Source organism: Spea bombifrons, chromosome 8 (assembly GCF_027358695.1).
Source record: "Spea bombifrons isolate aSpeBom1 chromosome 8, aSpeBom1.2.pri, whole genome shotgun sequence".
Lineage (NCBI taxonomy): Eukaryota > Metazoa > Chordata > Amphibia > Anura > Pelobatidae > Spea > Spea bombifrons.
In genome coordinates, this window is record NC_071094.1 from 21,194,193 (window position 1) to 21,338,371 (window position 144,179).

The 144,179-nt window shown below is 40.8% G+C and overlaps 3 protein-coding genes across 8 annotated transcripts; 1 reads left to right on the top strand and 2 right to left on the bottom strand.

The window, feature by feature from the left end:
* The first annotated feature begins 13,332 nt into the window (after positions 1-13,332).
* LOC128504008 (diacylglycerol kinase delta-like) lies at positions 13,333-86,562 on the top strand. 5 transcript variants are annotated; one of them, XM_053474218.1, is made up of 30 exons: positions 13,333-13,714; positions 14,642-14,876; positions 45,526-45,636; positions 45,933-46,013; positions 46,830-46,934; positions 47,094-47,226; positions 49,871-49,977; positions 52,448-52,573; positions 55,703-55,805; positions 56,226-56,388; positions 56,644-56,752; positions 56,836-56,975; positions 63,498-63,579; positions 64,259-64,350; positions 64,433-64,532; positions 65,398-65,647; positions 65,812-65,916; positions 66,323-66,422; positions 66,618-66,725; positions 68,394-68,490; positions 69,669-69,776; positions 70,939-71,052; positions 71,284-71,418; positions 72,720-72,886; positions 75,610-75,727; positions 76,304-76,390; positions 76,504-76,623; positions 77,405-77,513; positions 83,890-84,020; positions 85,547-86,562. In XM_053474218.1, exons 2-30 carry the CDS (start codon positions 14,685-14,687, stop codon positions 85,619-85,621), a joined length of 3,468 nt encoding a protein of 1,155 aa, XP_053330193.1. In that variant the 5' UTR covers positions 13,333-13,714; positions 14,642-14,684; the 3' UTR covers positions 85,622-86,562. The 5 variants fall into 5 exon arrangements, with proteins under 5 accessions (XP_053330193.1, XP_053330192.1, XP_053330194.1 ...); XM_053474217.1 differs by having other exon boundaries at positions 13,333-13,710; positions 14,627-14,876; XM_053474219.1 differs by having other exon boundaries at positions 13,333-13,710; positions 14,627-14,876; positions 64,265-64,350.
* A 6,506-nt stretch (positions 86,563-93,068) lies between these two features.
* CCNB3 (cyclin B3) lies at positions 93,069-101,401 on the bottom strand. 2 transcript variants are annotated; one of them, XM_053474223.1, is made up of 12 exons: positions 101,247-101,401; positions 99,548-99,654; positions 99,273-99,356; positions 99,020-99,135; positions 98,777-98,882; positions 98,574-98,678; positions 97,654-97,746; positions 96,938-97,075; positions 96,647-96,802; positions 96,170-96,319; positions 94,159-94,289; positions 93,069-93,495 (listed from the first exon to the last, which is right to left on the bottom strand). In XM_053474223.1, exons 2-12 carry the CDS (start codon positions 99,638-99,640, stop codon positions 93,426-93,428), a joined length of 1,242 nt encoding a protein of 413 aa, XP_053330198.1. In that variant the 5' UTR covers positions 99,641-99,654; positions 101,247-101,401; the 3' UTR covers positions 93,069-93,425. The 2 variants fall into 2 exon arrangements, with proteins under 2 accessions (XP_053330198.1, XP_053330199.1); XM_053474224.1 differs by having other exon boundaries at positions 101,277-101,381.
* Positions 101,402-131,912: 30,511 nt separating this feature from the next.
* Positions 131,913-138,963, bottom strand: LOC128503459 (tumor necrosis factor ligand superfamily member 10-like). Its single transcript, XM_053473555.1, has 5 exons — positions 138,387-138,963; positions 135,777-135,938; positions 134,710-134,746; positions 134,146-134,250; positions 131,913-132,934 (listed from the first exon to the last, which is right to left on the bottom strand). Exons 1-5 carry the CDS (start codon positions 138,612-138,614, stop codon positions 132,474-132,476), a joined length of 993 nt encoding a protein of 330 aa, XP_053329530.1. The 5' UTR covers positions 138,615-138,963; the 3' UTR covers positions 131,913-132,473.
* Positions 138,964-144,179: the final 5,216 nt, after the last annotated feature.

Below are 144,179 nucleotides of genomic sequence, written 5' to 3' on the forward strand. Positions count from 1 at the left end.
GGGTATCACTGTACTCGGGAGATGTTGCTGAATACACATTGGGGTGTTGTTTGATAGTGATGTATACCTGGAGCTATAAATTTATACCTGAAGTACAATATGTGTGAAAAAAATACTACCACAAACAGTGGCAAAGGCTGGTGGTAGAATCTCATGCATTGAAAGGGTTAAATACTACAATTTTAAATACCTTGGGGTGTCTAGTTTTCAAAACTATATGATTTGATGGGGTAAATTGAATTAGCCGGCTTCAAAGATGTCCCTATTAGGACATGAGGAAAATGTAGTGTTTTACCTCCCAAACAACCCGACAAACCCAAGCATGTGGGGTATCACTGTACTCAGAGATGTTGCTGAACACATATTGGGGTCTTGTTTGAAAGTGACGTATACCAGGAACTGTAAATCCATACCTGAAGCTCAATTTTAGTGATAAAAAAAAACACAAAATAAATTACTACCACAAAGATTGACAAAGGTGGTAGTAGAATTAGTGCATGGAAAGGGTTAAAATACCAGCATTTGAAATACCTTGAGGTGTCTATTTTTCAAAAATATATGGTTCGATGGGGTAAATTGGATTGGCCAGCTTCAAAGATACCCGAAATAGCACATGGGGCAGAATGACAAGCTTTGGAAAAAAATGGTTTTAAAATAGCAAAACGTGCAATGAACCGTTGATACAAGGCAGGATGGATCCATTCTTTCATGTTACACCAAAGTCTGACCTTGACATCTGAATGTCGCAGCAGGAACTGAGACTCATCACACCAGGCAACGTTCTTCCAGTCTCCCATTGTCCATTTTTGGTGAGCCTGTGCAAATTGTAGCTTCAGTTTCCTGTTCTGACAGGAGTGGAGCCCAGTGTGGTCTTCTGCTGCTGTAGCCCATCTGCTTCAAGGTTCGACGTGTTGTGCATTCAGAGACGGTATTCTACATACTTTGGTTGTAACAAGTGGTTGTTTGAGTTACTGTTGCCTTTCTGTCACCTCTAACCAGTCTGCCCATTCTCCTCTGACCCCTGACATCAACAAGGCATTTTCGTCCACACAACTTCTGCTCACTGGATGTTTTCTCTTTTTTGGACCATTCTCTGTAAACCCTATCTTATCTGTGAAAATCCCAGTAGCTCAGCAGTTTCTGAAATACTCAGGCCAGCCCATTTGGCACCAACAACCATGCCACGTTCAAAGTCACTTAAATCCCCCTTCTTCCCCATTCTGATGCTCAGTTTGAACTTCAGCAAGTTTTCTTGACCACGTCTACATGCCTAACTGCTTTGAGTTGCTGCCATGCAATTGGCTGTGTGACGGACCAACCAGGGACTTCAGGTTGCCCCTCTCCGCCAAGAGCGACTTCTCCCTTCAGGACAATAATTCCCCGCCATCCGTCGGCAATATCTCCAAGCAAAGTAAAGGGATATCGCTATCCAGTACCCAAATAACCAGTCTTTAGGTACAACAAGAGGAGAACTGATTTATTTTAGACACAGACGGCTGGATATATCCAGCAAAACACACATTAAAATAAAAGAAGATATTGGGATACAAACTGCCCCCCTTTATCTGCATCACAAGACAAGGGCAGTAAAGGGATTAACAATACAAAAGGATACAGACGCCACTAAGGAATAAGGAATACACATTGTCTTGATTAGATTATCTCCCAGACCTTAGTGTTCTGTGTAAACAGTTAGGAAATAAGGCAATAATAAAATTATTTTTTATTAATAACACACAAAAGGATAACATGGCACTCTTTACCAGGGCCCATAGTCTGTAGTAAGGAGGCTGGCACTCAGTCCCCTCCAGGAGCCCATGGCACGGAGGCTTCCGTGACAGGCTGATTAGCTATTTATGTTAACAAGCAATTGAATAGGTGTAGCTAATAAAGTGGCCAGTGAGTGTATGTCTCTATAAAATCATTAGCATCAAAAAGTAGCCTTACAGCAGCATTATATATATAATTGAATTTTTATTAAATATTTTCTAGTTGCAAATGATGTATATGAATAATTTCAACAACAACATTTTAGACTTTATTAAATTTGCTTTTTGTGATCTGTTTTTTCAGGCAGGACCACAAGGAGTGCCAGAATCAAGGTTGGAGACAAGCCTTTGTTGGGGCACCAGAAATCAGGGTCAAGGAGTAAAGTAGCCAAGGTTGGGGTACCAGAAGTTAGGAACAATGAATAACAAGCTGGGGTCAAACACTAAAGACTGTAATCAGAACACGGAATATGGAACATAGGCAAGACAGAATGTTTTGGAACCTATTATGAAATTCAGGCCAAAATGTAAAAGTCAGCCATAGACGTAGTAACCGACAGAACCACTAGAGGGTATTCAAGAGGACTCCTAGGTGGCAGCTTCTGCGGTTGTTGCAAAGTGGAGGGAGGTCTCCCCCTTCTCTGGGGTGGCTGCTGCTGGTTTTTGGAGGAAGGTCTATCCCTTCTACTTGGTGGCTGAAGGAGCTGTAACAAGGCAGAAGGGGGTATCCACCTTCTCTGCAGAGGAAGGCACGTGACACCTGTTGGTGTTATCTCTGTGTGTATGAAAAAATACAATGTAAGAATTTAAAAGGTTACATTGTTAAAGTTGCATTCATGCCTCTTTATTCTCATGTAGAGAATCCATTCAAATCATAAACAACAAACGCGATAATACAGAGATTATGTTATTAAGAACACATGAATGCATCTCCCCCTTTGCGTATAATGGAGAACTAACTATTACTGTACGTTTTATTTTGCAGTGGGTTTCAGATTAACATCTATTTTTATTCTACTCTTATTCATAGGCTGCTAATGATGGGCACAAACTGCATGAGAACATAAGGGGGACTAACATTCTCTGTTTGTTTAAGTGACAGCTTCAGTGTGGCCCACATATTCACATATTTTGTAAAACAAAATTAAGGGGTGAAGAAATAGAGTAGGAATAAACAAAGGCTGGATAAGTCAAGGGAATCGGCTTGGGGTGGGGGATAATAGAGCAGCAAGGCTTTGTGGTTCTATGTTAAGCTTCTCATTACAGGTGTAGGTGTCAGGATAAGGATCTGCGATGCAGACCTGTGTCATTTGATGGGCAAAACAAAAGCAGCAGGTCTTAGGGGCAGCTAGACCATGCACCTGTGGTACCAGCCATTCGTACTCCCGTAGGACTGGACAAGACCCCTCTGCTTTATGTTATATACCATGACTGGCACCCTGGTGTTTGTTGTGTGAAGCCCAGGAGTTGATGACCTAGAGATTCATTGTATTAACAATTCGCAATTCCTTATTGTTCTGGAAATGTGGGTTCTGCAGAAAACCAATGAATTCTAAATCTCTTTGTTTAAAACAAAAATCAGGTTTAACAGCTTAAGGACATAGCTCTTTTTCATATTTGTAATTGGGTAATGGGTAATTTATCTTTTCTGTGGTACTCATGTTGAGCTGTAATTTTCTTCTTTTTCATTTACTGTACCCACACATGTTATGAAATGTTTTCAGGACATTGACATGCAGTGCATACCATTGTTTTGATCATATAATTTACTATTTTACTACTACAAATTATAAAATATGGGGAAAATAATTAGAAAACAACACTTGAGTAAATATTGTACTCAACTACAACAGATAATGAAAAAAACCTTCAAACAAGAATCTAATATGGGTTCTAAGTTTAGAAATACCAAATGTTTATGTTTTTGGGAAGTTATAGGGCAATAGGTACAAGTAGCATATTGCTATTTCAAAACCTATTTTCAAATATGGTTATACTGCTACATGTCCTATTTGGGACATCTTTGAAGTCGTCCACTTCAATTTACCTCCATCAAACCATATATGTTTGAAAACTAGACAACCCAGAGTATTTCAAATGCTAGTATTTTAACTCTTTCCATGCACTAATTCTACCATCTGCCTTTGTTCAACAGTAGTAATGTTTTGCACTGTTTTTCACACAAATTTTACTTCAAGTATGAATTTACATATGTCACCCCAACCAAACCCAAAATGTGTTCAGCAACATATCCTGAGTACAGTAATGCCACCCATGCATTGATTTACCGGGTCTTTCCGGGGGTAATAGAACACATTTGGGACATGCACAATTCAGTTTTTCAAATTGGAATTTTGACATGTTGAAAATTCTGCCCTATGAGCTATTTGGGACATCTTTGATGCTGGCCAATTCAATTTACCCCAATAAAACCAGACATCCCAGCGTATTTAAAATACTGGTAATTTAACCTTTTCTGGGCACTAATTCTACCACCAGCCGTAGTCAAAATTTTTGGTAGTAATTTTTTTGCGTTATTTTCCACTCACATTTTACTTCAAGTGTGAATTTACTCCTGGTATATGTCACTGGCAAACAACACCCCAATGTGTGTTCTGCAACATCTCCTGAGTACAGTGATACCCCCATGCATGGGTTTGTTGGGTTTTTGCGGGCTAAAAGCCCACATTCAACAAATGTGCATTTCTCAAATTGGAATCCTGCCCATGTGTTATTTGGGACATTTTTGAAGCTGGCCAATTCAATTTACCCTATCAAACCACATATGTCTGAAAACTAGACACCCCAAGGAATTTCAAATACTGGTATTTCTACCCTTTACATGCACTAATTTTACCACCAGCCTTTGTGAAAATTTTGGGTGGCATTCTTTTGTGTTTTTTTTCACACACGCTGTACTTCAGGTATGAATTTACCGTTGCTGGAATATGTCACCCCAATTTATGTTCAGCAATACCCAGAGCGCCCAAAGATTTTGTGCAGGAGTTACAGTGCAGTAGCAGAGTTGGACAGGGCCTGGTGCAGGGCGACAGCACACTCCCGGTGGGCATCTAGGGTTGTGCAGCCACATAGCAGCGGATGATGACAGAACAGAACTTGGAGATATCCTGCAGGCACCCTGGAGCAGGCATGAGACATAGCGCTGGAATCATGTGTAGGATGCTGCAGGCTGAGAGTAGGGAAGCTAAGCAGAGTATAGGAGAAACATAGCAATCAAGGTTGGCAGAGCAAGGAGCATAACCAGACAAGATATACATGATACAGGGCACAACAGGGAACAAGACAAGGAGTACTCAATTACAGGACAGGACACCCCTCTACCGGGGTTACAGGACAGGACACCCCTCTACCGGGGCTACAGGACAGGACACCCTTCTACCGGGGTTACAGGGCAAGACACCCTTCTACCGTGCTTACAGGACAGGACGCCCCTCTACCGGGGATATAAGACAGGACAGGACAACAAGGCACAGAGCTGACAAGAATGACCAGGCAACACATGACAAGAATACACAGAAACCACAGGACCAAACAGGACTAGCCTAGGACTACAAGATAACAATTGGAGATTCCGTCACATCTTATGGCCATAGTATGCTTAGCCCACCACTACGCCAAAGTACTCCAATGACGGTGGGTCCTAACGCTAAACCCTGCAGACTGCAGACTGAGACAAACAGAACACACGGGTGGGGCACACCTTCTAAAGGAAGCAGAGCTGAAGCAAAGAGCAAGACTGGAATCAAGGAATCAGAGGTTCAGGACAGAACATACAGAAATGGACCACAGCAAGACAGGGAAACAAAAGACATGCAGCTCCGCAGCCTGGGTAGAGCGTGAAAGATACCACCCACGCATGGGTTTGTAAGGTGATTTGGGAGGTAAAAGGCCATCTTTGCGAAGTGTACATTATTTTGGAATTGCAACATCTGGTCGGTCTGTGCCCATGTCCTATTTTTTAACCCTGCCAATTTGATTTACCAAATCATAATTTTTTTTACAACTAGACACCCCATGGACATTTAAAATGCCAGTATTTAACTCTTTCCATGTGAAAATTTTTGTGAAGTAATTTTAGTACTTACTCAAATAAACCTATTTACATATATATTTAGACTTTTTTTTTTACATTTTGTTGGAACCAGATGGTTCCCCTGATGGTGACATCAGTGGGGAATGATGTTTTACATGTAATTAATTACATTGTGATTAGTACTTGGTTATGTTTTAAAGGGTGCCACCATCTTGCGAGAGGCAAAATCACTTGCAGTGGCCCTTGTGACCACTCTCCGAAGCGGTCACTGTGCGCCCTGGGGTTAGTTTTCAGACTCGCTGAATGACTCGCTATCAATGCATTTCAGCCACACTGTTTAAGCTTAGGAGGCAATCAACAATCTCTCTTTTAAATCAGGCGTCCAGTGCCATGGTGGATGTTGGCGCCCAGGGGAGAGGCTGCACGCGCTGCATATCTCGATATTGCTGACTGCCTTGACGTAGATGTTGCAGAATCCTCTCTGAAGTAACGTAAACAAAACCTCACCATATTTCTATGTAGCGTTCTCCAGAAGCTTCTCATATGTATTAAAAATTTTCTTTGGTGGGAAAACATTTAGTTATGTTTGAGATGAGAATGTACGTAGGAATATTTATTAGCCTCCTGTTTTTTTTATTTTCAAGTTTCCTCAACATTTTCAAGTTTCCAAAAAATCTGGGGGCAGATGTGCATAACTGGAGGTAGGTGTGCATAACTGGGGGGCAGGTTGGCAAATAAAAGGAAATAAAAACAAGAATTTTTCTTTTTATTTAATATGAAAAAATAGTTTACATGTGAATTAATATTTACTAGTAAAAAATTATAGTGTAGTCTTATTTTCAGGCTTTTTCTTTTTTTCCTAAATTACTGTTCAAATTTTGGGGGGGGTCATCTTATAATCATATAATATAATGTGCTACTCTTCTGCTTGTGTCACCTCTGCCCCTTAAGCAGCCTGCCTGTGCAATCTCTTCCCCTAAACAGCCATCCCGTGCCTCCTCTGCCCCTAAGCAGCCTTCTTGTGCCACCTCTTACCTCTAAATAGCCTGCCTGTGCCACCTCTTCCTCCTAAACAGAGTATTTAAGAGGTTGAAGCCATGTATCTATGTATGTACACTCACTGCCCACTTTATTTGGTACGCCTGTTCAATTGCTTGTTAACACAAATAGCTAATCAGCCAATCACATGGCAGCAACTCAATGCATTTAGGCATGTAGACGTTGTCAAGACAACTTGCTGAAGTTCAAACTGAGCATCAGAATGGGGAAGAAAGGGGATTTTAGTGACTTTGAACGCGGCATGGTTGTTGGTGCCAGACGGGCTGGTCTAAGTATTTCAGAAACTGCTGATCTACTGAGATTTCCGCGCACAACCATCTCTAGGGTTTAGAGAGAATGGTCCTAAAAAGAGAAAATATCCAGTGAGTGGACAGGACAAGATGGGATTTCAGGACAGGAAGGGCTTTCTTTAGACATCATTACTTTGATTGTATCTAATTTACTATTAAAAAAAGTATAAAATATGGTGAAACATTTCTGACTTTTATTTGAAAAATCTTTTACACCTATTGAAAAGCTTATAAATAAAACCTGTTAAATAGATTTTACTATTTGTCCTGAGTTTAGAAATACCCAATGGTTTTATGTATTTTTTTTTTTTGCAAAGTTATAGGTCAATAAGTACAAGTAGCATATTGCTATTTTTCCAAATTTGTTCATTTTGCACCCATGTCCTATTTGGGATATCTTGAAGAAGACCAAGTCAATGTACCCCATCAACCCATATATTTTTGAAAACTAGACACCCCAAGGTATTTCAGATGCTGACAGTTTAAATCTTTCTATGCACTTATTCTACCACCAACCTTTATCAAAAATTGTGTTAGTAATTTGGGGGTATGTTCAGAAACACCTCCCGAGTACAATGATACCACTCATTTATGGATTTGTAAGGTTGTTTGGGGGACATGAGTGTCATACCTACCATTGACCGGAGCACTCACTGCAGAAGTTCTCGATGATCCCAACAGTGAGGAGGCTCCAGAATAGGTGGATATTTGTTAGGTAGATAGTCCTTAAGTATGGCAGGTGAGAACCAAAAAATCTGAAGCAAAAAACACACCAGAGATAATCGAGCCAGGGGCATGATAGTAGTCAAACAAAAATAGCAAGCAGATAAGACGAGGGCAAAACCAGAGCGCGTGGTCAGACGAGCCAGAGGTCATACATAGGACGGGAAATCATCCGAGAAAAGAGTCAAACACCAGAGTGGGTAATCAGACGGTCCGGGTCCTACATAGGATGAAGCATACACATCCAAATCATAGTACAAAGGAAGGTCAGAGTAAGCCAGAGGTCGGAAACATGAGATAATACTTCAGGACAGGCAACGCCTAGTAGACCACACCAGGGTACAGAGATAGGGACTTCCGGACTTTTAAATCTGGCGCTGGCAGCCGCAACGCCTCTTCATAGACGTCACTTGCGTCCCCCTCCCTGCTGGAAAACAAAAGAATGCGCCAGCGAGGACTCCCCAGCCAACGCTTCCTCCTTACCCCAACGTGAGGTAAGTGTAGCGGGGAACCGGGAGCGGGACAGACGGACGCGGGATGCTGGGAGAGGGGGACATTACCCCCTTCTCGAGAACATTCCCTGGTTTGTCTGGAAATTTCTTGTGAAAACTCTTGAGAAGTTGTCTTTGATCGAAACCCAGGATCTTTCCTCTGGGCCATAACCTTTGCAATGTACCAGATATTGCACTGTGTTCCTAGATCTTCGTGAATCCAGAATGGATTGGATTTCACATTCAAGGTGAGTATCAATTTTAACTGGCCGAGGACGAGGAATACTTCTTGTATAACGATCACAGATAAGAGGTTTGAGCAAAGATACATGGAAAACTCTCGGAATACGGAGATTAGCAGGAAGTTGAAGTTTATGCGACTGGATTTATTTTCCGAAGAATACGAAATGGACCAATAAAACAAGGAGCAAGTTTAGAGGAAGAGACTTTGAGTTTGATTTTTTTCGTAGAAAGGCACACTCTGTTGCCCTTCATATAAGATGGCCCCAACCTACAATGTTTATTGGCTTGACGTTCGTAAGTTTCAGAAGCCCTGGATAGACATTGATGTGCCTTATCCTAAATGGTGGGCAATTGTTTTAAATCCTGGTCTACTGAGGGAACAGGGGTCTCAGGGAAAAACGAAGGCAAGGTTGTGGGGTGAAAGCCATAAGTACAAAAAAAAGAGAGATCTTAGAGGCTTCATGGGTCACTTTATTCTTAGCGATGCAATTTGGCCCAGTCGGAGTGATGATCTCCTATGAAACAACAAAGAATCTGTTCCACGGTTTGATTGGTTCTTTCTGTGCTCCCGTTGGTTTGGGGATGATACGCCGATGAGAAGGCCAAAGAGATACCCAAGGCTTTACAGAATGTCCTCCAGAAGATAGCCGTGAAATTTGTACTCCTCTGTCAGACACAATCTGTAAAGGGAGACCATGGTCACAGAGTTTGGGCAAGGGAATAAAATGCACCATTTTAGAGAATCTGTCAACGACGACTAAAATGACAGTATTGCCCTCGGAAACCGGTAAGCCCACCATAAAATCCATGGCTACCTGGGTCCAAGGACAAACAGGAACTGGCAGAGGTTGCAACAATCCCGCAGGGCACAAGAGAGACATTTACAGCTCCTGGTATGTGTCACTGTCAAACAACACCCCAATATGTGTTCAGCAACATATTCTACAGTGTTACAGCCCATGGATGGATTTTGTTGGGTTGTTTGGGGCTAATAGGCCACACTTGGAACATGCGCAATTCAGTTTTTCAACTTGGAATTTTGATGATTCTGCCCCATGTCCTATTTGGGACATCTTTGAAGCTGGACAATTCAATTTACTCCCATCAAACCATATAGGTATGAAAACTAGATACATCGGGGTACTTTAAATGCTGTTAAAGTACATTAGTACATTATTAGTATATGAAACACTTTTCATATACTAATACTACTACAATCAATGAAGGAATGAAGGGTGTATGTGATGCAGCACAAAAGGGGTATGCTAAGCACAGAGGTGGAAATAAAAAATTCCCCGCAGTAGTGGCATCAGTGCCAGCCACATGTCCTTTTCCCAATCCTCTGCACTAGACCCACAGGACCATCATCCATTCTGGCAGCGGCCCTTGCTACTTTGGTGGGTACTAGTGCCAACCAAGCTCCTCAAAGTCAGAGTAGCGCCCCTGAAATGGTGAAAGCCTATCTTGAGGATCTGCCACTTCTCTCCTTCTACATTATTGGGATCAGAAAGCTGTTGTCTGGCCATCAATCTTCCCAAATTAGGCTACCCAGCGATAAATATTCAAACTAGTGAGGTAGGTCTCGTGCTGCTGCTCTGTCTCCTTCCTTACTTTGAGTGATTATTTTCTGCTAATTTTGTTAAATTCAGTCCTGCTATACGGGCTGCATGTATCTAACACCTGCCAGTGCTTGTCTGCCCAGACCCAGTGCCCTATTACTACTACTACTGCACCTCTTTGACTTTCCTTACTCGGTGGGGAGCTTTTTTAAAATTTCTATAATATTGTTGTGGAAATTCAGTCCTGTTTCATGGGGATACATGTTCCCATCATCTGCCAGTGTCTGCGTGCCCGGGCCCAGTCCCCCACTACTACTGCTGCCTCACCAATTTGACCAATTTGAACCCTCCAAAAAATTTTGTCCAAATTGATTTTGTTCACCGTGCACAAGTCTACTAACTATGCCTCCTAAAATAAGTGTTTCTCTTAGGCCACTTCATATGTTATTGTATTGGAGTATTGTATATACAGTATATTACCAAAAGTATGTGCACACTCGTCCTATTTATTACATTGAGGTGTTTCAGCCACATTGCTAACAGGTATATAAAATCAATCAAATTTAACATAGGCAGCCATCTCCATAGACAAACATTGGCAGTAGAACGGACAGCACAGTCACTTTAAATGTAGCACTGTCATAGGATGCCACCTTTGCCACTAGTCAGTTCATGAAATGTATGCCCCAGTCCACTTAAATATTATTATCGTGAAGTGGAAGTGTCTAGTGGTAACAACGGCTCAGCCACAGAGAAGTAGCCCATGGACACACACAACGGTGGCATCTTCAGCAATCATTTTAGCACATGGGGGACAGGGACAAAGGTAGAAGGGCTGTTATAAAACGATATAAATAAACTAAAGAGAAAAGAGAGACACAGGAATTTGGGTTAAAAGGAGGGCCCTTGGTGGCTATGAAATTGTGGTGAATTAGTTTGTGATAATTTCACCCTAATGTTATACCTAAATGTTTCCCCTATCCATAAGACCAGAGCCGGCCTTAGGTGTTCCGGCGCCCTGTGCGAACTACTCCTCTGGCGCCCCCCCTCACTACCCCCCCTCTGCCCCTTCAAACTACCCCCCCTCTGCCCCTTCAAACTACCCCCCCTCTGCCCCTTCAAACTACCCCCCCCTCTGCCCCTTCAAACTACCCCCCCTCTGCCCCTTCAAACTACCCCCCCCTCTGCCCCTTCAAACTATCCCCCCCTCTGCCCCTTCAAACTACCCCCCCTCTGCCCCTTCAAACTACCCCCCCCTCTGCCCCTTCAAACTACCCCCCCTCTGCCCCTTCAAACTACCCCCCTCTGCCCCTTCAAACTACCCCCCCTGCCCCTTCAAACTACCCCCCCTCTGCCCCTTCAAACTACCCCCCCCTCTGCCCCTTCAAACTACCCCCCCCCTCTGCCCCTTCAAACTACCCCCCCTCTGCCCCTTCAAACCGCACAGGGCGCCACACTCCAGGGGGCGCCGCCGCCGCCGCCGGGTCCTCCCCCGCCGCCACGGGGTCCTCCGCCGCTGCCGCGGGGTCCTCCTCCGCTGCCGCCGCCGCGGGGTCCTCCTCCTCCGCCGCCCCCTCTGCACCTAAATGAAAACGTTGTTTTTTTTGTTGTTGGTTTTTTTAACTTTATTTAACATCCTCCATGTTAAATAAAGTTAAAAAAACCAACAACAAAAAAAACAACGTTTTCATTTAGGTGCAGAGGGGGCGGCGGAGGGGGCGGCGGAGGGGGCGGCGGAGGAGGAGGACGCCGCGGCGGCGGCAGCGGAGGAGGACCCCGCGGCGGCGGCGGAGGACCCCGTGGCGGCGGCAGCGGCGGCGGGGGAGGACCCGGCGGCGGCGGCGCCCCCTGGAGTGTGGCGCCCTGTGCGGTCGCACAGGTCGCACACCCCAAAGGCCGGCCCTGCATAAGACAAATGCTTAAAAGGAGAGAATGGCGCTACACATTCTGGATACATACCTCCAAACATTTCAAATGCACAGAGATGGGCACTCCTGTTGTGTGGGTTTTTTTGTACTTCAAAGCACAGCTAGGGGGCAGGACTTTATCAAGACTTTTTATGTGCGATTGTGACCTACTGAAAGCTGTTTATACAGTGTTTGTAAGAGTAAAAATGTATTTAACGTACTGTATATATATATATATATATATATATGTGTGTGTGTATGTGTGTGTGTGTGTGTGTGTGCGCATATGTAAAGACATCCTGCTGTTTCTATGCAGAATACATTATTTATTGATTTATAGCTTATCATATATCTCTAACATATTGTGCAGTTTTGCACGGAGGGTCAGGACATAGCAAATGGTGCTTTGCATAACAATTTGGGCTTCCACAAACAAAATGTGCAGAAGGCACTGTCCAACAGAGCTTGCAATTTTGATGGTGTCGCTATATTACACAAGGTGAATTATTGCGACTTTCAATGTTACAATACAGTTATGTTGACCAAACATTCTGAGCTCCTGGAATAGCGGGTCATTAGGAGCTATATGGGGATTTGGGTCTGAAAAAGGGACCTTCACTCAAAAAGAGGGGCACTTCTCCATGTTTGTGGATATGTGGTTACCACACCTAGGGAGTGGCTGTTTTGTTTGTTTAAAAAAAAGTTGGGGACAAATTAATGAAACTAAATGAGAGAAAAAAATAAGACACAGACTTAAATCCAGGAATACTTTTAAACCAAATTTCCAGAATGAATTTCCCAGGATCAGGAAGCAGCTCCTCATCTACCAGTGATGGTACAGTCTGGGGTAATAGACTTCAGAAACCCCTTAGCAAGGCGTTTATGTACCCTTTTCTTGTTACCTAGGTAATTATGACCTTAAGAGAGGAGCATGAAATGTCTAACAATGTTATAATTATTATATTGCTATTTAAAAAGGAGGCGAAGTAGGGTGACGGTAAATAAATACGAATTAAGTGGCGATTTTATTTGTATGCTGTCATCTATAGAGCCGCATCCAGGTATATCAACCGAGGCATATGGAGAAGAAAAAGACTGACAGAATGGGAGGGGTATAGAGAGAGAGCCTTGTGTAAAACACGACAAAGGAGGTGATGGATTCGCAATAAACTCTCTAGAAATGAAAGGAATATGGTGAAATGTAGATGGTAGAGGAAGGAAATCGCTGTGACCCAAGTACATTGTGTATTGCAACAGCACGAACTGCGGCAGAGCCCAGACCATCATCTTCCTCCTCATCTTTAATAGGTGATGAAGCAGGCTGATAGCGCATTAGCCCGTCAGAGGAAGAGCAGAAGCTAGTGTATAAATACACCATGCCAAGGACAGCGTGGCGCGCAGCCTGACCCGCGTTGCCGTGACAGGGGGAGAAGGACTGGATGATATCGCAGAGTTCAGCAATGCAGGGTCCTGGCTCAGTCAGAACGAGGAAGGAGGACATTTCTCTGTACCGGGGCTTGAATGATGGAGAAGGCTGCATGGGACAGGATGGCTCCTAAATGAAGACCTAGAGTCCTAGAACGTCACCCTATTTAGTATCTGTGCCGTCCAAGAGGTAGGTGCTCAAAGCTGTTCCCTAAACATGCTTCCATGGAGATGTATATCATATATATATATATATATATATATATATATATATATATATATATATATATCATGTATGTATAGCTGTGTACATAGATGCTTTTATATACGTTTGTATATATAATATATGCATAAGAGAAAATGTACATTAGCATCACATTTCATGTTATAATTTATAATGCATTCGATACAAATATAGCATATACATGATATAAATTTCAAATACTTTAAACATATTTCTGTGCCTCACTATTCTTGCAGGTGAATGTGGTTAACAGCTCAGGATGCTATAAAGCTTAGTATTTAGCTAATATTAGTATTTAAATATGAGAGGCCTGTTAGTTCATTTGAATATTACCCTGTAAGATGCTGAAAAAATGCATACCTAGGTACATATTTTCAATGAATGAAATATTTTTGTGCGTTTAGGAATTCAGGTAATATTGTTAATGCCACGCATAAATCAGGTGCAATATTTTTTTCATTTGTACTGATGTCTCTCACGCCTATGAGCTCTTCTCTGCAATATTTCACATTGCCTACTATGATAGTAAATGGAGTACATCTCTGTCAGTGTAATACCATTATTAGTGATTCATTATATATTACTGGGTGCTGTGTGTGTTATACCACCTAGAAGCTGATGCCCTCCATATTTTATTTTGGAATTGTTTGGAGACAGTCTCTTATACATACATTAACATTATTAATGTATACCAGCCCTGCATGTCAAATGGCCACATACCACTAAAGAGGAAGTATCACTCCTTTTAATAATTTAATAAATCAAATAACTGGCTATAAGACATATTAATCATGCATATGGAGATTCTTTGATGATACGTAACTTATCTTGTGTGTGTGCCGTTTTTCATATTTCATTTTAGGTTGAGTGTCAGTAGTCCTGCTGTAGTATAGGAAGACCCTTGTTTACTACTGAAGACGATGGCTCACAAGCTGTCCCCAGGAGATGTGTTTGAGAGGAAGCCCAGGGATTCAGTCTCTTCACTAGACTCAGACAAACTGCCCCCAGCTGAAGCAACTGGGGAGGAATCTTCTGATAGTGAGGGGGAGCAGGAGGGCATCTCTCACAAACTGATTCGGAAAGTATCTACCTCTGGCCAAATCCGGAGTAAGGTGAGACTAAACTCAGATTCATTACATAGAGTGTTGTCTTCTTTATTATTATTCTACTTATTCTACCAATAGTAGATAGTAGATACATTTAGTAGATACATAGACCAATAGTAGATACATTTATTACTGATTTTCTTAAACTTTACCATGATTATATTTTTCCATTTACAAAGTGGACAAGTTAGGTTTGCTTTACAGAAACTGCATGAGCATACACTATATGTAATACATAACAATGTAGCAGCAATGACAAGTGAAAATTGAACTGCTGGTCGCAAGAGTAATTTTTACTGCAATTAGATTGATGCGCCAACTGTAAATCAGTCTGTTAATCGAAAGTCTATCATGGTAAGGAGTAAAGACTGAATAATAGATCTTGTTAATAGCCAAAGGAACCATTTTCCAGCTATTTTGCATGAACATTTGTACATTTTTGTATAGTGCCTTTTAGAGGACCTGGTTAGAGAACTCTGTGCTGCCCATTAATACCACAAAGTAAGGACAAAAAATGCAATGAGTAAAATAAAAGGTCACTGGGAACTTATGACCTTGTTATTTTCAAATGAATTATGAAAGGGTAATTTTATTATAGTAACATGACATGGTTATTAGGTTAAAATGTGAGTTTTTAAGGTATTGACCTTATGTAGTGATGGAAAGCTTTGTTGAACGTAAGTGTGAACTGCATTTGTCGAACTGCATGAAGGGATAACAATGACATTTTCATTAACTGGCTTCAATTTATATGATTTAATTTCTAAAATAATGTTGGTAAGTTTTAAGTCCTACCTTCCATTTTCCTACCAAACAGTCTTTTGGGGGCTGTAGTTTGTACACTGACATCTCCCAGTTTGTAAGGTCATGGAGCATGTGCTAAAGAGGAGGCTCCATTACTTGCTGAAAGTTTGTAATTCCATTAAAGATACCAGCATAATAACCGAGAAATAATTAGGTCAAGTTTCAGTAGTTTTGAACTGCAAATAACCTACATTCTATGTTGATTGTGACCCTCTATATCTTAAACTTGTGTGTACTCATGTTTGTGGATATCAGGTATATGGCAATAGTGAATGGCACATTAGAATAGAACATAAGAAATGGACAGACATATTTTAAAGACAATGTTAATTGTTGCCTGGTCGGAGGTACATACTTTATATTTAAATACACTGTATGGACAAAAGTATTGTTATACCTGACCATTACACCAACATTGACTTTTATGACATCACATTCTAAATTCATAGACATTAATATGTTGTTGCCCCCCTTTTACAGTTACAACAGCTTTTTTGCCCATTCATCCTATAGAGTATTTGTGAGGTCAGGCACTGATGATTGATGAAAAGGTTCGGCTCACAATCTCTATTAAAGTTCATCCCAAAGGTGATCAATGGGGTTGAGGTAAGGGCCCAGTTCCTTTTAGTCAAGTTATTCTTACCAAACTCACCCAACCATGTCTTTGCTTTGTGCATAGGGGCACAGTCATGATGGAATAAAAAAAGGGCCTTCCCCAAACTGTTCTCATAAAGCTGGAAGCATAGCATTGTCCACAATGTCTTGGTATGCTGAACCATTAAGATTTTCCTTCACTGGAAGTAAGGGGCCTAGCCCCATACCATTATACCTCCTCCACCAAACATTACAGTTGGCAGTATGGTGTAAGGCAAGTAATGTTCCCAGTAATGTATCCACCAAACCCAGGTCCGGCCATCAGACTTCGAAACAGAGAAGCATGATTCATCACTCCACAGAACATGTTTCCACTGCTACAGCATCCAGTGGTGACATGCTTTACACCACTCTGACGCTTGACATTATACTTGATGATGTGAGGCCTGCAGGCAGCTGCTTGGCCATGGAAACTCATTCCATTAAGCTCCCACTGCATGGTTTTTGTGTTGCTATTAAGGCCAGTGAAGGTTTGGAACTCTCAGCTATGATATCAACCCCATCACTCTGTGACTTTGGACTTTAGGTGGAGTTGCTGCTGTTCCTAAACACTTCCATTTTCCAATAATAACACTTACAGTTGACCGTAGAATATCTAGTAGGGATGAAATTTCACAACACAGTTTCATATAAAATAGTTATAGGGCTGATTTTGAATTCATAACAGAATGGGGTTTTACAAGCTAAACATATAGTTTAACTATATGTTTACAAGGTAAACATATGGTTAAAAGAAACGAAATCACAATTTCCAAATGTGTATTTGCAAAACATTACATGATCAAAATTTAGACCTCTTAGGGAGCCATGGGGCTTGATTCGAATAAATAAATAATCTGGAGTATTGCTAAAATTATACTGAAACATACAATTCGACTCCTAGGGATCAAATCCCCCCCAAAAAAAAGATTGCTAAATGCAGAAAAGCATATACACATTTAGCTATGACATTTTGTAATCATAGAACAGCATGATCTGATTCCATGTCTAAATCACTATGCTCCAAATGATAATATCAAATTGATGTTAACCCAGGTCATTGCTGAAGCTCATTACAGCCAATGTGGTACTGCCAATAGTGTGAGTACCCAGTGTAAAATATGTACTAAGATATATAAAAATGTTTTCTAGCTAATACTGTGCTAACAAAAATAATTAACGGCTAAAAAAAACATGATTACATTTATGTGTCCAATATTGTAATAAAAGTGAAACTATATGATGGCATAAAAAAACATCCCTAAGGAAGTCAATGTGATCAGTGGTATACCTTGGACACTGCCAACTTCACTCCTGAGTGCTGGGATATGACATCATAAACTGATGCTCCTTGTGTTAAAGGCACATGCCTCACATTTCAGGCTGTTTATTTTAATACAGCATTAGTCTCACGACAACTTTAATACACAAGGACAAAAATATTAATTGCTTTTTAATAGTAGATATTTACCAGCTGAACGGGTAGAACAACACCTCTGAAAATGATATTGTTTGGTGGGTATTTGGCTTCACACTACAAATAACTGTAAGGCGTAAACACACATGCCTTCCCATACAGACATACATACATGCACACACATTCACACTTGCCCTTACACATAAACATCCTGACTTGCACTTGCATCCACAGGTGCTTGCCCTAACATATACAAATTCACAACAGAAACACACTTTCTCATAAATTGTCTCCTATCTCACTATATTTTCTTTTTCATTATCTCTCCCCTTTTTCATTACTGCCCTTTAACTCCCCCCTTTCTCTTTATCTCTCCTCTTCTATTTAATCATGCTATTTCTCATTATCTCCTTAATTTCTCTCCATTCTTATTATCTCTTTTTTTCACTCCTCTTTTTTCCCTACCTCTTTTATCTTTACCCTTGCTCTTTGATCCCCTTTCTCATTATCCATCCTCTTTCTGTTTGTTTCTCTTTTTTATCCCTCCCCTTTTTCTTTATTTACTGTCACATCCCCATTACTGACGGGCAGGCAGCTGCCTGCTGAATCGGAGTACCTGGGGTTTCACTGCAGGTCCCTGCTGCTGGCGGTCGGGTGACTGTCCGCTGACGCAATCTGCGTCAGGATGCTGCCAGCTAGTGCGAGGTCCCCCCGGAATTGTATACTTACACGTCCCTGGCGAGCTGGAGATTCCAGTAGCAGAAACACAGGGAGCGTGGCTATGCCTCACGGCTGGAGGCGCGGCTCTGATGGGTGGTTGGAGATGACCGAGGTTAGGTGGTGGAGCTAGAGCTGGCTGTATCCTGAGTTCCTGATCTTCACGTTTTGACCCTTTGCCTGCCTGACCCTCCTTTTGCCTTGTGATTTTGTGCTTCAGTCTGTTCTCTACATGTACCAGTTTTGCTTGTCTGACTACCTGACTTGTGTAAGGACCCTTGGTTTGCATGACTGCCTGCTACATGTACCAACCAGGCTATCCTGACTATCCAGTTCGCCTTTACCCTTGGTTTTCTGAGATACTCTTTGTGAAGCCTGTCTGTTGTTGGAGCCCAAACCTTGCTATCTCTGCTCAGTATCTATACTTACCTGCTTGCACAGAGGCCTCCTTACTGTTACATAGTTACATTGGCTGAAAAAAGACATGCGTCCATCAGTTCAGCCTTTCCCATATCTGTTAATTGCTTCCCGTTGATCCAAAAGAAGGCAAAAAACCCAGTTGTGGCTCTAGGGGAAAAAAAATCCTTCTTGACCCCAGAATGGCAGTCAGATCTCTCCTTGGATCAAGAAGCTGTTTCCCCATAATTCAAAAATTGTATCCCTGAATATTATGTTTTTGCAAGTATTCATCCAGTTGTTGGTTAAATGTCTGTACAGACTCTGATAAAACTACCTCTGCAGGCAGAGAATTCCACATCCTTATTGTCTTATTGTAAAAAACCCTTTCCTTTGCCTTATACTAAATCTCCTTTCTTCTAGTCTAAATGCGTGACCATTTATGACAACTCTCTGTACTCTATCACTAAGCCAATGTTCAACCCAAGAACAAGAATTTGCATCTAGACCAATTTCTTTCAGTTTAAATACTAACCTATTGTGCGGAACCGTGTGAAAAGCCTTGGCAAAATCCAAGTAGATTACATCCACTGCAACACCTGGATCTACACTTCTCCTTACTTCTTCGTAGAATGCAATTAAATAAGTTTGACATGACCTATGTTTCATAAAACCATACTAATGTTTGCTAATAACACTATTCTTCCCAATGAATTCCTGAAAATTATCCCTTAATAGCCCTTCAAATACTTTTCCCAGCCACAGAAGTTAAGCTCACAGGTCCATAATTTCCAGGCAAAGAGTTTGAACCCTTTTTCATACCTCCCAACATTTAAAAATGTGAAAGAGGGACACTTTTTTTTAAATCTCACTAATACAAGCAATTGCACTTTAAAATGTCGCTCTTGCATCACCACTTAAAACACGCTTCATTTTTCTCAGCACAGTCATGCATATTAAAAATAACTAACACATTGAATTGAATTCCCATAAGGCTCAGCCAGACATACTACTTGCATGATGCTGGCTGAGCATCATAGGAAGTGCAGCAACAGTAAAGCTGCAGATGCTAGCTGTGAACTAAAATTCCTATGATTCTCAGCCAGCCAGGTGTCCACCATAATGCTGGCTGAGCATCATTGGAAGAGTAGTCCACAGAAAGGCTAATGTTAGCCTCCCTCCCAGGACCCCTACACACTGCCCTTACACACACCTGCCCCATAAACATACATATACACGTATACTGCCCTTACACGCACACATATACACGTACACTGCCCTCACACACACCTATACACGTACACTGCCCTTACACACACATATACACGTACACTGCCCTTACACACACAAAAAAATTTACACTGCTCTTACACACACATATACACTGCCCTTACACACACACATATACATGTACACTGCCCTTTGATTTTGGAATTAAAACATTTGCTACTGCAAACATTTTTAGATGAAAAAGTTCCATTTTATTCAGTTGAACAAAACAGTGATCACATTATTCTTCACGATATTCTTGTAAGAAACTTTTATTTCTTTATTAATTCATGTAAACTATTTTTCATATTTAATAAAAGCTATGGTTGAGATGTTTTGTTTTTATTTCCTTTTATTTGCCAACCTGCTTCCCCAGTTATGCACATCTGCCCCCAGGCTTGCCACTCTGACCCAAAAATGCCTTATACCCCCTATATGACACTCTGCCTCTCTGATATGCCTTATACCCTCCTTTATGCCACTCTGCCCCATGATATGCCCTTTAACCACCTATATGCCACTCTGCATCCAGAAATGCCTTATACCCCGTATATGCCACTCTGCCTTCAGAAATGCCTTATACCCCTATATGCCACTCTGGGGTTAAAAGGCATATCATGGGACAGAGTGGCATATAGGGGGTTAAAAGGCATTTCTGGAGGCAGATGGGCATAAAGGGGGTTAAAAGGCATATCATGGGGCACTCTGCCTCCAGAAAAGCCTTATGCCCCCCCCCATATAACACCCCCCACCGACTTACCACTGCTTCTGACTCCCTGGTGTCTGGTGGGGGCACCGGGGAAGGCCGGCGTTCGTGAAATTAAAAGGGCTAGCGTGCACGCACCGCGCCACCCAATGGCAGTGCCTCAGCACTTCGTCCCAGCGGGACAGAGGAAGGGATCTGCGGGACAGAGACCATAAATTGGGACAGTTGGGGGGCATGCTTTTTGAATAAAGGAACCACATCTGCCTTCCTCCAATCCACTGGTATGATTCCTGAAAGAAAGGAATCCCGGAAGATTACAAACATAGGTTCACTTATTTCCAGACTTAGCTCCTTAAGTACTTGTAGGCAGGCCCGGACTGGGACAAAAAATAGGCCCGGGCATTTAAGCCTGAGCAGCCCATATTTATTTATTTATTTATTTATTGTTAAAGCCCACCCTTCATGTACCATCTTTGCATTTAATCATTCAGACAAATCATTAACACATTCATTAATGCAGTCTCACAAATCATTCAAGCAATTCATCCTCACATGAATTCATTAATTGTCATACGCATTCACACAACTCCTCCACACATTTATTCATTCATTCTCATAGGCATTCACACTACCCCCTCTCTTCATCTTATCTGCCCCTTCTCACTATGTCCCCCCTTTTCACTATGTAACCCCCTTCCCCACTTCTCAATATGTACCGCCTCTATCTATCCCCTCTCCCCCTTTCTCACTATCTAACCCCCCTCTGCCTCTTCTCATTGCACCCCCCTCCCTCACCCTACTTACCTTGTTGCCGGAGCAAGCAGCAACTGCGACCGCGCCTGTGGCAGGGCAGGATTGACTTAGGGGCTGATGGAGCTGTGGCTCCAGGCCCCCACCTTAAAATAGGCCCAGTCAGGACCGGACTGACTGGTCCTATATGGCCGCATTAACGCAGAGCCCCTTAAGCCCGCCGCAACTACCCCCTCCTAACTATCTACCCTCTCCCTCTTTGAAGTTCACTTACCTTTCAGGAGTCCTGTGGTGGGGGTGCAAGGCCTCTGCCTCCCAGCTCTGCCACTGTATGGAACAGTATAGAGTGATGGGAGTTATGATGTACTTTTAGAGCATAATTAGATCATGAAAAAGACATTGGAAATGGTACAGCATAACACCCATCACTCTCACGCACATACCAATCCAAACGTAAACCAATCCACACGTATACCAATCCACACATATATACTAATCCACACATATACACCAATCCACACATATATACTAATCCACACATATACACCAATCCACACATATATACTAATCCACACATATATACCAATCCACACATATATACCAAACCACACATATACACCAATCCACACATATACACCAATCCACACATATATACTAATCCACACATATATACCAATCCACACATATATACCAAACCACACATATATACTAATTCACACATATACACCAATCCACACATATATATACTAATCCACACATATATACCAATCCACACATATATACCAATCCACACATATATACCAATCCACACATATATACCAAATCACACATATACACCAATCCACACATATATACCAATCCACACATATATACCAATCCACACATATATACCAATCCACACATATATACTAAGACACACATATATACCAATCCACACATATACCAATCCACACATATATACCAATCCACACATACACCAATCCACACATATATACCAATCCACACATATATACCAATCCACACATATACCAATCCACACATATATACTAATCCACACAAATATACTAATCCACACATATTCCAATCCACTCTCACTTAATGCTTTCCTACCTTTCCTTTCTTCTTTCAGCTTCTTTTCCTCCTCTTCAGTTCTTCTGTCTTCTCTGTCTTCTTCCGGGTCAGAGGGCACGGACAGCGGTGGGCGCGGCTTCAGTGCTGTGCGCCGGGATCTGACAACAAACCCCGGCGCACAGCAGCTGTTGCCGCGCGGATCACAAGGGAGCGGTATCGGAGGTCTTTAACAGACCTCCGGCTCCCTTGAGTGATTTTAAGCCGGGTTGAACCCGGCTTAAAATCACTCAAGGGAACCGGAGGTCTGTTAAAGACCTCCGATACCGCTCCCTTGCGAGCCTGCTCCTCCAGCGGCGGACATTACTGTCCGTCTCTGGAGGGGTGCCGGGTGCTGCAAGTTGGCACCCCCTGATGAGCGCCCCCCGGTGCGGACCGCCCCCCGCCGCCGCCCCCTGGAGTGTGGCGCCCTGTGCGGTCGCACACCCCAAAGGTCGGCCCTGCCCTAAGGGGCCGGGAAGCCCCCACCAGGGCTGGCCTTAGGGGTCTGCGGCCGCACAGGGTTTAAATTAAAACATCGGGGGTTTTTTTTTCAACTTTATTTAACATCCTCCATGTTAAATAAAGTTAAAAAAAACCCCCGATGTTTTAATTTAAACCCTGTTCGGCCGCAGACCCGTAAGGCCGGCCTTGGTGGGGACTTCCCAGCCCCTTAGAGTGGCGGACCCGGTCGCAGTTGCGGCGGGCTTAAGGGGCAGGTGCCCCTTATGCCCTGCGTTAATGCGGCCGTAGGTAGGGTAGGGGCCTGGAGCTGCAGCTCCATCAGCCCCTAAGTCAATGCGGCCCTGCCGTGGCCTGCTTGTGGGTGAATACCGTCAGGCCCCGGAGCTTTGTTGACATTAACTTCCTTTAGTTGCTGCAGCACCTTGTCCTGAGTCATCCAATCACAATTTGTCTGCAAATTTTTGCAGTAGTCATTTGCATATCCATTGCCATAGGTTCCTCCTTAATATATAATGAGGAAAAATAATTATTTCAAGTTTCTGCTTTTTCCTGGTCCTCGTTAACTAACACACCCATCTCTCTTATTAGTGTACCTACGCTTTCATTTTTTTTTTTTTTAAATGTATGTGCTTAAAGATTTTTTGGGGGTTGGTTTTGCTCTCTTTGGCTATCCTTCTCTCATTTTCTAGTTTAGCCCATCTAATCAACTTTTTGCATTCATTATTGGCTTCCTTATATGTTATATAGGATGCCTCTCTTTGTCTGATTTAAATGCTTTAAGAGCCCTTTTCTTATTTTTAATTTCTTGGTTTACTTACCCACTAAGCCACATTGGTTTCAATCTGTTTCTTTTATATGTATTACCCAATTGTACATACTGAGAATGTACCTTTCTAATATTTGCTTGAAGATATTCCATTTTCCTCAGTGTTTTTATCACTAAAGAGTTTATGACAGACAATGTGCTGTAAAGCTGCCCTTATCTTATTGAAATTGGTATTTTTAAAATTATAAAAATTGTGCAATTTCTATTTTGAGTTTATTTCAAAAGACATTATATCGTGATCACTAAGTTGGGGATCACTGTTGGGATCCTCTAAGTCCTGGTTTACTCCTACTGACAGCTTTTCCCCTGGTGGTCGTATTCTGGGCAGAAGAGGTTCCGCGGTAAGTGCCTCTGGTGTGGGCCGATGTAACATTTATGCCCTTTCTTTTAATCTCTCTTTGTTCTCTTAATCTCCCCACCCTTTTTATCTCTCTCTCCTCTTGCTCACTTTCTTTTCTCATTTCTCTTTATCTCTCTTGCTCAATTTGCCTCACAATGTTTCCCTTTCTGTCCCCTTCCTGTTTATCTCTCCTTTTTGTTATCTCTCTTGCTCTTTTCTCGCTACCTCTCCCCTTTCTATTTGTATCTCTCTCTCTTTTCTTTGATCTACCTTTCTCATTACACTCCCCATTCTCATTATTTTTCTCTCATTATCTCTTTCCATTCTCATTTCTCCATTCTCTGTTTTCCTCTTTATTTCTATCACTTCATCTCTCCTCTTTGTCCCTATCTCTCCTCTTTTTCATTATCTCTTCCATTTATAATTATCTCTTCCCTTTCATTCCATCTCTCTTCTTTCTCATTATCTTCCCTTCTGATTATCTCTCCCCTTTCTTGCGCTCTTTTTATTTGGGCTGGCTAGAGGAAGATCCATGATCTCCTCAGCCAGTCATGCTCCTCCAGTGGTGGGCAGTCCAGCGCGCCTTTAGAGAAAGCTAGCAGGGTCATGAACACCACAAATGTCCCGTTTGCCCCCCCCACATTGAAGAGGACAGTTCATATGCCAAGCTAGGCACACATAAGATTTAAAATAAGGGTTAATTGCCATAAGTATATTACACATACAGTTTAGGGGAAAAAATACATAACTTTACAAGTATTCCACCCTTTTGTGCCTCTAGTGTACCAGCCTTTGGAGACTACAGCTCCCTTCACCCTCATCATCAGTCTGCCTGATGGTGATATGAGTTGTAGCCCACAAAAGCTCATATTATTCATGCCAGCCAGCACATTTTTTTCTTTTTTGTTTTGCGCTATTGATGGCATGGTAGCAAACAGCAGTACTAAACTGGGGATTTAAGGCTAGCAGCTTATGAATAACATACCTGTTAAGGCCTGTTGGATATGTGCTACCCTTTTTTTTACAATTACTTCATATTGTTCACTTAAAGCTAGGTTGGTCAGTTTTTACAAATATTGTATGTTGGTATTCAGCACAATAAATGAGTCTATCTAATGGAAAACAGCAATATATATTGGAAACATTCCAACTTACTGTAAATATGATTTTCATGATTTCTTTTCCCTTTTTGTTAAATTAATCTCCCTCTTTGGTGGCAACTTATTTGTCCCAGGTTCCTTTGTAAGGATAGTTAAATAGATGGGAGATACTATGTGACAGGAAAGTAATAGACATGCTAGTTCTGCCAGATTCTGGCTCACATGAGATAACACAGCTAAACAAAGTATCTCCAGAACAATTATACTGATTGTCAAAAATCACAAGCTGTAAGTATAATAATAATAATAATAATAATAAACTATTTCAGTTCCGCTAAAAGCTGTGACGGTCACGGTGTCTCCGTCACATGGCTTATCAAGTCTTATGTGGTGTCAGTCTGTGTCTCTTAGTAACAATTAAAGTCAGTTTTGCTTCTTCACGGTCTCAGTCTCAGTTACAGCAGAACAGGTTCAGTCATTGAAAAGGTATTTGGTTTTTAGCTGTATTTACTGACAGTAATTCCTTCTAACTTTGCAAGATTGTCGGAATTTATTTTTGTTTTGAACGTTATAAAACCAATCACATTGAGAGGTAGGGTGCTAAAAATGACAGTGATTGGAGGATGGTAACTTAAGGAGTGCCTTCCCCAAAATGTTTTTGGCTTTATACTGAAGAAACCTACAATTTTATACTAGTATATACTATACATATAAATATAACAAAATTACAAGCAATTCTATTTTGGGTAATCAATATTACTTACAAGAATAACCTTATGTTATTCATAAAATTAAGGTTTACTTATTTGAGTAATATGTATAAAAAGGATATGCTTCTTAGTACACAGATTAATTAGAAAGCATTTCATGGTGTAGCAGGTCCATTTAATGTATAAATGGACCTGTAATTTAATCATTACATTCAATCTCGAAACTCTGCCAATGCCACCTGCAAATATTTCTACCCATTGACCTATAATTATACCGGATATTGCTATTAATTTTACTAACCTGTCCCATTATATCCCTCCTTGATATTTATAAATTGCAGCATATTTACTCGAATAGGTTGCCCTTGTAGCTTCTAAAATTAATGATCAGACACAAGGTAGGTTTTACTATCCATACTACGGGAGTAATCAAGTAACGCTACCAAGTGTAGTGCCTACTTACTGTTAAGAAAATTGCTAACATTTCCTGTTTATTATTGCATTGTTCTGTGGTTGAATTAGAACCCCTGTTATTTTAAGTAGCAACAGGTTGATGCAATTACGGTAATTGAATCTTTTTCAAGCTCATTTTGGAAATAGTAATATATTTGCTGTAGAAATTTAACCTGCACACTGGGCATTGTTTAAATAACACTTTTCAACATTAAAAACTTCACGTTACCTGCCTTCATTTGGTATAAATAACATGTAAAGCTGGTTAGTGCAGTAATGATCATTTTACTCCAGGCTGTATATCCAGTTACTGAGTTTTGCTTACACCTTCAAGAGTTTATGCAAGCGGTACACTATAGCCAAAGCCTACATGAATTGTTTTGTCTCTGTGTCTAAGGGGTTTATTCACAAAAAGGAGTGCTGACAGGAGAGTCTGCAGGAGAATTGTGTCTAATATCCTTCACTTCTCTATACATTGTGAAAGTCCAAACCTAGTGAGCTTCTGCCACAGGAAGAACATAGTTCACCGTGTAGTATTTATAGTTGTATCAGTGAGCTGTCAGCAACGTCTTCTTTCAAGTTGAATTATGCATTATACAGGGCCAGCTCAGCCCTGCTTAATGGGAAACCTGCCAATGTGGGTGGAACCACAACTCTCCTTCCAACCCTCCCTTTAGTGAATAAACCCCTTGGTGGTTTTGAAGCATCGTGCATTTTTAATATGTTATTAAAGCTTGCACTATATATGTGAAGGGTCTTTTTGCATTGTTACTCTAGGGCACTCTCACACTGTAGGTATAGAGTAGTTACTGAATATACTAGGTTGCTCTCTACTTGGTGCTATTAGTGGAAACATCTTCTTCTTTGAGGGTTTCTCCCTTATTTGAGTGCAATCTATCTCTCATCAGAAGGAATACTTTGGGGGGGGGCATAAAACAATAAGGATAGTCTCATTCTGTGATGCAGCACATATAAGAGTAGCTCTGTTAATGAATATTAATCAGAGTGTGTTGTTAAATGTTGCTAGGCATAGAGGGACAGTCCAAGGCTTGATATGCTAGACTTGTGAAACAATTATGCTGTGGTTGTGACTGTACACTCTATACTGGTGGATTAAAAACAATCTTTCCTTCACTAATACTTTATCCATCAAGTCACTTTAATGCAGCTTCCGATATAATCTGCTTTATCTCCTGATGCCCTAATGTAAAATGTATTTTATCACTCTTTGCTGTTCTCTCTGATAATCTTACGTTGGGCATGCATATACTTTCTGGTTGTGCTATGTGAAAATGCCTCATACATCCATCTGTCTGAACACAGAAGTATATGTGCCTCTCCTTACCTGAACACAGACAGTTAACACAACAAAACAAGCTTCCTCTGAAACCTATAAATACTGGTTTGACAAAATATGCAGAATAACATCATTTTCAATTCCCCACATACTTTGCTGCAATTTCACACAAAAATCTCTCCTCTGCATTCTATAAGGCAAAATAAAGGTGTTACAGAAATAGGGTGAATGATCTACAGTATCTGTGTTTAAATTTAAAGCATCGTGGTTTTGTGAATTTGCCTCTACTAATTTGCACCAAAAAATGAAAATTTCTTCAGCGTTCCTCCTTTTATTCTTTTTTTTAATTAGTTTTATATTCGTTTTATATTTAGCTATTTCATACTATTTTTCATTAATAGTGCAGTACATTGTATGATTTTACAGGATTATCTTCTGCAAAGAGCTTAAAACGCCTGAACTGTTGAGAGTGGGGAGGAATTAATAGTTCAGACCCTTTATACATTTGTTCTCCATGCCAAGTGGTGAGGAGTCTTAAGCGTGTTTTTGAGCTGGTGTTTCATTTAGCGCTAGGAAATCCTCTTGCTCTTCTGTATTTGCAACCCTATCTTTCTTTTTAAACTGGCTCCTACACTATAATGACATTAAACGGTTAACTGAGTTCTCATCCTGCCTCCAAAGAATTATTTTGTGGCGGATGTAAATTTAATCTGATATGTTCTTTTCCAGCTCCTGAGTGCAGCATCATTACACAGTGCAGCATGTTCAATGTCTGTAAAGAGTAGACACTGACCATTGCTTGAAAATGCTACATGTTCAATATCATTGCTTGGAAATCCATAATCATTATACAGTAAAAAACAATACATGATCTTTAACCATATATATATATATATATATATATATATATATATTTGCTTGATTATAAGACGACCCCCCCAAAATTTGAATAGGAAACAAATGTTTTACTATTAAACATTATTTCACAAGAAAATACAAGGCATGTTCATGGCCACAAAAAGCGAAAGCGAAAAGTGAAAAACACTAATATATAGAAAATGTGGTGTGTCACATACAAATATATTAAATTATCTGCATAACTTAAATGCCCATGCCGTTTGGTTCTAGTCTTTTTTACGTGTAAATTTAAGATCTGTTGAAAGTTGAAAATAAAACTTTGTTTAAAAAAAAAACCTGCCTCCTAACTTTTTTTTAAGCTAGATTCAAAACAAATTTGTCAAGCCCTGTCTTATAAGCCTTAGTCTTTTAGTCAGACCACAATTTGAGGTCCGATTATAAGACGACATCAATTATAAGACAAGGGCTATTTTTTTTTTTAAAGAGCATTGGCTCTGAAAAAACTTGTCTTGTATTTGAGCAAATAAAGTATATAGAGAGAGAGCAAGAGGGAGAAATCAATAAATATTTTAGATCAAGTGAATTATTAGTTTACATAAAATGTATTACTGTTAAACAATTATTTATTATCACTGTTTAATTTCACATTAAATTGCATTCATTTTTGTATATTGCATAAGATCTACATAAAATATTGTTGGCTAAAATGTGTTAATTACAAAAGGTATTAAATGATATCAGGATAATGGTAATTTATTTTGTGTGACTCAGCTCTTTGGACACACAATGTGGAATAGAGTTCTGAGTCATAAACTTGTCCTTCTGCTACTTTATGCAAAAGCACATTATGTCATGCTTTATGGTCATATAGTGGTAGAAGCTGTTTTACAATAAATTTGTGTCTATATATATATATATATATATATATATATATATGTGTATATATATATATATATATGTTTGTTATACATGTGTGTATTGGTACGTGTGTATATTTGTCTTTGTAAAAAATAAGAAAAACCCAACAAAAAAAACTCAAGTTGTGAAATAAATACCTAGCTCCCATTGAAACCCAGTCTGCTCTGTAGTTGCCTATTCTTCAATGGTCGGCCTAAATACCCCAGTTACTTTAACCCCCCTTCAAGACCCAGCTAAACCAGGTTCAAGGAATCCTTTCCATATTTCACTTTTTGCCTCAGGTATGTAATGTCTCTCTTGACATGGGATTGCTACAGGAAACTTGCACTTGGAGCACAGGGAACCATATTGCTTCCGGGCCTTACATTTTGATAGATGACCGTATTGGGTTCCAAATCCCTGTGCTCCTCCTTGGTAGGAGCTCAGAATGGTTGCTGCATGAGTGTATCACAGTGCCCTGTAGACCTAAAGATTCCATCTTTGGGTTTGACCCAATAACTATACTCCTCCATGAAACTGTTAAGGACCAGGAACCCGACAGACGCAAACATATAGTGCAAAACACCTTTATTAACAATAATGTAAACAAGGCAAAATCGTAGTCAAAAAGACAAGCCGGGGTCAGAAGCCAAAAGATAAGCCAGCTCAGGAACACAGAGAATAACAAAGTGTGGAAGCAAGCCAGGGATCAGGAACCAAGATGGTCTTCAGTAATAACCAGGTCATGCACAGGCATAGCAACACAGGAAAAACGCACTAGCAGGCAAAACAACGCAAGGACAAGGAGGAGGTGAACCCTTGCTGTTTAAATAGCCTAGAGGGGCTGGCTGTGGGCTGGATAATGGGCTGGTCCAAAGAAGAGTAGCCATGGTAACTAAGGAGGCGATTACCAGACAGGTGCGTAACCTGACAGGCTTTATTATTCTGGCAGTGAGCAAAAGAAGTGGCTGTAAAGCAGCCAGGCCATAAGAGAAACAAACAAACAAAGATAAACCCTGCGCAAGAATGACCAGTCAACCCGTGAATCACAATAACAATAATCCGTGAGGCAGGGCAAAAAATACTTGTACCTTGCCATCTGCTGTAGCAGAACTCTGGGATATTACATATCCCAGCAATATAGTAGGTTGTCATGGGGGACTGTAATCAAGGTCTTTGATGCTCTTAGCCAGCTGACACCCAGCTGGCAGTGGGGCAGCTCACAGTGCCCAAAAATTATTATTTCACAAAACCATCCTACAAGAAGACCTTTCAGTACTACATGTATTGAAAGACAACCTGTGTTGACAGGGATCTACAGTGCAGTAAACCCAATTGCTTTACTAGTAAAAAGCTGTTATTGTCTCTTGAATAGCCCATGCAAAGGGACATTAAGGGTATGACCCTTTATCCTTGCCAGGTCTCAGAGCCAGATTGCTTATAGGATAGGATAAGGATGTACCTAGACCACCATTTGCTTTATTCAAAATTGGAGTTACTTAATTAAAATCTTATCGTATACCAAAGTTGTTTTCTGTACCTGAAAGCAGAGTAGCAGACTTGATCTTGAACAGTTTTCTTTCTCTGTTCCATCACACGGGTCTATATTTAGCTACATTTACACACACAGGATGTTATGTGGTTTTAGGTATACAATACTATGTACTGTTTTTCCCTGTCACAAAAAAACTGTAAAATATAACTGTGATTTTACCAAACAATTGTAAATTAGAAATGGAGGTGGGCACTTTTTTGATAACATTGAGTTTACAGGTACTCATTAGGCTCAATTCAATGACCTGTCTAAATGATAATTTGTGTTTTCTGTACAAAAATTAAATTGTACAAAACAGAAGGAGAGGAATGTCATCTCTGGGGTGAGGACTCCCACGGGTCGTATGTTGTGTCAGGCTGGTAAGATGGGAGAATTGTTTAGAGAATAATATCAGCACCTTATAGTGCTTCCCTGGATGATAAGGATAAGGATGTAGACCTTTTAAGACGTGCCTAATCCCTCAAATTATCTAATCTGGACAGGGATCTACTTAATGTGCCCATAAGAGAGTTAGAGGTGCAACAGGCTATCCGGAATCTAAAAATTGGGAAAATCCCAGGACCTAACGGATACCAGGGAGCCGGCGATCTTGGGGGCGATTTACGTTAATTATAACAGTAATAAAACTATGCTCCGAATATGTATGGCAGCTGCGAGAAAATCTGTGCCACGGCAATAAATAACATTACACCAACAGTAAACATGTTTAAGGTTAAGATGACATACTTAATGAGAATAGATTGGTTGGAGACAAGCCTTGATAAAGAGAAGTGAACCCCAAATTCTTTCGATTGTGGACCCAGTTTATAGGCCTGCTTCCTGTGGCAACCATAATCCAAATCTGAGATTACCGTATTTATCGGCGTATAACACGCACTGGCGTATAACACGCACCCCCATTTTTGAACAAAAAAACTGAACAAAAAAAACTTCATCAGAATCACTGCTATCTGGGAAACCACACACACACACACACACACACACACACACAGTAAGACACACACAGTAAGACACACTCACACTAACCCCCCTTCTCAGGATCTCCCCTCTCTCTCCCTAACCCCATCCCGGTCACTTACCTTCAACTCCTGTGTTGGAAGCGTGAGGCGTTTGTCTGGGGTGCCGGCGCTTCACTGCTGAGCGCCGGCACCCGAGACAAACGCCTCACGCTTCCAACACAGGAGTTGAAGCGCTGAGGCAGGCGGCGGCGGCGGCGGCTGCTGCTGAGGCAGGCGGCAGGCGGCGGCGGCGGCTGCTGCTGAGGCAGGCGGCGGCGGCTGAGGCAGGCGGTGGCGGCTGAGGCAGGCGGCAGGCGGCTGAGGCAGGCGGCAGGCAGGCGGCAGGCGGCTGAGGCAGGCGGCAGGCAGGCGGCAGGCGGCTGAGGCAGGCGGCCGCCAGCAGAGGAGTCCTGGATTTCTGTCAGTCAGGGGGGCCCGAGAGTTGCCGAGCGGTCGTCTTCAGCAACCGCTCGGCACCCCTTGGGCCCCCCCTGACTGGCAGAACTCCAGGGCCCGGTCGCAGTTGCGACCCCGGTAGTTCCGCCACTGGCTCTAGGATTTATCGGCGTATAACACGCAGGTAGGGTTTCAGCTTAATATTTTAGTTAAAAAAGTGCGTGTTATACGCCGATAAATACGGTAATTTTACCACACAGGCTGGTACTGCCAATGGGTCATAGCCAATAGTCCCCCCAATCAGACTCCACACCTAACACAAATACACACTCTGACTTGATCATAAGACGACGAGGTAGATGGCAAGACATTGACTTGTTTTCAACATCTTATTTGTTCATTTTACTATCTTTTTGTTCATTATCTGTTTGCTTTTTTGTCTGTAGAAAAATGAGAAAATGTTTTTGCAGTTATCTCTACATGTCCTTGATCTTTGTAGCTTTTATCTGCCCTGCAAATTTTGTTGCAAGACTTTTCTGGTACCTTGTGTATACCAATGTATATCTCTGCCTTGTCACTATGTGTTAAACATTGTGTTAAACGTGTTAAATGTGCATTTTTAGTTTATTTAAAATAATTTAATGAACAAACTGGATGTTAAAAAGAAACAGAATAAAAAAAAAACATTTGAGAAAAATGCATTTCTTGTTCCCCCCATATACCATTGTGCCCTCTGATATGCCTTATACCCCCGGATATGCTACTGTGCCCTCTGATATGCCTTATACCCCAACTATGCCACTTTGCCCCCCAAATATGCCTTATAACCCCCTATATGCCATTATGCCCCTGTTATGCCTTATACTCCCTGATAAGCCACTCAGCCAAACCCCCCGTCCCCGTCCCCGTGCTCCTTGGTGTCTAGTAGGGGCAGTCGGTGATCATCTGGGCAATGCGGGTAGACAAACCTCTGCTGCTGGATGGCACTTCCGCTGAAGTTTCTATGACTGAGCCCCGGAAGGTCATGTGAGGCCAGTGCTCCATCATAGAAGCCCCAGCGGAAGTGCTGGCAGTAGCGGAGCTTGCCCTATGCTGATAGATGGCAGAGTGTGTTAACCAGATCTACCTCTATGAGGTCCACTCCACTATGAGGACCTCGACTTTCTCAGCTTGCCAACTAAAATAGGGTAAACAAATAACAGACTGAATCCAATCTATTGCCATAGGATAGTGTTTGCTATGAAGAAATTCAAAGTTATATTTGCTAAATGTGTATGCCAAGTTCAGTAGTTAGTGCCTGTTTCTTGCCTATGTGTACTAGGAGTTGCTTACTAGAGAGTATGGTTTTGGCATCTTTTTTTTGTTTTAATTAGTCTGGATTTTAGACAGCACATTAAATCAAGCCCATCTCTTTATATATGGTAATGGTAATATATTCAGTCTTATTTTAAATCCACAACACAATACAGCTGCTTGGTGATGTAGTTTAAACCAAGAACCTTTTAGAAAACCAAACAATCATATGAAATGATTTCATTATGTCATGTTAAAGTTTTGTAGTCCTTAAGTTAGGCACATACTGTAATAGTGCTTAGATATGGTGTCATATCTTGGTGCTCCAAAATGAGGAGGGTTAATGTGAAAGGGCTGTTTGGTCATTGTCCTGAGTCAGGCCTAGGACAGTTCCCAAGTTAACTACACAATATCACAAATATTGTTTAGTTAGGTTCTCTTAACTAATTTATCTAATAAATCTATTATTGTATTATATAATATGTACAGTATACAGAATTTTCATTCAGTCCTGTTACCTAGAATCCATGCAATATTGGAGACTTAAGTGCGAATCTTAACATTTGTGTGTGTGTATATATCTATCTATATATACACACGCACACACACATATGCACCTGTGGCAATATGTAAAATACATGGTGTCATCAGGCTTGTCCAATATGAACTATTAATTAATCTAACACCCTACTCGTTTTGACCTTATTTCTGCTAACCTAAAATTCAATAGGGTGTGCCCTCTTAATAATACTTCTATATATAAATGTTCTATGTTTAGAATCTAATAATGTGTATAACTTGCGGCTAGATAGCTTTCCCAGCATTCAACGGACTGCGTGATTCTTAGAAGGGATGTGGTTATTAAGGGCTGTTCTCTGTCTTGGGCACAGCACTAATGCGGATATCTGGTGCTCATGTCTAAATTTAGACGTTTAAATGAGAGGGAACCTGGCTGTAACCACAGCCTACTGCAAATTTTTTAAAATGTGACAAAATATACAGAAATAGAAAATTCTGTAGTGATTTTTTTAGCTGGTATACGTAATTAATGTAGTAATTAACATAGAAACAAACAAGCAAACTTAAAAATCTGACTGCAGATAAGAACCATTTGGTCCATATAGTCTAGTGTATAAATACTCTGACTTTATACAGTCCTTGGTCTTGTCTCACATTCAGGGTAGTTTTATACCTATCGTGCATTCCCTCACTGTATGTCAAAATTGTAATGAAATAGCATCCTGGAAGTATGTACTTCTGCAGCCCTGCATACTCAGAGGATGAGCCCCAATGATAGCGCAGCCACCAACAGTCCCTGGAAAGGAAGTTGAAAATAGAAAGTCAGCAAATAATACTCACGGTTCAGAGGGCAGGCAGCTATGCATCAAAATCAGCAAGGCAGTACACAGGTCAACCCAGGCAACAAATCAAAAGAGTGGTCAAAGGGCAAGCAGATCTGTAACAAGTAATCAAATAATCCAAAATGCCTGCCAAGTTGAAAGGGCCAGAATAACTAAGCAATGGACTATGGAAGTCTGGATACTTGTTTAATTGGCTGATAAAAGACAGGTGCGGTAATTACTGTTTGTGGAGGCCAAAGATATTGGCTTGATGGACAGGGACAAGGGAAATAGCTCACCAAGCTGTCTGCAACATGAAGAACTCCTGGCTGTAAAGGAGTCATGATGCCCAGGGACGTATTTTGGCCTAGGCTGACTAGGCTAAGGGTCAGGTCCAGAAAGGCAACAGTCCCCCAGTACAAATCAGGTACAGATCTCCCAGGGTTAGATGGGAGATCTTTGCTCTCCCCAACCGGACTATTTACAATATGGAGGATGTGCTGGCTCAGAATGGATTAAAATGCTCGGTGTGCCCTTAAGACACATTTTTTCTCTGTTTCTTGAAGGCATGGAAGGGTCGACTGGGGGTTCGACCTAGGGCTGCTTCCAAGGTAAATATTTTACTGATGACACTTGATGTCTCCAAGGTCTTCCACTTCTGATGGGAGTTCCTCTTATTTTCCTCCCTCTACCACCGGCCCATTGTGTAGTGAGACACCACACACTTCCTTATGTTACATCAAATCCTCTGACCCTCTAGTGTTTGATTCTTTTCCTTTACTTAATTAAATCTCTTTAATGTTTCACATCTCCGGCAAAACATTCATAACTTTAGTGAATTATTTCCAAAATGTCAATATCCTTTTGAATATCCTTCTACATCAAACCAATATACCTTATGGGAGATATAAGGGATCGCTTACCTTCCACATAATTAGTACTGCTAAGTCTGTAATCCCCAGGTTCTGGAGGCAACCCAGATCACCCCCTATCGGGGCCTGGCTCATTTGTCTGTCAGATGGAAAGTCTGACTATGTCTTCAAGGGGGTTGGGTTGCAACCACGATTTAAAGTGGTTCTCATGGCAGGATTTTATCGCCTCTCCGGCCTTCCTTGCTATTCTAGGTGTCACTATCTAGAACTTTCTCGACCTGTACCGGGGGAATCCCTCGTCTCTTGGTATGTGCACACATTTCTTTCCCCTAACGATTTCTTTTATTTTACATTGGAGGACTGTGATTCTCATACCGCATAAAACGTCAACCGATATACACACCTATCATGCCTGAACAGCATGCCACGCACCAGCTTTTGGTTTTGATATTTGCTTCGTTTTTTGTCATATCCATCCTTTAATCCCCAGTCGGGATTGTGATTTTACTAGTTTCCTAGCGCGGTCAGATGTCGTCACAGATACTTAGAAACTCTGTTATTGCTTCCAATACAATGATCACGGCATATACTTCATTTGTAAGACATCTCGCATATTGTATTGCTACATTGTGTTATGTTATACCTTGGATATGTCTGTACGACTCACTTCCAAATGTATCAAACTTTTATGTCATTTATCAATAAACGGAGAATTGATTAAAAAAAAAAAGTACGTTGGACTGAGCTGGCTGTGCATAATTTAATGGATGAGACCTTAAACAGATCGAATCTATCAATGCATTATACAGGGCTGACCAAGTCCATCCTGCCACAGAAGTCCACTGCAGTTGAACTTTCAAAATGGACGGTAAAGTAAAGGAATTCAAAATAATGCTTTCTTGTACATCCAGTCTTTGCTCTACATTTAGTAAATTATCCTCTGTAACAGAGACCCACAATTGAAAAAGCTGTAGATCTCAAATATCTGCCTTCTTTTATGACATGTAAAAAGAGATAGCCCTTGTCATAAGCCTACAAAAGATCTTACCTATTGACTCATTATCGTGGTAGCACTAAGTATTTCCTAATATTTTCTCAGATGTTCATCCAGGTAGATATGAAGAATTCTGACTGAAATTGTGAGTTTGTCTTGTCTCATAGAGGTGAAATGAAAATATTTAACATAAGCAAAATAAGAAAATATAAGTTTGAACTTGATATGCTGTACATGCGAACCGCCAACTATGTAGCTATTTCAACAATACAATCAGCATGTATCTGTTATGTCCCATTTAAGGGAGTTTTGGAGCGAGAGCCCAAATGCAGGGGAATGCCAACACTGCAGGAATACTGTGCTCACGGATCACAAATAGTGAGATAAACAGGGACTGTGCAAGATCACATAGGCAGGAGACAGGCAGGGGTTAAACAGGTGCAATCCAAGGTCACTGAGGCAGGCAGCAAACAATAGGTTAACAGGTACAATCCAAGGTCACAAAGGCAGGCAGCAGGCAAAGGGTTAAACATAAACAAACCAGTTATCAGGGTAGGTGAGCCAGGCCAGCACAGGACTGGGAACCTGGGAGATCAGAGGAAAGGTACTGATTGGAACACAGTAAGGAAAACTCTGATATTCACAGGAGGGTCAGAAAACCTGAGCACCGACATTGTGTTCACCTGGAGGTTTTATAGGGCTGCCTGGTCGTGCTGTCACAGCTGATGCAGTAGCCATGCCCCTTGTATGATCCATACCCATTGAGGGTAAAGGGGGCAGCACTGGATGCATGGAATAAATCCCTGCCGCACACCTGCGCCTCCCCTTATGGAGGCGTGCTGCTGCCGCGAGGTAGGCACCTGACAGTATCAGTCACACTGAAAACAGAAATCTTTGCCCCATGGCATACTTCTATCCTTAGGATGACACAGAGCAGAGAAAGCTACAGGTATGAAAATGGTTTCCTTCTACTGGTTTGCAGATGAAGCTCTGAGGTATGACCCATTTTCCTTTTACTGTAAAGTGAAAAGGAAGTGAGGTATAATATGTAAACATTGCTTCCTCCTGCCGGTACACCAACAATTTACCCCTTCACCGCCAGACAGAACCAGCGTTGTAGAGAGAAGGGGGGACATCGCTGCACCGGAGCTGCGTTGGCACTGTGGCTACCCGAAGCTGAACTACACAGTGTGGCTATTGTCCTGAAAAGCATAGCAGCCCATCCCAAGCATCAGACAACACTCATGTTAAGGTGAAAACACGACTCAGTTTATTTGGAAACACAGGGGTATTTAACCCCTTAATGTCCATTGACGTTTCAGGCACGTCATTGGTCGTTAAGTGACCGTTTTTGCGTGACGTGCCTGAAACGTAATTTCATTAAACAAGCTTAGAAAGTGATCTACTGCGAGTGAAACATTGGAAAAGTTCACCAGAGGGTCTCCAGACCCTCTAGAGAACTCTGGCTCCACTTGCAGGTTGACTACAGGTACTGCATTCAGCCATGCAAGTCAATGGAGCACAGCTTTCTAATCACAATGTGATTAGTTAAATATTGAAAAAATTGTAAAAAAAAAGTGGTAACATTTAAAAATAATTATCAGAGGAAACATCCAATGTAAAAAAAAAGTCCAAAAATAATAAAATAAATAAAGTTTATTATTATGAGCAAGTGTAAAATTAGCACTGTATTTTACCAAACATCTTGACATGGAAAGAGTTAAAGTAAAATCATTTCAAATACAGAAGGAGTGTCACGTTTAAAATAAAAATGAATGGTTTGATGGGGTAAATTGGAGTGTCTGGGCTCAAAGATAGGGCATAGGCACAGACTGACCAAAATGGGGGGGGGCACTTCCAAAATGTAGCTTTTTAACCCCAAACACCAGATTAACCCATGCATGGGTGGTATGACTGTACTCGGGAGATGTTGCTGAACACACATTGGAGTGTTGTTTGGTAGTGATGTATACCTGGAGCTATAAATTTATACCTAAAGTACAATTTGTGTGAAAAAAAAAAACCCAAACAAAATACTACCACAAACAGTGGCAAAGGCTGGTGGTAGAATCTCATGCATGGAAAGGGTTAAAATACTAGCATTTGAAATACCTTGGGATGTCTAAATTTCTAAATTATACTGTTTGAAGTGGTAAATTGAATTAGTTGGCTTCAAAGATGGGGCAATAGGACCAGATGTAAAAGTTCCAAGTTAAAAAATGCGCACTTTACCTCCCAAACAACCTGACAAACCCATTCATGTGTATCACTGTACTCGGGAGATATTGCTGAACACATATTGGGGTCTTTTTTGAAAGTGAAAGCTGTAAATCCATACCTGAAGCGGAATTTTAGTGATAAAGGAACACAAAATAAATTACTACCCCAAAGTTTGATAAAGGGTAGTAGTAAAATTAGTGCATGAAAAGGGTTAAAATACAAGCAGTTGAAATACCTTGAGGTGTCTAGTTTTCAAAAATATATAGTTTGATGGGGTAAATTGCATTGGTCAGCTTCAAAGATACCCCAAATAGCACATGGGGCAGAATGACCAGCTTTGGAAAAAAAATGGTTTTAAAATAGCAAAACGCTACTTGTACTTATTGCCCAATAACTTGCAAAAAAAGCAAAAAAAAACATAAAAACATTGGGTATTTCTAAACTCAGGACAAATAGTAGAATCTATTTAGCAGGTTTTTTCATTAGCTTTTTTGGATATGTAACTTGTGTGCGTACCCTAAATAATTACATCGAGCACCGCAAAAATGTTAAAACAGCCTCGGTCCCACTGGGTACAAAAGGTAAAAAACAGCCTGGTCCTTAAGGGGTTAAACAGTACAAGGGTTTATTTACATACAATAGGCACAACAAGTCACACAAAGTTATCCATCAGGTCCTCCTTTGCACACAGCTCAGTATTTGCACTCAGCCCAGTAGGGGGTCGCTATTGTAGTCTGTGGGGAGAATGGTAAACATGGGTATTTCCCTGACTTCTGGATGAAACCTGTTGCATCAGATCCAGGTGCAAATACTGGCCACAGAGATCTCTGTCCTCTAAGATCCTGACCCGATGGAGAGTAAAACACCCATAAACCCCCTCCCAAAATGCAGGAACCCCAAATCTGTCTAAGCTCCACAGTCTTTAGAGTCTCTTGTACTTTGGGAAACGTGGCACTCTGTGCCAGGGCCCATAGTCCATAGGAAGGAGGCTGGCACTCAGTCCCCTCCAGGAGCCCATGGCACGGAGGCTTAACATAACGGAGGCTTAACATAACCTCAGGACACACCCTCTTCCCTGATTGGTGGCTCTGCCCTTTTGCTGAAGTACCCAGAGAGGCCAGAATAATAAAGACAAATTTGCAGATTTTGCCATCAAACAGCTTGTCAGTGCCATCTTTTCCGCCATACAGCTTGTTAGTGCCCTCAAACAGCCTATGGATAGTGCCCCCAACAGCTTGTCTGTGCCATCTTGGTCACTAAAAAACAGCTTATCAGTACCCCCAAACAGGTTGTTTGTGCCATCTTGCCCATCAAACAGTTCGTCAGTGCCCCTAACAGCTTATAGGTGCCATATTTTTCCCAAAGTACTTGTCAGCGATCCAGCATGCAGGGAGATAAGTTATAAATAAGTTATAAGGGGACTTAGATACCTTGGGACCAAATGTGTGACTGGGGATTTATGTAGCAGTTGAAAGTTTATGTACATTAAAAAAAAAATTAAAAAAAATGAAGGCAAATAAGAACCATTTGGCCCATCTAGTCTGCCCAATGTACAGGTGGTGAATGTTAATGGGTAAGTCCTATGGGGGAAAAAATATCTTTGAGCAGGAAATACGGTACTGTTTACATAAATGTAGTAATTGACAAAAATCTTGTTTTATCTTAATATTGTTCCAATAAAATGATTTCATATGCAAATGTGGAGGATGCCATTGTCAGTCAAGTGATTCTTTAGGTGACTTGCCCTGCACAATACCACACTGAACTAATTCTTATGGCAATGCTTTTCTGACATTAGTCTGTGTCCGGTTGGGAATTTAACAATGACCCATTTTATTGATTACCACGGCCAGTATGTTTAGGATTGAAAGTGTTTGTTTAGTAGATTGGGACGAGATAACTGTGCTAGAACACATAGAAATTACTAATATGCAACTATCGGAAAACATATTATGCAAAAACTAGAAACACAAATGGATTTCTAATCTGATACTAGTAATAAAAAATGAGAAAGTACCCCATGAGAACAGTGTTGTTGTTTTTTTTTGTCTGTGCTATTTTGTCACATAACGACCAAGGGAGTAACGTGTAAAAGGCAATTCTCGTACCCATTAAAAAAATGTATTTTCAGCATAACAAGTTGAATGATTAAATTAGCAGGGACATCCAAATGGTTTCTAAGTAAAATAAGAATACATTTTTATGTAAAAACACAAGTCTCAGTTTAGAACATGTGTTCTGCTAAACATCCACTCAAACATTCAAATAAAATGTGTTTCATTAGCTAGAAAAATCATGTATAGGTCACAATGACAATCTGTAAGTGTGTAAGCGTCCTTAGCAAAAGAATCACCTTGCAATTTTCCTATACAATAAACTTAGTTGATTTCATTATGTACAAACTGTGCTTTTACTTTGTAATGAATGTGAGTTTTCAAGCAGGAATTGTATATAGTGTTATATATATATATATATATATATATATATATATATATATATATATATATATACTCCTATATGGGTGACTGGAAGCCATATGTTTTCTGCCCTGTCTGGTCTGTCTAGTCTAACTGCTGCACTACTCTTTAACCTCAGACATCTATTTTTAGAGTCACCACACCCGAGCTTCTACAACTTCCCTGTTTACCTGCCAGGTAATTTAAATAATGCAGTCATTATTCAAGTGTTTGAATGAAGAGGAGAGTCTCTGTGACCCATAGGTTCTGCAAGCACTTGGAGTCTAGGAAATCAGTTGTACCCTATTGACAGCAGAAACTTACATGCAAGATCATAATTGTCATTGAAATCTTTTTTGTATCTGAGTAAATGCCCAATGAGAAACCTCTCTAATGCGTTCAGGAGTGAGGAATCTATACTACCGAGAGAGTCGATGAGCGAAGACCTTGTGGATTTAAGAGGAAGGGATCCATCACGTAAAGTAGCTTGTTTGTGATTCTCTTCTTGATATTTACAAGAAGCTAGTGTTAAGGGATAAGTCAGTTTCTCAGGATTGGAGCACCAGGGTACATGGTACACTGTGGCTGGAGGCAGCAGTATTCTTCTTAATTAATGAAAAATTGCCAGCAGTTGATTTTATGACAACTACAAACCATCATGCTGGAACGGTACCTTGAAAATTCATTTTTCCAGGTATGTATCAAATGATGGCATATTATTCATTCCAGATTGTGCAGTCAATGGGGAGAAGAGAAGCTGAACATATGTTTTTTTTTGAGTGTATAGATAGTTTAGTTTGTCATGTGTTTGTATTTGCCCAGAACATATAGTTAAATCCCCAATAGACACTGCATTGTTGTAGTTAACAGGAGCTGATTTTTTATGAATTTAATGAATATATTGTAATTCTGATACCTAGAAATAAATTGATGGTTGACAGTGACAAATTTTGGCAAGACAAAGAAGGTAAACTAGAGGTTTATTTCATAGGTGAGATCGATTGGCATGCTTGGCTGGTAGAAGCCATGACTAGCCACTGGTTAAGAAGATGTAGCACAGACCATGATGCAAAGACACATACTTGATGATATCGCTTGCTATGGCAACATCCATTTCTGTAAAAATCATAGTATGTCCCCAATCATACCTGTTAGTTCTCTCAGATTGTTAGTAAATTGGTCAAACTGAAGCACAATTACTGAAAATGTGGCAAAATTAAGCAGCCATCTCAGTGCGCATATGTTCCTTTTAGTAAACTAGAGGTTTGTAATGCAAAAAAACTTGTCTGTAGACAAGGAGTTCAGTGTGCAAGTGTGTCTCACTCTTTATACTCAATCTTGGAACCTGTACTAAATATAGTAAGTAATACATCCCCTGTTTCAAGGGGAGCCTCTACAGTAATATTAGTTTATATCAAGTAATTTAATGAAAGGTTACTTAAGATAATTTTGTTAGAAAGCAAATTTTTGTCTGCACTTTGGCAGCAGTTCTCTTGTAAATGCTTTACAAAGAACAATCCAGGATGACTGCTATTTTGTTTTGATCTTAAGAAGACCATATAACGTAACATTCCAGACTGGCTACTTAAAGAATTGTCTGCCCTTTCTGGTAATCCACAGGTATAGGACAGTAATAGTTGTGTAACCTGGGGTTGCAGATTCAGTGGCGGTGGGGGTTTTAGCAATGTCAAGTATGCGCATTGATGCGAAAATATGCGTCTTAGTGTGCTCTGAGACTACGCAATGCACCCTCAGTTTGCATAGTACTAGAATTACTAACCATTCTCACAGACAGAACTTTCCACCTTGCTATTGTGATCAGATTTCCTTGATTTATGGGAATAATCCTCTTGATTGACACTTCTGTTTCCAGGGGCATTACTTCAACCCTGTAGTGTCACCTATAATCACCATGGACTCTCTCCGCCAAGGAAACGGTACATTGTCTGAGTGAGAACTGCATATCAATTATTAGCTTATAGGCTATAGTTCTGCTGTACTTCATAAGAAGTTACAGTGTAAAATACATTTTTACTAAATATATATTTGAGACCTGAACCACCATTAAGGCATAACAGTACATCCCAAAGATCATGCACTGGTGGAGACATTTCATTGTCAATAAACAGATAAGACGTTCTAGCAACCGTCCAATTTTCCATGTATTGCGTACTCTCTGATGACTTAAAGACAGGTAATGGTGGTTAGCTCCAGGGCCAACTGATTGAATGCCCAGACTCCCTTTGATGCTGCTTAATGTGCTTGGTAGATGTACACCGACCAAGGAAGGCCTGCCCAGATCCTGCTGGGATCTCTGATCACCCCCTGCTGATTAATCACAGATTCTGTGGTTAGCAATGCGTGGCTGTAGAACCCTGCTTCCTAATCAGTGTGTAATCAGTTACAGTGAAATGTTACAAAGTGAAAAGAATACGGGTGAATTGAGTTTCTTATTCATTTAGTATTGATAATAAACAATTTCTATAAATGGTATAAAAAGTTCTATCCATCTTTGAAAAATTGGTAAAACAAACATGAACAAGGAAATAACGGTTAAACAAACACACAGTTAAAGTTGCAAAAAAATTATTTTCATTAAATATTAAGCTTGTGATAATGGGGTTCTGGGGCTAAAAGAGTAAATGAATATGGATGGGAGTGGAGGAGAAAGACAAGAATTGTCATTGAAAGAGAACTAGTATCAGATATTCTGCAGGGTCACTTTGAGAATTACACAGAGACTCAAATTTTGTTTGGATAGTAGTGAACACCTTAACTTCTCACCAATGCCCCCTCTGTGCATGTCTTTGTATTAAAAAACAAAGGTTAAAAGATATATATATTAGGATTAATTTTGTTTTAAAAAAATAGTCCTGTGTCCACAAATGCCAATGCTGCCCGGATTCAGCGTTTCTTCTGAAGAGCAAGAGATCAGCTGCATGGTTAAAAGAATACCCTAGACAGTGTGTGTTGCTGAGAAAGTATAAATGGCCCTATGAGAAAAACACAATCATCTGTATCTTTAAAGTGGTATTGAAGGTCGAAATGCTTTGGACAATCCAACTGAACTGTGAAATCCCAGTTGTTTTCAAAGAAATCATATAGTCAATGCATCATTATGGTCAAATAAAAATGCAAAAGTTCTAGATGTTGAATGTGCTGTAACTTTGGTGAAAGTCACACAGGTTTAGTAGATGGTAGATCAGATTTATGGGGTTGGCTTAATGAGCACATTTCTTGCTAAATTCACAGGCAGTGAGATACACTTGGTTTAGTTAATAAACCCCTTTAGTGTGACCGGGAGGTCTTTTCACTAAACATTGAGTCCCAAAATTACTTTTGCCAACTTGCATTTGCACTGCATAAACATCACACTAAACTTACAAAAAAGATAATCCAATACACATTTTTTTATCCTATTTTAAGAATACACAACATTTGCTGCAAATGTTTCTGAAATATTGCTCTTTGTTTTGTGCTGACCATGCTGATCTATTCATGCAGACTAAGCAGGATTTAAGCAGGAGGCAGGCATTCAGCCTATTCCAATATCCCTGCAAGTTATCTGTTGGTAATAATTATTATTAAAATTAAATAAAAAAATGGACTTTGGTCTCCTCAAACATTATACGAAATTATTTTTAACTAACAAATTCAGTTCCTACCACAACCATGTTCATATTGTATATGCAATTGTGTCAAAATAGTATCCCGATTTATGAAATATGTCTACATAATTGGAGATACTCTATAAATCGTGCTAATAAAACTTTGCTCTCTCTGCAGAAAAGTGTCAAAGAGGGGATGCTTCTGAAACAGACAAGCTCTTTCCAAAGATGGAAGAGACGGTACTTCAAGCTTCGGGGGAGGACATTGTACTATGCCAAGGATTCAAAAGTAATTATTTTGCTTATACTAACCTCCCTATATAACCGTTCTGTTACACTATTATTGCCTACTGATATGCATAGCGCCATAACATTCTGAAGCAATGCACATTAGGTTCCCTATACAATATATATTCTTGGCTTGTCACTCTCTACCTTGAAAGTATTATGTGGCTTTATTGTATACATATAATCACTTGTTGAAAGTCTGTTAGTGCCTCTTATAAACCTACACGTTGTTTCCCCCTCCAAATTATGTGCTTTAACACACATTTTTTGTTCTCTCCCTTTGTCCTATTGCCACAGTCTCTGATCTTCGATGAAGTTGACCTTTCTGATGCCAGCGTAGCTGAGACCAGCACCAAGAATATAAACAACAGCTTTACGGTAAGTGAATATTAACCGTCACATCCATATAATGTATATTCAGATCCATAAGAATTGGAAGAAGCAGAAAGAAGAATGAGCATGAAAAGGAAAGATAATAGGATTGGTAGCAACCTAGAAACTTATTTTGACTTTATGAATGACTGACCTGATATGAGATATGAAACTCAATTGTTTTCTTTTTTCAGTATTGTTCTTGCTTTTGCCTCTGTGTCACATTTGTTATTTCTCTTTTAAGTTACCTACCCTTTTCATTTCACCATTTCTTTTCCATTCTGAAGTGGGAATTGAAAGGAAATTTGTGGTTTCAAGCACCCTAATTCATAATAATGGGCTACACCTGGCAAATTTCTCAGCCAGAAGGTCTAAGCGGCCCTGAGTAATGCATAGTTCAGTTATGACCATCTAAACTATCCTTGAAGAAGAAGCTCACTTCGCCCTTCATAATGTAAATCATGTCAGTAAGATGAAACCATAACTCCCCTGCCAACCTCCTCTTTAGAGAAATTAAGTAAAACCCTTTCTAGTTAATTTCTAACAACACCCTTCTACTTTGTGTCTTCTTTCTCTACTGTAATTTTTACTTAATTAATATAATTTAGAACCCTTTAGTTTCAGCTTTGATAAACAAATATGAGGACATTTGATAATAATTGCAGGAGAAAGTGGCTTAAGTGGAAAAGAGTAAATGAATAGGGATGGGAGTGGAGAAGAAAGACAAGAATTATCATTGAAAGAGAACTAGTTGTGAAGTATTGAAATGTTAACATGACACATTGTTTCTGTCACTATATAATATGATTGTCCCATCTACAGATCATTACTCCATTCCGTAAACTGATCTTGTGTGCTGAGAACAGAAAGGAAATGGAGGACTGGATTGGAGCCGTGAAATCTGTGCAGAAGTGGGACCATAATGAGGTGCAAAAGTACAAATATATCAGGGGCTTTGACATTCATATGTTTGCAGTGGTTGTTTGACATTACTGCAGGAACTTTTTGATTAGGTTGCATGTGAGAGGAATAGATCTCTTCTACAGCCCCTCTCTGTAATCTGTCAATTATTTTAATTTCTTACAGACAACCCAATTCAATATGGAACACTTTTCAGGAATGCACAACTGGTATGCTTGTTCACATGCTCGTCCCACCTTCTGTAATGTGTGCAGAGAGGCATTATCTGGTGTTACCTCCCATGGACTGTCTTGTGAAGGTATCTGAAGTAATATAAAGAATATGTTCTTAGGGAATGTTTATTTTTAAATTTAAAAACATCTCTGTATTGAAAACAAAGGTAGAAGTGTATGTTTAGGTGATTCTTCTATGATAGTGCCTCAGAAGGCCTCTGAAGGCATATGGGAAGACCAATGCACATGTGGCATGGACCTATCACAGTGTAGAATTGCCATAACTGAACTGCTATAAATAAAGGTCAGTATGTAGTGTATTTTTGTGTATTTTTTTATATATATTATGAATGCTAGAGACTCTCTTTGCTACGTGATTGCTGTTAAAATCTCCACTTTGCATAAAGTATGCATTGTGTACTGAGGGGTTTTAGAAGCCTATAGTTGGATCATGTGCCTCAGTTTTGTGTGTAAGCATAGTGTTGTCAGGAATTGGTTCAATAATCGGGGTATTCATTCAAACTGTAGGGAACTGCAGTGTTGGGAAATTATCTTTTGTGTATTATAGAAATCAGGAGTTGTAGTTCTGTGTTATTTGTTCTCCATGGCAAATGTTTATGATCGTTACAGTGCTACAGGCTCCTCCTAGGCACATCTATTTTGAAGTGGTAGGAGAACTGCTCTTGGTCATAACCATACCTGGGAACTCTCAGGATTTGGGCCCCACCCAGAATTTGACAAAAGATGACGACCATTCAGCCCATCCAATATGGCCATTATTTCTGTTCTAAAGAGTCAAATCTTAACCAGTCATGTCGACCTCTTTAACTGATATGAATAGTAATTCTCAGGAGATGGAGATTGGGGATTTCATTGTGATGACCACCATTCTTACACAAGAGTCATCAGTAACCTACTGTTGGGGTGATGTTTTTTTTCCTTTAAAAGAGCAGACACTGTTCACACAGATATTTTATTGACTACCTATACGTCAGCACTTTTCAATCCAGTGCTTACTCTCAAATTAGCAATATCGTATGTAAGAGCTAGCTACTAGCGCAAAGTGCACAGTGGTGCCTCTTAATTACAACAGAGAGGTCTTCCAATGTTTTTGCAGTGATTTAATTTTTTGTCCCTTCAGTACTAACCCTTGAGGTACTGATACCAAGTAGCAAGCATGTGAATGGACGGTACTAATCGATCCTTGCTTAAAAGTCTTACAGTTCTTGGTCATTCCACTGAACGGGATGGAGGAACAGGTGAGGCTGGTGCGGCCATCTCCTACTTAGCAGAGGGCTGTGGAATACCTGTTACCCCTTTATAATTTATTTCTTAATATATGTTAAAAGAGGAGAAAACTGAACAAGTGTTAAGTTGAATATTTGTAACTGGCAGTCAGAATTACAAAGTTGCATAAACTCAACTGCACCATGTAAAATTTTATCTTACAAACACTGGTATCCGAGTAAGTTTCTTGTTTCTGCGAGCAGGACACCTGCGTGGTGTGGTCATGTCCACTTCCTGTCTATATTAAGCATACTTTCCCCTGCCTTCTGCCCTGTTACCTTCTACTTAAAGTTATCTGGGACTAGGCCCTATCCATGCATGGCTAGCCACACCCCTATATAAAGCCACTCCCCAGTAGAAGGAGAGTTCTCTAGTATGAATATCATGGTCTGTCAAGCAAGTTGTGTTGATTTTAGTCAGTTGAGTAACCCTTTAACCTAACTGACAACTTAACCTATGGTGAAATAACCATAATTGATTACAACTCCTTTAAAATTCTTCTTGCTGGGTGAATGATGCTGGAGCTTTCTATCTAGTGTTTGTTAGTCATGAGGGTGCTTCTCGCTTCAACACAGATGGCACAGTTGGAGGTAACTTAAGACTGCTTGAAGCCTAATGAGCAAAAATGAATGTACAGTAAAATGTAATATGGACTACTGTGAAACCTCTTAGTTTGTGTTTGTGGAGCTGTTCTGTTCCGTGTTTGATCTTATTTTGCAAATTCTAAGAACATAATGTATGGTGTTAGGAGGAGACATGGGATGTAAACATGGGAGGGAGGGTGGTCAGTGACACAGCAAAATATATATAAAGTGGACAGCACTTCAATTACGCGTATAAAATATATAGCAGATTAGGATTGGGGTAGGATTATCTGGTCCAGTGCTAGCCATATATGTGGGCAAGGCCCCAAACACACTGAATTTGTATGGGGATGGGAGGAGAATAGAGCGGAGAGCGTGAGTGTCAAAACACTGCTCCTGCGACCTGGAGATTTACCTCCATGTCCTGGAGAACTGTAAATGTAGAGCTTCACCGGAGTCTCTGGGCAAAACCCAGAGGTTTCCCATGTATGTATACCAATACTATACATAAATACTGTATAAGCCTAACAAGAAACATGCAACCATTATGCTGGAAGATGAGTGAATCTTGGATATATTATTAAAAGCTTTAACAGTTGGGTATAACTTGTAACGTGTATACTGAAGTTAGGCTTTGGGACTAACATCTGCCCTGGCAGTGGATGAGATCTACTTGGGGGTGCACTGGCCCAAAAGGCCCAGTTTGCTTGATGGTCAGTCTGACAATGTGTATAATACATTAACACACTTGAAAGCCAATAAACTTTCTTTATCACTACAACCTTTGAAAGGTAGTCATATTTTGACTATAACCGCAACCACTGTTTACTAAACTGAATTTCCTTCTACCTCTTCCCAGTTTGCAAGTTTAAAGCTCACAAACGCTGTGCTGTTAGAGCTATTAATAACTGCAAGTGGACCACACTGGCATCTGTGGCAAATGACATAATAGAAGATGAAGATGGGGTGAGTTCAGAAGACAATTATCCAGTGTCATTATATTCAGATTGTACTTTTCATTTTAACACTGAGATTTGACCCTGTACATTGTTGTTTAAACATTAGACATTATTCTGATCTAATGATCAAGAAGAACAGAATTCTTCATACCTGTCAACCTTCCATCATGGAGATACTGTCACAATATATATAGTAGTGTAGTTTTATATAAATACACATATGTGGTCAAATAGCTGACAACAAACTGCAAACACAATTAAATTGATGTATGTCGAAAAACAGTAACTTGGGGGTTTATTAACCTCTGAACTGCAGCTGCGCACCTCTTGAGAAGGCGAGGTGAAACAACTTGCAAGCATTAAAATGCAATTGTTAAACTTGCATAAATCAAAATAAGAGTATTTAATTTGCTTTTTGTTGTATTCATGTGCTTGCAAGCTGTAAGAAGAAACAAATGGAGAGGCTACAATCCCATGTAATTACAAATAATAAATCCAAGCGTAGCTGGGTGCTGCAGCTCCAAAGGGACCCGGTCCAGGTCTCAAATTGTAACACAAAAACAAATAGTTGCGCCAGCTGACACCAGCAAATCACACAGGGATATCCATAAATGTAAAAGAATGAATTTACCGTATTTGCTCGATTATAAGACGAGGTTTTTTTCAGAGCAAATGCTCTGAAAATTACCCCTCGTCTTATAATCGGGGTCGTCTTCTAATCAGACCTCAAATAGAGGTCTGATTAGGAGACTAAGATCCAGATCCCCCGCACCGCTGCAGGGGACCTGGATCCTCCTGTCGTCGCCCCCCCCCCCCCACACACACACACACTTACCGGTGCTTCCGGAGGTGAAGTTGGCAGCGGGGGTTTGTATGCGTCCGTCGCAAATACCTTCCCCGACTGTCAGAGATCAGAGTTCCAGAGTTCCTGATCTCTGACAGCCGGGGAAGGTATTTGCGACGGACGCATACAAACTCCCGCTGCCAACTCCACCTCCTTCCGGCTGCCGCGGAATGAGACGTCAACCCGCTGCCCCGGCAATACAGCAGGAAATTGGAAGCACCGGTAAGTAAGTAAGTGTGTGTGTGTGTGTGTGTGTGTGTGTGTGTGTGTAGGGCATTTCTAGAATGCCTTACACCCCTATATGCCACTCTGGCACTTAGGGGGTTAAAAGGCATATTATGGGGCAGAGTGGCATATAGGGAGGTATAAGGCATTTCAGGAGGCAGAGTGGCGTTAAGGGGGCATTTAATAGTGCACTCTGCCTCCTGAAATGCCTTATACCTCCCTATATGCCACTCTGCCCCATAATATGCCTTTTAACCCCCTAAATGCCAGAGTGGCATATAGGGGTATAAGGCATTTCTGGAGGCAGAGTGCTCTATATAATGCCTTTTAACTCCCTTAATGCCACTCTGCCTCCTGGAATGCCTTATACCTCCCTATATGCCACTCTGCCCCATAATATGCATTTTAACCCCCTAAATGCCAGAATGGGATATAGGGGTATAAGGCATTTCTGGAGGCAGAGTGGCACATAGGGGGTCAAAAGGCATACCATGGGGCACAGTGGCATATAGAGGGTTAAAAGGCATATCATGGGCCACAGTGCCATATTGGAGTGGCAAGCCTGGGGGCAGATGTGCGTAACTGGGGGACATGTTGGAAAATACAAGAAATAAAAACAAAAAAAAAATATTTTTCTCAATCATAGCTTTTATTAAAAAAAATAGTTTACATGAATTAACATTTACTGGTAAAACTTTTTTCCTTTAGGGTCGTCTTATATTCAGGCTTTTTCTTTTTTTCCTAAGTTAATATTCAGATTTTGGGGGGTCGTCTTATAATCAGGGTCGTCTTATAATCGAGCAAATACGGTATTAAACGTCCGTGGACAGTAAAATCAAGGAGGGCAACAGAACAAAAACACAAACAAAAAGGCTAAAACGCTTAACGTGTTTCGCACAAACTGTGCTTAATCATAAGCAGCGTGTCCACGGACGTTAAATAAGTTCATTTTTGTACATTTATGGATATCCCTATGTGATTTGCTGGTGTCGGCTGGTGCAACTATTTGTTTTTGTGCTTGCAAGATGTGATTGTGTTAGTCTATATAACATTTATCTCAACTGATAACTCAGTGTTTAGTAAATTAGACAAAATGATACCAATGGGAGTTCCACTCATATTTGCAATGATGTAGGTTGGACCCATTTATTTAAATAGAAGGCATTCATTTCATTACTTCAATAAATAAAAAAAAGAATGTCCTAGAGTGTATGCAACATTTCTACTGTACTTCTCATTATCGCTGTGGAACCAAATATATATTTCATAATAAGACAACAATGACCAAAAGTCACTGTTTGTACTCTTAAACAAAACATCATATAAAGTATTGTGTTTGCCTAATTTTGGAAGAGTTAATAGTTGTTCTTTAGTAATCTATTCTTGTGTCTGTTTCATCTTTACGCAGGTGACAATGCCTCATCAGTGGCTAGAGGGTAACCTGCCAGTCAGTGCGAAATGCGCCGTGTGTGATAAAACGTGTGGGAGTGTGAGAAGACTGCAGGACTGGAGATGCCTGTGGTGCAAAGCTATAGTAAGGCTAACCTTTATCTATTTCTATGTGTATGTCTTATGTATTTATTATTTGATTCTCCTGAGATGACCCACTTCTTTATAATCTTCTAATTAATCACCATTATCTTGATGAAACTGTTCAAGAAGTTCAACCGAGGTATAACCAATATTTTGTATGTCTAGGTTATTCCTTTTTGACAGTATATATATAGTTAAGTTTTCAGGTAACTGGTACTCTAATATTTTCAGGTGTTGAATAGTATAGTTTGACCTTATTTAGCTCATTACTAAGATGCATTACTGTAATATTTTTAGTGTTGAAGTTCGTCTGTCATCTGACCGTTCTTCTATCTTAATCAAAGAACTCCCCATAATATTTTGAGTTTACTGTGCTGTATAACACTTCACAGAAGTTATTAAAATACTAATACAATATATGCAAATTACAAAGCAGTTGGATCTATAATATACCCCTGTGGTACCCCATTTTTAAATGTAGTTGTTTTGGAGTTAAATGACAGCATTGGGAAGTGATTGAACTTCAGATAGGAGACAATATTGTGTATAAGAATTATGCTTATATTTTTACAGGGCCATTTAAATATAAATATATTGAAATAATCCCTTAACCCAAAAATGTAATGCTTCTTGTTAGGCATTTCACATTTTCAACAATTAACGTACAAGGACTCAACACTCCTCAAAAACGCTGCTTGCTTCTAACCTATTTATTAAAAGAAAGAATTATGATTTGTTTCCTGCAGGAAACCCATTGGTGCCAATTAGATAAAACTTTCTTAAAGACAGAGAGGTTCCCTACGGTTTTCAGCATCATTAGAAAAGAAAAATAAAATGCGGGGTGGCTATATAATTAGCAAGAGACCTAAAAATTGATATTAAACATCAAGAATAAGACCCAAACGGTCGCTATATAATATTAGTATGTAAGATAGATGATACCATATATACTTTAGTAAATATTTATGCCCCAAACCGTTCACCCTCAAGTTTTATATCTAAGGTACTATCCAAAATAGAAAATCTTAAACAGGGAATAATTATAATTATGGGAGATTTTAATTCAATTCTTGACCATCAAAGAGATAGAATCTCATTGCGAGGAATACACCCCTCGAAAGATACTCGAAAGATTTGATCTACTGGATATCTGGAGAATTTATCATCCAACAGACCGAGACTATACTTGTTTTTCTAGATCATATTCCCGAATAGATTTAATTTTAGGAGAAGGGGAACTTAGGCACAATGTCCAGAAAATTTTCATTGATGAAATTACCTGGTCCGTTCACAACCCGGTAACATTCGTTCTAAAAGCAAACTATGTGTAGGGTTGGCAGGGTTTGGAGCGTAGCGCAGTGAGACACCAGATATGCAATAGGGGCAAACAGGCAATATCAGGAATAGCAGCAAGTTTATTCCACGGAATAGAAAAAGGCATAAACTGTACCGTGTAGCAATCCTGAGGTCAAGGGTAGGTGAAGTATAGCAAAGTCCATTAAACAAGTCGAGATCAAGGGTAGGAGAGGTGTATCAAAGTCCATAAACAAGCCGAGGTCAAAAGTCCAGTAAATCCAATAAAGAGGTATCAGCAAACAAGTTCAACACGGGTAACAGCAAACAGGTAGGTAGAGACTTGAACAATCAAGTAATGAGGCCTAGAAGCTGTGGGTTTAAATAGCCCTCTAGAAATCAGCTCCTCCCCACCAATAACAGAGACCCCTGCCCTCTTCAGTATGTACAATGGAGTAGTGACTGTCAGTCACTACTCGTCCCGCCCCTGACCAGGAGTTATTCATTATTGGAGGCGCTGGCCACGCCTCCCCGCCATCACTCCACGTGTGGCGTTTCTCCCGTGCGGCATTCGCCGCACTGGAGTCCGGGGATGCGGCCTATCGTAGGCCGCGACCGCGTGGCTCGCGGTCGTGTACAACGGAGCCGCGTGGTACACGGACGAAGTCCCGGGCGTCCCGCGACTCCGCCATCGGGTGGAGACCTGTGCTGTCGCCGGGGGAGTGAGGTAGGACCCTGACACTATGTAAGAAGTATTAAAGACTGGAGGATTGATAAATAACTGTCATTTTTCACAAAACAATTGTCCAGAGCCAGTCCTAGACCAAATTGCTCCCCAGGCAAGAATACTCTGAGGCACCCCCACCCCAAGACACATGGAGCCCTGTTTAGGCAATGGGCTTCTGCTACACCTGTTTTATATAAACATTATTGTCACTTCTAGGGCTGTAGAACACTGAGATACACCCATACGCAGCAAAAATTCTAAGCTCCTAGAAAAGAGGAGCACGGGGGAGGAAAAGGGACTGGGGCCAAAAAGCTTCAGGGTGCCAGGGAAGACTTCATCTGCATCAGTTGAACACTGCAGAAAGCAAGAGTAGGTCATAAACGTATACATACATGCAAACACTAACTCACTTCCTCCTTGCACCAATAACCCTCTCCATAAAATAACACACACTTTATTAACACCATGGACACTACTGCCATACAGTAGCACCCACTCACACTACTGCCATGCAGTAACACACACTCAGTCTAATGCTATACACTAACACACACTCCAACACCATACACGTTCTCCCGTCATCACTGTAGCTTGCACATGTAACCTTGGGGCCAGCCCTTTGTTCACTTCAGCTTGTTCATTGCAAGTTGCCGCACTACTACCGGGGGCTAATGTAACGTGAGTTACCGGGTGCCTGGTGCCATTCTCTCGTAGCAACTGCCTTAGCACACTTCTTGGCTGCGGTCAGCGTTCTGTATAGCATGAGTTGTGCTGTTACGTCAACCTGCAGCACTGGAAATGGAGGTATTTGAGAAAGCGAGTATCACGTTAAGCTTGCATTTTAGGATCTAATCGGCACCCTCTTGATTCAGGTGCCCCCTGCAGCTGTCTGGTACTAAAACTGGTCCTGGAGTGGTAGTTTCATTCAATGAACATCCACAAGTGCTACAAATAATACCATTTCATTTTGCTTGTATCAGGACAGACATCATATTATAAAGCTATATTTAAATTGCATCATCATATTGTGAGGGTAGTATACTTGGGTCTCACATCTCTTTCCATTGTCATTAATATGATGTTTTTGAGCATTTGCTGTTTTCTTCCTAGGTACACAGCTCCTGTAAGGAACAGCTTGGCAAAATATGCCCTCTTGGAGCTTGCAGAGTCTCTATCATACCACCTATTGCCCTAAATAGTATTGACTCTGATGGTGAGTGCTTTCATATTTAGCTTTGAATACATATTGATCTAACTATATGCAGGACAGGGATTCTGTATCTGAGAATGCATGGTGTGGGGAAGAAAACAATCTTAAAGTTGAATATTCACTGTGATATACAGATATAAAGAGAAATAATATGGAGGTATGGATAACTACAACATTGAGATATTGTGTGTGCGTGTGTGTAGGAAATGTAATTTCAGTGTAAGTTCATCCTTAACATTTTGTCAGTAGAACATTGTTTGTTCTTGTCCTATAAATGAGAGAGTATTATTTCCTTAATGTCTGTTATGTGACACAGTTAAAGGAAGAAAGCAGGGTCCTCAAAAACTAGTGGTTTATTCTGTGGATCATTTGTACTATTTTCTCAACTTGATACTTACTAAGGTATTATAAATGATTTCACAGGATTTTGGAAGGCTACATCTCCTGCCTCTTGTGCTAGTCCACTCCTTGTCTTTGTTAATTCCAAAAGCGGAGATAACCAAGGTGTAAAGTTCCTCCGCAAATTTAAGCAGTTCCTGAACCCAGCTCAAGTTTTTGACCTGATGAATGGAGGACCACAGCTTGGGTGAGTTAAAGGGTACACACTTTTAAATGTCTGTAGGTTAGTTGCTGGCTACTGGACATGGAAAGGTAAAGAAATATTTTTTTTTTAGCTTTTGTTTTACTAGCCCATTATTAATATGAATTCTGCTCTGGTTTTCATAGTGTCTGACAAAGTGAGAAACGTATTCTGTGTATGAACCACATTCATTAACAGAAGCTTATTTGTGTATTTGGAAAATATACTACAATTACACTACAATTGTTTTACTTACTTTAGGTTGCGCCTGTTCCAGAAATTCTCTAACTTCCGTATACTTGTTTGTGGTGGAGATGGCAGTGTTGGGTGGGTCTTGTCAGAAATTGACATGTTGGGCCTTCACAAACAGGTAACCAGAGTAACCAGTTTTCACTGTATCTGTTGGTGTTTTTTCAGTTCTGTAAGCACTTTTCTTAATCTCCTCAATCGCAGTGCCAACTTGGGGTTCTGCCACTGGGCACTGGAAATGATCTGGCGCGGGTTCTTGGTTGGGGAAGCCTCTGTGATGATGATGCTCAACTGCTCCAAATACTTGAGAAGCTGGAACGTGCCACCACAAAAATGCTGGACAGGTATGAGGAAGAATGGGGGCTTTCTCATAATCCACTTAACATTTCGATATATTCATATATAAAAGTGTATTGATAATTACTTTCTGAAGGTATGTGTTTTTTGTAATGTATGTAATGCCAGAAGAAATATATGGATAACCAAAAAGTGTAGTCATTGTAATAAGTTTCTACAGACATGAAGCCTACACTTTCCTAGGAGAAGGAAAAAAGAGCTAATTATAACACTTAGTTATTTCAAGAAGTGTTGCAGAGCTCTTAGTGAAAAACAAAATTAGACCAACCTACCCACGTTCTTCCTTCAGTATCATCTTAGCTCATGTACCTATTAGAGTTGGAATTGTGTGCATGTTAAAAAAAAGCACAGTCACTTCATGTAGTTCTAATTCTAGATATATTATTCACTTATGTGAGTAATGTATTTAATCAGATACAGCTACAGTGAATAAACATATAAAAAGATGCAATTTGAAAGACATACGAGTTATTACATTTTGTTTAATCAGTAATGATTAATAATAAAAAAAGCATATTTCTAAGGTTTTGGGCTGGCCAAATGAATAAACAATTGTTTCTTCTATATTGGTCGTGTTGTGAGTTAGTCTTTCATTTTTTAGAGGGTTAGAGCCATTTGAACATCAATGTCTAGAACTAGATGTGCTGGGGATATATGATGGATACGGTTGTCACGAACGCACTCTACTCCAAGCGTGCGCGTGACTTGGTTCTGGTGGTAAAAGGGTTAAAATTCACTATCTGTCTGCACTAGACCGAAAATAGCGATAAAAATACAAATATCCACCCTTACTACCACCCGCACTTAACTATAATGATATAACAAATATCAAAATAACGCTGCCACCACCAAGACAATTTAGAAATGGGGTGTCTTGGTACCCCAAATGAATCAGACTATAAAAACCCACACAGTATATTTTAACACAATAATTATGTGATTTAAAATTATCAATAAAACGGTCTCTTCAGGTAACGTGAGTCTTTACCAGACAAAGGCAGAACTTAATAAAGGAATATTTATTATGAATAAAAAAATCACAGTGCATACACAAAAAGATGGTAAAACAGATTATTTACACCAAACAGATAAAAATAAAAAGGAGAAAATTACAGAAAACCTAACTACTCACTGAATGGTCAAGTAACAGTTTTTCTGTCCGTAGGGCTCCGGCAAGGAAAGATGGCGACTTACTCAAAATTAGATCTTGGCCCCTAGTAAGCACAATGACCCATCTTCTCTCATAAACTTTATACTCTTCCCCAGTTCATCTCGAGTTTCCAAGCCGGCCCAGAGGTGGTCTAAGCGGAGGGAAGGGGTACCATAAGTGACCTCCCCCTTGTGTGGTGGAAACATATCCGTCAAAATAACTAATTTTAATTGTATTGTCCCTCCTGTGCTCGCCACAGCAATAATTCATGCATTTATGAATTTATTGTAAATTGTGAAGTCCATAGATATGTCACACTAGCTACTTATGACTGAACATCACAGACTTCACAATTCCTTCCAAACTGGTTAAGTGGCGCTGCCATGTTTGTACTCTTTTTGTAGGGTGTGCTTTCCCCGTTCTAGGTATGCACACAAGGAGGTATGATAATGAATATATAAGTTATTATTGATATGTGTTTGATATGACCTGGATATGAAATGGTTTTCCTGACTGCTAGTGGTCACTTAGCATATCAAAGAATCCAGTATCTATGAGGGGATACAGGCATATGGTCGTCTACATTTGAACCTAGACAAAACGGCAGCTCCACTGCAGGACCTAACACCCCGTAGAAGGCCCCGGTTGGAGTCCGAGCTTCAAAAGGACAAATTTATCTCACAAGACCTTTTGGCACCACATGCCTGTACAATCAAATTAACCCCTCTAATACTGAAATTGGCCATACCATCTCTACCAGGTAGCAAGTCCATGTATGCACTACACAAGTTGGTGTGACACCTCCCCCAAATAAGATGGTGGCCCAGAGATTAAGCCACAAGCTTATCTCTGCGCCTACCTACTTTTCCCTGGGTAACAGTTTCCGGCTAAGATAAAGTATTTCTTTGGGAAAACCCACCCTACAGAAGGTACTTTTCAAAGCATCGGCTACGTTGTCTGCTCTGTTACAGGATAAGGCCATGGTCTCAGGGTACCCAGGGGCATAGTCCATCCCCTTAGTAACAGATTGGTTCTCCATGCGGCTCGGTATAGCTACAAGCCCCAACAAATCTACTTGATGGGTAGCTAGGGTGTCTCGCCCTGGCTTCCCAAACCATGTAGGCCCTTCGTAAGGGATAACAGAATGGCCACCAGTTTCACCCTCTCCCTTGTGTCCTGACTTCGTAGTCCCACAGAATACGGGCACGGGTGCACCAAAGCCCTCTCTTTGTCCCCTATTCTGCTGCCAGGTTACCACAGCTATGATTGAAACATCTGTCACTCCACCTGTTCCACTCCAAGGATGCATACATACAGGACCCTGGGAACCAGCTAATCCTGACACAGAGGAACATTCACTCACCCTCTGCCCTTCTTCACAGGGTGGCCCCCTCACATTTTCGCACAGCACCTCAAACATCCCTGGTTCTGGCACAGAGTCACTCTGCCCTCCCTCCCAGTGAGGCAAAACCTTCAAATTCTCAAACAGCACCTCAAACAGTCTGGGATCTGGCACAGACGGACATTCACTCGTTCTTTGCCCTTCTTCACAGTCGGGTGTTCCTCTCACACTTTCGCAAGACACCTCAGACATTCCTGGTTCTGGCACAGATTCAATCTGCCCTCCCTCCCAGTGATGCGAAACCTCCACATTCTCACTTGGCACCTCAGACACCCCTGGTTCTGGCACAGATTTGCTCTGCCCTCCCTCCCAGTGATGCAAGACCTCCACATTCTTACATGGCACCTCAGGCACCCCTGGTTCTGGCACAGATTCGCTCTGCCCTCCCTCCCAGTGATGCAAAACCTCCACACTCTTACACGCCACCTCATACATCCCTGGTTCTGGCACAGATTCGCTCTGCCCTCCCTCCCAGTGATGCAGAACCTCCACACTTCCACACGGTACCTCAGACATTCTGGGTTCTAGCACAGGCAGACATGCACAACCTTTCTGCCCACTCTCCCCATGAGGCTGCCCTGGTACATTTTTATACACTGCCCTTTCTATGGTAGGGCCCCTAGAAGACCTGGATAAATCAAAAGTATCATCCTCCGGCATATATTTTGACAACAGCCTACCCAAATCAGTACCCAGTAACACATTAGTAGGAATGTTATCTGATACCCCCACATCTCTTACACCCTTCCCTGCTCCCCAATCCAAAAATACTCGTGCCATTGGCACTGCATGACGTAGTCCCCCAATTCCCCGCACTGTTAAGGTCTTGCCAGGAATAAAGTCCTCAGAGCTCACTAGCTCTGGACGCACAAGAGTCACTTCTGCCCCCGTGTCTCTGAGCCCCACAGTTACCTTGTTTCCCACAGTGACAGGTTGCATATTCACATTGGGGGTGTTCTCAGCGCTGGAGACGAACAACACCGAAGATGGCGATTCTGAGGGGTGACCCGCTCCTGTGGATGGCGTAGGATTTCTTTTTTCCGGGCAAGTTGCGCTAATGTGCCCCACTTTATTACAAATAAAACACCTGCGGCTATCCCGATACGTAGAAATGGCACTAGCTCCCATAGAAAAACCTCTGCTCCGGTCCGATTGTGCTCGGTTAGCAGTGTAGAAATCCGCCAGCTCCCCCGCTTTCCATGCTGTTTTGGGCTCCCGGTCCAGCAGCCATTCTTGTACATTGGCTGGGCACAGCTGCAAAAACTGTTCCTTGATGATCAGATCTTCCAAGCTTTCTAAGGTTGTAATCTCCAGCCCTCTAATCCACTGCCGGAACGCCGTCGTCAGGTGTCCCACAACTGCAGTGTAGCTCTCGATGGAATGCTTCTGCAAAGTCCGGAATCTCTTTCGGTACACCTCAGGGGTAAGGTTGTACCGTCTCTGCAGTGCAGCCTTAATTGCCTCATAGTCCTGGTCAGATTCTGCTGGTAGCTCTGCAAATGCTTCCAGCGCAGGACCTCTGAGACCAGGGGTGAGGTACTTTGCCCACTGGTCCTTTGGTAATTGGTACTGCCTGCAAACCTTTTCAAAACTGCGCAGAAAGACATCCAGATCCCCATCTTTGTCCAACGTGGGAAAATTCTCTGCACGTGGTTTGGGTGCATAATAGTCTCTTGAAACCACACTGATAGGTGAGGCACTTAACCTCTCCAACTCTGCCAGTTTTAGTTCATGCTCTCTTGCCGCCTGGCGCTCTGCAGCTTCCCTCTCTCTCTCGGCCAGGCGCTCTGCAGTCTCTCTCTCAGCCTGGCGCTCTGCAGCTTCCCTCTCTCTCTCGGCCAGGCGCTCTGCAGTCTCTCTCTCAGCCAGGCGCTCTGCAGTCTCTCTCTCAGCCTGGCGCTCTGCAGCTTCCTGATATTTAAGGATAAGCTGCAGTCTGAGGTTTGCATCTGCTGGGTCCACGTATTTGAAAACAGTTTGTAGATAAGAGTCCAAGGGATCTCCAGATCTTGGCACATAACCGACATCAGCTGCAGGTATCTCCCGTATGACCATGCCTCCCTCAGAAGCGTTTGCGGCATCACTTTGCACTGCTTGTTGCATATCATAGTCCACAAGCGCTTGAATAAGTTCATCCTTTGATTTTCCCCGGATGGGAATACATTGTTCACGGCAACGTTGCTCCAGAGCACTCTTGGACTGTGTTTGGTATTCCATTTATCACACCGGCCCAAACAAATGATAGCAAAAGAAAAGAAAACAAAGATGGGGGGGGGGACTGTTGAGGTGTAAATATACTAAGTATGCACTGAGTTCAGCCTTTGGAAATTGAGAAACAATTTCTTTTTAGTGTCTGGATTAGCTAATCCAGCAACACTGAAATCTGGTACCGAAAAAGATGGAAAAAATCTTTAACTATCCCACCGCTATGCCACCAATTTGTCACGAACGCACTCTACTCCAAGCGTGCGCGTGACTTGGTTCTGGTGGTAAAAGGGTTAAAATTCACTATCTGTCTGCACTAGACCGAAAATAGCGATAAAAATACAAATATCCACCCTTACTACCACCCGCACTTAACTATAATGATATAACAAATATCAAAATAACGCTGCCACCACCAAGACAATTTAGAAATGGGGTGTCTTGGTACCCCAAATGAATCAGACTATAAAAACCCACACAGTATATTTTAACACAATAATTATGTGATTTAAAATTATCAATAAAACGGTCTCTTCAGGTAACGTGAGTCTTTACCAGACAAAGGCAGAACTTAATAAAGGAATATTTATTATGAATAAAAAAATCACAGTGCATACACAAAAAGATGGTAAAACAGATTATTTACACCAAACAGATAAAAATAAAAAGGAGAAAATTACAGAAAACCTAACTACTCACTGAATGGTCAAGTAACAGTTTTTCTGTCCGTAGGGCTCCGGCAAGGAAAGATGGCGACTTACTCAAAATTAGATCTTGGCCCCTAGTAAGCACAATGACCCATCTTCTCTCATAAACTTTATACTCTTCCCCAGTTCATCTCGAGTTTCCAAGCCGGCCCAGAGGTGGTCTAAGCGGAGGGAAGGGGTACCATAAGTGACCTCCCCCTTGTGTGGTGGAAACATATCCGTCAAAATAACTAATTTTAATTGTATTGTCCCTCCTGTGCTCGCCACAGCAATAATTCATGCATTTATGAATTTATTGTAAATTGTGAAGTCCATAGATATGTCACACTAGCTACTTATGACTGAACATCACAGACTTCACAATTCCTTCCAAACTGGTTAAGTGGCGCTGCCATGTTTGTACTCTTTTTGTAGGGTGTGCTTTCCCCGTTCTAGGTATGCACACAAGGAGGTATGATAATGAATATATAAGTTATTATTGATATGTGTTTGATATGACCTGGATATGAAATGGTTTTCCTGACTGCTAGTGGTCACTTAGCATATCAAAGAATCCAGTATCTATGAGGGGATACAGGCATATGGTCGTCTACATTTGAACCTAGACAAAACGGCAGCTCCACTGCAGGACCTAACACCCCGTAGAAGGCCCCGGTTGGAGTCCGAGCTTCAAAAGGACAAATTTATCTCACAAGACCTTTTGGCACCACATGCCTGTACAATCAAATTAACCCCTCTAATACTGAAATTGGCCATACCATCTCTACCAGGTAGCAAGTCCATGTATGCACTACACAAGTTGGTGTGACAACGGTCATAAGCATTTTTTTCCAAAACTTACAGAGTTGTGGATCTAATTAAATATTTGCCTATCCTAGGCAGCACTGCTGTTCAACAACAATTAAATTTGCCATAATTTTACGTGTTGCATGTAAAAGCAATTTGTATTAAAGTAGTAGGACGCATTGACATCAAATCAGAAATTTGTGCAAGGATGTTACCAACTCAGCAAATGAAAATAAATACTTATGTTGTAATGCCTTAGGTGGAGTATTTTAACGTATGAGTCTCCCAAACACTCACAGCCTTCAGTCAGAGACGAGGAGAATGGAGAATCTAAGTTTCAGGTGAGAAGACCTTTGCTGAATATGAATGGCTTTTATTGTTGCATAAAAAATTGAAGGGAGCAGCTACTTTTAACCAAGACCTCCCAAATACCATGATTATTACACTGTTAATATTAAGAATGACAGTAAAATTGGACCCCTTCTAATGCTGTATCCTAAATCTAGAAAAAAAAATAGATGTGGGTTTTATGATGTTAAAGATGCCTGGCAGTATAAATAATTATTGTGTTGCTTAATATTGCTAGTGTTTGTTAATTATTTTACTTAGTTGTTTCTATTCTTTCGAGGGTTTGCCACTTTAAATTATTCTAGTTTATTTAAAGGTGACACTGTAATAATGTAAAATAGATGTGCTCTGCAAGTTATGTAGTGGTGCAGAGTTGTAATACCTCATTTAGTTCCCTTCCTTTGATGGAGATCAGCATGGCATGTATAGGACTGAAAAACTGTCCATTGTGCACAATGTTATTTCAGATTTCACAGAGAATATATACTCTTCACTAGGAAACTGCCAAATTTATTGGGGTTATGTTAACATTAGAAATGTCCTAAAATTGTAATAAGTGCTGTATTATGCTATAATGGCTTGTAAAGATTTTTGGACACGGTAATCATTTCAGAGATCAGGATTTTTCTTACCTTTTCTATAGCATGAGTTGCCTGCCTCTGTTTCTGGCAGGTGCAGATATCCCAGTATGCTGATTCTGTTGCTTTCCACTTGGCAAAGATCCTGGAGTCTGATAAGCACTGCGACGTAATTTCCTCTGCTAAGTAAGTTCCATTTATCATTTCTAATGATACATTATTGAACTAAAAGCAATTAAACGACCAACATTATTTGAATCTTTTTCAGGTTCCTGTGTCTTTCTGTTAATGAGTTTGTTACTGAAGTAGGAAAAGCATATGAGAGGGCAACAGAAAACCGTGAAGAAGCAGAAAATATGGCAAGAAAGGTAAAGTGCTTTATATAGAATTGAAAACGCACTGCAAATTTTAGGCATCACATTTGAGTTTACAATTGAAGAACCTTACTCTAAAGTATTTTTAAAATGTACACTTTTACAATTTGATACTAAAGAGGTTGTAGAATCATAGCTGTACATAAATTATGGTGTAATATATAAAAAATGTTACTACGTGTTAAGTGATGAATTGTTACTCCGTGTTTTTTTGATGAATGAACAAAATTAGCCAAAATAAAGGGTGGAACAGCCAATCACAATCAAACTGGAGATTTGAAAATCACAACTGGAATATTTTCCAAAGGTGTATTCCGACCTAGGCCTACTAGGCATTGGGTGGAAAGTCTGGGGGGCAGCAGCCCTTCTGGGAGAAGATCATCCTAATGGGCAGTCAGATTCCCTGGTTCACTGCTTACTTTTATGTGCAGTATGAAGTAGGTCCCAGCAAGGAAAGCAAAGTGCAGTGACAATATTTTAGTGTATTAGTAGTTATTGACTGAGATGTTGTGTCATATTTTGGGGTTCATTCACTAAATGAAGCATAGTTGTGTTTGCAGAGGCAAACCAATGTGGTTACACATGTCAGTCTGTTCCAGTGTACCTCTACTGTACACTGCTAATCTAACTGCAGGGGTTCATGGAAATGGTTTTAGAATGTGGTGTTTTTTTCTTTTATCCAAATGGATAGTTAATTCCTGTGTTCCCCAATTCTGAGCTTAATTGGCTTTGATCTGATTCTCCATGTCTTTCGCACAAAAGAAATGACATCATCAATGTCTAGTACAGTAACGTTATCTTTAGAAGTATAGTAAAAAAACAAATTTCTGTACTATTATTTTATTGTTCTTTTTTCCAGTGCTCCATGCTCAATGAAAAGCTAGATTCTCTAGTTCGGGCTCTAAATGAAGAGTCCCTGGCATTATTGCCCCCTTCCTCACACAACCTACATCCTGACTCAGCACTGAAGGAAAACAGTAAAGACGTGAATGAAAAAGGGGACCACCTGAATAATGTGACCAAAATGTTCAAGTCTAAAGAGCAGCTCATTTTGAGGGCAAATAGTCTAAAGAAAGCACTTAAGCAGATTATTGAGCAAGCAGAGAAGGGTGAGAAATGTCTACCAGGACTGTTTGTTTGGACATGCCAAAAATGACATTTCTTTAATCATACCATGTCTCTACAAATTAATTCATATATCTTGCAACCAAGACATACTCACTGTTAGAGGCACCACTGTCTGACTGTAGCAATGTCTCTTCTCCTTCTATAGCGGTGGATGAACAGAACAAACACACTCAGGCCTTCAGTAATCCTGCTACATCTCCTCTCCAGAAAGAAAGCTCAGAGGACTTCAACAAGGAAACTGACAGGCTCGGTGAGTTAAAATGAACCTACAGTAGCATTCACATTTGCTTCGGAAATTGGTTTATTTATTTATTTATTTATTTATTCATTTACTTCATACTACAGCACTGCTGGATGTGCTGGTGCTGTATAAATAAAATGGTCATGGCACACTGATACATGACATAATTTAAAATGTGTAACTATTGTTAAGTAACTTGGTTTTACCTCTATGAATTGCTCATATTGTTGTCAGTATGCCCATTTGGGCTTTCAACACAAGCCATTAAAGCAATACACTAATGCTTGTGTTATTTTACTCCTCCATGCCTACATTTAATCCTTTGAAGTTATTTTTATGTCACATTACTACTGTGGGTGCTATTGTTCCCAGACACTAATAAATTTCATATGTTAATTACATGGGATATTTTTAGCCTCCAGACGTCCAACTGTCTCATCTACGACATCGTCTATAATTCTGGATCGCCCCTTCTCATTCAGTCTTTTTCACTTTACTGAGGACCCCGATTCAGTGTACGTATTGTGTTCAACAAGTTGATCGATTTTGTATTTTCTTACTCTTGTGTTTTTGATCTTAAACCTTTAAATGTCCTAATTTAATCATAACCTATGAAAAAGCAGGATTTTGACTCACTTTAAAAAAAAAATACTATGTATATTAGAATCTACAGTTAATCTACAGTATTCTTTCTATCTCTACCATGACAGACAATTCTTAGAGAAATGCACTATGAATAATTACTTCGGGATTGGCCTGGATGCCAAAATATCACTAGAGTTTAACAACAAGAGGGATGAACATCCTAAAAAATGCAGGTACCTGTCAAGATACTAAATAGTTATTACTTTGCAAATTGTGTATTACTCCATGTAGCGTCAATTTTTGTTTTTGAAATGTACACTATAAAGTCTTATATATTTTTTTACTGCTCTCTGTATAATATTTATATATATTTAGGTTTAAAGCAAGGCAGATAAGTTAAACAATGAGAAATCATTTTTAGTATTAAACAAGCACTAACACTGTCTGTTACATTTAATGACCCTCTTAATATATTCAGTCTCTTAGGGAGATTTTTTGAATACCCCAAGACTGTTTTTTTTGGCTAATAACATGACACAGCAAAGATATTTACAGACAACAAAGGAAGGGATTCTTTACAGTAAGGACAATAAGTGTATGGAATTGGTGCTATCAAATACAATAGATGCCTTCAAAAAGGGTATGGGTATATTTTTTAGAAAAGCATGACATACAGGGATATAAATAATATAATAAATAATAATGCTTTAAAGCTTTTTGATCCAATGAGAAATCTGATTGCATTTTGGAGTCAGGAAGGAATTTTTGACAACATTCGAAAAATATCCTAATTAGGTTTTTTTGTCTTCTTTTGGATCAAATGAATGGAGGATAGGTAGAAGGGTTTTTTCAACCTAACTTACTATTACTATGTTACGCTGTTACTATGTAGATTTCTTAGTTAGAAGGTATGAATATTTTTTCTTCTTAAATGGTAAAATATCTTTGCTGCAACTGCTTATGCTATGATTCACAATTTTTATAGTACTTCTGACTCTGTGTGCTAAGGAACAATTGGGGTTATGAGAGAAGATTTAGAAAGATCACATGAATCTGCCTTGGATGCACCAAAATGAAAATTCTGGACAGAAACTGAAAATTCAGGATTCACTTGGCCGAAAATGCCCCCCCACACATTAAAAAAATGCATAAACCACACTTTTATTTAAAGTAAATAACACACATATGATATATATATATATATATATATATATATATATATATATATATATATAATTGCTAACATCAATCAAACTCCTATCATGCCCAGGGAGCCAGTACATGCTAAAACCTGAGCATGATAGGAGTGTGATTACAGGCTCCCTATGCCCCCCACACACACACTTACACATCTATTCTATCACACACATACTCATTCATTTACTCATTCACAAACATTCATATACTCATTCATTCACAAATACTAATCATTCACAGATACTGATTCATTCAATTTTTTCGTGTATCTTCTTTTTGGCTTAACTGTTATATTCTGTTTTGTATTTTGTTGCAAACTTGTTCATACAGTTTTCTACATTTTTACCTGTTTTTGCACCTGTTGCAACTCTATAAATCATACCCTGCATTTAGGTTAATTTAACTATTCTGCTATTGTGTATTATCTACATATGGTAATTGTACTATCCATGTAAAAGTGCCTTGCCTATATTTTTTACAGACACACAGAAAGCATTGCAATATCTCTCCATTTGTTCATCTTACTAAGTAGATGCTTGTCTACATCCTTATAGATTCAGGATTATTATTGCAGATACATTGATTGAGAACAATATATTATTCTTGTTTATCTATTTCCTTCCGCTGTAGTCTATGAAACAAGGTATTTCTGATACCCAGACCCTAAAGTCGATTAACTCCTTCCAACTCCTTACATTTTGCAGCAGTCGGACACGAAACATGATGTGGTATGGTGTGCTGGGAACCAAGGAACTTCTCCAGAAAACCTACAAGAACCTGGAGCAAAGAGTCAAGCTAGAGGTAATTATTGGGGTTGTATTCACAGACAACCATAAGTTGTCCTTGTCTTTCTTTTGTGTAAACGAGGAGTGTTTCAGTTAGAAACATCAATTGTTTATTTTAATGCTAATGGCAAGGGACAAAATCCTGGTCTGGACCATGCCAAAACAATGATATTATAGCCTGCTAAACAGGCTAATATGCCATTAAAGGTAAGAAGTTCCTCAGCAAAGTGTTTCCCTCTCATAAGCATTTGTCCCAGCCTCCAGATATTTGCAATCCAGGAGATGTATTGGGCCAAATCTCCCTACATGGGATATAGTCACCTCTAATCAGCTCCAGCGTTTGGCACATGGAATGCTGCAGGTGAGGGTCTGTTTACATTCATGTGCACATTCATGGCAAGTGTTTCCATCGATTTCAAGCTGCAAATCAGTGGCAACAAATGTTGGACTGCAGAAGAGGAGGGCAGCTGTTGATGTTTAATTTTTTATAAACTGGTACATCCAGCTTTTTTCAAAGTGGCAGGGACATCTCGTTGTCACTGCACGGAAGATCGGGCTGTCTAATGACAGCCTGGACATTCCCTTCTGGTAAGTGTCTGTGCGGACTGTCCGGACCCTGCTTGGTATGTCATGTCTAACCATTGTACAGCGCTATGGAATTTGATGGCGCTATATAAAACAATAAATAATAATAAAGTAATCTCTAATTGCACCCCCTTGCTTACTGATTTCACACATTGCGATCAGCAGTACAGGGTCATGGAGACCATGCTTTCTAATCACAGTGATCAGTGCAGGGGAGATCAGAGTGAGACATTTCCAGAAATGTAAAAAAAAAAGTATATATTTTCAAAGAAATATATATTAGAAAGATACATAAATAAACTATAACGGGAGCTCAGCGATGTCACCATGACATCTCTGGCATCCCTACAATACGATAGAGAGGATCTCTATCCGTATTGCACTGAGAATCTTAATTATACCTACATATTGAGAAAATGGCAACAAATAAATTATTTACACTACTAAAACCCCTTAATACTGAAGGGGTTAATAAGTTCCCCAGTATTACTCTGGAGAAAGAAATGTATTTTGTTGTGGACTTGATAAAGTAAAATAAACTGAATTGAATGTTCTTGTTAGAGAAGATAACATACTTTATATAGTTTATTAAAATGTTGTTTCTTTTAGTGTGATGGTGTGACCATCTCCTTGCCTAGCCTTCAGGGTATTGCAGTTCTTAACATCCCAAGCTATGCTGGTGGCATCAACTTCTGGGGAGGGACCAAAGAAGACAATGTGAGTGATTTTTGTTGTAGATGTACCGTATAAATGTAGAATTGATATGAGAACAAATTAATCTGTTTTGTCATAAGAGCAGAAAATTACATTTAATAACAAAGTACATTCAAAATGTACAATCTAGATAAAACCATTCTTAAACTACTAGAGAAGGCTAAAAATCCATTATTAAAATTCTATGAAATATGTAAGTCAAAAGAAAAAAATACTTAAAAAGGTACTTTGTAATCCAGTTACCTCAATTATGGTAAGTTCTATATTAACATGCAACGGTGCTGGGTTTCTGATATATTTATGTTGTAGGTATGCGATCACTACTGATGCCCCTTGACCATTAAATCTAACACATTTCATTCTCTCCATAATGCTGGCCCATTTTACCACAGGTAAAAGTGGCAGCTACTTTGAGCCTAAACAACTTTGGGGGCCATTTCACAGCTTTGCCTTCTCTGCACCACTACTTAAATATTCTTACGGTAATTTGTTAGGTGATTCATGCATTCATCATTTCCAAGTTGCTATATTGATAGTGGCTATCCACTTTGGGATGGCCAGGCACACATAAGTGGCTGGTTATGTTAATGTATACATAATTAAAATATGCTTAAATACAGTTGAACTTTAACTTAAGATTTGTTAAGAAATCAATTTTATATAACAGCAGCCCAACATTACAGAGACTTTGCCAAGGGTCACATTAGAACTAAAAATATATGATTGCCCCTATATTGTCACACCAATGCTGGAGGAACTAGAGTTTTTAGAGTCGAACAGTGTCATTTGCCTATCTAAATGTTTTATTTATGTTGTCACAAGGTTTGCTTTCAGGACTGAATAGAAATGTCTAATGTGGTCATAGTGCCTATTTATTTTGTAGTTACCAGCAAATATCAGCTAGGCAGAGATAGAAGCCAGAGATGTGACAAATAACACCTTGCGTATCTCTACTAATAGTTACCGATGTTGTTTAAATGAAATCAGTGCCAGTGACACGTGACCAGTTGCCCACCAGCCAAAAAAGGCCCATAACCCCCTTAGGCCTGCCCCCCCTCCAAACTGTAGGGTTCTATGTTATATACACGTTTCAGTATATATATATATCTATGCTTGTGATATGGTTTTATGGTTACTGACATTTATAGTGACTTCCTTACTACAGAATTTTGGCGCCCCATCATTTGATGACAAAAAGCTAGAAGTGGTCGCAGTCTTCGGCAGTATCCAGATGGCAATGTCTCGTGTTATCAATCTTCAACACCACCGCATAGCACAGGTGACATTATAGTGCTGAAGATTCTTAATGTAAATTTAAAATGGTTTTTGAAATGACACTGTGTGTTTAGTAATGTTGAATTGATGGAGGTTTAATGAATGAGATAGATTGAGAGATTTAATAAAACAGCTACTTTTCATTTTTCTGAATATACCTTAAATTTGCACATTTCATTTTCAGGTATATTAATTACTCTTAGGTTTTGTTCATGTTTTTGTTCCTGCTTGTCAGTGTCGTGAGGTAAAGATTACGATCCTGGGAGAAGAAGGGGTTCCTGTACAGGTGGATGGAGAAGCTTGGGTGCAACCCCCTGGAGTCCTGAAAATCCAGCACAAGAATCGTGCGCAGATGCTTACAAGGGACAGGGTATGTTCCTCATGACTCCATAGTCCATTAGGGATTGGTTTGGCAACAAAGAGTGAGGAGCAAATGATGCCAAGATAACCAAGAAATGTATCCCTAATTAACAGTGATGAAATTCAGATCTCCGGCCTTTGCCCATTTATCATTTGGGTGCCAAACATTATTTATGTGGTTGATAAACTGGGCTCTGGAGGACATTATACAGTATGTGTTGGACTCTCCCCCTTCCCCACCGTGAATAGTAAAAGCGGTTGATAGCGAAACGTTTCCATAGTGTAGTCAGGAGGTCTTGTCTTATATGCAGAAGTCTTGTATGTGACAGAGGAAGGGATAACGTAGCTAACTGTTCTGTGACTGCTTCTCTGTACATTAATAAAATTATATGTGGTATATCCATTATAACCATATGGTTATAACCTTGAGGTCAGGCAGCAAATCTATAATTGTGAATTTATGCTCATTGGATTTGGAAGGTTATGGGGTTTTAGTTCTTATTTTGTTTTGTTGTTTTTATTGTTTTGTCTTCTGTAATATTGATTGAATTTTAGGTACAGCTGTCATTTGTCATGCAGGATTGCCTCCATCTATTGTATATTCACAGTAATAAAAATTCAAGGTATAAAAGAGCGCACCTGAATTAAGACTGTTCATATGGGCCGCAAAAGCATGTTCACTGGTGGCACAAAAGGGGGGGGGGTGATAATTGTTAATTAGTTAAAATTGTAAGCGAAGGTGGACACCCTGGAAACACACATAACTCACTTAATTGTGTTTATTTAGTTATTGCTGGTTTATTTTGGTTTAAGGAAAATGTAGAATAATGAGATTGATTGTTCACTTTGCTACCAAACTCGGGTGGTTGGGTGAATCATTTTGCACTGTATAGAAGATGACTATTGTACATCCGCTTATGGACCCTTGTATATCGACTGTTATATTGCTTCCAATGCCTGTGAACGAATAAGGAGATTAAAAACAAAAGTGGTTTGGGGGTATGCTGTATTTGTTTTGGTGTATACTGGGAAATAATGGAGATTTTACCATGTTTTTTTTTGCATTTGTACCATTATATTGTGATCTATGCTAGGTGTTTATAAATTCAAACAAAGAAAAAATAAAGACATAGAATTTGACAACAGATATAGGACCATCATCGAGTCTGACCATTTTTCCTGCTGGTCAAAACACAAACACTAATCAATCCTTGATATAATCTTATTCTGTCCTAAATACAAAGTTCTAACCTGTTCTAAACGCCTAAATATAACTGTGGTGAAATTGCCATTGGATTTTTTTTCCTTTAGGCATTTGAAAGCACTCTGAAGTCTTGGGAGGACAAGAGGAAAGGGGATAACTACAGAGCCATGCCTCGTCCAAGACTTCACTCACAACAGTCAATGGAATACCTAACCGAAGAAGAATATGCACAGCTGCAGCAGCTTGCAAATTCTGCGGAGAATCTCATAAACAGGTAGGGCAGCCTACTCAAATCTCATCCAGTGTGCCATAACACATTTAGGAATTTAACGTCTCCTTATTTGAGATTATTTCTCCTTCTGTAAATCTTAAATAGGTCTTTTGTTCGAACCTTTTGCGTGTTAATAGAATTTTTGTTGAACCATAGTAGTTGCCTGTTTTACCAAACCTCACAATTTATTCTTGGTCTATCCGTAATGCACAAATGTATAGTATTCAGGCTAGGATAAATCCCTTAACGCAGACAGCCAAAACTCTTCAAATGCTATTGCTTGTGCCCAACATTGTTAACCATTGTATATTTATTTCTACTGATGTATTTCTTGCTACTGTCTTACTTTATCTGAAAATAAAATGGTCTGTCTTACTGCCAAATGCCTAATATCATGTTCGCATACTTAGTTAAAGAAGCACTTATATTTTATTTTTGTATGTATTTTTAATTGAATAGTGATAAGTCAACCATACATGGACATGTATGTGTATCTGCCGCCACTAGGTTCATTGCATGGTTCTCATAATACACCCTTAACATACATGTTTTTGAAACATCCATCTTTCCATTTATTTTTCTATATGGATTATATGTGATTGCATTTGATCAGTGTGACTGATGAGACTAGGTCACCTAGTGTCAGAATTGTCTAACTGCAGTTACAATATTCTGATGCTGCTTAGAGGTGGTTAAGTATGAGCATATAAAATAGTCCATGTGTAAGCAGAGGCCATGTAGTCATATGCTGATATAACATGGTCCTGTTAAAATGTGATAATTTTAGTTATATTTCTTTGAGTAAATTTGAGTTTGTTACGGGCCTGTCTGTGGCCCTCTCCCTGACTTGTTCCCATGAGCCCCTAGTTTCTATGTGACAATCCTCAGGTCCCGTATGTGCCCCACACACTGACTTGTTCTCATTAACCCTGGTGTTTACATGACAATCCTTAGGTCCCTTATGTGCTTCATACCCCGACTTGTTCCTCTGAGCACTGGTGTCTATGTGACAAGCTGCAGGTCACCTCTACAGGACAAGGGAAACTTTCCAGACTGGTTTCTCATGTCACTCCTGTCCAGGTTTCAGTCGATTGGCCGGTTTGAAGGGACATACACTTTTGAAGTTCTATTGGCTATATATAGTGATATCTATAACAGACCGATTTGTCCCTTGCCTCTTTATCCATAGTGAATTTTGCTTTTGGGTATTTTGTGTATTTGTTTACCTAAAATAAAATGAAATGTTTGTTTTGTGCCTGATCTCTGGCCATGTTGTTACTCTGGTGGTTCGTGTGAGCTTGTAGAGTAGAGCAGAGTATTACTTTGTTCTGAGGACCATGCGGCTACCCATCCTGAAGCCAGGGACCCACTAGACCCCCTGGTTCACGTCAATGCCGCAATACATTTATATAATTTTTTTGAACACATAAATATTATTATACATTAATAATATTAAATAAGTCAAGATCAATGTACACAATCACGGTATAGATCAGAAATAAATGCAATATCTTAATGCTATTAGGCTATTGTTAGTGCAAAAGCACCAAAATACATATATTAAGGCGCTTCATATATTGTAAACACCACCACAATATTCTATATGATATAAAATATAGTATATTAAAACATAATAGATATCAGGAGAAAAAAAAATAATAAACTGAATAAATAATAATAAAAAAGATATCCTACTGCTGATGTAAAAAACGAAACACATCTTGTTAGGCATCCTTTATTTATGACCAGCAGTGCTGGATACGTTAACTACCACTAAACACATGCTACAGATATAGGGTGAGGTCCATTTCCCATGATATCCAATTCCATGGGCATGCTATTCAATGTCTGTTACATCTTTAAGATATCATTCTCCCAACGCTATGTTAATTGCATGGAACACCAAAGGGAGCAAGCTTACAGTTTGCTAAGTTGCAAGAACAATATGATTCATCTGGAGCACATCTACTTTTTTATGCACAGGAGAAACACATACCACCTCTACTTTTGTCCTATAAGCTAATAGTCTTGGACAGTCTGACACAATTTGGCACAAAATGAATAACCTTGATGTGTTAATCAAAATATCACTTTACATGGCTTTGAGTGGATTAAATGATCCTATATGACACAGTGGATGTATGGGATAAAGCACAAAAAAATGACTGTTGTATCCAGATGTTCAGGGCATTGAGAAATCACGAGAAGGATTCTGTTGTGCTGGTACCTGGTGCCAATACATTTGCCATGGAATATGCTTGTGGGGTTCTTTCAGGAAATGGGTACTTAATAAGCTTCTAAATACACAAATAAGATTGGATACTTCATACTATGTCAGTTTACCTTTGGATGATTATATATGATAAGCATTGTTAGCAGATATGTAATTATGGTGTTACAGAGGTATATTTGTTGTACGAGATTAATGCACAAAAAAGGTTATCCACAAAAATGAAATCATAATAAAAAATGGCTATATTTTCGATGGAATATCTCTGCAAATAGACCGCTTATCCCATTTTTCTACTGACTTGCTGCATATCGCATTAGCTTGGCAACAGAGTAAAGCAATGTGTAATGATTAGTAGTCAAAGCCTGAACCAAGTACTGTGCTGAATATCTAAATTTGGTTGTGGATTAGCAAACACATTTATCATAGAGGTTAGGGATTAGACTGGGATTTATAACACTGCAGCTACAAGGGTGTTCCTTCTCTCATTCTGTAGGATAAGGGAAGCAGCTAAATGTCACAAGGCTATAGAGCAAGAGCTGGCTCATGCAGTGAATGGCAGCTTTGTTGTACTTAATGAAGCATTCTCAAACAAAACCAACAACTCATTAGAGGTGAGCATATTTGATAGTTTTGTAAATGAACTATACCTGCATAAATTGTCCTGTTTGTTCAGAGTTCTCTTTAGATTATTTGTACCGACACTCGTCCAGACGATTGTTGAAATCATTGCTGAGGTTCAGATCATATCACCCATTAGTAAATTAGATGTTTAGTTTTCAGCACATCTACAGGTGAGGGCCACTAATACAGCTGATTGAATGAGCTTGACACTATATGGTGCTAGATCCAAACAGTTAATACCTGCAAAACAAGCTTGCATATATAGCATGTAATACCTACAACAGCAATAGCTCTTACTAAATATACCACAGTTATTTCACTGTAATATCACATATTGTCAGGATAAATGCAGCCCAATGACAAGCTATTAAATAAAATTGGGATCCGTGTTTCCCCAAACGTTCAACACTTCTAATCTGCACTAAGACTGTTTGCTGTTTTCTCAATGGAGAGTTCAGAATAATCATTGCATGTTAAAAGGTATAGACAGTCAAACATTGGGCGTTAGGAGTGTTATTTTAACTGTTCTCTGATGAATTAACATTCTTCTAACTTTCCTCTTGCAGTTTTTGAGCAGAAATACAGCTGTTGATGTGGCCATTAGTGTCAAAGCACTGTACGCAGAAACAAAGGCATTCATGGGAAGCAAGCAGGTTGGAATATGAATCCTTCATTGAACGATATGCTAAATTGTTTGTTGTTAAATTGTTTTTTTTGGTTGAGCTCTGTTTTTTTCTTTACATCTGTGCTCACTAATTGTCTCTAGCAATGGGATTCCCCTCAGGAGGAAGAAGGTCTCCTTTGCTCACTCAATGCAGTGAGTCAGGACTTGCAGAAATTGGCAGATATCCATTGGATAGCCCACATTATCAAGCCTTCAGACGAGGTGAGATTTCAAGGGTAATGTCATTATAAAAAAAAAACAAGTAAAACATGACATGTGGAACCAGCAAATGAATCTGTCCACGCAATTTTGAATGAAAACATTATGACACATCTTGTTAAAATATTTTATTTTTGTTTTGTCAAGATTACATCAGCTGCCCCTTGCATCTGGTTCATATCTGCCACATCAGTAAAGTCTTGATTGTATTTGTTGAACTCTCCCTAACCTTCTTAGCTCCTCTATGACCTTCATGTCATCTTCTTGCTCTTTCACATTTTCTTCATATCAGTTGCATTAATCAATAAAATATTTCACTTCTTCAAATTATATTTAAATATATGTGATATTTTTAACGGCCCACCCAATTCAAGTTAAATGAGGTTTTACGGTATCAGCAAATTTTAATCTTCATACACACTATGTAAGCATCTACAAGCCCATGTATTTTTGTATTTCTGAAACTATAAAAGGGACATCTTTTAAGAATTGATGTGAAAAGGACTATATGTGCATCCAAAGAACTTCTATTCAAATATCAAGATTGATAAATGTTCTGTTTTTAAACCAGCACTCTGAAACATTAGCATGAAAACCACACCAATTGGGTCTTATAGTGAATAGACTTCCACTTGGATCCATTTCTAGATTAATTGTCGTAATCGGAAGGACAGCAAGTTTCATTTATATCGTGAACACAATATCTTTTTCTCTGTTACTACATTGGAAAGTGCAGATGGTTTTGTATTTACATCAAATACTAATGAAATTTACCTAAAATTAGGAGAGCAGTGGAGGGGGCAGCAAAGGAAGCTTTAAACTCCGAATTATCTCAAAACCAAGAAAGGAAAAAGAAAAGTGTCAGAAGCAGAAATCCAACAGCTTTTTAACTGGTATGTATCATTACAAATCGTCTGTTTAACGGGTAATTAGTGTTAAACAACAGTTCTGTTATTAGCTCTAGCTTGATACATGGAGGTTTCTATGTTCTGCGTATTCTTTTCTGGCATACGGCATTATGCTTCCCTAAAAATTTTAGTAGTCCTTGAAAATGCCATATTATTTGTTGGTACGGTTTTAGGAGTTTTGGCAACACTTTACTTTTATATGTTTCAAACAACACATTTGGAAAGATTTTTGTTTGCATTTATATTGATGACAGTTGTAAAATTAATTAATTGACAGATTCCTTTTTATGTAGTTGAGTGATATAGCAAATAACCAAGATATTGGGCAAATAGCATCCAGGGTCTCTCTGGATTTGAAGTTCTATTACTTCCATTATAGTGAATAGAGGTAGCAACTAATTACAAACCCACAGACAATTAATCCTCAATTTGTGGTTTTTTTGTAATGCATAAACCCAGCAATGCTGCAGTCAAATTGATGTAAGTCGAGTATAGCATCATACAAGCACTCCTACAAGCACAAAAATGCAAGTTGGACATTTTGCAAACTTGTCTCCAATTTTCATTCACTCACATTAGTAAATAGACTCATCTAGGGCTGCAACTAACGATTATTTTAATAATCGATTAGTTGGCCGATTATTTTTTCGATTAATCGATTAATCGGATAAAAAAAAACAATATGCAAATTTTTCGTTTATTTAAAAGAATTTAATGAACTGGATGTTAAAAAACAACTTAAAATTTACATTAACATTCTTATTTTGTTATGATGTAATAAAAAACAATATTTTCAAAGTACAAGAACCCAAACACAATATTTATGAAACAAAATAACCCCAAACATTCTGAAAAGAGGTGGACTATTACTGTTCAAGAAACTTTGCCCCAGCACTTTGCACTTTGCACCCAGCACTTTGCACCCAGCACTTTGCACCCAGCACTTTGCACCCAGCACTTTGCACCCAGCCCTGGCACTTTGCACCCAGCACTTTGCACCCAGCACTTTGCCCCAGCCCTGGCACTTTGCATCCAGCACTTTGCACCCAGCATTCAGCACTTTGCACCAGCACTTTGCACTTTGCACCCAGCCCTGGCACTTTGCACCCAGCACTTTGCACCCAGCCCTGGCACTTTGCACCCAGCACTGGCACTTTGCACCCAGCACTTTGCACTGTGCCCCTGCACCCAGTCTCTAACTCTGCCCTGCACCCAGCCCTGCCCCCACATTCTGCCCTGCCCCCACACTCACACTCTGCCCTGCACCCACTCTGCCCTGCACCCACACTCACACCCTGCCCTGCATCCCCACCCCCACTCTGCCCTGCACCCAGTCTCCCACTCTGCTCTGCACCCACACTCACACCCTGCATCCCCACCCCCACTCTGCCCTGCACCCAGTCTCCTGCCCTGCACCCCCCACCCCCACTCTGCCCTGCACCCCCACCCCCACTCTGCCCTGCACCCCCACCCCCACTCTGCCCTGCACCCACACTCACGAACCGCTCTGTGCACCCCCCACCCCCACTCTGCCCTGCACCCCCACCCCCACTCTGCCCTGCACCCCCACCCCCACTCTGCCCTGCACCCACACTCACGAACCGCTCTGTGCGAATGGAGCCACTCGCACAGAGCGAACCGCTCTGTGCGAATGGAGCCACTCGCACAGAGCGAACCGCTCTGTGCGAATGGAGCCACTCGCACAGAGCGAACCGCTCTGTGCGAATGGAGCCACTCGCACAGAGCGAACCGCTCTGTGCGAATGGAGCCACTCGCACAGAGCGAACCGCTCTGTGCGAGTGGCTCCATTCGCACAGAGCGATTCGCTCTGTGCGAGTGGCTCTGTGCGATCCGTGCACATAGACATGAAGAATACTTACCTCCGGAACGCGTCACATCCGTCACGTAGCTAAAAGAAGGCGGAGACTGCAGAGCGTGTAGCAGAAGCGGGGAACGCTCGCGGAGGTAAGTAAAAGGAGCCGAGTGCTCCAACAACGAATTGATCACTCGATTAATCGATAACGGAAATCGTTATCGATGATTTCCGTTATCGATTATTATCGATTTTATCGATTCGTTGTTTCAGCTCTAGACTCATCTGTGTAGTGCCGCTACAAAATAATATTGTTTATTAGTTTATATTCTTCATTTCATGCAAATGACACAAAAAAGCAAAAAGATCCTTCTAAAAAAATATGGAGCAATAAGTATGACTAATCAGGGTAAACTGGCAATACTCATGTCAATCTTTTTGTAAGACATTGGTTAAACCTTTATATACCGTATTTGCTCGATTATAAGACGACCCTGATTATAAGACGACCCCCCAAAATCTGAATATTAACTTAGGAAAAAAAGAAAAAGCCTGAATATAAGACGACCCCAAAGGAAAAAAGTTTTACCAGTAAATGTTAATTCATGTAAACTATTTTTTTTAATAAAATCTATGATTGAGAAAAATATTTTTTTTGTTTTTTATTTCTTGTATTTTCCAACCTGTCCCCCAGTTACGCACATCTGCCCCCAGGCTTGCCACTCCAATATGGCACTGTGGCCCATGATATGCCTTTTAACCCTCTATATGCCACTGTGCCCCATGGTATGCCTTTTGACCCCCTATGTGCCACTCTGCCTCCAGAAATGCCTTATACCCCTATATCCCATTCTGGCATTTAGGGGGTTAAAATGCATATTATGGGGCAGAGTGGCATATAGGGAGGTATAAGGCATTTCAGGAGGCATTGTGCTCTATTAAATGCCCCCTTAACACCACTCCAGAAATGCCCTATGCCCCCATTTAACACACACACACCCTATACCCCCATTTAACTAACACACACACACACACACACACTCTCTCTCTATTTGAGGTCTGATTAGAAGACGACCCCGATTAGAAGACGAGGGGTATTTTTCAGAGCATTTAGTGGACCAAGTGGCATTGTTTTAGAGTGTTCATTTGTTTTAGAAAATCATACCAGAGTACCACCCAATACTAAAAACTACAAATATGGGCACTGGTGTGCCACACACATGGATATTTGCACACAATTATCTCAGCTGTGTTACAGAATAGTGTGCGCATGGGTGCTCATAGCATCCTGTGACTAAACAGATTGCCCTAATAGAAGTCTCAGTTGTGCATGTTTTTCATCAATAGGTTGGTTAATCTCGCTTGGAACTGGCCCATTTGTGTTATGGAGGTCCCTCTATTTGGTATAGCCTTTATAGCACTCTTTCCCCACACCTCTTGGCCTTCAGAGGTAGAGTGCAGCAAAGTGGCTCAGAACAGAGGATTTGCATAAATGCAAAATTGCACCCTTTAGGTAATATTTTAAAGCTAATGAGACAATAGCTAGAAAAAAATGTGAAAACAAATTGCTTTGCAAGGGAACACTGAGTAGTAGGCACTGGTAAACATAAATTGATTAAAGGAATTTGGATATGCATAGGATACGTACACACACGTACACACACAGACGCACAATTACACATCCATGCATCCATGCTCACACACACAGTTACACATTAATGCTCACACACACAGTTACACATTAATGCTCACACACACACAATTATACATCCATGCTAACACACGCGATTACAAATCCATGCTAACACACACACACACGATTACACATCCATGCTCACACTTACACACAATTATACATCCATGCTCACATTAAACCAAACAACCCCTGCTTACCGCTCCTGCAGCTTGCTATCTGGGCTACACTGGGCGGGCAGCCTCGGTTTCACTTTGGGGTCACCCGGCTTAAAGTGACACTGATATTTTCCGGTCTCCCCGTGCCAGTTCAAGATAGTTTTGAATGGGCTCTTCTGACCTGGAACGGTACAGTCCAGGTCTGAAGGGCCCTTTCTAAACTATTTTAAATTGGTATAAGGAGAGAGGAACAAGGGGTCGCAGAGGTCTCACTGGGCCCCCAAGAGGCATGGGCCCTGTTGCAGCTGCAACCGCTGTGACCCCTGTAGTTACGCCAGAGGAGTTATGACATCATACAACATCTTCACCTAAATTTAAAACTTTTCTAACTAAATGCTGCATTAGGCACATAATTCCTAGCATGTGCAGATCCCTTCTGACGTAAAACTGGGGGGCAAATCACCCTATTGTGAGGTCCCATGGAACCAGTTTATTTACACCATGTGGTATCCATGGTGAGTATCGTTAAGAAGCAAAGGCTGCATATGACCCTCGGCAGAGAGGACAATGGTGCTGAGGTGAGTGGAGTTGCCTAACCAAAATGCACCACTGTTCCCAACTCTATTTAGTACCCAACACCCACCCAGAAATCATTATTAACCCCTTAAGGGCCAGGCAGTTTTTTTACCTTTTGTACTCTTTGGGACCGAGGCTGTTTTAACACTTTTGCGGTGCTCGTGTTTAGATGTAATTTTCTCCTCACTTATTCAGGGTACCCACACAAGTTATATATTGTTTTTTTCAGGACAAGAAGGTCTTTCTTTAGATACCATTGCTTTGATCATATTATCTAATTTCCCATAAAAAATATGATGAAAAATTGAAAATAAACTACCGTATTTGCTCGATTATAAGACGAGGTTTTTTCCAGAGCAAATGCTCTGAAAAATACCCCTCGTCTTATAATCGGGGTCGTCTTCTAATCAGACCCCAAAAAAATGCTGGCGCCATGCTGCTTACCGGTCGCGAGCAGCGTCTCTTCTGTTAGAAGCAGGGCAGGAAGCTTGCAGCGTCCTCACAGAACTCTATCTCCCCCCTCCCTCCTCTGAGGGCGGGGCCAGAGAAGTTGCTACAGCCGGTCCCCTGCAGAAGTCTGCGAGTGGGAGATCTGCAGTTCAGGTGAGGGGGTGGGGGAGGGTTTTTGAGTATGTGTGAAGTGTGTGTGATTAAGGGAATGAATGAGTATTTAAATGTTTGTGAATGAGTGTGAGTGTGTGTGTGATAGCATGAATGTGTAAGGGGGGTGGGGGTTGTAGCATGGCATATGGAGGCTGTAATCCCACTGCTATCATCCCCAGGTTCCAGCATGTACTGGCTGCCTTGGCTTGATAGGAGTGTGATTGCTGTTAGCAGTTTGATATATATATATATATCAAACTGCTAACAGCAATCACACTCCTATCAAGCCAAGGCAGCCAGTACATGCTGGGTTAAAAGGCATATCATGGGGCTGAGTGGCATATAGGGGGTTAAAATGCATTTCTGGACCTCCAGAAATGCATTTTAACCCCCTATATGCCACTCAGCCCCATGATATGCCTGTATACCTCCAGAAATGCTTTATACCCCCCTATATGCCACTCAGCCCCATGATATGCCTTTTAACCCCCTATATGCCAGAGTGGCATACAGGGGTATAAGGCATATCATGGGGCAGAGTGGCAAATAGGGGGGTATAAAGCATTTCTGGGGGCAGAGTGGCATAACTGGGGGGGCAGGTTGGCAAATAAAAGGAAATTTAAAAAATATATTTTTCTCAATCATAGCTTTTATTAAACATGAAAATAATTTACATTAATTAATATTTACTGGTAAAACTTTTTCCCTATAGGGTAGTCTTATATTCAGGCTTTTTGTTTTTTTCCTAAATTAATATTTTGATTTTGGGGGGTCGTCTTATAATCGGGGTCGTCTTATAATCGAGCAAATACGGTAATGTTTTGCTTTTTTCTGCACGTTATTGGGAAGCTGGCCAATGCAATTTACCCCATCAAACCATATATTTTTGAAAACTAGACACATCAAGTTATTTCAAATGCTGATCCGTCAAAGGACGTTAAGGGGTTAAATCATGAAAAATGTTTATCCCGCTCATACTTTTTGTCAGGAACACTTAATTGTAGTGTGGCACAAAAACAGGCACTGATAGGTTGTTGACACATAAACTGAAAATTCGTCTTCATTTTTATGTGATTAAACCTCCATAGAAGAGAATACAATGACATAACTTAGCTTAACATATTAAAGAGTGCAATAATAAATAATAAACACATTTTTTTAAGTGGAACAGCACCTTTAAGGGACAGTAATGCTTATATTTTGGGTGATCAAGATAAGAAAGCATTTCTTTTAGTGTTTAACTTCAATAGGCCACCCATTTACTGTCCATACTATGCATGATTAAATTCCCTCACTGTATAAACTTTTTAACTTTTTTGCTAAAAATCTGTTCCACTTACCTATCACCCTTTTAGTGAAGTAGAGCTTAATTTATATTTGAGTTAAACATCAATGTCAGTCTGTTATACATAATAAACACAAATTACATGTTACTGTTGCATTGTGGGCATACTGTAGACTATTCCATGCCTCCACTGTCCTCTCCATTTTGTATTTGTTTTTCTCTCTCTCTGCCAGTGGATAAGTGGGGCACCGAGGAGGTGGCTGCATGGCTGGACGTTTTGGGTATGGGGGAATACAAGGACATTTTTATTCGTCATGATATCCAGGGCTCAGAACTGGTATTATTGGAAAGGAGAGACCTCAAGGTAGCTTAAAAAGGGTTACATCACACCTCTTGTCTCTTGTCTAATCTCTTTCTCATTAACTCATAATCATCATATATTTCATAGTGTCATATCTAAAATTCATTCCTGCAGCAGTGAAGTTCACCCCCTCAATTTTTTCTATTCCATATTTTTCTCAATATTAGCAAGAAATACATGTAAGGATCAGGCGGAATCTCAAGACACAAAATATTTAATTGTAAATAGTCTTTAATGTGGTCATTATTTCATGCCATGATGTGATCCATCAGTCTAGCGCTATATTATTTAAATGTCTAATTGTTTTATTTTCTTCTTAAAGACCAGCTTGTATACTAACATTCCTTTATATTCGCTAACATATTTTCATTGTATTACACATACAGTTGTGCTCAAAAGTTTGCATTCCCTTGCAGAAATTGTGAAATGTTGGCATTGATTTTGAAAATTTGACTGATCATTCAGTTCTTTTTAAGGCTAGTGATCTATGAAGCCATTTATTGTCATATAGTTGTTTGGCTCCTTTTTAAATCATAATGATAACATATATCACCCAAATGGCCCTGATCAAAGGTTTACATACCCTTGAAAGTTTGTCCTTGTTGACACACACAGATCAAAATGGCAATTAAAGCTTAATTTCCCACACATGTGGCTTTTTTAAACTGCAATTAGTGTCTGTGTATAAATAGTCAATAAATGTGTTAGCGGTCACATGGATGCACTAAGCAGGCTAGATACTGAGCCACGGGGAGCAGAAAACAACTGTCAAAAAACCTGCATAACAAGGTAGTGGAACTTTATAAAGATGGAAAAGGTTCTGGCACACAGGGAATCTTGTGAAAATTGATGGCAATTCGACCCTCCAGTGGTTACAGCAGAAAAAGGTAACACTTCTGGAGTGGCCCTCACAGAGGGCCACTCATCAAGCCACTCTGGAGAGATCTCAAATGTGCGGTTCATGCAAGATGCATTTTGCCTTGACGAATGGGCAGCTATACCACCTGCAAGAACTTGGGGCCTCATAGGCAACTACTACAAAAAATTGCATTCTGTCATTGATGCCAAAGGGGGCAATACACAGTATTAAGAATTAAGGGTATGTAGACTTTTAAACAGGAGTCATTTAATTGTTTTCCTTTGTTGCCATGTTTTGTTTTATGATTGTTTTCTTATGACCTACAGTTGTATGTAAAAGAAATGTGTTTTGCCTGCTCACTCATGTTTTCTTTAAAAATTGTACTTTTATCACCAAGTCTCCAAGGGTATGCAAACCTTTGATCACAACTGTATAACCAAGAGGGTTATTAATAGATAAATTAACCATGCAACACCCTAATAAACAAAATAGTACGATGTCTGATATGAAGAGCAAAAAGTACTGTTTGGGGCTGTTAGGACATTTGGGATTCATATCATGTAAATATCTTGTAATTTATCCATCGTCACTAATACGTCATCAGCCTCTGACAAGTGTGTGGCCTCTTTAAATATATATCTTAAATTAACAATATTTTGCTGTTTTCTAGGACCTGGGAATTGCCAAAGTGGGTCATATGAAGAGAATTCTACAGGGTATTAAAGACATAAGTAGTCCTATGTAGTGGGAAATAGGAATGGACTGGTGTATCCGTGAAGAGATATTTTGTGCAATGTTGTGCCTAGCTACTTGTTAATTTACAGCTGAAATGACCTGAAACAAACCACTCATAGAGTTTCCAGAATCCTACCAAAGGCTGTTTGTTAACTGAAAATACTTGTCTAACTTAACCATTTCATTTCATCACATATACAGTAATGTTGTAATTCAGTTCAACAGTTAGGACTGTATTTGCAGCTAGTAATCAATTTTTAGAGGCTACTTCCGACCGACCAAAATTGCGCTTCAACTTTCAGTGGTTATCAGAAAAAAGTATGCTTTGATATATAACTTGATTTCCACAGCAGCTTCTATGTTGGATACCAGCTATAACCTTTTGTGCCATGGCTCAGCTTTCCATTATCCCAATTAACAAAAGACTCAGTATTTATCATACTGTCAGATGTGGCATTATCTGTTTTTTGGGAAAGTGGACTGGTCCAAGCAATGCTGCATGTAACAAAGAAAATGAGTGATAAACAAATGCAAAGTTTACTTATTCTAAATGTAAAATATAAATGTGAAGCTGTGACTTGTTATATGTGGGTATAGAATTGTAGGCTCCTAAGATGTCTTAGTGAATGTAGTTCTTTGAAACAATATTTATTGGTGGAGTAGTCATATCGGAATTTCTTGTGAACAGTTGATATGTTCTGTTTCTTTACAACTACATATATACTTCTTTCATTTATTGCAAAACTCAAAGTTTCAAGAGATTTCAAAATTGTAAACATTTCACCAAATTATTTTGCGCCCAGTGGACCGATTTATATGGAATTACATTAAAGACAAAATGAGCAGAGGAAATTTTTTTCATGAATGCTGAACCTGAAAGATGATTTATAGGTATCAAGAGTTGCTTAGAAATGTATATGTCCATATGAATAATTGTTTTTTTTTTTAAAACATTTGTTTCACATATCTTATGCATATCCAACCCTACATGTGAAACTATACTACCTGTAAATGTGCAAACATGCCAGTTTTACACTCTCTTGGAGGGGGCCATTGACTCACCTTACAGAAAAAGAATCACAAGGTTGACAACATTGGAGCTGCAATAGCAGCACCTCTATTAATTCTACAGCTCCCTGGGATAGTCACAGAGTATCAGAAGACTCAAACAACTGCCTCAGTGCCAGCAAAAAAAAAAAAAAAAAAAAAAAAGGTACACAGTATACAGTTCAATATAAATATATGTAATTTGTTTTTATACATCAGTTGACGATAAACAATAGGAACTCCCCTATGCCTCATAGCCAGAGTTACACACAAACTAAGCTACATACCAGCACAAATATCACCAAAGCAGAAATGGCTTCTGCAGGGTTAGGAATGTGGAGTGAACCATTTTACATGTTTCAAAGTGAATAGCAGATCATTTGATGAGTTGACAGCTATGCATAACCTTGAGAAAAATAATGGGCATGTATATAGAGAAAAAAACTGTTTAAACCTGTAATATTTACTTCAACAAAATGTGTTGTCTTGTTTCATTAAGTTATTTTACAGATGTAGATATCAGATTTGCTTAATTATAAAAACAAGATTTTTTCAGAAAGATAATCTGAAAAAAACAGCCTCTCATTGTATCTCAATGTCTCCCACATCCTCTGTGGACCGCTTCCATGTATCTTTTCCCGCAGCTCGGCATTTTCTCTTGCCTCTTCTTTCTTCATCCTCTTCTCCATGAACCATGTCTCCTAGAGCACTAGTACAAAAAGGGCGGAGCCTCTGGGCACACCTTCTCTCCCTGTGGCCAGTATAATTGTGTAGAGAGATTTGTGGTAAAAAAAAAAAAAAGAAAGGAGCAGAAATGCCTTTCTTTCTTCTGCAATATTCTAGCCTTTAATAGTACTTTCGTAAAAGGACAAAGCGATAGCACGCACTCCTGAGATAGCCTCTCATCTCCCATTCCTTCAAGTGAGGCATTGATAGGGAGCGTGAAAGCAATGTAAGCAAAAAAGAAAAGTGGCTTTGATTTTTTTCCCCAATGGGACCATCTTATATTTAAGCCTTTTGCTGTTTTCTTTCATTAAGATCCAAAGTTGGTCGTCATTTTAAAATCAGTGTCTTCTTATAATCTCATAAAATCTGGGATACATAGTTAAGCAAACATCCAATACATGGCACTGAGCCCCACTTCTCTGGCTCACTAGGTAAAAACAAAATGTCTTCACCATGAATTTAATTTCCCTGACTCCAAGCGGCAGTGGCCCCAAAAACTTTTAGGAAGGATCTGAAAATAAAGAGTTAGCTCCTCCTCCTCCTACAGGCTTTAAAGCCTACACAATACCAGGAAGTAAAGAGCCAACAGCAAAAAATATTTTATTAAGGAAGGGAATCTGAAATTTACGAATGGAAGTTTGGTTTTCCTCATCCTCCAAGCAGGGCAGCCAACCATAGGGATGCAGCAAGCCATCTGCTATGTCCACTTTTCCTGACATCTATATTACTGTTGATAACTCCACTATCCATACAACAGACCAGGTTCGCTGCCTTGGTGTCGCCCTCGACTCTGCTCTCTCCATCCCTCACATCCAGTCCCTCACCAAATCCTGCCGCCTCCACCTGAAAACATCTCCTGAATCCGCCCTTTCCTCACACGAGATACCACCAAGTCACTAATCCACTCCCTTGCGATATCCCGCCTGGAGTATTGCAACTTCCTACTAACGGGTCTCCCCCTCTCCCGCCTTTCACCGCTTCAATCTATCCTCAACACTGCAGCTAGATTAATCTTTCTCTGCCGCCGCTCCACTATGCCAATCACTTCACTGGCTCCCCATACCCTTCAGAATCAAATTTAAACTTCTAACCCTGACCTATAGAGCCCTCAACAACTCAGCACCCCCTTACATCTCTACCCTCCTACCCAAATACATTCCTACCCGCCCTCTTCGTTCCTGTCACGACCTGCTGCTTTCTTCTACTGTTGTTACCTCTTCCCACTCCCGTATTCAGGATTTCACCCGTGCCGCTCCCCTCCTGCAGAATCCCCTTCCCCGTTCAGTCAGACTTTCTGCCTCGTACGCGACAGGGAAGCGTACAACATTGCTTTACAGTACTCCCAACCATCATCCTAATCACAGCCATCGGAACAAACGGCTTCAACACATCAGAAGCAGATCAACTCATCCTCACCCAAGCTGTCCTCTCCTTTTGTCTCACTCCCCTCAACTACCGACTAGATTGTAAGCTCGCAAGAACAGGGCCCTCTTCTCGTTTGCACCAGTTTGTTATTGTATGTGTTTATAAATTGTTCTAATGAATGTAACAGCTCTTCGGAATTGGCCGGCGCTGTATAAATTAATGTAATGTAATACATAACCACTAACTGCAAGACCTTAAGTCTAAAGCAGCATCCTCATAGGCCATGATGTTTAGCCTGTAGGGAACATATAGAGATATGGCCACGTTGCGGCCTTGCAGATTTGTTCTGGAGAGGCTAGGGATTTTTTCAGTCCACAATGTAGCTATGGCTCTTGTGGAATGGACGGTAAATGAGAAAAGAGGAGGAACACCTTCAACTACATGAAAGGTTGTTTCCTTAATCCATCTGGAAGTAGAAGCTTTGAGACCCTTTAAAAGGTCCATGAAAGAGGATTAAGAGGTTATCCGATGTATGGGACCTGGCAGATTTGTCCAAATAAATGAAAAGACTAAGTTTTAAGTCTAAAGGAATCAGACAGAAGGGGGGAATAACAATATCCTGCAGGATATTAACAGAAAACCCGACATTGGGTATAAAATCTGGCAAGTTCTCAGGACAACCCTATCTTAATAAAAAATAAGGTATGGTGCTTTGCATGACAAAGTTCTCCTACTCCCATAGCTGAGGTGATGACAATCAAAAATGAGATCTTCTGGGTAAGCAATTTGTGAGAGCAAACACCTAGAAATTCAAAAAGCAGGACTGCATCATTTTTCTTACACCAGATTAAGATCCCAAGGAGCTAAAGTGTTATGAAAAACCGGAGATGTATTACTAAACGTCTTGAGGAAATGCTTAACTAAAGGTTCCAGAAATTGAATGGATGAAATTTGCACCTTGATGGTAGTTGGAGACCATCTTGAAAAACTTTTCCAAAATATGAGGAACCAAAGCAGAGTTAGAGCACCATTTAACGAATGATTACCAACCCCTATTATAGTCAGTCTTTGGAAAACGCCTTAGCGCATAAAGACGTCCTGTTCGGTAGCAATGCTGAAATCTTAAGTGTCTGGAGATCTCAGAGAGGTTTCTGCATGTTCTAGAATGTCCAACTGGGGAAGAATTCAGAATTTTCCTGGGCCAAAAGGGAATGATCTTTATGGCCTTTGTATTGTCTTCCCTGATCTTCTGCATAACGGGAATCATCAGAATGGGTGGGAAGACATAGGCCAGATCCCAGGAAGAGGCTTTCACCAGCCAATCGTCTAAGTAAAAGCCAATGTAAATGCATCTGGCTCACAGCACTGCTGCCAAAACAACAATGACCTTGGTGTAGACTCTTGAAGCCGAGGAAAGGACAAATGGCAAAGCCCGAAACTGAAGCGGAAAATAAACTGACCTCTTTGGACCAAAAACCTCAAAAACGGTCTGATGGAGCATAAGAACATGACAGTAGGCGTCTTGTAGATCTGGAGATCCCCTGAAGTCTCTTCTTTAACAAATTAGCTACAGGTGAGAGAGATTCCATCCTGAAATTCTCAACTTACCACCCTGTTTTCAGAAGGTAAGTCAAGATTAGGATGAAAGGTTACATTTGGCTTTTGGACGAAAAACATTCTGGAATAAGTGCTCAACTCTCTTCTACCAGTGCAGGCTCTATAACCCTTTATACCATATAGCCTCAGAACTTTGGATATGAGTGTAGACTGGTAGAAGACATACCTTTTTCTGGAAGGCAGAAAAAACCTTTTGCGATTAGGCAACTGACCCATCTGTCTTTTGTAAGGATGGACCACTGGTGTTGATCTTCTTCCTACTGGAATCTAGGAGTCAGAATTTTAAATCGGCTGGTTTTCCAGTTAACTTCCCAAAGCTAATCTTTCATTTAATTGAAAATCTAGATGAGAATCTGCCCTCTGCCTATTATGGAATGGAGCATAAACTAGGTTTAGAAGCTGAATCTATGATGTCCCAGCAGGCAACTGTAGAAAGTCCCATGGATCTGGCAGCCAGACAAGTAGCTTTTAGTAAAGCATTAAGGATAAAACCCCCAAGTCTAAAATTCTCTGGAAGTTTGAAAATCAGATCTCTAGGTGTCTGTACAGGATAAGATTCTTCTGATTGTGCTTTTTAGATATGTGGAGCCATAGAAACTATAGCAGCTGTGGTTAAAGGTTAAGGTTGTGGCCCTCACACAAGAAAAGTTCTACTAAGAGCAGTCAGCCTTCCTATCTATAAACCCAGAGGAATCTTCTATAGCAATAATCTGCAAGGCGCTGCTGTATCCACTTTGGAAGGGGGTTTTCCAAAAATGTTACTTCATCACAATCAAAAGGAAAAATAGATTTAAACCATTTTGAAATATGCTTTTTTTTTTATCTGCACATTTTCATCGAATCTGCATAGGCTCTTTAAATACCAGATGCAAGGGAAAAGATTTGGGTTTTTGTGTGCAATAAAATAGCTGCCCTGAACAGGTTTACCATGATAACCCTTAACAGCTTTAACTGCCTTAATTAACTTGGAAGTATACGCCGTGATAATATGGCCAAAACATCCGTAATTTCTCCCTCCTCAGACGATGACTTAGCCTCTTTAATTTTTAAAAAAAACAAAAAACCATCAGAATCTTGACAAACTCAGAAATTCCAATTCGGCAACAGCTTTGAAGGCAGAATAAGATTTCTTTTCCTATAGCCATCTGCTATAGGTTGTCCACAAGAGGCAAGAAGAAACTCTTTGCGTTCATGTAAAGAGTCAGGAGAATCATTACAGGCTGACCAGGCAAATAACCAGAAATACAATAAACCAGAATTAGTGTATATAAAACAAACAAAAGGGCACAATAAAAGTACCTGTACCAAACCACAATGGGGAAGAGCAACTGGACCATCCAGAGATAGAAACATTTTTGCGGTAAAACATTCCATGACATCACCACGAGTCAGAGATCCCATCATGGCTGAAAAAACGCAACTCCTCAGGCACCCCTGAAGCCCAGAACAAGGCAGCCATGTTCAATAGTGCCCTCTAGTAGGCTGCATGCTGAAATCCCTATTGAACTGCAGAGACCATCTCTGGGGGCAGCTCCTATGGGCTTCTGAACTAACCAACTTGGGTAATAAGCGAAAACAACAAAACACTATCTGCCTAGGAAAGGAAAATAACATTAGTGTAGGCTTTATAGCCTGTAGGAGAGGAAAGAGGAGGAACAATGTGCTAACTATTTTCAGATTGTCTCCTGCCCAAGAGGTTTCAGGATAAAACCCTATAGAGTCTTGGCGCTTAGTGGATGGAGGAATATACTTTCGTGGTGCAGTATCGCTACACCAGGGTGTCATTTTTTGTTTTGTTATGCATGACATACACAGGCAAGTAATAAAAAGGTATTTAGTTTTGTGCATTGTATTACTTGTGCAACATGTTGCATCATTCTCTTTATTATGAGTCAACTGTGGGTGAAGAAATGAACCACAGTGCATCCAGATATTGTTGAGAACTAAATTTCTAACCATCCTCAACAAACTCTCAAATAGGAGGTTCTTAGCGCAACAGGAGTGGCACTGGACAAACAAACTGAAGAAGAAGAAGAAAAACAGAACTTTTTGATGCTATCCAGTACAAGCCAAGGCAACAAAAAGAAAACTACATATTTTGTAAGAATGATTAATATAATGGTATTTGGCAGTCAATGCATTTCCAGCATCCATGTACAAGTATTTTGCACATCCCCACATTGCATGGTGGCGACATCTTGACTGTGCAGGAACTATGTTTTGTGCTTACAGCTGTATCTTAAGCTACTTGGAAAATAAAAGGATATGACATTTATCTGCAGTCTTCCCTTGAACCACTACTTTATTGCAGAGAGAGAAAAAAAAAAAAGTAGCATCTCCACACAACCTAATCCAAGGGGAACAAACTCAAAATTTACAAAAAAATCATTACCTTTATATGAAGGCTTATCATTTATATAATACATTTGTAGTTTACCAAATAACACTTAAAGTGTTTGCTTAAATGAGCCTAGAGCATTGTATTCTATTAATTCACTGATTCAATACAGGAAAAGCAAGCTTTCCCTCCTCTTAACCATATTAGCCACACAGAACACTTTTAATGAGCTGCAACTAACCCAGAAGTTGACCCCTGCAACATGTACCAGGTTAAGCAACGGCAGATTAGAACGACATCTGCGATGTTCAACCAACCCTTTGTTGGTTGTGTCCATAGTAGGCTACAGTCAATGAAATCCACATTATTAAACCAAGCTTACAGAATTAGTTTATATTGTGAAAACACTATAGCAAACAGTTACAATTTTGTTTTCAGTAACCCAGCTAAAAATTAGAAATGTAAATCATTGCAATATATTTTGAGATTTACTATGAATGAGCTCACAGGGAACCTGCAGAACGTACGAGCATCTGCACGATAGAAAAGAGCCAAGTCCAGCATATTTTAATTTTCAATGCCGTTCCAGTTTAATTGGAACACTTGCAGGGCTTATATAAACATCTGTACACGAAGGGGTGCAGTAAGGACACTGAATACTTATATATAAAAAAGTACATATTTACAGTCTATATACAAAAGGAAATTAGGAGGATGATTGTTAACTCTTAAGCAATTCTTCTAAATGAAGCATATCCAAAGGAGGCAGTTTAGCCACTTCAAAAAAGACCCTGCAAAAGAGTAAAAAAAATATGGTCAGATAAGCAAGGATTTCCTGAGGAGGACTAAATGCAAAGCAGGAGTGTATCAAATCTAAATATAGTTAAATTGTGTTTAGAAAACCTCTTTGCCCCTTTTCTTTGTACTGGCAATAAATGGGTCAAAGTAAGTCAAACATGAAACACATGGCAATTCTGTTGATAAGTTGTAGTTTAAAAGAGGTGATGAATTTAACATTTTGATTACTAAATGCTGCCTTGATTACTAAATGCTGCTTTCCCCAGTGTCCCTGGGGAAACAAAATCTGACATACAAAAATGTTCCGTGATATAGATTAACACACACACACACATACATACATATATATATATACATATATATATATATATATATATATATATATATATATATTAAAGAGAAGGCTGATATTCAACAACCGTTTCTTCACGTAAAAGTTTCTGTAATTTTCAGATTTTTGTTTCCCAGGGATACTTTTTACAAAAAGCAGGCATTGGTAGGTTGTTACCATATAAACTACTTAGACTATTGTGTTTTATTTAAGTGGAACAGCACCTTTAATAAGTCAGTCATAAGCAAATGTATATTGGGAGGTTCATCCATTGTACATTCTATTCAGATGGGAAGTCAGGAAGAAAAATGCCCATAAATCTTACTTGTGTGAGTATTTGTTCTTTACTGCTTTCAGTTTATCATTTGGTGGGTATGCGAGTAGGAAATTTAGCCTCTTCACCAGCGGCACTAAATCAGCATTCTGGTAACCGCTGTAATGCTGAAGAGTAGAAGTCTGAAAGGGAAAAAATATATATATATCTGAATTACAAGAAGGACAAGGGATAAATGACTTGCACATGCAAGTACAACTGTGATAGAACCCATGCACTTTTCTTTTCGAATCAAAACATAATAGGACTAAATTTACTAGTTTATTTTTTTTTTTTTTTTTTTTTTTTTACAATCCACTAGAGATTTGCAGATTTGATATATAAGAAGATATTGCATACAAGTTGGGAACAGCTTTGACAGAAGGTAGTAGCTTCCAATAGCAGAAAATAGTCTAAAACAAGTTGATAGGACAATTTGAGTAGGTTGAAATTATGGCAAACAAAATAATATACATCAATGTAATATCATCAAGGGAAGTGGGGGGGGATAAATAAAAAAACCTTGACCAGGTCTTAACTGGAGCTTAGACACAGCAGTGATTTTATTCTGTATTTTTATGAGGCCATAGAAGACGTTTGCAGAGTGAGGCCATAAAAAGAGGTTTATTCACTAAATTTAAAGCTGTGCTCCTTGACATCACTATATATTATGAAGAACCAATCCCAATGAGCTACTACTGCAGGAAGAGCTTGGCTAGCACAGTATAAATGTATTGTTACACACGTAATTATGCATTGCACAGGGCCACCTAAGCCCTTCTTGTGGTATAAAATGTGACATTGCCCCCTCCCAACTTGGTGCAACTCTACAAAAACATGGTGCGTATAACCCCATAGAGTAGCTTTATTAAGGGCTCAGAAGGAGGGTAGCATCATTGGTATTTCACTGTAGCAGGGCACTCACCAGCTTCATTATACAGTATGAAGGCATAACCCAAATGAGCCTATGCTTCAAAAAGATATTATTGTACAATACACATTAGGCATAGCCAATCAGATAGATTTACTGCTTATTGAACTATATTTTATGCAGGACTGGCTCAGGTCTGTGTGGAAAGAAACTTGCTAGAGACAGTCCTTTATAATGCATAAGGAATATAGCAAATTGAATCCACAAACAAAACTGGTTTACAGCCCCAATAATAGCGATCTCAATACAGCCTTTTCAATCAAAGCACAAAGACAGCTTAGCCATTTCCATTATTAAACTTTTGCAGAAACTTCAGTTCATGCAATCCAAGAATCAGAAGCCAACACCCCTCTTCTACAAAATCAAAGCTGTTAAATTCATAGGGTTGCGGAGGACATGATCTAGAAGGAGTTTTAATCTTATATGATTCTAACAGCAAATACAACCACGTCAGTGTCACACTTTGGCAGCACTATAGTGATATGCATGATGCACCCTCCCAGCTTAACCCGGCCCTCGTTTCCACTTGATTTCTAGTTTAGACAAGAGTTTATGTGGGGGATCTGCCAGACGTGGCCTTGGTCTCCAGACACCATTTGAACTCGTAATATTTGTTTAAGCAGTAAACGGGTCTCTTACAAGCTTTTCAGGAGTAGTTGTAGAGATTGTGGGAGAACATCCCATACACAGCCTTGATGTCCTGGTGCATGAATATGCAAAATGTATTATAGAAAGGTAGAATTTGACAGCAGATAAGAATCATTCGGCCCAAGTAGTCCGATCCTCGACTGATACCTTCACATGGGCCTATGAACTTCCGCTTCCTGCCCCTACCACTGGGGGTTTTGGTTACTTTCTCTTGTTTGCCTCAACCCATAGAGGTCTCTCATTGAACTTACATGCTAACTGATATTTCATATGTCAGACATCCATGCTGGGTGAGCCCTTTGGTTTATATAGAGCCAAATCTGTCCTCCTTGCAGGACGGCTTTGGTTATATGATTTTTTACACATATTAGAGTTCTTTTTTGTATATAATTATATATTACACACCCACGACTAAATCGTTACATACTGTTATGATGAACTCACCCATCCACCCAAGTCCTTCATCTTCAGAGCAAGAAGTAGGCAGCTGGCAGCCAGTTTGGATGCACTCTCCTGCACAAAGTCATACTCCTGTAGTGTGAGCTCACATATGTAACGTGCAAGTGTTAGAGTCTCCATGTTACTATGAGCACACTGGAGAGAAAAAAATATATATTAAAATTATCCTCAGTTTTTATCTTCATACTGCAGGCAGAACAAAAGGAATCATGTTTTATTATTTACTAAGAAAAGTCTGTTTTCCAGCAGGGACATTTCAGTGGGTAAAAAGTGTGTGTGTGTGGGGGGGGGTAGCTTATGCAACAGTGTACCAGCGCACGTACTGGTGGTTTTTGCTGAAGGGGCGAATAGCAACAGTGAGATCTCCCTGCAAGAAAGTCAGGGCGTTCTAATGGGCTTTTCATATTTTCTAGTTATAAAAGCTGCTGGAAATGTAACGATGTATAGGACAGAACAAGTCACCTTGGCAAAACGTCGCAGAAAACGATAAGGAACTGGAATGTTTATGTCAAAGTTGAGTTTCTGTAAGATCTCCATTTCCATGGCTACGAGCTCCTCTCGTCTGTATGCATCATCACATATGTAAAGAAAGTCATCTAAACACGGTGGACATCGTTCCTAAGGTTAAAGAAGAAAACTATTATAAAAAACAGGTATTTTCTATCGCGAGGGTAACCCCATTCTACCAGTGATCTGGAAAAGAAAGTAGTAATCAGTGACAGGGCAATCACCAACACCTTAACATATCTTCACCTCAAATTTGGAAGCAAGGAGCACAGCAGTGGAACCAATCAGTTGCAGCTTCTCCCTCATAGCAACAGACACTGCTAAGTAATGGTCCACCATCTTCACTGCCAAGTAGAGCGTCTCGTGGTTCAACTCAAAGTTCTCCTGCACAGAACAGAGGGTATGATGAGCCCATTTAGCAAGTAGATGTGGGTGGACGGAGAAAGAGGTAAATATGTTTTTTGTACACACACAGCTTGCTCTTTGTAATTTGTTTCAAAAGCAAGAGTGCACGTTTCTCTAAGACATTCAGATTTGAGGCAAAACTACCTTATAATTAGTTTCCTATTCCCCTAAAGTCCTCTACTTTGTCCTTACCCCTACTACTATAAAAGATGGCCTCATCCTAGCTACAAAAGTAGGTTTAGTCGCGTATAGTACGGAAGAGCATCATATTCATGGCAGTTCCTGTTCCATAAAGGTGGAAACAATGAAGTAAAGGATAATGAAATAACACCACAAGAAGCATCAGCCATTGTAATAGAGACCCAGAGTGGTGAGCAAAATACCATAAGAGATTGTTGAAGTCTATTAGAGCAGAGAAAAATGAAACCAATACACACACAGAAAACAAAACATTAGGATTTACTGCGACATAAGGTGTTAAGTACAAGCATTGTGCTAAAAAGGTTAGTAATTGAAATGGACACATTCAAAGAAAGTTTTTCATGCCAGTTTCTTACCTGCACTTCCACCATCCAGTCAATCAAGATGCCCCTCATGTCCTTACTTATATCAGTCTGCATATCCAAGTAATTAGGAAGCACAAATTTGTCCTGTAGAATACATATTAACAACTATTAAAAAAAACAAATACTGTATACAGACTGAGCAGCAGTTAATACACAATTCTTTGAAGTAGATATGACTACTTAAAGCTGAGATATATATATATATATATTTTTTTTTTAATGAACATAAATGGCAAACATCCCTATATCAAGAGAATGTTTGCAGGATGCAAATTCCAACACCAGCTTCACTATTCATAATGAAGTAATAAAGGCTTAGCGGGTCCTGTATAATCTAAACTTCAATATGTCCAGAGACTGAAGCAGTCTCACTAATCTATGTGTTATACAGAACCAGCCAAGCACTCCCAGCAGCAGGTCGTCACTGGTGTTGGAGCTTCATAATGTAGCTATAACTCAACATAACTCTTCCTGTAGCGAGTAAACCCCGTCCATCGCGCAGACCTTCCGACCGTCAGAGAGAATTCCCCGCACCGTTGCAGGGAACCCTGATCTCTGACAGCCAGGGAAGGTCTGCGCGATGGACGCAGACAACCTCCGCTGCTAACCGCACCTCCTTCCGGCCGCAGCGGAAGTGGTCTACGCGAATCGTGTAGATGTATACACGCTGCCCCGGCTACATGACCGGGGAGTCAGAAGCACCGGTAAGTAGGGGGGGGGGTTGCTCTGGGGAAAAAAAAAACATCCTCTTATAATCGAGCAAACACGGTATTCTGTGAGCAGCTCAAACCTAGGGCAGGTTAGTTGGAAATAAATATGTAGATGTAACTGCTTTATAGAGCTGTTATAACCCAGCAACAATAAAACCAATCAAGGAAACTGCAATCCTAAAGAACTTTCCAAGATCATACCTCTCTCTCACGCATATAAGTGAATATATCCATGGCATATTCAGAAGTTGAAAATGGGTCATCAGCTGATTCTTTATCGATATCTTCTACATCAGGGGGAAGGATCTGCAATACAGATATTAGTTTTTAAAGTGCATATACAGTATACACACACACACACACACACACACACTTTACAATGATAGGTAGGGCTAAAAAAATACCTGTTTCACAACCTCTTTTGGTGGCAATTTAACTTCTGCAGCAATCACCTTTTCTTCTTTAACCACCTCTGGCTGCAGCGCCTCAGCTGTGATTTTCTTTGAGGTCCTGACAGAACAAATTAACACCCAAGGTGAGGGGCTCTTCAGATCATAAAAGCTTTTATTAGGCGTGGAGGACAACGTTGTCTGATTATATGCTGCTACCGTGATTAAGACAGGAAGTATTATTGTTAACACACTCACTTTTTGAGGTTCAACTCATTGTTCTTTGCAGTTACGCTAATCTGGGCATTTTTTGTCTTCTTAACTGCAACTTTTTGCCCATCCCTCTTTTTTTGCTGCTGAATATTTTTATGAGCCTGCATGAAAGAAAAAAATAAATAATAAAAATACATACATACAATTGTACTTTGTTTCACAAATTATTTTTTTTTTGTAGGAGTATTTTATAAAAACTCAAGTTTGAAATAATCAGTTCGCTCACAAAAGCACTCACATTTGTGATGTCCCCAAAGGCAGATCTTTTCTTGGCGCCACCTTGAGGAGAGGATGGTGAACGTTTGATCTGAACGCCTTCCTCCTGTGCCAAGAGGGAAAAACAAAAAACACTCAACTCTTAGCTTTTAGTACCAACAAGATAAGCCTCCAAAACTTGCATCTTTATTCCAAATGTTATACTTATATAGGACAATGTAAACAGTTTTGTTATATACAACAGAACCAAAATAGCAAGCCATTAAAAAATACTTGTATAGTTTCTGCCATTGTTACCTTTTGAAGTTGACAATTTTCGACCGAAACTGTCCTTCCCGGTCGAGGTACCTTTGTCACCACCGGGCGAGATAGGCGAACAGAGGGCATCATTTTAATGAATATAACTGGAGAAGAAGGACAAGTTAGACATCAAGGAATTTCCATATTGCCAACATATTACTGACAGTGTGCTTCTAGTAATTAAACTTGGTTCTCATGGAATAGCAAATATGACACATTGAATAGGATGACTGACGCGATGAAAGAAGCTCATTTTCCTCCTACACGTTAAGTATGATATTCAGCGAACAATCACCTACTTTGCCTTACCACATTACAGAAGCAACCAGCAAGGGCACTTTACAAGAAGCAAGCAAGCAAGCAGAAAAAGGTACTGTAAAAATGGCCAACGACAGCCATGATTTCTAGCTAATAACACTGCCGTCTGTGCAGATATAGTATTCCTCTTCCCTGGGAAGAAACGCTCCCGAGGAAAGCTGAACTCCTCACCACACACACATGTAATTGAGAGTCCTCATGATTGCCATCCAGAGGTTTGGAGACATAGCCACAGGTCACCATGACTATTAGGCTTATATAACTGCACTCTGATCAGTACAGGGGCACACAGGTGACAGATTTGTACCAGAAGGGCCACATGTCACCCTTCCTATCATGCAAAACCCAATGCCATTTACGGCCTCACGCTGGCGGTAGGAAGGCAGATCTTGGGCTGTCGACAGAAGGATTTTGCAGATATGAGATCCGAGTTACCGCCTGTGGTTTCTAATCCATTAAATAAAAGCTCAAGACATTGAAAACACAGAATTCACTTAATCCATTAAGTTACATATTTAGGGATCTTAGTAACAGGGAAATAAGTAATTCAAACCCCTTAAATGAAAGGCTGTCCAAGGAAAACAGGACAGGTGTTAGTCCTCACCTGTTGTCTCTGTTAGTCAATTTGTTATGTTAGATACTACTTGTTATGTCCTGTCTACCCACTGTACAGCGCTACGGAATTTGATGGCACTATACAAAACAATAAATAATCTCCCATAGGGCGAGTGACTGTGGGCAGAGGAAGCAGATCAAGTGCACAGACTATTTTAAAATTATCCATTAAAATGTAATTTTAGGAGCATGGAGGAATTTGAGAAAGCAACATGTTTGGCCTTTCTGCTCAGAAACAGTAGCAATGTATCCAAAAATCAACTATTACATGGAAATGCCTCATAAGGTTAAAATGTACTCTGCGGTGTGCTTAAATGCATATGATCTTGGCCTTCAGAATAGCCCCATGGGAACATCCTGGGCATTTTTACTCGCTCCTAACATGTACCCTGGAAGCCATTACAAAGCACTAGTTCTGGCGTTTCTGTACAGATCGGTCTCATAGGAAATGAGATGCAGATGTTCATATACACAACAATAAAGCAGATTCATGCCCTTATAGCAGATGCTTTATTAGAAAGGAGAAAAGGGACGAAACTCACTAATGGAACCCGTAATCGTTTACAATGTTACCTTCATTCACACCATCATGTTATAAAGAAAGCTTCAAACGTGTTCGGAACCGATAGCATCCCATACACCCAGCGTAGTCATGCTACTTATCAGACACCGATCATTAACCCGCTAGCAATCATAGAGCTGTGCCCTGTGCTAAAGTTATTTAACGAGCGATCGTATCATAACACTACGTAACTGCGCTTACCGGCGGTGGACTGGAGTAACGGACGTGCACCTCGATCCCTGTTTTGGGTGTTAATCCCCTGCCTTTATTCCCACGCTGGTCCTACGTTGCTTCCTCTGGCAGGGGCCCCCTTTACACACTCGACCAGCTCCCGGTGAGCCTTGGTCTACACATACACAATTTTGAATCCCGCGGGTCCCGCCCACTCCTCATTTCCATTGGTTGATCACGAACCAATTAGCTTGTCACTTCAGATGCCGTTACCATAGCGATTTTTTTCTTTGAATATTCGAAACAAGCAACCAATCATTGGTGGGTTGCAATACGACGTACTAAAACATCGCCACCGTTCAAATAATAACGTAGGCGGGGCTTTGGTATAAAATACCTACTTCTGGTATTGTTCTGCATACAATAAAATGTGTAAACGGTTGGTGTAATAGTGCGTATTTATATAGTACATCGATCTCTATGGAAAGGTAATTTTTCACAAAGAGTTAATTACTCTATAGGCCTATTTTAGCCATCAATTTTTGGCTATTTTTTCTCAACCAATCTCGCGATCCCAGGGTTACAGGGCAATTATCAGTGTGGTGTTTTTTTTTGTTTTGAAGAGGGGTGTTGTAGAGCAGGGCTGTAAAGATATTTTTAATGGAAATTTTAATGTATACGTGGGTGGTGAGGAATTTTACAGAATTTCATTTTATTTCAATTTTCAAAGGTATTTTCTGCTATTTTGAGTTCAAATCTCACGTTTTTCAGCTAGATGTGATTATAAAGGTGTATGTCAAAATGAATACATGAGGAATGCTATAGGGTCACCTAAAATTGGAAAATATTGGACAACTCTCTTATTGGGATTGCACATCTTTGTCGGTTTAAAAGGACAGTCTTTCTTTTTTGCCTACAAGCTGCGAATCACTGGCAGGAGCCCCCACCGAAATCAATAGGAACGCTTTGTATGCACGCATGCGCAGTTATGTATTTACCTACGGGGCCCCCCTAGGCCTGACCTAGAGCAGCCCCTTTCTCCGTGTTCATTATCCCAAATACAATAAAAGGTGCTGCATTGCGTCTTCAAGACACACACCGCCTTTTAATGAAGTCTATGATGGGGACTGTGATGAGCTGGTCAGGTGTGACTTTTGGTCATAGAGTATAGGAGGCCACAGCCATAATGCCGCCGCTAACCACAACCTGGCCCCTAGCTTTGCAGACTTGAAGTGTGTGGGATATAGAAAAATATAATGAACTAGTCTGCCAAATCTTCCTGATGTAAACTCAGACATCAGTAAGTCATTGGTCTCATCTTCAGAATAGCTTTATGCTATGATACTCGTACTAACACCATACACTAACATACATACACAAGCTAACAACAAATGCTGCCACACACGTATGCTAACACCATACACTAACACATACCTACGCTCATTCTAACAGCATAATCACACTCTAAAACAATACATTAACACACAGTTATGCCAACCCGCATGCGCTTACATACTCCATTACCATACACACTGTCCATATAAGCAATTAACCTTAATAATAGTTACCATATAAACAGTATGTCTCAATTTTTTTACTTCACCAAGTTGGTTGGATTGTTCTCTGATATGACCAGGAGATGGCGATGCACATTTTCTTTGTATTCTATGTTTCTGTTTTGTCTTTCAAACAAGGTCAATATGAATATGAATATCTTACCAAATGGGAGCTAAATAAAGCACCTATTTATTACATTGTATTTATTACTTAACATATCACTGTTATAATAGGGAAACAGTAAAATTAATAAGAAACATAAAACTGACAATATTCAATTTAACAATAAGATTAACACGTGTTAGACATATACAGATACAGAAAAGGGCCTTGTGCATAGTCAATTCCCATCCTATATAAGCCCTCAGTAGACATCAGACTTTGCCCAGTGAGGGTTGTGCTTACGTTGCACAGTGCCTATTCCCATACCTGGGCTCCAGCTATCCAGAGCCTTCCTTTGCGGGACGTGGCCAGTACTGCACACTGACGTTGGCGGGCGGTCCTGCTGAAGTTGGGTGGTCCCGCTGACGTTGGGGCGGTCCCGCTGACGTCGGGGCGTTCCCGCTGAAGCAGGAAACATCCTCGTTTAAAGGAAAAATGGGCGGGGATCGAGGCGTGTCAAGAACCCGCTCCCGTGACTCGGAGGATTCGGGTCTTAACCCGGAGAACTGGAGGAGCAGCGTTCACCTGGCAATCTTCAGGTCAAACCCGGAGAGTTCCCAGGTATGTCTATTGTGCACATTCTTTTACAGTCTTCAGTATTTGTCCCCTGAATTCTAGCATCCGAACCTTGGCTTGACTTTGACCTTGTCCTAGTCTCCTCCTTGTAGTCCTACCTGCATCAGTGTCTTCAAACCTCACTGTGCTTGACAGATAGTCAAGAATTTATTTTATATACTTTACAATATGCATTGTTTTCATTTATTCAAAATAATCTAATTGATTCATGTATATCATCAAAAGAGAATTATTAAAAAAGTGTAATTAATTAAGATTATTATTATTGCAAAAAATCCATCCATGTAGCGAAATCACCAAGTAAACTTCATCCAAGTGGGATCAAACATATGAATTCACATCATGATCAATAAATCCCCTACGCCAGAGTCCAAGAAAGCCCAGACATTAGGTTTCCTTGGTGACTAGAAACCACTTCCTGGCGCCCAGGGTTTTGCAGGACAAGAGCGTAAAAACGGACCAGGGCTGCGATCGTGAATCTGGCGCCCTATGATTTCCTGCAGGGGCACAGTGACGCGGGTGCCGTAAGGTGCCCAGCGGGGTCACGTAATACACAGGGTGGAAGTAGTGTATGTATACTGTAGTGTTTGGATCAGGCCACTATGGAGACTATAAATCACTTCCTGCCCCCCCGCTTGACTACATTGGATGCTGAGACATGTGCACAGCATGCAGGCATCCATGTTTTGTGACCCTGTAGTGGTAGAGAGGGAACAGCAGCCAGCTTGCACACAATGCAGACAGGTCTCCACAAAGGGAGTGTTACCCATAAGTCAGACTGCTTTGGAGTAAGCACGTAGGTGCGCAATGCGTCAAGCATGAAGTCTGGCCCTGCTTTTTGGTCATTGTTGCTGTCCAAGGATGCAAAAAAGTTATTCTATTTTGATTTTACTTTACTTTGCTGATTGCTGTACTCTTTTCAGTTCCTCCCGGATGTGCACCTGCTCGTTTGAATTGTGGAACTCTGATATCGGACTCAAAGTGAGTCCTGAAGTGTTGTGGCACCCGCAGGAATGTTATATAGATGTTTGGGGCGGCTGGAGGGTGGCCATTATCAGTGTGAGTTATGAGATAGTTTTAGCCCTTAAGGATAGAGCTTTGTTTTATATTTTGTACCCTTTGTGACAATGGCTGTTTTACCATTGCTGCGGTGCTTGTGGTTATCTGTGATTTTCTTCTCATTTAGTGTACACACACAAATTTTTTTTTTTTTTATCAGGACAAGGAGGTCTTTCTTTAGGTACCATTATTTTAATAATATCCTCAAATTTACTATAAAAAAATATAAAATGTGGTGAAAAATTAAAAGGAGTCTAAAGGGATGCACTGGTAAGTCGGGGGGGATTAGAGTGGCAGGGGGGGTTTAAGAGTGGCATGGGGCAGATTTCAATGGTTTTCTGGAGGGGGTTAAAATGCATGACAGAGTGGCATATAGGGGGGTATAAGGCATTTCTGGGGGGCAGATGTGCATAACAGGGGGCAGGTTGGCAAATAAAAGGAAATAAAAACAAAAAATATTTTTTTCAATCATAGTTTTTATTGAATATGAAAAAATAGTTTACTTATGAATTAATATTTACTAGTAAAAAGTTTTTCCTATAGGGTAGTCTTATATTCAGGCTTTTTCTTTTTTTCCTAAATTAATAATAAAATTTTAGGGGGTCATCTTATAATCAGGGTCATCTTATAATTGAGCAAATACAGTATATATATAGCAACATTTCCTGAGTACAATGATACCATCCATGCATAGGGTTGTCGGTAGATTGGCATCTAAAACACAGCATTTGAGAGGTGTGCATTTTTCAAATTGGAATTTTGACGTATTCATTCTGTCACATGTTCTGTATGGGGCATCTTTAAACTCAGCCAATTCAATTTATCCCGCACAATCATTGTCAGGGTCCACTTTTCGCTGCCTGAACCATGGCTTAATCATTCATGTGGTATATCCATCTGCTACCACTAGTGGTCTCCCTCCTCCCTCTGGAGTGCTCAGAACCAAATTACCAGGTACAGCTGAACCTTACTTCCTGAGTTGAGCCCTGTCTTTAAAGACCTGCCCTACAGTCAGGGCCTTGGCATTAGCGTTGGAAGACTGCTTTGCTCTGGACCTGTACCTGACCCTGTATTGTTCCTGCCTTCAGCCCTGCCAGCGGGCATCCTACCCGTCCGCCCTGTCAGCGGGCTTACCTGCCATCCGACCTCTGCCTCAGCTCCCCGGTCTCTGCCTCAGCTCCTGGGTCTCTGCCTCAGCTCCCCTCTATTCTGTTTTCCAGTCCTGCTAATCCGTCTGAGTACCTGTCTGTACCTACCTTCCCATCAATATGCATAAAGGGGTGCAGACAGAATCCTCAGTATCCCCTGCACATGGGCTCCTACCCGACCTGCTAGCCCGGGTCCTGACAATCATATATTTCTTAAAACTAAACACCACAAGGTATATCAGGCTATGGGCCCTGGCCTTGGAAGGGATTCTGTTTTTAGAAAGGTGGGTACAAGGGATACCTTGGGACTATCCCCCCCCTGGTACCGAGTGCCACATTTACACAATTACAAGAGGATAGGTTTATCGGGTTGTTTGGGGGCTAAAAGGCCATGTGCTATTCGGACATCTTTAAACTTGGATGTCATGCTTACCAAAAGTATGCTGTTTACCTCCATTCATGCAGGGTATACGCATGGTCTACAATCTCCATGAAAGACAGACTGGCATACAGCAAGATGGCAGGCGCAACTCTCTGAATCCTTGCCTCCTAACAAGCAGTGTTCCCTCTAAGCTGTGCGCTTGTGCGCGCGCACATAGCTTTTTTAGAGAGCGCACACGTCCAAAAATTGTGCGCACAACAGTTTTTCCCAAAAAAATAAAAATAGTCCGACTGACTACCTCCGCTGACTTGTGCTCCCTTAGCCTGGGACAACACACTCTTCCCCAGTTTCCCAGTCACTAGCCGAAACTCAGTGTAGGGTAAAAACCAAAACGAAGACTGGTTTATTTTTCACACACAGGGCTGGATATATCCAGCAAAACACACATTAACATAAAACAAGATATTGGGATACAAACCGCCTCCTTAATCTGCCTCCCAGAGACAACAGGAGTCAGTAACGGGATTTATAGTACAATATTCTCCCAACCTTCACTATCTATTACTGGTCAAAATCAGTTCCAGGAATGGCCAGGGTAAATGTCTGTAGTGGTGGGGGGGGGATCTGATATTAAAGTAAAACAATGTAAAACAATTGCAGATCCTGGCTGTGTGCCAGAGATAATCCACTCAGCAAATGATAAAATGATATCCTGCTGGGGGTAGCCACAGAAGTCTTTACAAATTCAGGGCCCATAGTCATTAGGGAGGAGGCTGGCAGTCAGGCCCCGGTGATGGAGGGTTCCATCACAGACTGCTTTACTGCATTTGGTAGACTTGTGCATTCAGGTTCATACTAATTTTATTTTAAAATAATTTTGCCATTTTGTGCATTTGTATGAATCTCAGATAACAAAAGAAACAAAACTGAATGGCAAAACTTCAGAAATATTGTTAAGATTCTCCTTTGTTTGCCAGCTGTTTCTGAGTTGCCTTACTCCTCTCATGCATTTTTCTGGGAGGTTGCCAGTAATTAAAAAATGTTACATTTGATGACGCTGTACCACCGTCCATGTCTGGATAACTATATAGTAATAGGAATTATGCTGTACAGACATCTATGTCAAGATCACTATATAATTATAGGAGTCATGCTGTACCATCATATGTGCCTGGCTTGCTATATAATGATTGTGACGGACCTGTTTAGGCTCAAAGACTGTACTAACAAGCTATTTGGGCATAATTATATCACTAACAAGCTATAGGTAAAGATGGTACTGGCAAGCTGTTTGGGCACCAAGCTAGTGCTGACAAGCTGTTTGGGTACAAATGTCGCACAGACAAGCTGTTTGAGGACAAATATGCACTGTTGAAAGTAGGTGACTTGTTACTTGCTGAGATCAGGGGCCCAAAAAGGTGGAGTGGTGCCACAGAAAATAAGCATGTTAGAAGTGCTATATTTGTTAATGGGAAAGATAAGCAATATACACACACCCACCTGGGCACAAAAAAAACAAAGCTTACACTGAGGTGCCAGTGACTCTAGGCTCTTGGAGGAATTTTGGTACTCATTCCTGGGAAGACCCACCACTTTTCCAGGTTTTCTCCATTTCTAGATAACGGCTCTCACCACCGTTCACTGGTGTCCCAGAGTGTTAGGCCGGGATGTGGAGCATAGTGCAGGAATGATAACAAAAGTCCATCAACACCTAAACAAGAGAGCAAATCCAAAAAGAGCAGTCAGGGTCACGGTCCAGGGGTCAAGGCAGGAAGCAAGTATCAATAACGGGGTCATGGTCCGAGGGTCAAGGCAGGCAGCAAACGATCAGTATCGGTGTCACAAGCCGAAGTCAGAAGTAGAACAACACAAAATCGCAACTGAGCCCAGAGAAACAAAGCAAGAATGTCTTTGACAGGCAGTTAGTGTACAGTTAAGGAGCTCTAAAATAGGCCCCAGACAGGTAACCCCACCCCAAGCCAAGTGCACAAATAGACAGAGAAATGGGCTGCACATGCGTATACTGCCACAGGAGTAAATGGTTGGTTCAAGAGTGGCTTGCGCAAGGTCCGGCAGCATCTGCGTGAGGCTGCTATGGCCCTAGCAGCTGCAGGTAAGTTGTTAGCTGTTACAGTAACACACAGGTACACAGCTTAACAAGAAAGCTCTGTTTGAAAGGCTGGTGGGGTTTATATAGGGGTGGTACTCAGGATCCACTCCCCCCTCTCCTCAGGTCTCCTCCCTCCCTTGACACCTGATAGGAGGTGAAGTCAGAAGACGCCACCTCCCCTCCCCATAGAATTCTCCAGCCAGGCCGCCGCACCCACAGATGCTAAGCCATGCCCCCTCCTCGTCAGAAGCATGCGCTGATTGCGTAGTTCGGGTTGAGGCCTGCCTCGTGGCAGTCCGGCTGTGCTGTGGGAAGACCGGCGGTGGGGAGTGGCGATCCGGGGTGGCAGACCCGAGGTGAGGTAAGTGTAGGTCTCCGTGCCTCACACAGAGCCTTTGAAATGGCTTTGTAATACTTTCCGGACTGATAGATGTCAATTACTTTGTTTTTCCTTGCTTCTTGAATATGTTTTTTATTTTTTAGTTCTTTTTATTCATGATATGTTTTGCATTAACCCCTTCAAGCCCCTATGGACGTACCGGGACGTCCAGCCCTTCGTGCAGCGTCAGGGACACATCCGCACGGGAGACCAGGCTGTCGTTTGACAGCCTGGACTCCCCACTGACAGCAGAAGCCGGCTTTCTGCTGTCCGATCTGCTGTAACAGCTTCCGGCATGAAAGCCGAAAAGCTGTTACGTTTTAAACTGCCCGATCGAGGCATTCCCTTCCGGGTTGCGTCACTGCTGACGTTACCCGGAAGTTCATCGGATATCCTGTCCTCCGATGAGGCACAGACGCTGCGATCTCTATGCACGTCTGTGAGGACCTGCATAGAGATCACAGTGTGATCGGTGCAGAGGGATCGCGGGGAGGGGCGTGAGAAACCATGTATCTCACTCCCCCTCCCGTCCTGAAACAGAAAAGCTGGAAAAAAAAAGGTTAGTCATTTAAAAAATAATATTAAAATCAATAAAATAATGATATAAATAATAATAAAAAAAATAATAATGTGAGCTGTGATGCCATTGTGAAATCACTGGCATGTTCAGGAGGTCCCTTGGAGGACCTCTAACCATTTGTGTGTTTAAAAAAAAAGATATAAAAAAGATAATACAATTTTTTTTAAAAAAAAAAACCTTAGGGGGGCGTGGCCAACTGCCTAACAAGATGGACGCATAATCCTCTTGCTCCACAGACCCACTGCCTATTTTTGATAAAATCGGTGCCTAATCTTTGAAAATGGGGAAACACTCGAAGCCTGGCGCCACGCCGAAGCAGTCTCAACCTAGAGACAAATCGAAGCCTACCTCGGTCAAGTCGTTTTTTCAAAATTTCACCGATACTGATTCCCGTGACTTCATGCAGAAGGCCTCGCCACCTGGAAGCCCTGGGAGTCAGTTCTCTGACTTGCCGTCTGAATCCGGTCGAGATCCGCACCATCTGCAACATAATTTGGACGAGGATACCTGGCATAACACTTTGAAGGGTTTGCCGACTAAAGCCGATCTCATTTCCATTATTGCTGAGGCTCATGCGCCCTTAAAAGCAGATCTTTCTGACATCAAAAAGGACCTGCAGCACATGGGAGAACGTGTCTCCACACTAGAGGCCGATGCAGTTAACACGCGCTCAACCGTTGACGCTGTTTCGAATCAACTACACTCACAATCCACGGCGATACGGCGTCTGATGCAGAAAATTGAAGATTTGGACAACCGAGGCCGCAGATCTAACCTGCGACTTCGAGGTCTCCCGGAGACGGTACTCGGCTCGGAATTGGTTACTGTCCTCAGTACAATTTTTAACCGACTTCTCCGACAGCCTGATGATACCATTATCAAATTTGACAGGGCTCATCGGGCTCTGCGTCCTAGACAATCAGATGATCGTCCCCCACGAGACATCATTTGCTGCCTTACCGAATATGTTGTCAAGGATACTATCCTCGCAGAATATCGACGTGCTGGCTCCTTGGCGTGGGAAGGACATAATATTCAGGTATTTCCTGATTTATCTCCGATAACGCTGCAATATAGACGAGTCCTTCGCCCTCTCACTTCTGCCTTACGCGAGGCCGCTATACCATATCAATGGGGGTTTCCGTTTTCCTTAATGGTCCGCAATGGCCCCGACCGATATACTGTACGGTGTGCGGCGGATGTTCCAGGGCTACTTGAGAAGTTAGGCCTCCCGGCTATCGCTGTCCCGGACTGGGAATTATCCTCTCTATCCCCACCTAAACTGAGCGACCCAAACCGTGACTGGATATCCAAGCCGCAGCGCCGTCGTAGACCCAGACAGGGTGATCCACTTACTACCTAAGCTATTGTGGTACCTACATGCAATCACGCCGATCTTTCTACCTCTACATATTTAGTCGTCGATTTTTGAGTTATGCACCTCGTCTACACAACCCTTTTTTCTTATGATTTCTACCACATTATTGATGCCGTTTAACCTGCCTTTCGTCATCGAGCCTCCTCACACTTACGGATATCTTTGCCTCCGTTGATGGCGTTTTGAAGACCTTCTGCACTACCCGCAACCCATCGTGTTTTGTTCACTGTTGTAGACAGTTTGTATGGACAGTTCTCTCGAGGCCAACGCTTGATCCATCATCGGTCCAGCGGCTGTATGCCACGAACCCATATAACGTCTTCACACCCGTTTCTTCACGACCTCCATTGCGACCTTCTTGAACTTTATTTTGCCTCAGATTTCCCCTTGCTGGGCTACTACGAGTCGTGATGGACACGGTAGATAAGTGCCTTCTTTTTCGGATGGTCATCCCTTTTTTTTATTTTTTTTTATTTTATTTCTGTACTTGATATTTAAGTTTGCCTATTCGTACACTACATTTAGGTCTCGTCGCACCTGCAATGGGCATCTCCCTTACTCCCTATTGACACCTCTGGTCTCTTCGGAGATTTACTACCTTTCTCTTTGGAGGTTTATTTTATGTTTGTTCCACCTCATACACCTATTCTTTCGTTTAGATACATACACTGCTCATTATTTTCAAACAGTCAGTTGCCTTACTATAGACACTTCAGACATAGTGCCCTGTCTGATTTACTGTCGTTTGATGTTTTTTGTTTGTGCTGCTGTACCCGTCTTATGAACAGAGCCACATTACATCTGGATTTTACTTTCCTATACATTTTGTCTGAAGCTCTTTCTATCATTGGGATTGTTGCACTACACGCACATTCCCTAATGCTACACTTCTGGGTGAATTGATGCTCTTTCATATATGCCAGACTGGTTCAGTGTTTATATAGATCAATATTGTGTCTTTGCACTTTGAATTGTGTCAACCTGACTTGTATTTCTTCATTTTCTATATGTTCTAATTGCAGAAGCATTCTGCCTTGATCTCCGCATGCGTGTTTCCCCACATGCATATTTGCTTGTTCTCCACACACCGACATTGCCTAGCTGCATTGCCAGCTTTTAGTTACATACTCTAGCAGTGGGTCAGGGTGCATACACCTGTCCCTTTTTCCCTGCTTTGTACCCATTCCTCTCCTTACCTAACTCAGCTCCCCACTTTCCAAACACCCCCCGAGCTGACCATCCGGATCCTTTGAGATCCGAGTTTTCGGTCTAATCCTACATTTGGATTAAATGGCTCTCCCTTGGATGTTTAAGCATCGTGTTGGGTCCCATCTCTCGGGACCTATGTTCTTCTTTCCGTTCCACATTTATTGTTTGCAGTTCTTATTTCTTTTAGTTGTTTTACTATTGCGCGTTGTCTGGGTGTCACTATGGGGTCATTCCAGGTGTCGCCTGCATGCATCCTTCCAAAATTAATTTTGTCACCCTGAATGTTAGAGGTCTAAATAAGCCGGAAAGCCGGTCCCGATTGTCTCACTTCTTACAATCTACTAAATCCAAAATAGCTTTCCTCCAAGAAACCCACTTCCGTGCAAGTAAAGAGCCATCATTGTGCCCTAAAAGGTTCCCCCTGACTTTTTTTTCTAGCTCCCATGATACTAAGACCAAAGGTGTAGCTATCTTACTACATAAGACTTTACCCTTTCAACTGGTTGACACCTGGAGGGACTCTGAGGGGAGATGTATTTTTATCAAGGGCTACATTGCCTCCCAAATGGTCACTTTAGCCTGCATATATGCCCCTAACCGTAACCAGACGACCTTTCTGATCTCAGTCTTGCGTAAATTTGCGGATTTCCAGGAGGGGATCTCCATTTTAGGGGGCGATTTCAACATGTCATTTGATCCCAGACTGGACTGTTCCTCTGGAAGCTCCCACATCTCCTATTCCCGTATATCGAAAGTTAAGAAAGTACTTCATAGTTTGCAGCTAGTGGATGCCTGGCGTGTACAGCACCCATCCGTTAAGGATTACACATATTACTCAGCTGTTCATTCCCGATATACACGCATAGATTCCATTTTCGTTACACATCATCACTTACCTATGCTCTCCTCCTCCAGCATTGGCCCTACAACTCTGGGGGACCATGCCCCGCTACATGTCACATTGTCTTTTGCTCACCTTCCGCCTAGAGTCTGGAATTGGAGGCTAAACGAATCCCTTCTTTCCTCCCCGGCTAATGTTAGTATCCTAGCGGAGGAACTCCGTAATTATTTCAGTGACAATATCTCCCCTGAGACGCCCTTCTCCACGGTCTGGGAGGCTCACAAATCGGTCATCCGGGGACATTTAATCAAATTAGGAGTTACTACCAAGCGTCTGGCTTTGGGGGAGATTATGCACCTTACCAATGAAATAGCTACTTTGGAGGGGACTCATAAATTCACTCTCAATCCTGATCTTTTGACTCAATTGGGTGTGTTGAGAGAGAGGTTGGCATCCCTGGTTAATACCCGTGCTAAACGACACTACCTTCTCACGTGCAGTCATTTCTATGAACTAGGGGATAAGGCTGGGAAAATGTTAGCCAGGGCTGTTAGGGCTAAGCGGAATATGTCCTTTATCTCTAAGATACAAGGTCATGCTGGTAAGATTTTCCACTCCACCCCTGACATAGCGTCCTGCTTTCAAGCTTACTATTCTTCTTTATATGGTTTGCCCCCGGCCCCTGGTGCGGTACCCGCCTCTAGGGATTCTCTCCAACAATACTTAAATAAATTCTTTCCGGTCCGTATCTCTAGAGAAGACTCTGCTCTACTAGATGCCCCAATAGACCTGGCCGAAGTAGAGGCTGCAGTTAAATCCCTGCCCAATGGCAAGTGCCCAGGCCCTGATGGGTTTACCAAGGCATATTACCGAAAATTTATCGCGCTCCTTGGCCCTCATTTGGTCACTCTGTTCAATGGAATGACTAAGGGCGATCGCTTTGACCCGCATACTAACATGGCCCACATTTCTCTTATATTGAAGCCCGGTAAGACTGCAGACCTCTGTGGTAATTATAGGCCAATTTCTTTACTCAACACGGATATCAAACTACTAGCAAAAATTTTGGCGACGCGCCTTAAGCCTCTTATACCTGGTATAATCCATCTGGACCAGGTGGGTTTTATTCCGGGGCGCGAGGCGCGTGATAACATTATTCGCGTCCTTGATGTGATAGCGCATGCTCACAAACTCAATACCCCTCTTGCCCTAGTTTCAACCGACGCGGAAAAAGCCTTTGATAGGGTCTCTTGGCCTTATTTGTTCCAGGTTCTCCGCCATTTGGGTCTTGGAGTGGCTTTTATGGATTGGATATCCGCGTTATACTTTAATCCTTCGGCTAGAATTAGGGTGAATGGTTTCCTCTCAGATCCTTTTACTCTATCAAACGGCACACGCCAGGGATGCCCCCTCTCTCCCATTTTGTTTGTCATTGGCATGGAACCTCTTGCGGGTGCTTTGAGAGCTAACCCCAACATTAAAGGAGTTATATCTTCCACGGTGGAACATAAACTAGCCCTGTTTGCGGATGACATGCTTGGAATGTTGACTGAACCTCTCTTATCTCTACCTCACTTTCTGCAGGAGCTTGAGACTTTCCAACTGATATCGAATTATAAAATTAATTTAGAAAAATCCGAAATTTTGGGCGTACGAGTCTCAGACTCGGTTAAACTTGCTTTAAGTTCACGCTTCCCAATTAAATGGTGCGCTACTAGTTTTAAATTCTTGGGACTGCAGATTCCTGCTGACCTCTCCTTATTATTCTCCCTAAACTTTGTCCCCCTTTTGGACCGAGTATCTCGGGATCTGCGCCAATGGTCCTTTCCACATGTGTCTTGGTTCGGGAGAGTCTCGGTTTTAAAAATGAAGATATTACCGAGATTCCTGTACTTATTTCACACCCTGCCAATATTTATCTCACGAACTTACTTTACACAATGTCACCGAACCTTTTTAAAATATATTTGGTCCTCATCTACTCACCGCCTGGCATTCTCCCATCTGGTCCGACCCAAGCTATGTGGGGGGTTGGGGGTTCCGCACTTAGAGTTATACTATCACGCGGCGCATATGCGGAGGGTGGTTGAGTGGACGCTTCGTGCCCATAAACAGTGGGTTCTGCTGGAGGAGGAGGCGCTCCCGCATCCTATCCACTCTTACCCTTGGCTCCCAGTAAGGTCCAACCGATTCACCAACATCAGGCATCCTACTATCTCGCCGACTTTACGCGTCCTCAAAAGATACGTCACGGGGGGTCGATTGCTCTCACACCCCAGTCCTCTTTACCCGATCTCTGACAACCCAGCCTTCCCTCCAGGTTATCTCACCGGTAGGTGCAGACGATTTTCACCTGCCCCCTCGGGCGATCTACGTTTCCACCAGTTATGTGTTAATGGGGTTCTGAAACCCATAACAGACCTCCTGGGCTCTCGTCCCCCACACGCCCAAGACACTTTCTTCTACATCCAACTGCAACACTTCATTGCCTCACTGCCCCGACGTTCTGACTATTGTAGACCCTTGACAGCCTTCGAACAGCTTTGTACTGCAACTTCCGAACCGGGTCACCTGATGTCCACACTATACTCCATGTTGTTGGCTTTAGATACTTCTCACAAGCCCTACTTTTTAGCCCTTTGGGAACGAGAGTTTCCACACATTTCCACTGAGGCAGACTGGGATAAAATTGTTCAGTCGACCCATAAGGGTGCCCTAGCCAGCAGAATACAAGAAACTTCTTACAAACTGCTTATCAGGTGGTACCGTGTCCCGCATACTCTTCATAAATTCTTACCAGGTGTGCCTGACCTGTGCTGGAGGTGTGAAGATGGTCCAGGCACTTTCCTACATATATGGTGGGAGTGCCCTTTAGTTGTTCCATATTGGAAGGTAATTGAACGTGTCATTCGTGAAGTAAACGACCCCGCGTATATTTTGACCCCTGAAGCAGTCCTATTGCATCACACTTCTCTTTCACTGACAGCATACAAACACTCAGTCACCTACCACATACTCAGCGCAGCCAAGGCAGTGATCCCGATATGTTGGAAGAAAAAGGAAACTCCTCCTATGCACATCTGGCTTAGCAAGATGCATTTTATTTCACAAATGGAGGAATTGGTGTGGACGTCCCGTGGGAAGGAATTCCAGTACAATCGACGATGGTTTTGGTGGAAGGACCTTATCTCTTCTCCTAAACTTCCTGAGATACTGCAATCTGTCAGATAGACCTTTTTGATATTACTACAGGCCTACCCCGCCTCTTCTTAATTGATCTGTTTATTCTTTTCCTTTTATCGACTGACACCGTCAACACGCGCATCGTTTAGTTTGTGTTTTTTTTCTGTTGTTTATACAGGTTCTTATGTGCCTTTTAATATTATGCCTTGGCTCTCCGTTTATTCTGCTGTGGACTACCTTTGCGGCCTCAGCGATGGTTTCATACTACGATGGTTACCAATTTCCCATCGCACATGAATCGCTAATCTGGTATCTGCCTGTATAAGTGTATTCTGTTCTGCACCACTGTGATTTATGTCTACACCCATGTATCGCTTACTGATTGTATGTTATGCTTTTCACTGTATAAGAGTATATATACTTTCTTTATGTGACTTTTTGTACACTACTCGTTTGGATGTACTTATGGGTGTGCTGAACCGACATTACTGTTGTATAACATCCTATTTCGCAGTATTGTGCTGTGATGTCTTCTGTTGCTTCTATTACAATAAACGGAGAATTTACAAAAAAAAAAAAAAAAAAAAACCTTACATCCCATTGCCCTAGCATAACATCTAGCCAGTATAACCCTCCTGCCCCGTTCACAACCTCCCAAACCCGATAAGCCATAGGCATAAAAAGTTATACAAAAAATGTACACCTTATAGTATGCTCCCTGGTGCTGGGAAAGTATGGAAAATCTATATAAATTAGGTATTTCTGAAATCAGGACACCTGAATTGATAAACTTGGAGGGGATTTTCCATCACTTTACCTAATTTTGTGAGGATTCAGAGGGAAAATAGGTTTTTTTTCTAATTTTCGCTAGTTTTTACTAAATTTCTCATTATAAAATTTCAGCTAATCATCCAACTATGGTATCAAAAGAAAGCTCTATCTCTCCTTGAAAAAAAACAATATATAGTTTACATGGGTACACTATTCACAGGAAAAGAGAATTATCTCTGAACCGACATAGCGCAAAAATGGCAAAATTGCTCCGGGCTTTGAGGTACCAAAAACCCCTGGGATTGAAGGGGTTAAAGGCTGCATAAATACAACAGTAAACAATACTTCAAGCATGGACATCAGCAGCAACAATAAAAGCAAGTCCTATGCAAAAGAAACAAAGTAGTCTTGCATGTACAGTAGACTATCGTGAAGGAGCAAATATGAGAACCAGAAAGTATAGCATGAAAACATAGCAGCTTGTCCTAATGATTATTATAATTATAATTTGTGAGGTCCAGTCACGAAACTATAGCATACGCAGAACTGATGCCTTATCCCAACCCCAAACTTCCTAACTAAACATAATAAAAAGTCACTTGTCAAGCGGTCAGTTATTCATTAATATTTTTCATTTTCAGTTATCCATTTTTCCAATGGATACACCCAACAAAGAGCAAATTGTCGTCTGGGAGCCATATATAAATTCTCTAGACGACATAACAAAAATCAAACTTAAACAGATGTGTCTTTTGGGAAGGGGACACCTAAATCCAAAATAGATATTTTAGCCCATTGTAAGCCAATGTCTGGTATATGAGGAGGTTTACGTAAGCGGGTGTATTCACAACTCCCTGGATTTGTGCTTTTTTTTTACATAAAAGCCAGTTATGGGCCCAAATCTAACCAGTAGGTGAAACAGATAAGGGAAAGAGAGCTGTTGATGGGAAAGGTAGAGTAGTTTGTTTTCAGGAAATGCTGTGATTTTTTTTTTTCAAATTATATTCCTGTCATGTCTGGGGAATTTAAAACAAGTTTCAGTATGTTGACTAAGGTTAAATTAAACAATAATCTGGAAAGGCCATTTGTAGTCATGCAATGATTGCAAAATGTTTGAATCAGGGTAAGGATTTTTTGACTGTTGATGTGTTGATGTTTTATGCTTCTAAACATATGTACCCAAGCCACTTGGTCAAATGCCTGTGCCTGTGATTGATCAATGTTGCTGCAATTCCCATTCTAATCCCTCTGAGTATCTTCCCTTGACAAACCCCAGTTGTTGCTCACTATGAATAGATGGAATAATTAATTACAGTCTATCTGGGTATGTTTTGGCCAAAAGTTTTATGTCTTGGTTTAAAAGGGTAAGTTGTCTATAAGAGCCTAGTAGGGCAAAGTCTCTATATGGCTGTGTGAACCTCCAGTTTAGTAACTATAGTATCCAATATATCTCTTGAATGGGGAAATTATTTTTTTAACTCTACACCAGAATCAGTATCATCTGGTGAGGATTTATACAGATTGGTGAAATATTTTGTTAATGGCCTGAGGTCATGAGACGGTAGCCCCTGTGGAGGATCTAAGGTGACTAATGATATGTCATGAGCGTTAAGGTTTCGCTGTTGCTGAGAGAAGTCTACCTGTTTCCCCATTTTTTTAAAAAAAAGCTACGGCAGTGATCTAGTTGCATTTGAGCTTTGGATAATAAGAGTGTGTTCAAATGTTTTTCTATGTATCGGATTTGTTTAAGGGAGAGGAGTCCAGGATATAAGAAACATGTGCCTTATCCAAGTCTAGTTGTAATGCGCAGTGTTTTTTTCGGTACTTTTTTCTTTCTAGCTATATATGAGATAATATGACTCCTGATAACTACCTTTGCTTCCCACTGAGGCATGGTCCGAAATGGCAATGTTATGGATAGTAGTATGTTTTATTTGATCTAGCGATTGTAGGGAGAGTAGAAATAGTTCCAATCTAGAGTGTTGTGGGACCTAGAAACATGGGTAAAATCTTTAGCTGTGGGATGAGCAATGCTCCAGGTATCAATAAGTTGTAGGTTGTGTAATAGAAGATCTGTACCTGTATGGGTGGGTAATGGTGATTGTAAGGGTGGCCCTAGTCTCTCCAGTCTGGGGTCCAAATTCGTATTAAGGTCCCCACCTAAAACAATTGGATTAGCAGTTCAAACAATTACACATAAGACGTATTGGGTGCATACGTATTAATGAGCAAGAATTGTTTTCTACCAATGGAAACATCCAGAATAATAAATTTGCCTTTTGTGTCCAGTTCTGTAGAGGGAATTGTATAAGGAGAAGTATTACTGAACAATATCGCTACACCCTTTGACTTTGACAATAGGGGGCAGAAATGGACTCTGCGACCAGTTGACTATTAAGGTGGAGCGGTCTGTTTCCTTCCAGTGAGTTTCCTCGAGGAATAAACTGTGGCTTAAGGGATTCAAGGTGGTAAGTAATTAACAAACATTGAGGTCTTCAAACAATCCTTAAAATGTCAAAAGAGCTATGAGGCAAACAGTTAACCGTAAGAAAAAAGTGTTCCCTTTGCGCATTAGGTGAGGTTCCAGGCAGTAATAGAGTCTTGGGCTTCCTCTGGCATGTTAAACAAGTGAGAGCATCCTTCATAGGCTACCTTTTACCAGAAGTGTAAGGGCAAATTTCACCTTCTTTGCAGATTCTGTGCAAATTATTTACATTTACCCATCATCTGGGCCGGGTAATACTGGAAAATCATCCTGGCAGAGTGAAATACAAGTTCAGGAATACTTTCCTTGTCCTGGAAATTCAGGATGTGTAGAATGACTGGTCTTGGCTTAACGTTCGGTCTGCACGCTCTAGACCTACTCTGCTCACTCTTTCAATTATAAGTGCGTGATTCACATCATGAGGAAGGTGTAAGGCGTCAACCAGGTCAACCAGGTGTAAGGTAGAAGCCAGGTCTTGAGGCCTGACTGTTTCCGGGATGTTGATGAGACAAAGATTATTGCAATGATTCATATTCTCCAGATCATCAATTTTATTACAGAGTGATTGAAGAAGGGATAGGTGATGTGTAGGATTACATTTGGTGTAAGGCATCTTCCGTGGAGCTTTGTCTTTGCTCCAGTTCCAAGATATTTGCCATGTTTGTTGAGATCTGAGTAAGGGTGGCATCTATTTTAGTGGTAAATTTGTGGAAGCGAGTTTCAAAGAGTGGCAGCAGGGCCCTTGCTACCTCGGAAGCCATTTCAACCGCCTGGGAAGGTGGAAGTGATGATGGGGACTTTGGCTCTGGTTCCAGCTCCAAAAGAGGTAGGGAATGTTGTGATTCAGCCAGGCACAATGTTTTTTTAAAAGGCATTACCAGAAATGTGTCCATAGTGTTACAAGCAGATTAGGAAGATAATACACCAGGGAGAGTCTCCAGTCAGTTAGACATAAAATGGTTTCAGAGGTTGTAAATCAGTAGGGAAAAAACTGTGTATTCCTGCAGGATATTCCAAGTATTGCAAGATCCAACCAAGGAAGTTGGAATGGTGCAGTGCCTGCCCACTACACCACCACCAAAATAGTCCAGGAAGAAGAAGGGTGTTTGAAGTTGGTGCCAAAGTTTACTCCTGCACCATTGAAGTGTATCACTTACATCTTTGTCCAAAGATATTCAATTAGTATACTCACGAGTTAGAAGGGGTGCCGCATCAACGCCTACAGATGGCCTTTTGGTAACTCAGGACACAAGATGGGACTTATGTATGTGCCATATGCATACATAAAACAGTATGTGTTTAAAGACCGTGATAACACGTTTGTGACACAACCTTTATTAACAATATAATAATATTAAATATAATAAATATAATATATTTATTAATAAATGCTACTCTAATCCTATATTCAGCATTGGTTCATTTATTTGGCCCATATCCTACCTACAAAGGGGGGCATTTAGGCACATTTTAGACCCACTGGAGGTTCGCTCATGTAAGGGCTGTTTTCAGCCTGCATTTGTGGGAGGGGTCTCAGGGGGTATTTCTACCCACTTCAGGACCCTCTCATTCAGGGCGGGTTAATTAACAATTTTAATCAGTTCACTCTTTCTGCTCCTCTGGCAGCCTAAGGCCTGGGCGGTAAGTCTAATCAAGTGGCCTGTTGCGCCACCGAATCACCGGTTGGGAGTACATCAGTACAATAAAGAAAAAGTAATCATACACCGGACGCTTGAAGCCACAATTTAGCGCTACTAATCCTTTTAAATAAAATATGCAGATTGAAATAGAGTAAATAACACAAAACCTTTTCTTCTCACTGATTTCTGGGCCTGGAAAGTTTTGTCTTCTGAACTGACTACAAATTCAGGAGGGCATTTTATCTCTGGATAACAAAAAAATAAATTTGTTCAATTGATTCCTACAGAAATTAAAGTGCCAGGAAACAGATGTCCAAATACACCAGGACAGGCTCTGCGCCACACCGACACCCAAACACACACCAGGACAGGCTCTGCCATTCCGACACCCAAACACACACCAGGACAGGCTCTGCCACACCGACAGCCAAACACACAGGCCAGGACAGGCTCTGCCACACCGACACCCGCATCAGTACGGGTTAATCTACACAAAGAATAAAAAAATGCTTTCCACAATGATTTGTTTTTTTGTGTTTCCCCCTTGTGTATTGCCCCATGCGCATTTGTGCCCCCAGCCACCCATCCTCTTTTGTGTATTGAATTATGTAATGCCCCAATCACACTGTTTTGTACTTCCCCCAGCCACCCCCTTTATGTATTTAACTGTTGTCCCAAGGCAGCCCCCTCTTTTGAATATGGGTCCCCTTACACCTATCACCCCAACTATTATATTTTTAATACTTACTTTTTTGCTGGCTTCCCTACAGACTGCTCTCCTCCGACGTGATATTCTCCTTGTCACCAGGAACTGTTCCGTGTGACTCTGCCCCCTTAAACGTCTTCAAAGGGATGGGACGAAGAGCCTCACTGAGGCACTGAGCTGCATGGCGGCCGGCGTGTCTTATAGCCGCAATGCCATCTCGTGTGCCGGCCCACGGACTGGCCGGCCCACCACGGGTGCTGCCGGTCCCCCCCCCGCATTAAAGACTGTCCTGGCACTGCAGAATCATGCAGCCGTTTAATTAAGATTCAGGGCAGCCTTGGAGGCAATTGCCCCGCTGGCCCAGCCCGCACTTGTCTTCATTCTCTATATTCTCTCTTTCCTATCCCTCTTCCTTCTACATAATGATAAGTAGGTCCCTATCCTACCTACAAGGGGTCTAGGCAAATTTCAGACCCACTGGAGATTCACTCATGATTTACCCCTACCAGAACTGATGCGTAGGTTCAACAGGGCTGGCAGTAATCATGCGTGGGTGTGACTAGTGACATTGAACCTAATTATCAATTACATTTGGTTAACTGTTTAATATAGAAGCTAAGGGGATAATTACTTTTGCATATGGGGCCAGGTGGGTTTGGATAGCTTTTTTCCCTTCTATACTGAAAGCATTATTTAAAAGTTTTAGTTTGATGGTCTGAAATATTTAAGTGTGACAAATATGAAATATAACAGAAGAAATTGAGAAGGGGCAAATACTTTTTCACAGCTTTGTAAATGAGATCCCCAAAGATCCCCTTGCAGGAAGCGGCAAGGACTGCCCACTGACACCGGGGGTGTTCCCACTGATCCCGGGGGCGTTCCCAATGATGTAAAGGGGAGTTCCCGCTGGCATCGGGGGCGTTCACGCGGACATCAGTGGGAGTTCCTGCTGACATCGGGGGTGGTCCCATTGATGTTGGGGGCATTCCTGCTGACGGCAGCAGGAAACACCCCCTTTTAAAGGGAAAATGGGCAGGGAGCAGGGCGTCTCAAGACTCCGCGAACCAGAGCATTCGGGTCTTGACCCGGAGAACGTGGAGAAGCGGGGTTCACCCAGCAATCTCTGGGTCAAACCCGGAGAGTTCACAGGTATCAATATAGTGTGTGAGAGTGTCAGAGGATTGGTTGTAGAATGAAGAAGGAAACCAATTACAGAAATGTGGTTAACCCCTTCATGACAATGGCTGATTTTATTTTTTGTACCCTTCGTGATAATGGCTGTTTTAACATTCCTGTGGTGCTCGTGTTTAGCTGTAACTTTCTTATTCCTTCACTTCAGATTCTGGGCCACAGGGCAATATTTCAACATAAGGACCCCAAACACACCTCCAAGACGACCACTGCCTTGCTAAAGAAACTGAGGGTAAAGGTGATGGACTAGGCAAGCATGTCTCCAGACCTAAACCCCACTGAGTATGTCTCTAACATCCACCAGCAATGTGATGCCGTCATGGAGGAGTGGAAGAGGACTCCAGTGGCAACCTGTGAAGCTCTGGTGAACTCCATGCCCGAGAGGATTAAGGCAGTGCTGGAAAATAAGTGTGGCCACACAAAATATTGACACTGTGGGACAATTTTGGACATTTCCACTTAGGGGTGTACTCACTTTTGTTGCCAAGGTTTAGACTTTAACCTCTTTGTGACCGGGATGTACCCGGTACTTCCTGGTCACATGGTACCTGCGGACCAGGACGTACCAGGTACGTCATTGTTAATGCACAGTCCCGCATCGCACTGCATGCCAGGACCGCGAGGGGATGACTGCATCTGACCGCTCGGTAACCTGAGCGATCGTGTGGCAAAAAATTGTTTTTGTTTGAGTGTTTAATTAGTGGGGAATTTATTAGTTAGTGTGGAATTTATCAGTTAGTGGGGAATTGATTAGGGTTAGGGTTTAGTCTAGGGTTAGGTAGGGCTAAAAACAATATATATATTTATATATGTGTTACACACCTGCCGCCTGTTGCCACGCCGCAGCCGCCATGGAGGAGAGGGAGACTCCCCTCCACCACATGGCCACCTCAGCAGCAGCCGCCACGGAGGAGAGGGAGAGCCTCCTCCACCACACGGCCACTTCAGCAGCAGACTTCAATAGAGCCGCACAGGAGACGGTGACCTCCAGCTGCGTGGCAATCTGCTTCAGTTGCAAACTCCAAAACTGCAGGACTTTATGAAGGGAGATTACGCCACACTCAAGATGGCTGCGATTCCTGACACAGGAAGTGATGTCATGACATTTTTGGCGGACGATTCGAACAATCTTTGCAATCCCTATATAAACCCTTCAGACCGAAGATACCTTGCCTTCCCCCCTTCACTGGCAATTCCGGCATTCATCCGGATGTCACAAATTTTACCCCATGCCAGTTTATGGAGCTGTTCATGGGTGATGGGTTTTGGGAGGCATTATCTTACCAAACAAATTTATATGCTGCCAAAGCAAACCAGCAAAAGGCATGGACTCCCACTGATGTGTGAGAGTTCAAAAAAATTCTGGGCACTCACTATGATAATGGGGATAATAAAAAAGCCATCTTTATGGTCCTACTGGAACACAGACCCTATTATTTCAACCAAAATTTTCTCTAAGACCATGAAGAGGGGAAGGTATGACAGGCTTTTTAAAATGTGCCCCCTTATTACTCACTTTGTATTGAAATTTGTATTGATGAGTCCCTAATAAAATTTAAAGACTGGTTAGGGTTCAAGCAATACATTCCAATACCACAAAAAAAAACACATTTGAAATGAAAACACAGAAACGGTGCGGGGTGTGTTATGCCAAAGCCACAGGAAGGACGCAACATTTTACTGTTCTGGTTGTCCTCATAAGCCCGGTATGTGCATTGGCAACTGTTTTAAGGAATTTCATACAGTTGCCAGTTTTCACTTCTTATGGTTAATATTATATTCAGCAGCTTTCAATTTCGTAATAGGGTCAATTCAGTGACCATGTTCCAGTTTTGGCCTCATAGCTTCCCCAAAACATGCCTGAACCATGCATGTGAGACATTGTTGGAATCGGAACAATTTTCCACTGTTGCACATGTGCTGTGCAAGAAATTTAATGCAACATTGAAATATATGTGTAAATAAAATAAGCTTCCTGTGGCAAACATCAGTGAAGAAATGGCTGCCTGAAAAGTGTCAAAATTACCCCACTTGAATACTTTGACTTGTCTATTGTTCATAAACATATACTTTTATGGGGGTAATTTACATTTGGGGGCTTCCAAACTGTCCCAAATGAGATATGGCCTCATAGTTTCCTCAAAAAACTGCATGAACCATGTGAGGCCTTGTTGAAACTGGTGGATGTTGGTGAACACAATTTGGTGTTTTTTCTGTAGTTGTACATATTCTATACAAAATCTAATATGAAATCTAAAGCAACATTGCAACATATGCAAAAATTGGCAGCAATTGGTGATAAAACCCCTTGAAAAGTGTCAAATTGCCCTAGTTGCACACTTTGACTTATCTACTCATTAAAATATATTTTTTTTAAATGTTTTCCCCACTTTTTCAAGTTTATTTCAAACAAAACAATGTATTACCGAGTTTAATATGGTTTCAAATTAAAGTCCTACTTGTGCTGAAAAAAAATCAATATATAATTTGTGTGGGTGCACTAATTGAGAAGAGAGAAATTACAGTTGAAGAAAGACATAGAAAAAACTGCTCTGGTCTTTTAGCGCAAACATGGTTAATGGCTGTTTGTAGGGCTGCAACTAACGATTATTTTCATAATCGATTAGTTGGCCGATTATTGTTTTGATTAATCGGATAAAAAACATAATGTAAATTTTTCATTTATTTAAAATAATTTAATAAACAGGGTGTTAAAACCAAACGGCAGAATATATATATTTTTTTTGATAAAAAGGCATTTCTTGTTTTTATTTCCCAATCTGACCCCCCCCCAGTTATGCACATTTTAGCCCAGGCTTCCCACACTGCATCCCAGATATGCCACATACCCCCAGATATGCCACACTGCCCTCCCTACATATGCCTTATATACCCTATATGCCTTATACCCCCTTATATGTCACTCTGTCCTCCCCAGATATGCCCTATACTCCCCAGATATCCCATAGTGCATAATACACAATACTTTTATAAATAAATACAGGATTAATCTTCACTGCCCCCAGGTTTGAAATTCCCCTTAGTTTGCCCCCCTTTACCTCTAACTGCACCTTAAGTTAACTTTTTTAAATTAATTAAATTAATCCTCAGTCCTCAGCATTAAATTAACCCTAACGACCCCATCAACCATAACTGCCCTTAAATTAACCCTGAAGACCCCATTAACGATAACTGCCCCTAAATTAACCCTACACACCACATCAACCATAACTGTGCCTAAATTAACCCTAAACACCCCATTAACCATAACTGCCCCTAAATTAACCCTAAAAACCACTGCTCCTAAAAACTGCTCCTAAATTAACCATAAAGACCCCGTTAACCATAACTGCCCCCTACATTAACCCTAAACACCACATCAACCATAACTGCCCCTAAATTAACCCTAAACACCCCATTAACCATAACTGCCCCCAAATTAACCCTAAACACCTCAACTATAACTGCCCCTAAATTAACCCTAAACATCCCATTAACCATAACTTTCCCTAAATTATCCCTAAACACCCCATTAACCAAAACTTCCTCTAAATTAACCCCCACTTCCCCTAACTTTCAACAGCCCAAATATTAATTTTATACTTAGTTAAAGTCATGTGGATGCTATAAGGAAATGGGCGGGGCCAATCGTCAGAGTGACTGCCGGGAGGGACTGGTAAGTAGTAACTGCTGTGAGTCACACTGAATGAAACAGATTATAAAACGATTATTTGCTCTGAAAAAACCCTTATTTTATAATCGGTAAAAACCGTTTCAACTAATCGATAATGAAATTCGTTGGCAACGATTTTCATTGTCGATTATTATCGATTTTATCGATTAGTTGTTGCAGCCCTAGCTGTGTGTTGAGTTATTTTGAGGGGGCAGGGGACACTTTTATACAGAGTGTCATTTCTTCAGTGTCATCACATGAAAAGATATAGTAAAATATTTACAAAAATGTACTTTTTTGTGAATACTTTTGTGAGATACTGTGTAAATGTATAAATATATAAATACACCTGTGTGTGTGATCTCATGTGCTTCATAGTGTGTCCCTGAATGGCAGAAATAAAATGTGGTCACCCTACTCAGGAGAGGTATAGAAGGGCCTGAGTGTCCCCTGCTCTGAGCTTTTTAAACACATTTATTTTATTGGTGTTGGGTGTGGTACATCAGCACTGCCTGACCTGATGTGTTGCCTGCTGAAAAATGTAGTTTGATGAGTGAGATAGTGATGTCCGGATCATGAACGAATCGTTCATTCGATCCGATTCTTTTTAGTGATCCGGATGAATCGGTTCAGTAGACTGAACGATTCATTTGTAGCGGTTCAGTCTGTGAATCATGCAACTGTAACCTGATCCTAGAGCTGTGAGCCATCTGCAGAGCACTCAGACAGACTTTGGGGTCAGGTTACAGCTCATTAATTCACAGAGGAACGATGACTCATAGAGTCAGAGAGTCGTTCAAAGATTCGAATGATCCAAAGATTCGAATGATTCAAATGATTCGAATGATTCGAATCTTACAGGGATCCGGATCTTACAAGGATCCGAATCTTACAGATTCGAATCATTCAGAGAATATTACTGATACCATACTTTTATAAATAAATACATTAATAATGTTCACACTGCCCCCAGGATTTAGATTCCCCTGAGTTTGCCCCCCTTTACCTATAACTGCACCTACAGTTAACTTTATTAATTAAATTAACCCTTATACCCCATCAACCATAACTGCCCCTGAAATTAACCGTAAAGATCCCATTAACCATAATGGCCCCTGAAATTAACCCTGAAGACCCCATTAACGATAACTGCCCCTAAATTAACCCTAAATACTCCATTAACCGTAACTGCCCCTAAATTAATTGCATGTACTCCAGATAAATTACCTAATAAATTGGTATGGTTAATGGGGTGTTTAGGGTTAATTTAGGGGCAGTTAGGCTTAATGGCGTGTTTAGGGTTCATTTGGGGGCAGTTATGCTTAACGGGGTGTTTAGGGTTAGTTTAGGGGCAGTTATGCTTAATGGGGTCTTTAGTGTTAATTTAGGGGCAGTTATGCTTAATTAGGTGTTTAGGGTTAATTTGGGGGCAGTTATGCTTAATGGGGTGTTTAGGGTTAATTTGGGGGCAGTTATGCTTAATGGGGTGTTAAGGGTTAATTTTAGGGGCAGTCATGGTTGATGGGGTGTTAAGGGTTAATTTTAGGGGCAGTCATGGTTGATGGGGTGTTTAGGGTTAATTTAATGGTGAGGGTTAATTTAATTAATTTAATAAAGTCAGCTTAAGGTGCAGTTGCAGGTAAAAGGGAATGTAAATCCTGGGGGCAGTGATTATTAATGTATTTATTTATAACAGTATGGTGATATTATCTGACTGATTCGAATCCCAATGAAGGCAGAGAGTCGTTCAAAGATCCGGATCTTACAATTATCCGGCTATTACAGTGATCCGGTTCACTGTAAGATTCGGATCCCTGTAAGATCCGAATCTTTGAACGACTCTCTGCCTTCATTGACATCACTGGAGTAGGCAGGGGGGAGGATTCATTGAGTAATGAACGGGGTGGGGCCAACCGTTCGTGTGCCTGCACGGAGTTACTGGAAAACAGTAACTCCTGTGAGTCACACTGAGTGATCCGAAGATGCGGATCATGAATCGGATCATTTCAGTGAACGAGTCAAAATGATCCGATTCACTTTAATGATCCGAACTTCCCATACCTAGAGTGAGACCTGTAATATTCATGGTCCAAAATACCTTACTTCTACAACCAATCCTTTGACACTGTCACAAGGGTAATATATAAAGGATAGATGTAGCATTTTTTAACATAAAAACTACCTATGTGGGGTTTTACTGTAAGCAGGGAATGTTGCTGCAGGGGGTAAAACAGGTTCACTGGTAGAGAGAAAGTTTGAAAAAGCAACTGTGATTTTTTTTTTATTATTTCTGTGTATTTAACAACCTGGCTTATGTCACTTGTTTTGTTCTTTATTGTTTACCTGACACTGTCTTGCAAGGAGATATGTCTAAATATAAATAGATGCACATCATTACTAGTTCTTTAATTATTTATAAAAAAATCTTACTGATACATTCCAGGCTTGCAACAGCACTGTATGATTTAAAATATGCACCTCTTAGGTATCATAAACGTTACAGCTAACATTTATCTAACATTTGAGCTCTCTGTGTACTCTTGTACCAGGGTTTACCCTTGTGTGCCAATAGATACTTCTGGAATCTGAGACACCCAGTGAAATAATTTACATAAAAATGAAACTGAAAGACAAAGTGCAGATAAAGGTCAAACCTAACACACCCTTAATTGTATTTACAAATCAGAGTGTATGTCAATCTCTGGCTAACCTACAGTACTTACACTAAAGCCTCAAAGCAGATTGTATTTAGATTGATCTAAAATAGTTTTTGATGCCTAACAAAATTGGATTTGCTGCTGCTTACATGGTTCTAAGCTCCCTGAGATTTCCTCAACAGGAAGCTAGAAGTATTTTTTTGACTTCCTCACAATTGTGCTCAATGGAATATTAGCATGTGAGTTTGAAAAACATGTATCCTGTAGTAATACAAGTCTTATTTAGGCAAATGTCAAGTGATTCAACTGATTTCAAACCAAAAGATGATTTAAATTATAGTATACAGCAAAGGTGTTATGCTCAAACAATCCAGCAAAACTTGTTTCTAGGACCTTAAAGAGACATTCCAGCCATCATATGCATATCATAGCTGGGTGGTGCCCTTACATTTTCATGTCGTCCCTTTGTTGGGGATTGTTTGCTCTGCTAGACCACATTTTGTGTTATCACAGATATGTGATGTGTTGTGTAACAGATGTGTCTGTTACCAATCTAGAGGTTTCAGTTTAAAGTTCCACACAGCCTCACCAAAAAAGAATACATATTGAAGTTCTTTGTAGTACTTCAATTATTTAAAACGTAAAAAAAAACTATAGGAAGAACCTGCAATGACTCATTTCTCCTTGCTTGCTGGAGTTGACTGACCATCTGGTGCGCAGCAACAAGCAGAGGAGCTGAGAATTTAAGGTGCATATAGGAGTTGACATTGGGTAAAGAGGTGGGATCACTGCCTTTTACAAGTAACTAAAGATTAGCAACCATGAGTGCAACCAAGCCTTACAGCAAAATGCTTAACTGAGCTACTTTAAGCCTTTGCTGTGTGGGCAATACATTTAACTTATATAATATTTGTTTATAATCAGCTCTGTGGATGAGTCAATAAACCCTGAGGTGTCCCACTTTCTCCATAAAATCTGATACACACTCTTGGCCTGCTTGAACTATAGATGCTCCTCGTCCACCAGGCCCGGACTGGGACAAAAAATAGGCCCGGGCAATTAAGCCTGAGCAGCCCATTTTTATTTATTTATTTATTGTTAAAGCCCACCCTTCATGTACCATCTTTGCATTTACTCACTCATTCACACATTCATTAATGCAGTCTCACAAATCATTCAAGCAATTCATCCACACATGAATTCATTAATTGTCATACGCATTCACACAATTCATCCACACATTTATTCATTCATTCTCATACGCATTCACACTACCCCTTCTCCTCATCTTATCTGCCCCTTCTATGTTCCCCCTTTTCACTATGTACCCCCTTCCCCACTTCTCAATATGTATCCCCTCTCCCCATTTCTCACTATCTAACCCCTCTCTGCCCCTTCTCACTGCACCCCCCTCCCTCACCCTACTTACCTTGTTGCCGGAGCAAGCAGCAACTGCGACCGGGCCCGCGGCAGGGCCGGATTGACTTAGGGGCTGATGGAGCTGCAGCTCTACCTTAAAATGGGCCCAGTCAGGACTTTACGGCCGCATTAACGCAGGGCCCCTTAAGCCCACCGCAACTGCGACCGGGTCCGCCACCCTAAGGGGCCGGGAAGCCCCCACCAGGGCCGGCCTTAGAGGTCTGCGGCCGCACAGAGCTTAAATTAAAACATCAGGTTTTTTTTTTAAAACTTTATTTAACATCCTCCATGTTAAATAAAGTTAACAAAAACTTTATGGATCTCAACTGGTCCAACTCGTTGGACACTCTCATTAGAAGTGTGGTGCATACTCCACACTCAACCAGGGGTCTTTATAGCTTGCTCCATTCCCACAGAGCAAAAGACTTAGATCAAGGGTGTATTTACCTGGACAAACCATATACCTACTTTGGACTACCAGGCAACTGTTGAGGCTGGTTCTAGGCTTTTGTAAAATACATCTGGCAGTCACCCATACTGACATGCATCGGGAAATAATCCATCATGCATATTTATCCATTGCATGGAGCTCCGGGAGGTGGACACGTTCCCTAAGTGCGTGGCTATAGCTGCAGATCTCAACCACAGTTCTTGTACTTGCCCCAAGATTGCTAGGTCCTGGAGAGACATTACAGCATTAGGTCAGCTTGGGTGCCTTACTAGGTGACTCACCCCTGAAATTACCATATTGGGGGTTATAGCACTCCTGTTCAAGGTTACAGCAGATCCTCTTGGCGGCTGCCGTAAGACCATTCTGCACCAGTGGATACACCCTACACCCACCTCAATGACCTTACTTAACACTAAACTGTTCTTTGCATTTAAAATGAACTGTCTGGAAACTACCTTAAATAAAAAGCCTATGACTTAAAAGTTCTTAACAACATGGCTACCTTATATAAATCAATTAGACTCCCACACAAAGTCTTTACTTCTCAAAGATTTTCAGTATATTAGATGGTATAGCAAACTGGTACTTGGTGGCAGATGCCCTATTCGACTATTTATATATGAATTAATATTTACTAATAAAAAACTCTTATATTCAGGTTTTGTCTTTTTTTTTTCTAAATTAACATTCGAATTTGGGGGGGGTCATCTTATAATCAGGCAAAATTTAGTACAGAATCCATGTTTGTGCGCGTACACCTCGGGTCCTGCCATGTCCTGCTCCTCATGGCGAGTGCTCTGGCACCTACCTTGTCAGCAAGTCTCGCACACAATAATGTTCGCAGTCCGGGTGAAACTATGACTGCAATCAAGCCATGTGAGTGCCTGGCAGGGAGTTGTTTTAGCAGTTCAACTACAGCCTCAGTCAATCATAACCTAGGCATTAGCCGGTGAGCCAATCTGCTTGACACTTAATCGTCGTAAAGAAGCCAGGAGTTGGTATACGGGGAGAGAGATCAATTTGTTTCTCTTCTCTGGTCACATTGGCAATAAAATGTATACTTTTCCCCATTGTTTCCTGATTTTTTAAAATCTTTTTGTGATTTTTTGTATTATGGACATAAGAAATTGATACTGTTAAAGGTTTTTTTTTATTAACAATATAACGATTACAGACATCCTTTACAAGAGGAAGCATGTTTTACAAAATTATTTAGTTGTTGCCGGTGCAAAACTCATATGAATTACAAAAACCTTCATTAACCCGTTACAGTGCATTAACATTTTCAATTCTTTTGAAAGGTGCCTTTTTTACTGCTTCAACACAAATACACAAATGGGCTTCACTATACTAGTAGCTAAGCATACATAGTGACATAATTAATATAGCCCCAACAACTTAAGTAAAGGGAGAATTGGCTGGCTAGTTTGCAGTAGGGTTGTAGTGTCAACTCCTTGGCTACACTAGCATGTAATAAACTTGACGTAAAGAAATGGCAAAAACAGCCGATAACATCAATTATCGAATATATGACAATAGTGCATGACACAGTGCTGAGATTCCACTCTCACTGTTTGCTTCCAGTATAACATTGTCTAATTTGAACTATATTGGCCATCAGTATTTTTTCAAGTATACCATTGTGCTTTACAGTGTATGTTTTCAATACACAACATAAAGACCCACTCTTTCAGGAGTTTTCACATATCGAGCATGAAAGCTCCAAAGAAGCTAGATGCACCATCTGCATTGACCATATTTAAAGAAGAGACTGAGACAAATAACTCATCTCCAGATCTCAGCTCAAAAACACCTCCATGGTGAATGGAATGGAGTCCATACTCTGCATCTGGAGACCAGCACTTTGTACCAATGCCTTTAAGAAGCAAAATGGGTTCAACATAGGATGTCTTCTTATTTATGCACTGTACCAGCTGGTGGCCTATAATGGACGAGGTGCTAGATTCCTCATTATGAGGATATCGAAAATAGATTTGGGAATAAATATAGTATTTCCCATCTTGAAGTATATTGAGATGCCCATTCCGATAAATCATGTTCTGCACATGAGACAAGGGACCATTAGAATCCCACTGTTTTACAGGGAAGTGACAGGACTGGTAAGGAATTCTAAATTTTTCATTTTCAAGTGTTTTCTCACCTAAAAGGGAAAAAAGCATAATATCAATTCTGTTCTTTGCAACAATTATCCTCATTCTAAAACTCCAGTGACCACACACTATCGTGTTATAAGATTGTGTTCACATCCCAGAGATTATAGGAATATATGTTCTATTTTCAGTAGAGGAAATATTACTCAACAAGTACAACTAAGGATAAAGATCTTATTTAAGGCATATTATGTTATATATATCATAATTATAAATAGTACATTTTATAAGGCTTTATTGTTAAATTACTACCAGTCTGCCACACTTTTGTGGAAGGTGTTGGTACTGGCAGCTAGGATAAAATCTGTACTCCAAACTGTCTCACAAAGCTGCACTCCTAACAAAATTATTGGAACCCCCAAAGGCAGAGTGGCCCAGGGGGGTTTGTTAGATAACCTGAAAATCTTGCCCAAGCTAGTGATGGAACTGGAAGGAGATGAGTACCTAGTGTCATTTTCAACAAAGCAGGAGCTAAAGACAAGGGAACAGACCAAATGTATAGTGAGCCCTGGAGACAGAAGACACAGAAGAGGCCTGATCAACTCTTGTTGAGGACAATGAGTTTCAAGGGGCCAGTTGAGTGGTTAGAGCTGCCGAGGGATAGTGCCAAGGCTACAGCAAACAAGAACTGGTTGCCTTAAAGTAAATAACAAAAAGCAGAAGAACGTCCCTCTCTCTTGTCCAACTTTTTGTCATGTCTTCATATTCGATAGGTAGGATCTTGCGGTGGGAGTTCCTCAGTGGTAAGATGACAGATTGGTGAATTGTTTACAATGTTCTTTATTGGGTACACCACGGGTGGTTCAAGATAGCTGGACTGCTTGCTAGTGTAAGCTTACAGCTTTTGGGCAATATCGGAAAGCTTTGGTGTAAGTTTTGGAGGTAAACAATAATGACCCTCTATTAGGTTAAATGTTTACCTGCTTACAAAATACTGAATTCGAGGTGGTAAATGGAAGTATGTCCTAAGAATGAAGTTACAGGGTTGTTAACTAAATTAATGATTTAACGATCAAATAATATTTATTGTCACAGTGAGTCTTTCGCTCATTATTTGGGGAGAACAAACATGATCCAACAAATAGCGCACAGTCAAGGGATGCTTTAATGACTCTTCCTACGCATTAAAATTAGAGAAAGTTAATTATACATTACCACTCAGCCATCTTATACATTATGGGTACACACAAATTAAACTCACCTGAATAAGAATTGGTTCTTAGTGTGAGATGAGCTGATGTTTTAATATTAAATCCGCTGTCAGGTAATGTATCTAAGCCATATGTGATATTCTTCATTCTGTTGTCTGGAGACACAGGATGAACATAATAATAATAATAATAATAATAATAGCCATGTGGACATAAAAGTCATTGTAAAGGGCACACTGTAAACATTGTAAAGTTGTGCATTAGTTATCATGTAACAAAACAATAATCGAGCATCTTCATTATAATCAATACTCAGCATTATTTTTTTTGGATGTAATGATCATGTTAGCTTTGTGAGTATATCTAAGAGTCAAAACTGTGGATTATCTTATCCTGATCACTGTCTGATCTCAATGAACACTAGAAAATGTTAATGTAACATTACAGCTTGAACCAATGTACGCTGCCACCTTTTCTAACACCAAAAAAAAAATCACCATTGAATGTTGCATGTAAAAAAAACGCACATGTCATCCAAAAAAAACCCTCACCTTTGTAAAAGAAGTGTTGCGTGCCACCAGCAGTGTATTTCCTTATTCTATCATATAACTTACCTATCATTTTTGTTCTTTGCATTGCACTCTCTGTTACCTGCAGGGCAGAAAATATTTGAATGAACCAGTATTAATAATATCCATAAACTACCTTACTGCCAATATCCTTTTGATTGTAAAGTAGTTTATTTTTCATTATATAAGTTTTCAGTCCAGATCTTTTTATGTGTTAAAAGGTACACTCCAGCGCTCTCTAATGCACATGATGAGACGTCTTCTTCATATGCATGTTCCTTCCACTCCCGCTGCTAACTCCCACCCCTGCTATTTTCCATGCAGGAGATGTGTTTAAAAAACTTTCCACAAGATTTTGGAGTATGTCGATGGGAATTTGTGCCCATTCAGCCAAAAGAGCCTTTGGGCGTTCAGGCACTGATGTTGGATGAGAAACTCTGACTTGCAATTGGCATTCATCTAAAGGTGTTCAATGGTGTTAGGGTCATGGCTCTGTGCAGGCCAATCAAGTTCCTCCACACCAAACGTGTGTGGAGGAACTTGCTGTAGCATTAATCACTGGTACTAAGAGGCATAGCCCACACCCTGAAAAACAGCTTTAGACCATTATCCACTAAACTTTACATTAGGCACTATGCATTCTGGTAGGTAGCATTCTTCTGACATCCACCAAACCCATTTTCACCCATCAGACTTCCAAATAATCAGGTGTGATTCATTATTCCAGAGAACAAGTTTCCACAGCTCCAGAGAAAAGTGGCTGTGTGCTTTACACCCCTCCAGTCGACACTTATTTGCATAATGCATTTGATCCTTTACATTTTACTCTCTCTAATTGTGGCTTATATGTGTCTAGTGATTAATGCAACTCATTTGCAGCAATTTACTCTGACGTGAGAAGATTAGGCAGAATGAATGTACTTTTGACTGGTTGAGGACGCCTTTGTTATCTGACTATTGCTAGCAATGAGGTTAGTAAAAGCCAAAATGTAATTGTTTCTGTGCAACAGGAAAACAGTGACCTGTAAATATGAGAGTGCACCCAAGTGATCATAAAATTTGCTACACCTGCTGTCTTTTGTAAGCTGATGTTTACGTAATGTCAAATTCACCTGAGTTACGTATGACTTGATACTATTGACCAACTTCTGACAGGATTCCTTTAGTGAGAATTCATCTGGGTCAAACTCCACATTATCAGACACTCGGCCCATTGTGTTGATAATTTGAAGACAACGTAGCTCTTCTGACATACCCTGCGTTTCAACTTTTATCTGCATGAGACAAAGAAATTAGAGGCCAAGTATGTTATATGTATTAGTTAGATTGAAAAGACATTACAGAGTCTAACACACACACACACATGCTTACCTTAACATTCACGCAAACTCACAATTACTTATGCTTATTTGGATACTTGCAAGCTGTGCTAGTATTGTGTTACTTATACCTGTACTTGTCTCCTGGCTACAGTAACCTGGATATCTACTCCTGCCATGCTCCATCACCTGCCATATTAACCTTTAATACACTGTGAACATACGTCTACCATACCTGCATAAGGGTCCTCAATGCAGAAATGTGTTTACACACATGTAAGCATTTGGGTTTTCGTGCATGTTATGTGAGGTGTGTGAGATGACTTGGAGGAGGTTTCTCTGATAATTTCATTAAGTGTATTAATTAACCTGGGAATTTGTAGGATACAAACTACCTCAGTGATTCACTATGATTTATAAAGGATGAACCCCTGTGGACTTCTCATGCAAGTAGGCTTCAAATTATTATCACCAAACTGACTATGCGTTATGTAGGGCCAACTCAGATGTTATTATGGGAGAAGCCAAAGTGGGGCTGGCATTTTATAATGCATACTGACGTTAGGGCGTTTTAATTATTTAACTTAACCTGCAAACCCATACAAACTCACAGTTAGTTATGATACACCTTTATTTGCTCTGTCAGTGTCAGAAAAGTCATTAATATGTTTACTTACAGTAGCAAAAACGACTAGAAAAACACAGTAATGAATCCAGATAAAAGTAGCCATTAATCATTATTTGTTGTACATTTAATTTGAAAACCATTGAGGCTCATATTCGGGTGTGTTTTAATAAGGTGCTTCTCACTTGCTTATTTGGGAACACTGTCGGTTTAACTCAGAGTCTCTGGGTGAAGCCCTGATTTCCTGGGTCATTCCCGGGTTTTTACCTCGGCTAGCCCCATTTCTTCAGGAAGCCACTTTCACAATAAAAGCAAAACTTCAGCTAGCTTGAGAAGTTTCCAGGAATGCTCAGCTCCAAGAAGTGCTGAGCTCCAAGAGCCACTCCCTCATCTATACAATAGGGGAATAACTAAACGAAGTATAGAAACCATTAAATTAAAAAAAAAGTATAGTTAAACCATTAATATTTATTCTCTCAAATACAGTTATACGCACTAAATGAAGCATTGATTAATATTATGGTTTGAACCTCAAATCGTAGCCAGAGAAGAGTTTTAGTTAACACAAACACAGACAAATACAAGCAACACCAAATCACATACACCGCAAAAAACATGTATTGATTTTATGAGTTTGAAAGAAGTGTAAAGTTTCATATCAAAGGTCATAATGTTGTTCATTAACGCAGACTTCACAGAGCACCTGACACTACTGTAGAACTACAGAAATAATATGTAAGCCATTGTACACACATATATACACACACATATATATATATATGTATACACACATACCGTATATATTTACACATACATATATATATATATATATATATATATACATAAACATATCTACATGCACACATATATATATGTTTATGTATATATGCACACATATATACATACATATTTACACACATATATATATATATACACCACACATATATATATACAAATACACACATATATATATACCACACATATATATACATACACATATATATACACCACACACAAATATATACATACACATATATATACACCACACACACATATACATACACATATATATACACATATATATACACCACACACACATATATATACACATATATATACACCACACACACACATATATACACATATATACACCACACACACACACATATACACATATATATACACCACACACACACACATATACACATATATATATATACACCACACACACACATATATACACATATATATACACCACACACACACATATATACACATATATATACACCACACACACACACATATACACATATATATATACACCACACACACACATATACACATATATATACACCACACACACACACACACACATATACACATATATATACACCACACACACACACACACATATACACATATATATACACCACACACACACATATACACATATATATACACCACACACACACACATATACACATATATATACACCACACACACATATACACATATATATACACCACACACACATATACACATATATATACACCACACACACACACATATATATATATATATATATATATATACATACACAAGCTTTTTGTATTTTGTAATTTACTCCATCCTGCTTTTACTTTTTAACTTGTGCACATTTATACTTTATTCCAAAAAAGACAACACTTTGATACGATCATTTTGATAAATCTGAAGCCCACAGTTTGAGAATCACTGCTCTTAAATGTTTTCACCCCCCAGCCCAGGCATTTGCTCACCTTAGAGACGGACACTGAGAAGTACACAAACAGCCCAGTGGTACAGGCTATCTGCAAAACCAAAATCAGTCCGATTGCCCCCGGCAGCCAAAAGGGGTTGCACTCTCTTCTCTCACGACCCTTTGTGTCCGTGTCTGTGCCACCCTCCTCCCTACCTGCCCGGAGCATGCTAGCTGCAGAGTCGCTGCTTTCTGTTCGATAATACTGCTGTGTGCCTTTGTTAGACATAGCTGGTTTCTAGATAAAACTGATAGGTCCCTTATATCTATACCAAAATAATCAGTTACTCTACTCCTTGTTCTCCCCCATCCACTTCTCTCTTCTTCCTGTGGATTTCTTCTTCCTTTGGATTCTGCCCCTTACTTTTACCTTTGTAATTCCTTTAATTCTTGCCCACTAATTCTTTAACATATTATTGTGTATTTAGAAATACTCTGCTTCACCTCCCTTGTCTCTTTTTACATTTTCTCTGTGTTCCCTAACTGTTCTTTCCCCTTTTTTTCTCCCTTCCCCACTCAATTGTCTTCTTTATTTTGCCCCTAACCCTGTCTCCTCTTCATTCCAGAAGCAGTCTGTTTATAAACAGATTCTGAAACTTCAGTTGTGGGAGGTGCTTGAAGTCTTTCTCTGTTTCCTGGACATTATCAAACAATACCAGAAAGCAGGTTGGGAGAGGAACCAAAGTTAACATTAAGATTAAAATGTGATATGTGGTATTATTAAGTGATATGAAATTTCAGTGAAATCTGGAGACTTTTCTCAGCATAAAAGGTAGACAGGTAGGTCAGCATAAGCATTGGCTTTTTATGGTTTGTAAGGTGGTTATTTTTCATATATGTTCCAGAACCATATATTTGCCACCTGAGCATCTAATAATCCAGCATTAGCTCTAACAATTGGATACAATTTAAATCAAAAAGGCGGTCATGGTTGTTCTCTGGTAAAAGTTAGTGACTCAGCAATCTGTGGTGAAGGACATCACCAAAATACATCAAGACTAAAACAAACTAATCAATAATACAAATAACAACGTAGCATCCCGTATACCTCTGCTCCTATCATTACTTCTTCCTGCTCGTCTCTAGGACTTCACCTGTGCTGTGTCTGTTCTGTGCAATTCACTACATACATGTTAAGGGCACACTTAAAACCCACCTGTTCAGAGACACATAAAATCTATCCTCTTGGGGGGCAAGATGGATGTGCAGTAACTCTGCTCCTCCACGATGCCCTGATCATAACCGCAAACCTGCAAAAAGGCAAACGGTACCGGCCATTTTTCAGAGAAACGCGCCTAGTTCCAATCTGCCTGCGCTTTCCCTCATGGAGCCCGCAAGCCCTTCTGCTGATGTGAATGTCGTGCCATGCACGAGGCGTGATGTCGAAGAACTAAAGGACCTAGTCCTTTCCATCAAACAAGACCTCATGGACCATATTCACAATGAACTCTGTGAATTGACGGGGGATGTGGACCGATGTCCTTGAACGCACCCAATCCACCATACAGCGTGACCAACGCCAGATGGAATCCGACATGGCCGCTTTGCAACAAGAGGTCCTTACCTTGCAAGACGCGCAGGAGGACCTCAAGAACAGTTCGAGGCGGGCCCACCGAGCACTCCGGCCTAAACCCAAACCGGGTGAGAGACCACGAGACATTATTGTCAAACTCAGAGACTTTAATCACAAGGAGGACCTGATGAAAGCAGTGAGATCTACTACTTAATGGATGGACAACATGGTGATCCAGGTTTACGCGGACATCTCTCCTAGAACCCTGTTGCGACATAAGGCCCTCGAGCCTCTCACAGACCACCTCCGCTCTCACGACATACCTTACGGATGGCGGTTCCCTTTTGCCCTCCAGGTAGTGACGTGATGCACTCGATTAATTCGTTATCGGAAGCTGCGGACTTACTTCAAGACCTGGGTCTACCCGCCCTATCTACTGGCCGCAAGAGAAATAGGGAAGATCCTGGACCTCAACGAGCGGGTGAGTGGTTCGACATCCCCCCGGCCCCGCTTAGAAGAAACATCCAGGCCCCTGAGGAGGCTCAAGCTGCCCGACATCGGGTGCCCGCACTCCCATCCTTCATAGGGATCCAAGTTGCCTTACGGGTTCTGGGCCGCATCCTCCTCCCGGGATACGGCGACGACTTCTCCTCCACGACCGTGTGACTCTTCCCGACGTCCCGTCCACAACGCATTGTTTTGGGTGCAATCTTCATCGATCTCCGCCAGACACAGCCACTCTACTACACGCACACCTCGACGCACCCGTCAACACCAGGATCCCCCAGACGACATTGTACACGAACCCACACACACCGACGGATCGACACATGCCACTACGAGGCGTTGCCCTCCATCGAGATGACCACCTGACGCCTCGATTTCCTGGTCACACTCTGATGTCGTCTACCCGCAGGCCCTGGGACAGCTAAGTTCTCCGTTTTCAGTTTTGCGTTTTTGTTTTTCGGTCTTCCGATGATCTGACACCTGAGATAATGACTCAGACGCCGCGTCAGCATGGTGACTTGCCGGTCAGATTGACATCTTCCTGGCTGCCCCACTGCGGCCTGATCCCGTGCCTTAATGCCTCGAACAGCCTTTATATGAGACAATGTATAAGATGCATTTTTGTGTCCTTCCCTTGTATCCCCCCCTCTCTTCTCTCTCTTCCAAGTGTTCCTGGGCGACCGCTCCATCGTGTCCTCCAATTCAACCTATAGCCTTCTACTTCCACATCTAAATGGCGGGTGACGTCACAATAATCTAACACAACGTCAAGGGCCTGAACTCTCCTCAGAAGAGGCGCCTAGCCATAAACTACTACCAAAGACACTGTGGTGACATTGTTCTACTCCAGGAAACACATCTTCGAGTCTGGTATCTACCGACTTACTGGAGCAAGCACTTTGGCACACACCATCATGCCACCCATCCTACTCAGAAGAAAAACAGGGTCAGTATATTTCTCTGATCCTCCCTGGGTTTCCAGCTCCAATTGGTCAAAGCAGATAAATGGGGCAGATACCTACTGGTGACTGGCCTGCTGCACTCCCATCCGACAGCTATCCTCAACGTATACGCTCCTTCTATGACGCCCGCCTCTTTCTACGCACACCTCTCTGGCATCCTTATGCCATTCCGCCATCATCAACTCATAATCGGGGGTGACTTTAACACTCTGTGGGACTCGATCCTGGACAGGAGAGGCATCCCCCCCTCAACACAAAACACCACTGCACTAGTGGACATCCGGAGACTGTGTTGAGTTATTTTAAAGGGACAGCAAATGTATAGGCTTATACAGGCTGTACACTCACTACTTTTCTTCAGTGTTGTCACGTGAAAAGATATAATAAAATATTTACAAAATCTGAGGGGTGTACTCACTTTTGTGAGATACGGTATCTCATATATATATATATAAAAAATATACACACATAATACACACACACTAACACAACACTGCTAAATTACAGTTAGGGTGAAAGTATGAGGAAGATGTGTTATTCTTAGTAACAAAGCACTTAAACCTGAATGTAACCAAAGTTTCTTAGGAATGAGGAAGGTCATGAAATATTATTCTTAGCCTTTAGAGCATAACACTTTTGCAACATATTTGCAGGGGGGGGCTGGTGTTAAGTGGCCTATTGCGCCACCGAATCAGCCAACCATCCATACCCATTTTTTTACGCATATTGTAATGTGATGGGATTGGGAGTATATCGGTACACTAAAAGAAGTCAAAACACACACAGGTTGAAATAGAGTGAATAACACATTACCTTTACTTTTGTGCTCACTGATTTCTGGGCCTAGAATGTTTTGTCCTCTGAAGTGACTACAAATTCAGGAGGGTGTTTAATCTCTGGATGAGGAAAAATTTAATAGTTCTATTTAGTCCTACAGAAAGTAAAGGGCCAGAAAACAGATAACTAAATACACACCACGACAGACTCTGCCACCCAAACACACACACCAGGACAGGCTCTGCCACCCAGACACACATCAGGATAGGCTCTGCCACACCGACACCCAAACACACACACCAGGACAGGCTCTGCCACCCAGACACACATCAGGATAGGCTCTGCCACACCGACACCCAAACACACACACCAGGACAGGCTCTGCCACACCGACATTTCCTTGGGCCCTGCTCCACGCGCCCTAGCATGCAATTACTCCCTCCGTTACCACACCAAAAAAATAATTGCCACACTGACTGCAGATTAGGGGGAGACTGCGCTCAGCATGAAACGTCGGCACCGCGACGGAATCACGGAGAGTGAGGGGCGCCGAGTGGTTGCTGAAAACTTCACGAGCGACCACTCGGCGCCCCTGCCCGAGACATAAATTAAAACATTGGGGTTTTTTTTTAACTTTATTTAACATTGAGGATGTTAAATAAAGTTTAAAAAAAAAAACCCCAATGTTGTAATTTAAGTCCCTGGCTGCTGTGGGGTCCTGTGCGGCCGCACACCCGTAAGGCCGGCCCTGGTGGGGGCTGCCCGGGCTCCCCAAAGTAGCGGGCCTGGACACAGTTGCTGCGGGCTTAAGGGGCAGGTGCCCCTTTTGCCCTGGGTTAGGGACAGTCGTAGAGGCTGCATAGGCCCAGTCAGTCCGATCCTGACTGGGCCTATTTTAAGGTAGGGGCCTGGAGCTGCAGCTCCATCAGCCCCTACGTCGATCCGGCCCTGGGCCGCCCGGCCCACTGGGCAAATGCCTGTTGTGTCTGATGGCCAGTCCGGGCCTACCATCAACCATAACTGCCCCTAAATTAACCGTAATGACCCCATTAACCGTAACTGCCTTTAAATTTACCCTAAACACCCCATCAATCATAACTGCCCCTAAATTAACCCTAAACACCCCATTTACAATAACTGCCCCTAAATTAACCCCCACCTCCCCTAACCTTCAGCAGCCCAAATATTAATTTTATTCTTACAGTTTTTTCTGTCCAATTTTGGTGTGTTACTGACTTTTAATAAAAGTGTGTTTAACACACCAAAACTGGACAAAAAAAATCAACAACAATAATATATATATATATATATATATATATATAGAGAGAGAGAGAGAGAGAGACCGATAACAGCTTGGGGTATACACTGTATATAAAGAAAACTGGGGGCGGGGCCAGCGCTTGACCAAGATGGCTGCTTGAAATCGCAGCTCTGCACACCGTGCCGGAACGATTTACGCTGCTAACAGATACCTTACAATATGGGGAAATCTAATCGTTCGGGAGGGACCCCGAAACCTTCCACCTCACAGGAAAAGCTTCAGACCCCCTCGATGAGGCATTTTTTCCGAGGTTCTCGAGATGTTGATGCGCGGGAAACTGGATCTAAGATGGCGCCCTCTCCCTCTAGCAGGGTGAGTGAATGTTCAGACGACGCTTCTTTGGATCACGATCTTACCCTTCCAGACGCACAACCCACGAGTCGCTCTTGGCAGGAGGCACTTCAACGCTTGCCGACAAAGGCTGATTTGATTTCTGTTATAGACAAGGCCCTGGATCAGGCCTTGCACGACGTGCGTGCCGACCTCGGCTCTATTAAACAGGACATCAAGCATATCGGGGATCGGGTGTCTGCGCTTGAAGACGACCAAGCTAAAACCAATGATGCCGTGGATACCCTGTCCACGATGCTGCAAGACCACTCGGAATCCTTCAAAGCCTTGCACCGACAGATGGAAGACAATCGCGGGAGGAGAAATAATCTACGGGTTCGGGGAATCCCCGAATCAGTGGCCGCTGGTGATATCCGCACTACA

Excerpts from the sequence above, each read along its gene's own strand:
- LOC128504008 (XM_053474218.1), top strand. The coding sequence starts at position 14,685 with ATGGCTCACAAGCTGTCCCCAGGAGATGTGTTTGAGAGGAAGCCCAGG. Across the intron at positions 14,877-45,525 it reads CTGGCCAAATCCGGAGTAAG|AAAAGTGTCAAAGAGGGGAT; the intron begins GTGAGACTAAAC and ends CTCTCTCTGCAG. Across the intron at positions 45,637-45,932 it reads ACTATGCCAAGGATTCAAAA|TCTCTGATCTTCGATGAAGT; the intron begins GTAATTATTTTG and ends CTATTGCCACAG.
- CCNB3 (XM_053474223.1), bottom strand. The coding sequence starts at position 99,640 with ATGATGCCCTCTGTTCGCCTATCTCGCCCGGTGGTGACAAAGGTACCT. Across the intron at positions 99,136-99,272 it reads CCTTTGGGGACATCACAAAT|GCTCATAAAAATATTCAGCA; the intron begins GTGAGTGCTTTT and ends TCTTTCATGCAG. Across the intron at positions 98,679-98,776 it reads CAAAAGAGGTTGTGAAACAG|ATCCTTCCCCCTGATGTAGA; the intron begins GTATTTTTTTAG and ends TCTGTATTGCAG.
- LOC128503459 (XM_053473555.1), bottom strand. The coding sequence starts at position 138,614 with ATGTCTAACAAAGGCACACAGCAGTATTATCGAACAGAAAGCAGCGAC. Across the intron at positions 135,939-138,386 it reads TCTCAGTGTCCGTCTCTAAG|ATAAAAGTTGAAACGCAGGG; the intron begins GTGAGCAAATGC and ends TGTCTCATGCAG. Across the intron at positions 134,251-134,709 it reads GCAAAGAACAAAAATGATAG|ACAACAGAATGAAGAATATC; the intron begins GTAAGTTATATG and ends CTGTGTCTCCAG.